Source organism: Oryctolagus cuniculus, chromosome X (assembly GCF_964237555.1).
Source record: "Oryctolagus cuniculus chromosome X, mOryCun1.1, whole genome shotgun sequence".
In the NCBI taxonomy this organism is placed as follows: domain Eukaryota; kingdom Metazoa; phylum Chordata; class Mammalia; order Lagomorpha; family Leporidae; genus Oryctolagus; species Oryctolagus cuniculus.
The window spans coordinates 41,417,897-41,562,075 of NC_091453.1; positions in this window are offsets into that span (position 1 = coordinate 41,417,897).

The following is a 144,179-nucleotide window of genomic DNA, read 5'->3' on the forward strand; positions in this document are numbered from 1 at the left end:
ATAATGACAGAAATTATATAAACAATAGGAGTAAAGAGTTGAGAACATTCTTTTATAAGATATCTGAGCTTCCAAAGAAATAGTGTTCCAAACCAATTTTATGTGCTAAATACATTACATTTTTGTGAACTGAAGATACATATGTACAGATTTCAAAAGTAAAATAGAATGAAGATATAAAAATGATTAAATAGAAAATATGCAGAACCATGGTTCATTATAACACCATTACATTGAAGCCTGGAAAAGCAATATGCACTTCAGGTTAATCAGGATTTGTGTCAGAACATTTAAAAGGGTTACACAGTGAGATGAGCAGATCATTTTCTATGAGGATAGTACAGTGTTTCATATCAGTGTTCATAGATAGAGCATCAGAATATTTAAGAAAAATGCTTACAAAACTGCAAGGATTGCCCAGTGTTTATCAGAACAAATAAACACAATGGTATAAATACCCAACCAGGGGTAATTAATAGTTATCCATATGTCATTGTGCAGATACATCAGCTAACACTAGATGGAGAAAATAAATAAATAAATAAATAAGGTCACTTCAAGTGTTGAAAAAGCACAAAAATCAGTATATATGGAAGAAAAGATAGACAATCCATTTTAACTATCAATATTTCCTACAGAAGCACAGTCTATACACAATCTATAACATGACAGCATTTTGCCATGATGTAATAAAAAAGGCCAAGAATTAGCAGATGAGCAACAAAAATCAAGAAGGATATTGTCACAAATACCCAACAAAGCTAGCAAAACTCATGGTTTAGAGAAACAGAAAGTAAGCAAACAAAAACATCAAAGAACCAGGACTTTCCTCCAGGGGCAGAAGTAGAAGAGATTGGGAAAATACCTGAACTGACCAAGGCCCCTATATTTTCCTGAATATTAGTTCTATGGATGTTAACATTCTTATTCAAATTTAGCAGAAAACAAAGATGTCAACAATTGTCTTCCTTTCAGGTTTTATTACTGTATATTAGGGATCCATGCAAGAGTATATATGTCTAACATGAAATCATGGCACATAATTTCTAAACTGGTGTACTAACTGCAATTAAAAGGAAACAACCTCTTTATCCCACAGTATCAAGGGACACCAAACTCAGGTTCCCAGACTTTGGGGATCACTCTCAGGAGATGCATACTAAGGGGATTCACTCTCAGGAACTAAGACAAACCTCGGCAGCCAGAACATTTAATTCTGAGAGTTCCACACTTTTTACTTTTCCCTCCCAACAGTTTGCATTGGCTCCCTCCTCCAAGGTCTTAATTCTCACCAGAAATCAAACACTTAAAATCAGTTTAAGTCTGTGACCTGTGCAGTCATATTCATGATCACTAACACCAAATGTGTGTTGTTTGCTTAATATCAAACAACACATCTATAACACCTATGACTCACCAACAGTTCAATTCTGCCATTATATAGAGTTAGTAGACATAATGGATTAAGATTTTAGCATCAACACATCCCAGGCATATACCAATGAAAAGCATGTATTTGATTTTCTGGCTCCAGTCAAAATTATGAAGTTATCCAGAGATTCCCCTCTAAAGCTATCTTATTTGCATGAGCTTAGCTATGGCCTGAAATTTGTGTATTAGACAGAATCATAGCCACTCATATTGCCCATGAAATATCTGAGTCTTAAAATCAAAGGTACAGGAATTGAGGAGAAAAGAATTTTTTTTCTTTTACCAGTCACAAATGAACTCTCAAATTTATAAACCATTTTATAGCCAGCAGAATCTGATATTCTGAGATATTCTCAAATGCTACAAGCTATCATTTGACTAAACCAAATTTGCATGCATAATGAAACTACTCTGTGTTCAACAGTTTATTTGATTTTCAGTTCTCACACCAGTTAGCTTGGGGTTGGGGAGTGAAGAATGATTGGCCTTTACAAAGATTGTACTCTCCACACAAGGGTGTGAAGGCAGTTAATACCTATTAGGAGAGATTAATCATTCGGAACAGGTTGGACCCTAATGAAGTGATTAGGCTAAATCAATTCATGTGATTATTGAGTGACTGCTTATTCCCAGGTGTGTGCTATAGAAACTACTTCATATTTGAACCTCCTGCAATTTCATTATTTGGTCATATGGTCTCTGTGCCACCCAAACCTCTGCCAACAAGATGACCATCAACAGATACTGCCCTCCGACCTTGGACCCAAACCATGGGACAAATACAATTTCTTTCTACATTACTGAGTCTGTACTATTCTGTTATTAGCATCAAACAAAACCTGACTCAGAACCTAGGAAGAGCTGTGCTGGCAGGACTGAATTGTAAACTAGTGACCTCGTTTCTCAACCAAAGGATATCAGATCACATGTGGAAGTTCATTTCTCCATGTGGATTCTGTAATCACCATCAATTTGGAAAGCTGTGCAGCCCCAGGGTTCACACAAACCCTTTTCCTTTAGACACAGGACAGGACACCAGGGTCCTGGCTACTGGCCCAGCTCACCTCCTGCGACCATAGAATACTGGTCTCTGACACTCACCACTTTCCAGCTTCCAATGAGTCCCAGAATCCTTCTGAGGGCTCCTGAGTGTGGTGAGGGAAGTTCACAGAGCAGCAATTGGTGAAACACCTGAGACCTCTCTCAGGAACAAACCCAGAAAGCCTAACATTGGAATGCCAGAAAAGAAGATGCTGTGTGGTTCAGCAGTGTTGCCTTTGAACACCTGATTTTAAAGTCTGCCCTCACAATGAGCATGCATAACATCAGAGAACACACAGCCAATCCAAACGCTCCTAGCATGAGGGCCATAGCGTGGGGTTGTGGCAGGTGGGGGCAGAGAGGAACTCTGCTTGGTCTCAGGTCTGAAACTGCCTCATCTTTGCAGCTTGATCCTCCCAACAGCAGGGGCTGCTCTCACCTCCCTGATGATCATGACATCAGAGCACTGTCCCTCCCTCCTTTTTCCAGGACCCTATCAAAATCTTGTGACCCTTGGACTTTCAATAATGGTCTCATGTGTAACAGAATGCTGAATCTTTCCAGTATTCTGGGTCTTTATCAGGGTCTTTATATTATTTATATTCTTGGCTCTTTTTTAAGGTCATTTGACTTTAAAAAAAATTGACTCCAGGACTATTTTAAGATACTAAAAAATACATTACATAGATTGACCTCTCTTTCTCGTGTTTCTATTACAGAAATTCACTTGTAGTTCTGTATTCTGTAATTTAATATTGTTGTCTGTTTCGTTCTTACTGGCATGCCCTAACACATTGGGTTTATATATTGATCTTATACACAGTAATCCTGCATAATTCTCTGGTCAGTTTTTATTTGTTTTGAATTTTATGGGATTATCTCCGTATATAATAGTTTAATTAACCTTTATTGATGGTTTTGCTGCTTAAAAGCATATCCTTATACATAAAGTTTTCTGTTTTTTAAATTTCCTAACTGCACATTGAGGACATTGTTGAAGACAGAAAATAAAAGGAGAGCGGCTTGTACAGCTGTGTTCCGAGGGAAATAGCTTTCAGGTTCTATGAAAATAGAAGTTGCAGCTTACAGGATATCAGCAAGCTGAAAGTAGAGAAGCTATTTACAGGAGTTCTTCAGCCTGAGTGTAGGAGACTCAGTGTACCGCAGTTCTGTAGCTGCGGAGTAGCCATACGCACTATGCGGTTTTTCTGTAGCCTGACTGTAGGAGATGCCACTTGCAGGGTTTTAGTAAGCTGAATGTAGAGAGGGGCTGTTTACAAGAGTTCTGCAGCCTGAGTGTAGTAGACACAGTTAATAGGAGACCTGCATCTTGTTAATGGGCATACGCAGTATGTGGGATTTCTGTAGCCTAATTGTAGGGATACAGTTTACTGGATTTCTGTAAGCTTGGGGTACAGAGAGGTAGTTTACAGGAGTTCTGCAGTCAGAGTGTAGAGGACTAACTGTACTGCAGTTCGATAGCTGAGGAGTACTTATATGCATTATTCACGTTTTTTGTAGCCCGAGTGTAAGAGACGCTGTTTACTGGAGTTCTTTAAGCTGGGTGTACAGGGAAGCAAATAACAGGAGTTCTGCAGCCTGAGTGTAATAGTCACAGTTTTGAGAGTTCTGTAACTTGGGAGTAGGCATACGCACTAATGCTGGTTTTCTGTTGCATGAGTGAAGGAGACGCAGCTTACAGGATTTCTGTAAGCTAGATGCAGACAGAGGCAGTTTACAAGAATCCTGCAGCCTGAGTATAGTAGGTACAGTTTATAGGAGTTCTGCATCTTGTTACTAGGCATACGCAGTATGTGGGATATCTGTAGCCTGAGTGTAGGAGACACAGTGTACCGCAGTTCTGTAGCTGGTGAGTAGGCATATGCAGTATGCGGGATTTCTGTAGCCCGAGTGTAGGAGACACTGTTTACTGGAGTTCTTTAAGCTGAGTGTACAGAGAGTCAATTTGCAGGAGTTCTGCAACCTGAGTGTAGTAGTCACAGTTTATGGGAGTTCTGCATCTTGTTAATAGGCATACGCAGTATGCTGGGTTTCTGTACCCTGACTGTGGGAGATGCAGCTTACAGGATTTCCACCAGGTGAGTGTAGAGAGAGGCTGTTTACAGAAGTTCTGCAACCTGAGTGTAGGAGACTCAGTGTACCGCAGTTCTGTATTTGGGGAGTAGCCATACGCACTATGCGGGTTTTCTGTAGCCTGACTGTAGGAGATGCAGCTTACAGGACTTTAGCAAGCTGAATGTAGAGAGGGGCTGTTTATAAGAGTTCTGCAGCCTGAGTGTAGTAGACACAGTTTATGGGAGTTCTGCATCTTGTTAATGGGCATACGCAGTATGCGGGATTTCTGTAGCCTGATTGTAGGGACACTGTTTACTGGATTTCTGTAAGCTTGGGGTACAGAGAGGTAGTTTACAGGAGTTCTGCAGCCAGAGTGTAGAGGACTAACTGTACTGCAGTTCGATAGCTGGGGAGTACTTGTATGCATTATTCGCGTTTTTTGTAGCCCGAGTGTAAGAGACACTGGTTTCCTGGAGTTCTTTAAGCTGGGTGTACAGGGAAGCAAATAACAGGAGTTCTGCAGCCTGAGTGTAGGAGACTCAGTGTACCGCAGTTCTGTTTCTGGCAAGTACGTATACGCAGTACGCGGGCTTTCTATCTTCTGAGTGTCAGAGATGCAGCTTACAGGATTTCAGCAAGCTCAATGTATAGAGAAGCTATTTATTTACAGGAGTTCTTCAGCCTGAGTGTAGGAGACAGTTTACCACAGTTGTATAGCTGGGGAGCAGCCATACACAGTATGTGGGATTTCTGTAGCCTGATTGTAGCAGACACAGTTTACTGGAGTTCTGTAAGCTGGGAATACAGAGAGGCAGTTTACAGGAGTTCTGCAACCTGAGTGTAGCAGAATCAGTGTACTGCAGTTCTGTAGTTGGGGAGTAGGCATATGGACTATGCGGGTTTTTTGTGGCCTGACTGTAGGAGATGCAGCTTACAGGATTTTAGCAAGCTGAATGTAGAGAGGGGCTGTTTACAGGAGTCCTGCAGCCTGAGTGTAGGAGACTCAGTGTAGCGCAGTTCTGTAGCTGGGGAGTAGCCATACACCGTATGATGGATTTCTGTATCCTGAGTGTAGGAGATGCTGCTTACTTGAATTCTGTAAGCTGGGTGTACAGAGAGTCAATTTACAGGAGTTCTGCAACCTGAGTTTAGTAGTCACAGTTATGGGAGTTCTGTAGCTGGGGAGTAGGCATTCGCAGTATACGGGTTTTCTGTACCCGAGTGTAGGAGATGCAGCTTACAGGATTTCTGTAAGCTAGATGCAGACAGAGGCAGTTTACAAGAATCCTGCAGCCTGAGTGTAGTAGACACAGTTTATAGGAGTTCTGCATCTTGTTACTAGGCATACGCAGTATGCGGGGTTTCTGTAGCATGACTGTAGGAGATGCAGCTTACAGGGTTTCAGCAATGTGAGTGTAGAGAGAGGCTGTTACAGTAGTTCTGCCGCCTGAGTGTAGGGGACTCAGTGTACCGCAGTTCTGTAGCTGGTGAGTAGGCATATGCAGTATGAGGGATTTCTGTAGCCCGAGTGTAGGAGACACTGTTTACTGGAGTTCTTTAAGCTGGGTGTACAGAGAGTCAGCTTACAGGAATTCTGCAACCTGAGTGTAGTAGTCACAGTTTATGGGAGTTCTGCATCTTGTTAATAGGCATACGCAGTATGCCGGGTTTCTGTACCCTGACTGTGGGAGATGCAGCTTACAGGATTTCCACCAGGTGAGTGTAGAGAGAGGCTGTTTACAGAAGTTCTGCAACCTGAGTGTAGGAGACTCAGTGTAATGCAGTTCTGTATTTGGGGAGTAGGCATACGCACTATGCGGGTTTTCTGTAGCCTGACTGTAGGAGATGAAGCTTACAGGATTTTAGCAAGCTGAATGTAGAGAGGTGCTGCATACAAGAGTTCTGTAGCCTGAGTGTAGTAAACACAGTATATAGGAGTCCTGCATCTTGTTAATAGGCATACGCAGTATGTGGGATTTCTGTAGCCTGATCGTAGGGATACAGTTTACTGGATTTCTGTAAGCTTGGGGTACAGAGAGGTAGTTTACAGGAGTTCTGCAGCCTGAGTGTAGAAGACTCACTGTACTGCAGTTCGATAGCTGGGGAGTACCTATAGGCATTAATCGCGTTTTTTGTAGACACTGTTTCCTGGAGTTCTTTAAGCTGGGTGTACAGAGAAGCAAATAACAGGAGTTCTGCAGCCTGAGTGTAATAGTCACAGTTTTTGTGAGTTCTGTGGCTTGGTAGTAGGCATATGCACTAATGCTGGTTTTCTGTTGCCTGAGTGAAGGAGACGCAGCTTACAGGATTTCTGTAAGCTAGATGCAGACAGAGGCAGTTTACAAGAGTCCTGCAGCCTCAGTGTAGTAGACACAGATTATAGCAGTTCTGTATCTTGTTACTAGGCATACGCAGTATGTGGGGTTTCTGTAGCCTACCTGTAGGAGATGCAGCTTACAGGATTTCAGCAAGGTGAGTGTAGACAGAGACTGTTTACAAGAGTTCTGCAGCCTTAGTGTAGTAAACACAGTTTATAGGAGTCCTGCATCTTGTTAATAGGCATATGCAGTATGCAGGTTTTGTAGACTGATTATAGGGACACAGTTTTCTGGATTTCTGTAAGCTTGGGGTACAGAGAGGTAGTTTACAGGAGTTCTGCAGCCTGAGTGAAGACAAACTGTACTGCAGTTCGATAGCTGCGGAGTAAGTATATGCATTATTCACGTTTTCTGTAAAACAAGTGTAGGTGATGCTGTTTCCTGGAGATCTTTAAGCTGGGTGTACAGAGACGCAAATAAAAGGAGTTCTGCAGCCTGAGTGTAATAGTCACAGTTTTTGGGAGTTCTGTAGCTTGGGAATGGCATACGCACTAATTCTGGTTTTCTTTTGCTGAGTGTAGGAGACGCTGTTTCCTGGAATTCTTTAAGCTGGGTGTACAGAGCAGCCAATTACAGGAGTTCTGCAGCCTGAGTTTAGAAGTCACAGTTTATGGGAGTTCTGTAGTTGGGGAGTAGGCATTCGCAGTATACGGTTTTCGTTACCTGAGTGTAGGAGATGGAACTTACAGGATTTTTGTAAGCTAGATGCAGAAAGAGGCAGTTTACAAGAGTCTTGCAGCCTGAGGGTAGTAGACACACTATATAGGAGTTCTGCATCTTGTTACTAGGCATATGCAGTATGTGGGATTTCTGTAGCCTGATTGTAGGGACACAGTTTAGGGAGTTCTGTAAGCTGGGAGTACAGAGAGGCAGTTTATAGGAGTTCTGCAGCTTGAGTGTAGGAGACTCACTGTACCACAGATCTGTAGCTGGCAAGGACGTATACGCAGAATGCGGGTTTTCTGTCTTCTGAGTGTAGTAGATGCAGCTTACAGGATTTCAACAAGGTGAGTGTAGAGAGAGGCTGTTTAAAGGAGTTCTGCAGCCTGAGTGTAGGAGACTCAGTATGCCGCAGTCCTGTAGCTGATGAGTAGGCATACACAGTATGCGGGTTTTCTGTAGGCTGACTCTAGGAGATTCAGCTTACAGGATTTCTGTAAGCTAGATGCAGACAGAGGCAGTTTATAAGAGTCCTGCAGCCTGAGTGTGGTAGGCACAGTTTATGGGAGTTCTGCATCTTGTTAATAGGCATACGCAGAATGTGGGATTTCTGTAGCCTGATTGTAGGAGACACAGTTTACTGGAGTTCTGTAAGCTGGGAGTACAGAGAGGCAGTTTATCACTACTCTCCTTTTTCTCCATTTCCTCTGATTATGTGTCCTGGGAGGCAGTAGTTGATGGCTAAAATATTTGAATCCCTACCTCCCAAATGGGTGTCCAAATTAAATTTCAGTATCCTGGTATAGTTTTTGATGAAGTGATTTTTGGGGAATTAATTGGAAAATGAAATATTCCCACTCTCCCTCATCTCTCTCTCCATTTGAATCAAAATGAAAACAAATCAATAAAATTTTAGAAAATATACCTCTGTCATCACCTGAATTCCATATAGATTGTGTGTGTTTATGCCCTGAATCTGCTCCTAATTCCAGATTCCTGCTAATACATATGTTAGGAGACTGCAGGTGAGTCTCTGTCATCACCCGAAGATACCCAGCCTGCCACAGCCTTCATTGTTTAGGTGTTTATGGAGTAAAGAATATTATGGGATTTCTATGCTTCTGTGTCTATTTCTCTCTCTCTCTCCTTCTCTCTTTCTCTTTCTTTATCTCTCCTTCCCTCTTTCTATGTCTCTCTCACCCTCTCTCTCTCTCTCTCTCTCTGTGCACGTGTGTGTTTGAAATAAAAATAAATGAATAAGGATACACTTTCAGATATGCCTTGTACATTTTGCATGCACACATGTGTGTATATGATTCTTTCTGATATTTGATAAAATACAATATTGTATATTTCTAACGTCTCCTGATAAAACAGCTTGTCATGTTTTCAAGTACTGTTAAATGTTATACCATCAAGTTTTTCTGATTGAATTAATGTGAAAATCACACTCACACTCAATTTGGAGGGAATTAATATCTGTCCCCTCAGCAAAAGGGTTCCATTTCATTTTCCAAAACAAAAAACTACTCTTGGTCATGTTGCCTGTAGATTTCTAAGCATGAAATGCCAATTTGTTCTGTTTTTTAGTTCATCATGGCAACTCTGTCTAAACTCTTGTTTGTATTGCATAAGATACAAAATTTGGGAAGGAAGAAGGCAAAAAAAAAAAAAAAACACAGACCCATAAAAAATTTAGGAAATTGCGGCCGCTCAATAAACCGAAAGTCGGCTGAGGCACCAAAAACAGTGACAGAAACCAGAATTGGAGCAAGCCAACAACTGTACCCTGATTGAAAAAGAACATTAGTACCGTGCCCTAACTCCTCCATATTGCAGCCCCAATAACAAAGCTCACATCGGAAAATCCATTACAAATGATGATAAATAAGAAAAATGTGAAAAACGTGAAAGAAATCCAAGAGTCCTTAGTGATATTGGGCTTGATTTAGTCACAAGTTAACCAGCTGTATCCAGATTCATCCACCCCTACAAGCTGACTGGCTGTGGAATTCTGATTGAATTAACATGAAAACCACACTCAACTTGATTTGGAGGGAAGTAATATCTGTAACCTCAGTAGAAGGGTTCCATTTCATTTTCCAAAACACAAAAACTCCTCTTGGTCGTCTTGACTGTAAATTTCTATGCATGAAATGGCAATTTATTGTGTTTTTTATTTCCTAATGTATACTCTGTCTAAAATCTTGTTTGTATTGCATCAGCATTCAAAATTTGGAAAGGAAGAAGCAAAAAAAAACTCAAACCCAGAAACAATTTAGGAAATTGCCGCTCAAGAAAGCAAAAATGGGCTGAGGCACCCAAAACCATGACAGAAAGCCAGAACTGGAGGAAGCCAACAGTTTTGTCCTGATCAAAAATGACCAATACTCTCATGCCCTGAACTCAATATTCCAGCCTCAAAACCAAAGCTCACATCAGCAAATTCATTACAAGCCATGATAAATAAGAAAAATATGAAAAAAAAAAAGAAATCCAAGAGTCCTTCGTGATACTGGGCTTGATTTAGTCAGAAGGAAACTGGCTGTTCCCGATTCATCCACCCCTCCCAGCTGACTGGCTGTGGAATTCCGAATAAATTAACCTGAAAATCACAAACACACACTAGATTTGGAGGGAATTAATATCTGTCCCCTCAGCAAAAGGGTTCCATTTTATTTTCCAAAACACAAAAACTCCTCTTGGTCGTGTTGCCTGTAGATTTCTAAGCATGAAAAGCCCATTTGTTGTGTTTTTTATATTCTACTGGCAACTCTGTCTAAACTCTTGTTTGTATTGCACTAGAAAACAAAATTTGGGAAGGAAGAATGCAAAACAAACTCAGACCCAGAAACAATTTAGGAAGTTGCCGCTCAAGAAACCAAAAATCAGATGAGGCATGCAAAACCATGACAGAAAGCCAGAATTGGAGCAAACCAACAGCTCTGCCCTGAAGAAAAAGACCATTGCTCCCGTGGCCTGAACTCATTCTTCCAACCTCAAAACCAAGGCTCACATTAGAAAATTCATTACAAGACATTATAAATAAGAAAAATGTGAAAAAAGCCAAAGAAATCCAAGAGTCCTTATGATATTGGGCTGAATAGGCACAAGGAAACCGGCTGTTCCCAGATTCATCCACCCCTCCCAGCTGACTGGCTGTGGAATTCTGATTTAATTAACCTGAAAATTGAATTCACACTCGATTTGCAGGGAATTAATATCTGTCCCCTCAGCAAAAAGGTTGCATTCCATTTTCAAAAACATAAAAACTCCTCTTTGTCTTTTTTCCTGTAGATTACTAAACATGAAACACCAGCTTGCTGTTTTTTTTATTTCATAAAGGATACTATGTCTAAAATCTTGTTTGTATTGCACTAGAAAACAAAGTTTGGGAAGGGAGAAGGCAAAACAAACTCAGACCCAGAGGCAATTTAGGAAATTGCCGCTCAAGAAACCAAAAATGGGCTGAGGCACCCAAAACCATGACAGAAACCAGAATTGGAGCAAGCCAAAAGTTCTGCATTGATTGAAAAAGACCAAACCTCACATGCCCTGAAAAAATTCTTCCAGCCTCAAAACCAAAGTTCACATTGGAAATATCATTCCAAACCATGAAAAATAAGAAAAATGTGAAAAAAGCCAAAGAAATCTAAGAGTCCTTAGTGATACTGGGCTTGATTTAGTCACAAGGAAACTGTCTGTTCCCAACTCATCCACCCCTCCCAGCTGACTGGCTGTGGAATTCTGATGTAATTAACCTGAAAACCACACACACACACTAGATTTGGAGGGAATTAATATCTGTCCCCTCAGCAAAAGGGTTCCATTTTATTTTCCAAAACACAAAAACTCCTCTTGGTCATGTTGCCTGTAGATTTCTAAGCATGAAACGCCATTTTTTGTGTTTTTTATTTTATAATGGATACTCTGTCTAAACTCTTGTTTGTATTTGGTTGGAATACAAAAATTGGGAAGGAGGAAGGCAAAACAAACTCAGACCCAGAGGCAATTTAGGAAGTTGATGCTCAAGAATTCAAAAATCAGCTGAGGCACCCAAATCCATGACAGAAATGCCCTGATTGAAAAGACCATTGCTCCCGTGCCCTGAACTGCATATTCCAGCCTCAAATTCAAAGCTCACATCAGAAAATTCATTACAAATTATGATAAATAAGAAAAATATGAAAATTCTAAAAAAATCCAAAAGTCCTCAGTGATATTGGGCTTGATTTAGTCACAAGAAAACTCGCTGTTTCCAGATTCATCCACCCCTCCCAGCTGACTGGCTGTGGAATTCTGTTTTAATTATCCGGAAAATTGCACTCACACTCAATTTGGAGGGAATTAATATCTGTCCCCTCAGCAAAAGCGTTCCATTTAATTTTCCAAAACACAAATATTCTTCTTGGTCATGTTGCCTGCAGATTTCTAAACATCAAACAACAATTTGTTGTGTTTTTTATTTCATAAAGGATACTCTTTCCAAAATCTTGTTTGTAATGCATCGGAATACATAATTTGGGAAGGAGAAGGCAAAACAAACTCATACCCAGAAGCAATTTAGGAAATTGCCGCTCAAGAAACAAAAAATCGAGTGAGGTACCCAAAAACATGACAGAAATGCCATGATTGAAAAGAGTATTCCTCCCGTGCCTGATCTCCATATTCCAGCCTCAAATCCAATGCTCACATCAGAAAATTCATTACAAACCATGATAAATAAGAAAAATATGAAAAAAAAAAAACAAAGAAATCCAATAATCCTTAGTGATATTGGGCTTGATTCAGCATAAGGAAACTGGCTGTTTCCAGATTCATGCACACCTCCCAGCTGACTGGCTGTGGAATTCTGATTTAATTAGCCTGAAATTTGCACTCACACTTGATTTGCAGGGAATTAATATCTGTCCGCTGAGCAAAAGGTTTCCATTTCATTTTCCAACACACAAAAACTCCTCTTGGTCGTGTTGCCTGTAGATTTCTAAGCATGAAACTACAATCATTGTGTTTTTATTTCATAATGGGAACTCTGTCTGAACTCTTGTTTGTATTGCATCAGAATACAAATTTTGGGAAGGAAGAAGGCAAAACAAACTCAGACCCAGAAGCAATTTAGGAAATTGTCGCTCAAGAAACCAAAAATCGGCTGAGGCACCCAAAACCCTGACAGAAAGCCAGAATTGGCGCAAGCCAAAAGTTGTGCCCTGATTGAAAAAGACCATACCTCACGTGGCCTGAACTCCATATTCCAGCCTCAAAACCAAAGCTCACATTAGAAAATTCATTACAAACCATGATAAATAAGAAAAATTTGAAAAAAGCCAGAGATATCCACTAGTCCTTAGTGATATTTGACTTGATTAGGCACAAGGATCCTGGATGTTCCTGGATTCATCCACCCCTCCCAACAGACTGGCTGTGGAATTCTGATTGAATTAACCTGAAAACCGCACTCACACTTGATTTGGTGGGAATTAATATCTCTCCGATAGGCAAAAGGGTTCCATTTCATTTTCCAAAACACAAAAACTCATCTTGGTCATGTTGTCTGTAGATTTCTAAGCATGACACGCCAATTTGTTGTGTTTTTTATATCCTAATGGATACTCTGTCTAAACTCTTGTTTGTATTGCGTCGGAATACAAATTTTGGGAAGGAAGAAGGCAAAACAAACTCAGACCCAGAAGCACTTTAGGAAATTGCCACTCAAGAAAAAAAAATCGACTGAGGCACTCAAAACCATGTCAGAAATGCCCTTATTGAAAATACCATTCCTCCTGTGCCCTGAACTCCACATTCCAGCCTCAAATCCAATGCTCACATCAGAAAATTCATTACAAACATTATTTATCAAAAATGATAAATAACAAAAGTATAAAAAAAAAAAACAAAGAAATCCAGGAGTCCTTAGATTTATTGTGCTTGTTTAGTCACAAGGAAACTACCGTTTCTGGATTCATCCACCTCTCCCAGGTGAGTGGCTGTGGAATTCTGTTTTAATTAACCTGAAAATTGCACTCACACTCAATTTGGAGGGAATTAATATCTGTCCTCTCAGTAAAAGTGCTCCATTTCATTTTCTAAAACACAAAAACTCCTCTTGCTCATGTTTCCTGTAGATTTCTAAGGATGAAACACCAATTTGTTGTATTTTTTATATCCTAATGGATACTCTGTCTAAAATATTTTTTGTATGTTTTTGTATGTTTTTTGTATGTTTCTAAACTCTTGTTTGTATTGCATCAGAATACAAAATTGGGAAGGAAGAAGGCAAAACAAACTCAGACCCAGAAGCAATTTAGGATATTGCTGCTCAAGAAATCAAAAATTGGCTGAGGCACCCAAAACCATGACAGAAATGCCCTGATTCAAAATACCCTTCCTCCCGTGCCCTGAACTCCATATTCCAGCCTCAAATCCAAAGCTCACATCAGAAAATTCATTACAAACTATGATAAATAAGAACAATATGAAAAAAAAAAACAAAGAAATCCAAGAGTCCTTAGTGATATTTGGCTTGGTTAGTCACAAGGAAACTACTGTTTCCCGATTCATCCACCCCTCCCAGCTGACTGGCTGTGGAATTCTGTTTTAATTAACTGGAAAATTGCACTCACACTCGATTTGGAGGGAATTAATATATGTCCCCTCAACAAAAGGTTTCCATTTCATTTTCCAAAACACAAAAGCTTCTCTTGGTCATGTTGCCTGTAGATTTCTAAGCATGAAACTCCAATTCATTGTGTATTTATTTCATAATGGGAACTCTGTCTAAACTCTTGTTTGTGTTGCATCAGAATACAAATTTTGCGAAGGAAGAAGGCACTTACTCCTCATGTAGGATCTCTGTACTTAATGTGCTGTGCATTGAGTTTTAATGCTATAATGAGTACTCAAACAATATATTTCACTTTGTGTTTCTGTGGGGGCGCAAACTGTTGAAATCTTTACTTAATGCATACTAAACTGATCTTCTGTAAAAAAAAAAAGAAATTATCAATTCCCAACTTGACTCTCACTGGGATTAAACATGACAGTAGGTCTGGTCTGATTTCATCATCATTTAAAAAAATCATCTATTATTTTTCACTTTATGTTTCTGTGTGGGAACAAACTGTTGAAATCCTTACTTAATGTATACTAAGCTGATCTTCTGTATATTAAGATAATCGAAAATGAATCTTGATGTGAATGGAAGGGGAGAGGGAGTGGGAAAGGGCAGGGTCGTGGGTGGGAGGGACGGTATGGGGGGGAAGCCATTGTAATCCATAAGTCGTACTTTGGAAATTTATATTCATTAAATAAAAGTAAAAAAAAAAGTCAAGTCCGTAGATTATGTCCAGAAAATACAAACAAACACAGAGGCTGTAGCAAGATCTGGGATTGAGATAGCCACAACACACCGGATATTTGTGCTCTCATTCAAGTGTATCCGGAAAAATTACTGTGGAATTTGCGTGAAATTTAACCATAAAATCAGTCTCAAAGTGGTTTTGGAGAAAAGCACAATCTTTCTCTTCGGCAAATGCATCCAATGTCATGTTTACAAACACAAATATAATTTTTTATTGGGTCTCTGAAGATTTCTGCCTGGAAAACTCAAATGTGTGGGGGATTTGATTCCATGGGGAACCAATTAGCGTTTGCCGCCAGAAAACAAAAAGTTACATGCTAAAATGCATTCAAAACCAGCAAGGCCGTAGATAATGTCCAGAGAACACTAACAAACAGAGAGGCTGTACCAAGATCTGCTTTCATCCAGGAATATCTGGAAATTGCTGTGGAATGCAAGTGAAATTAAACCAAAAAATCACTGTCAAAGTGGTTTTGGAGAAAAGCACAATCTTTCTGTTCAGCAAGTCCATCCAATGTCATGTTTACATAGACAAACATCATGTTTACTCGGGTTTCTGAAGCTTTCTGCCTGAAAAACTCGAATGTTTGCAGGATTTCACTCCATATAGGACCCATTATTGTTTGCCCCAAGAAAACACAAGGTTACATGCTAAAATGCATTCAAAACCGTGAAGTCCTAGATCTTGTCCAGAAAACACAAACACAGAGGCTGTAGCAAGATCTGGGATTGAGATAGCCACAACACACGAGCTATTTCTGCATTCATCCAAGTGGAAGAAAATAAAAAGTTATATGCTAAAATGCATGCAAAACCGTCAACACCATAGATAATGTCCAGAAAACACATACAAAAACAGAGGCGGTAGCGAAATCTGGAATTGAGATAGCCACAACACACCAGATAGTTCTGCTTTCATCCAGGCATATCCAGACAAAGTGTTGAGGAATTTGGGTGAAATTTAACCCAAAAATCACCGTCAAAGTTGTTTTGGAGAAAAGGACAATCTTTCTGTTCGGCAAATTCATCCAATGTCATGTTTACAAAGACAAATATCATGTTTTCTCGGGTTTCTGAAGTTTTTGCCTGGAAAACTCGAATGTGTGGAGGATTTGACTGTAAGTGGAACCCATTAGCCTTGGCCGGTAGAAAACAAAATTTATATGCTAAATGCATTCAAAACCGTCAAGACGGTAGATAATGTCCAGAAAGCACGTACAAACAGAGAGGTTGTAGCCAGATCAGGGATTGAGATAGCCACAACACACCAGATATTTTTGCTTTCATCCAAGTGTATCCGGAAAAATTGTTGTGTAATTCCGGTGAAATTTAACCAAAAAATCACTGAAAAGTGGTTTTGGAGAAAACCATAATCTTTCTGTTCGGCAAATCCATCCAATGTCAAGTTTACAAACACAAATATCATTTTTTTCGGGTTTCTGAAGCTTTCTGCCTGGAAAACTCGAATGTGCAGAGGATTTGACTCCATTTGGAACAAATCAGCGTTAGCCGGCAGAAAACAAAAAGTTACATGTTAAAATGAATTCAAAACCGTAAAGTCCATAGATAATGTCCAGAAAACCTAAACAAACACAGAGGCTGTGTTTCCCAGCAGAAAATAAAAAGTTATATGCTGAAATGCATGCAAAACCATCTAGTATATAGAGAATGTCCAGAAAACACATACAAACGCAGAGGCGGTAGCGAAATCTGGAATTGAGATAGCCACAACACACCAGATAGTTCTGCTTTCATCCAGGCATATCCGGACAGAGTGTTGAGGAATTCGGGTGAAATTTAACCAAAAAATCACCATCAAAGTTGTTTTGGAGAAAAGCACAATCTTTCTGTTCGGCAAATTCATCCAATGTCATGTTTACAAAGACAAATATCAAGTTTTCTCGGATTTCTGAAGCTTTTGGCCTGGAAAACTCGAATGTGTGGAGGATTTGACTCTATGTGGAACCCCTTAACCTTTACCAGCGGAAAACAAAATTTGCATGCCAAAACACATTCAAAAGCCTCAAGTCCATAGAAAATGTCCAGAGAACACAAACACAGAGGCTGTAGCAAGATACGGCATTCAGATAGCCACAACAAACCATATATTTCTGCTTTCATTGCGGCATATCTGGACAAATTTGTGTGGAATTCGGGTGAAATGTAACCCAAAAATCACCATCAAAGGGGTTTGGAGAAATGCACAATCTTTCTGTTTAGCAAATGCATCCAATGTCGTATTCACAAACACAAATATCATGTTTTTTCGAGTTTCTGTAGCTTTCGGGCTAGAAAACTCGAATGTGTGGAGGATTGGACTCCATGTGGAACCCATTAGCATTTGCCGGCAGAAAAGAAAAAGTTACATGCTACAATGCATTCAAAACCGTCAAGTCCGTGGATCATGTCCAGAAAAGACAAACAAACACAGAGGGTGTAGCAAGATCTGGGATTGAGATAGCCACAACACACCAGGTAGTTCTGCTTTCATCCAGACAAATCTGAACAAATTGCTGTGGAATTCCAATGAAATTTAACCAAAAAATCACCATTAAAGCGCTTTTGGAGAAAACCGTAATCTTTCTGTTCGGCAAATACATCCAATGTCATGTTTACAAACACAAATATCATTTTTTATCAGGTTTCTGAAGCTTTCTGACTGGAAAACTCAAACATGTGGAGGATTTGACTCCATGTGGAACCAGTTAGCCTTTTCCGGCAGAAAACAAAAAGTTACATGCCGAAATGAATTCAAAACCATAAGGCCCGCAGACAATGTCCAGAATACCAAAACAAACACAGATGCTGCTTCCCAGCAGAAAATAAAAAGTTATATGCTAAAATGCATTCAAAACCGTCAAGACTGTAGATAATGTCCAGAAAACACATACAAACACAGAGGCTGTAGCAAGATCTGGGATTGAGATAGCCACAACACACCGGATATTTCTGCTTTCCTCCAGGCATATCTGGATAAATTTCTGTGGAATTCGGGTGAAATGTAACCCAAAAATCACCGTCAAAGTGGTTTTGGAGAAAAGCACAATCCTTCTGTTCAGCAAATGCATCCAATGTCATATTCACAAACACAAATATCATGTTTGATCTGGCTTCTGAAGCTTTCAGCCTAGAAAACTCGAATGTTTGGAGCATTTGAATACATGGTGAACCCATCAACGTTTGCCAGCAGAAAACAAAAAGTTATATGCTAAAATCTATTCAAAACCATCTAGTACATAGATAATGTCCAGAAAACACAAACACACACAGAGGCTGTAGCAAGATCTGGGATTGAGATAGTCGCAACACACCGGATATTTCTGCATTCATCCAGGCATATCTGGACAAATTGCTGTGGAATTCAGGTGAAATTTAACCAAAAAATCACCGTCAAAGTTGTTTTGGAGAAAAGCACAATCTTTCTGTTCGGCCAATTCATCCAATGTCATGTTTACAAAGAAAAAAATCATGTTTTCTCGGGTTTCTGAAGCTTTTTGCCTGGAAAACTCGAATGTGTGGAGGATTTGACTGTAAGTGGAACCCATTAGCCTTTGCCGGTAGAAAACAAAATTTACATGCTAAAATGCATTCAGAACCGTCACGTCCGTAGAAAATGTCCAGAAAAAACAAAAAACACAGAGGGTGTAGCAAGATCAGGGATTGAGATAGCCAAAACACACCAGATATTTCTGCTTTCATCCAACTGTATCTGGAAAAATTGCTGTGGAATTCCAATGAAATTTAACCAAAGCATCACCGTCAAAGTGGTTTTGGAGAAAAGCACAATCTTTCTGTTCAGCAAATGCATCCAATGTCATATTCACAAACACAAATATCATGTTTTCTCGAGTTTCTGAAGCTTTCGCCCTAGAAAACTCAAATGTGTGTAGAATTTGACTCCATGGGAACCAATTAGCGTTTGCCAGCAGGAAACAAAAGGTTACAGGCTATATTGAATTCAAAACCGTAAAGTCCATAGATAATGTCCAGAAAATCTAAACAAACACAGAGGCTATGTTTCCTGGCAGAAAATAAAAAGTTATATGCTAAAATGCATTCAAAACCATTAAGACCATACATAATGTCCAGAAAACACATACAAACAAAGAGGCGGTAGCGAAATCTGGAATTGAGAGAGCCACGACACACGAGATAGTTCTGCTTTCATCCAGGCATGTACAAACAAAGTGTTGAGGAATTTGGGTGAAATTTAACCAAAAAATCACCATCAAAGTTGTTTTGGAGAAAAGCACAATCTTTCTGTTCGGCAAATTCATCCAATGTCATGTTTACAAACAAAAATAGCATGATTTTTTGGGTTTCTGAAGTTTTTGCCTGGAAAACTCGAATGTGTGGAGGATTTGACTCTATGTTGTACCCCTTAACCTTTACCGGCAGAAAAAAAAAAATTTGCATGGTAAAACGCATTCAAAGCCATCAAGTCCATAGATAATGTCCAGAAAAACAAACAAACACAGAGGCTGTAGCAAGATATGGCATTCAGATGGCCACAACAAACCATATATTTCTGCTTTCATCGAGGCATATCTTGACAAATTTGTCTGGAATTCGGATGAAATGTAACCAAAAAATCACCATCAAAGTGGTTTTGTAGAAATGCACAATCTTTCTGTTCAGCAAATGCATCCAATGTCATATTCATAAACACAAATATCATGTTTTCTTGAGTTTCTGAAGCTTTCGGGCCTAGAAAACTCGAATGTGTGTAGAATTTGACTCGATGCGGAACCAGTTAACGTTTGCCAGCAGAAAACAAAAAGTTACATGTTAAAATGCATTCAAAACCAGCAAGTTCGTAGATAATGTCCAGAAAACACAAACACACACAGAGGCTGTGTTTCCCGGCAGCAAATAAAAAGTTATATGCTAAAATGCATGCAAAACCGTCAAGACCATAGATAATGTCCAGAAAACAAATACAAACACAGATGCTGTAGCAAGATCTGGAATTGAGATAGGCACAACACACCAGATAGTTCTGCTTTCATCCAGGCATATCCGGACAAAGTGTTGAGGAATCTGGGTGAAATTTAACCAAAAAACCACCATCAAAGTTGTTTTGGAGAAAAACACAATCATTCTGTTCGACAAATTCATCCACTGTCATGTTTACAAAGACAAATATCATGTTTTCTCGGGTTTCTGAAGCTTTTTGCCTGGAAACTCGAATGTGTGGAGGATTTGACTCTATGTGTAACCAAGTAGCGTGTGCCGGCAGAAAACAAAATTTACATGCTAAAATGCATTCAAAACCGTCAAGACCGTAGATAATGTCAGAAAACACAAACAAAAACAGAGGCTGTAGCAAGATCCGGGATTGAGATAGCCACAACACAGAGGATATTTCTGCTTTCATTCAAGTGTATCCAGAAAAATTGCTGTGGATTTCCAATGAAATTTAACCAAAAAAACCACTGTCAAAGTGGTTTTGGAGAAAATCACAATCTTTCTGTTCAGCAAATGCATCCAGTGTCATGTTTAGAAACACAAATATCATGTTTTCTCGGGTTTCTGAAGCTTTTTTCCTGGAAAATTCGAATGTGTGGAGGATTTGACTCTGTGTAACCCATTATCCTTTGCTGGCAGAAAACAAAAAGTTACATGCTAAAATGCATTCAAAAACGTCAACTCCGTAGATCATGTCCAGAAAACACAAACACAGAGGCTGTAGCAAGTTCTGGGATTGAAATAGCCACAACACACCAGATATTTCTGCTTTCATCCAACTGTATCTGGAAAAATTGCTGTGGAATTTCAATGAACCAGAGTAAACATGCTATTTCTATTTGTAAACATGACATTGCATCTACTGGCCCAACAGAGGGATTGTGTTTTTCTCCAAAACCACTTTGATGGTGACTACTTGGTTAAATTTCACCCGAATTCCACAACACTTTGTCCGGATATGCAAGCATGAAAGCAGAAACATCCGGTGTGTTGTGGCTATTTCAATCCCAAACCTTGCTACACCCTTTGTGTTTGTGTTTTCTGGGCAGTAAATACGGAATTCGTGCTTTTCAATGCATTTTAGCGTGTTACTTTTTGTTTTCCACCTGCAAAAGCTAACTGGTTCCACATGGTGTCAAATCTTCCACACATTCGAGTTTCCTGGCAGAAAGCTTCAGAAACTCAAAAAAAAAACATGATAGTTATGTTCCTAAACATGACGTTGCATCCACTAGCTGAACATAAGTATTGTGCTTTTCTCCAAAACCACATTCGACGGTGAATTTTTGGTTAAATTTCACCCAAAATCCACATTTTTTCCGGATATGCCTGCATCAAAGCAGAAATAGCCGGTGTGCTGTGGCTATCTCAATCCGAGATCTTGCTACAACCTCTGTGTTTGTTTGTGTTTTCTGGGCTTTATCTATAGACTTTATCCTTTTTAATGCATTTTAGCGTGTTACTTTTTTTTCTGCCTGCAAATGCTAATTGGTTCCACATGGAGTCAAATCCTCCACACATTCGAGTTTTCTAGGCAGAAAGCCTCAGAAACCCGAAAAAACACGATATTTGTGTTCCTAAACATGACATTGCATCCACTGGCCGAACAGAAGGATTGTGTTTTTCTCCAAAACCAATTTGATGGTAATTTTTAGGTTAAATTTCTCCCGAATTCCACAACACTTTGTCCGGATATGCCTGGAGGAAAGCAGAAATATCCGGTGTGTTGTGGCTATCTCAATCCCACATCTTGCTACAGCCTCTTTGTTTGTTTGTGTTTTCTATGTTTTATCTACGGATTTGACAGTTTTGAATGCATTTTAGCAGGTAACTTTTTGGTTTTTCCCGGCAAAGCTAATGGGTTCCACATGGAGTCAATTCCACCACACATTAGCGTTTTGTCGGAAGAACAATTCAGAATCCCAAGAAAACATGCTATTTCTGTTTGTAAACATGACATTGGAAAGATTGTGCTTTTCTGCAAAACCACTTTGACAGGGAGTTTTTGGTTAAATTTCACCCGAATTCCTCAACACTTCGTTTGGATATGCCTGGAGCAGAGCAGAAATATCCAGTGTGTTGTGGCTATCTCAGTCACAAATCTTGCCACAGCCTCTGTGTTTCTTTGTGTTTTCTGGGCTTTATCTACGGACTTGACGGTTTTGAATGCATTTTAGCATGTAACTTTTTGTTTTCTGCCGGCAAACGCTGATGGATTCCACATGGAGGCAATTCCTCCAGACATTCGAGTTTTCTAGGCCGAGAGCTTCAGAATCCCAAGAAAACATGCTATTTCTGTTTGTAAACATGACAGTGGATCCACTTGCGGAACAAAACCGTTTTGAAGGTGATTTTTTGGTTAAATTTCACCCAAATTCCACAACACTTTGTCCGGATATGCCTGGAGGAAAGCAGAAATATCCGGTGTGTTGTGGCTATCTCAATCCCAGATCTTGCTTCAGCCTCTCTGTTTGTGTTTTCTGGGCTTTATCTATGGACTTGATGGTTTAGAATGCATTTTGGCATGTAACTTTTTGTTTTCTGCCGGAAAATGCTAATGGGTTCCACATGGAGTCCATTCCTCCACACGTTCGAGTTTTCTAGGTATAGAGCTTCAGAATCCTGAGAAAACACGCTATTTCTGTTGGTAAACATGACTTTGGATCCACTTGCTGATCAGAAATGTTGTGCTTCTCTCCGAAACCACTTTGATGGTGATTTTTAGGGTGCATGTCACCCGAATTCCACAACACTTCGTCCGGATATGCCTGGAGGAAAGCAGAAATATCCAGTGTGTTGTCGCTATCTCAATCCCAAATGTTGCTACAGCCTCTGTGTTTGTTTCTATTTTCTATGTTTTATCTACGGACTTGACGGTTTTGATTGCATTTTAACATGTGACTTTTTGTTTTCTGCCGGCAAAAGCCAATGGGTTCCACATGGAGTCAATTCCCCACACATTCGAGTTTTCTAGGCAGAGAGCTTCATACTCCTGAGAAAACATGCTATTTCTGTTGGTAAAAATAACATTGGATGCACTTGCCGAACAGAAAAAATGTGCTTTTCTCCAAAACCATTTTGACAGGGAGTTTTTGGTTAAATTTCACCTGAAAACCACAACACTTACTCCAGATATGCCTTAATGAAAGCAGAAATATCCGGTGTGTTGTGGCTATCTCAATCCCAGATGTTGCTACAGCCTCTGTGTTTGTTTGTGTTTTCTGGGCTTGATCTACGGACATGAATGGTTTTGAATGCATTTTAGCATGTAGCTTTTGGTTTTCTGCCGGCAAACGCTAATGGGTTCCACATGGAGTCTATTCCTCCACACATTCGAGTTCTCCCAGAAGAGCATTTCAGAATCCCGAGCAAACATGCTATTTCTGTTGGTAGACATGACATTGGATCCACTTGCTGAACAGAAAGGTTGTGCTTCTCTCCAAAACCACTTTGATGGTGATATTTAGGGTGCATTTCACCCAAATTCCACAACACTTTGTCCGGATATGCCTGCAGGAAAGCAGAAATATGCGGTGTGTTGTGGCTATCTCAATCCCAAATGTTGCTGCAGCATCTCTGTTTGTGTTTTCTGGGCTTTATCTACGGACTTGACGATTTTGAATGCATTTTAGCTTGTAACTTTTTGCTTTCTGCCGGCAAACGCTAATGACTTCCACATGGAGTCCATTCCTCCACACCTTCGAGTTTTCTAAGTATAGAGCTTCATAATGCCGAGCAAACATGCAATTTCTGTTGGAAACATGACATTGGATCCACTTGCTGAACAGAAAGGTTGTGCTTTTTCCAAAACCACTTTGAAGGGGAGTTTTTGGTTAAATTTCACCTGAAAACCACAACACTTTGTCCGGATATGCCTGGAAGAAAGCAGAAATATCCGGTGTGTTGTGGCTATCTCAATCCCAGATGCTGCTACAACCTCTGTGTTTGTTTGTGTTTTCTGGGCTTGATCTACGGACATGAACGGTTTTGAATGCATTTTAGCATGTAGCTTTTGGTTTTCTGCCGGCAAACGCTGATGGGTTCCACATGGAGTCAATTCCTCCACACATTCGAGTTTTCTAGGCCGAGAGCTTCAGAATCCCGAGAAAACATTCTATTTCTGTTTGTAAACATGACTTTGGATCCACTTGCCGAACAGAGAGATTTTGCTTTTCTCCAAAACCACTTTGACGCTGGTGGAAAGCAGAAATATCCGTTGATCTGTGGCTATCTCAATCCCACATCTTGCTACAGCCTCTCCGCTTGTGTTTTCTGGGCTTTATCTATGGACTTGATGGTTTTGAATGCATTTTAGCATGTAACGTTTTGGTTTCTGCCGGCAAACACTAATGAGTTCCACAAGTTCGAGTTTTCTAGGTAAAGAGCTTCATAATAGTGAGAAAACATGTTATTTCTGTTGGTAAACATGACATTGGATCCACTTGCCGAACAGAAAGGCTGTGCTTTTTCCAAAACCACTTTGACGGTTATTTTTTGGTTAAATTTCAGCTGAATTCCACAAGATTTTGTGCGGATATGCCTGGAGGAAAGCAGAAATATCCGGTGTGTTGTGTCTATCTCAATCCCACATCTTGCTACAGCCTCTGTGTTTCTTTGTGTTTTCTGGGCTTTATCTACGGACTTGACGGTTTTGAATGCATTTTAGCATGTAACTTTTTGTTTTCTGCCGCCAAACGCTAATGGGTTCCACATGGAGTCCATTCCTCCACATTAGATTTTTCTTGGAAGAACAATTCAGAATCCTGAGAAAACATGCTATTTCTGTTTGCAAACATGACGTTGGATAAAATTGCCAAACAGAATGATCTGCTTTTCTCCAAAACCACGTAGACGGGAGTTCTTGGTTACATTTCACCCAAAATCCACAACACTTTGTCCGGATATGCCTGGAGGAAAGCAGAAATATCCGGTGTGTTGTGGCTATCTCAATCCCAGATCTTTCTATATCCTCTCTGTTTGTGTTTTCTGGGCTTTATCTACGGACTTGACGGTTTTGAATGCATTTTAGCATGTAACTTTTTGCTTTCTGCCAGCAAACGCTAATGAGTTCCGCATGGAGTCCATTCCTCCACACCTTCGAGTTTTCTAAGTATAGAGCTTCATAATGCCGAGCAAACATGCTATTTCTGTTGGTAAACATAACATTGGATCCACTTGCCGAACAGAAAGGTTGTGCTTTTTCCAAAACCACTTTGACAGTGATTTTTTGGTTAAATTTCACCTGAATTCCACAACACTTACTCCAGATATGCCTGGAGGAAAGCAGAAATATCTGTTGTGTTGTGGCTATCTCAATCCCAGATGTTGCTACAACCTCTGTGTTTGTTTGTGTTTTCTGGGCTTGATCTACGGACATGAACGGTTTTGAATGCATTTTAGCATGTAGCTTTTGGTTTTCTGCCGGCAAACGCTAATGGGTTCCACGTGGATTCAATTCCTCCACACCTTCGAGTTTTCTCTGAAGAACAATTCAGAATCCCGAGAAAACATGCTATTTCTGTTGGTAGACATGACATTGGATCCACTTGCTGAACAGAAAGGTTGTGTTTCTCTCCGAAACCACTTTGATGGTGATTTTTAGGGTGCATTTCACCCAAATTCCACAACACTTTGTCCGGATATGCCTGCAGGAAAGCAGAAATATCCGGTGTGTTGTGGCTATCTCAATCCCAGATCTTTCTATACCGTCTAAGTTTGTGTTTTCTGGGCTTTATCTACGGACTTGACGATTTTGAATGCATTTTAGTTTGCAACTTTTTGCTTTCTGCCGGCAAACGCTAATGAGTTCCACATGGAGTCCATTCCTCCACACATTCGAGTTTTCTAAGTATAGAGCTTCATAATGCAGAGAAAACATGCTATTTCTGTTGGTAAACATGACATTGGATCCACCTGCTGAACAGAAAGGTTGTGCTTCTTTCCGAAACAACTTTCATGGTGATTTTAGGGTGCATTTTACCCGAATTCTACAACACTTTGTCCGGATATGCCTGGGGGAAAGCAGAAATATCCAGTGTGTTGTGGCTATCTCAATCCCAGATCTTTCGATACCCTCTCTGTTTGTGTTTTCTGGGCTTTATCTACGGACTTGACGGTTTTGAATGCATTTTAGCATGTAACTTTTTGCTTTCTGCCAGCAAACGCTAATGAGTTCCGCATGGAGTCCATTCCTCCACACATTCGAGTTTTCTAAGTATAGAGCTTCGTAATGCAGAAAAAACATGCTATTTCTGTTGGTAACCATGACATTGGATCCACTTGCCGAACAGAAAGGTTGTGCTTTTTCCAAAACCACTTTGACGGGGAGTTTTTGGTTAAATTTCAGCTGAATTCCACAACATTTTGTGCGCATATGCCTGGAGGAAAGCAGAAATATCCGGTGTGTTGTGGCTATCTCAATCCCAGATCTTGCTACAGCCCCTGTGTTTCTTTTTGTTTTCTGGGCTTTATCTACGGACTTGACGGTTTTGAATGCATTTTAGCATGTAACTTTTTGTTTTCTGCCGGCAAACGCTAATGGGTTCCACGTGGATTCAATTCCTCCACACCTTCGAGTTTTCTCAGAAGAACAATTCAGAATCCCGAGAAAACATGCTATTTCTGTTGGTAAACATGACATTGGATCCACTTGCTGAACAGAAAGGTTGTGCTTGTTCCAAAACCACTTTGACGGGGAGTTTTTGGTTAAATTTCAGCTGAATTCCACAACATTTTGTGCGCATATGCCTGGAGGAAAGCAGAAATATCCGGTGTGTTGTGGCTATCTCAATCCCAGATCTTGCTACAGCCTCTGTGTTTCTTTTTGTTTTCTGGGCTTTATCTACGGACTTGACGGTTTTGAATGCATTTTAGCATGTAACTTTTTGTTTTCTGCCGGCTAACGCTAATGGGTTCCACGTGGATTCAATTCCTCCACACCTTCGAGTTTTCTCAGAAGAACAATTCAGAATCCCGAGAAAACATGCTATTTCTGTTGGTAAACATGACGTTGGATCAACTTGCCAAACAGAATGATCTGCTTTTCTCCAAAACCACTTTGACGGGGAGTTTTTGGTTAAATTTCACTCGAAATCCACAACACTTTGTCCGGATATGCCTGGAGGAAAGCAGAAATATCCGGTGTGTTGTGGCTATCTCAATCCCAGATCTTTCTATACCCTCTCTGTTTGTGTTTTCTGGGCTTTATCTACGGACTTGACGGTTTTGAATGCATTTTAGCATGTAGCTTTTGGTTTTCTGCCGGCAAACGCTGAAGGGTTCCCCATGGAGTCAATTCCTCCACACCTTCGAGTTTTCTCAGAAGAACAATTCAGAATCCCGAGAAAACATGCTATTTCTGTTGGTAAACATGACATTGGATCCACTTGCCGAACAGAGAGATTTTGCGTTTCTCCAAAACCACTTTGACGGTGATTTTTTTGGTTAAATTTCAGCTGAATTCCACAACATTTTGTCCGGATATGCCTGGAGGAAAGCAGAAATATCCGGTGTGTTGTGGCTATCTCAATCCCAGATCTTGCTACAGCCTCTGTGTTTCTTTTTGTTTTCTGGGCTTTATCTACGGACTTGACGGTTTTGAATGCATTTTAGCATGTACCTTTTTGTTTTCTGCCGGCAAACGCTGATGGGTTCCACATGGAGTCAATTCCTCCACACCTTCGAGTTTTCTAGGCCGAGAGCTTCAGAATCCCAAGAAAACATTCTATTTCTGTTGGTAAACATGACTTTGGATCCACTTGCCGAACAGAGAGATTTTGCGTTTCTCCAAAACCACTTTGACGGTGATTTTTTGGTTAAATTTCACCCGAATTCCACAACACTTTGTCCGGATATGCCTGGGGAAAAGCAGAAATATCCGTTTATCTGTGGCTATCTCAATCCCACATCTTACTACAGCCTCTCTGCTTGTGTTTTCTGGGCTTTATCTATGGACTTGATGGTTTTGAATGCATTTTAGCATATAACGTTTTGGTTTCTGCCGGCAAACACTAATGAGTTCCACATGGAGTCCATTCCTCCACAAGTTCGAGTTTTCTAGGTAAAGAGCTTCATAATAGTGAGAAAACATGTTATTTCTGTTGGTAAACATGACATTGGATCCACTTGCTGAACAGAAAGGCTGTGCTTTTTCCAAAACCACTTTGACGGTTATTTTTTGGTTAAATTTCAGCTGAATTCCACAACATTTTGTGCGGATATGCCTGGAGGAAAGCAGAAATATCCGGTGTGTTGTGTCTATCTCAATCCCAGATCTTGCTACAGCCTCTCTGTTTCTTTGTGTTTTCTGGTCTTTATCTACGGACTTGACGGTTTTGAATGCATTTTAGCATGTAACTTTTTGTTTTCTGCCGCCAAACGCTAATGGGTTCCACATGGAGCCCATTCCTCCACATTAGATTTTTCTTGGAAGAACAATTCAGAATCCTGAGAAAACATGCTATTTCTGTTTGCAAACATGACGTTGGATCAACTTGCCAAACAGAATGATCTGCTTTTCTCCAAAACCACTTTGACGGGGAGTTTTTGGTTAAATTTCACCTGAAATCCACAACACTTTGTCCGGATATGCCTGGAGGAAAGCAGAAATATCCGGTGTGTTGTGGCTATCTCAATCCCAGATCTTTCTATACCCTCTCTGTTTGTGTTTTCTGGGCTTTATCTGCGGACTTGACGGTTTTGAATGCATTTTAGCATGTAACTTTTTGCTTTCTGCCAGCAAACGCTAATGAGTTCCGCATGGAGTCCATTCCTCCACACCTTCGAGTTTTCTAAGTATAGAGCTTCATAATGCCGAGCAAACATGCTATCTGTTGGAAAACATAACATTGGATCCACTTGCCGAACAGAAAGGTTGTGCTTTTTCCAAAACCACTTTGACAGTGATTTTTTGGTTAAATTTCACCTGAATTCCACAACACTTACTCCAGATATGCCTGGAGGAAAGCAGAAATATCTGTTGTGTTGTGGCTATCTCAATCCCAGATGTTGCTACAACCTCTGTGTTTGTTTGTGTTTTCTGGGCTTGATCTACGGACATGAACGGTTTTGAATGCATTTTAGCATGTAGCTTTTGGTTTTCTGCCGGCAAACGCTGATGGGTTCCACATGGATTCTATTCCTCCACACCTTCGAGTTTTCGCAGAAGAACAATTCAGAATCCCGAGAAAACATGCTATTTCTGTTGGTAAACATGACATTGGATCCACTTGCCGAACAGAGAGATTTTGCGTTTCTCCAAAACCATTTTCACGGTGATTTTTTGGTTAAATTTCACCCGAATTCCACAACACTTTGTCCGGATATGCCTGGAGGAAAGCAGAAATATCCTGTGTGTTGTGGCTATCTCAATCCCACATCTTGCTACAGCCTCTCTGCTTGTGTTTTCTGGGCTTTATCTATGGACATGATGGTTTTGAATGCATTTTAGCATGTAACTTTTTGTTTTCTGCCGGCAAACGCTAATGGGTTCTACATGGAGTCAATTCCTCCACACCTTCGAGTTCTCCCAGAAGAGGAATTCAGAATCCCGAGAAAACATGCTATTTCTGTGGGTAGACATCACATTGGATCCACTTGCTGAACAGAAAGGTTGTGTTTCTCTCCGAAACCACTTTGATGGTAATTTTTAGGGTGCATTTCACCCAAATTCCACAACACTTTGTCCGGATATGCCTGCAGGAAAGCAGAAATATCCGGTGTGTTCTGGCTATCTCAATCCCACATCTTGCTACAGCATCTCTGTTTGTGTTTTCTGGGATTTATCTACGGACTTGACGATTTTGAATGCACTTTAGCTTGTAACTTTTTGCTTTCTGCCGGCAAACGCTAATGACTTCCACATGGAGTCCATTCCTCCACACCTTCGAGTTTTCTAAGTATAGAGCTTCATAATGCCGAGAAAACATGCTATTTCTGTTGGTAAACATGACATTGGATCCACTTGCTGAACAGAAAGGTTGTGCTTGTTCCAAAACCACTTTGACGGTGATGCTTTCGTTGCATTTCACCGAATTCCACAACACTTACTCCAGATATGCCTGGAGGAAAGCAGAAATATCTGTTGTGTTGTGGCTATCTCAATCCCAGATCTTTCTATACCCTCTCTGTTTGTGTTTTCTGGGCTTTATCTACGGACTTGACGGTTTTGAATGCATTTTAGCATGTAACTTTTTGCTTTCTGCCAGCAAACGCTAATGAGTTCCTCATGGAGTCCATTCCTCCACACCTTCGAGTTTTCTAAGTATAGAGCTTCATAATGCCGAGCAAACATGCTATCTGTTGGAAAACATAACATTGGATCCACTTGCCGAACAGAAAGGTTGTGCTTTTTCCAAAACCACTTTGACAGTGATTTTTTGGTTAAATTTCACCTGAATTCCACAACACTTACTCCAGATATGCCTGGAGGAAAGCAGAAATATCTGTTGTGTTGTGGCTATCTCAATCCCAGATGTTGCTACAACCTCTGTGTTTGTTTGTGTTTTCTGGGCTTGATCTACGGACATGAACGGTTTTGATTGCTTTTTAGCATGTAGCTTTTGGTTTTCTGCCGGCAAACGCTGATGGGTTCCACATGGATTCTATTCCTCCACACCTTCGAGTTTTCGCAGAAGAACAATTCAGAATCCCGAGAAAACATGCTATTTCTGTTGGTAAACATGACATTGGATCCACTTGCCGAACAGAGAGATTTTGCGTTTCTCCAAAACCATTTTCACGGTGATTTTTTGGTTAAATTTCACCCGAATTCCACAACACTTTGTCCGGATATGCCTGGAGGCAAGCAGAAATATCCGGTGTGTTGTGGCTATCTCAATCCCACATCTTGCTACAGCCTCTCTGCTTGTGTTTTCTGGGCTTTATCTATGGACATGATGGTTTTGAATGCATTTTAGCATGTAACTTTTTGTTTTCTGCCGGCAAACGCTAATGGGTTCCACATGGAGTCAATTCCTCCACACCTTCGAGTTCTCCCAGAAGAGGAATTCAGAATCCCGAGAAAACATGCTATTTCTGTTGGTAGACATGACATTGGATCCACTTGCTGAACAGAAAGGTTGTGTTTCTCTCCGAAACCACTTTGATGGTGATTTTTAGGGTGCATTTCACCCAAATTCCACAACACTTTGTCCGGATATGCCTGCAGGAAAGCAGAAATATCCGGTGTGTTGTGGCTATCTCAATCCCAAATGTTGCTGCAGCATCTCTGTTTGTGTTTTCTGGGATTTATCTACGGACTTGACGATTTTGAATGCACTTTAGCTTGTAACTTTTTGCTTTCTGCCGGCAAACGCTAATGACTTCCACATGGAGTCCATTCCTCCACACCTTCGATTTTTCTAAGTATAGAGCTTCATAATGCCTAGAAAACATGCTATTTCTGATGGTAAACATGACATTGGATCCACTTGCTGAACAGAAAGGTTGTGCTTTTTCCAAAACCACTTAGAAGGGGAGTTTTTGATTAAATTTCACCTGAAAACCATAACACTTTGTCCGGATATGCCTGGAGGAAAGCAGAAGTATCCGGTGTGTTGTGGCTATCTCAATCCCAGATCTTAATACAGCCTTTCTGTTTGTTTGTGTTTTCTGGGCTTGATCTATCGACTTGACAGTTTTGAATGCATTTTAGCATGTAACGTTTTGTTTTCTCCCGGCAAATGCTAATGGGTTCAACATGGAGTCAATTCCTCCACAGCTTCGAGTTTTCTCAGAAGAACAATTCAGAATCCCGAGAAAACATGCTATTTCTGTTTGTAAACTTGACATTGGATCCACTTGCCGAACAGAAAGATTCTGCTTTTCTCCCAAACCACTTTGACGGTGATGCTTTCGTTGCATTTCACCGAATTCCACAAAACTTACTCAAGATATGCCTGGAGGAAAGCAGAAATATTCGTTGTGTTGTGGCTATCTCAATCCCAGATGTTGCTACAACCTCTGTGTTTGTTTGTGTTTTCTGGGCTTGGATCTGCGGACATGAACGGTTTTGAATGCATTTTAGCATGTAGCTTTTTGTTTTCTGCCGGCAAACGCTGATGGGTTCCACATGGAGTCAATTCCTCCACACCTTCGAGTTTTCTAGGCCGAGAGCTTCAGAATCCCAAGAAAACATTCTATTTCTGTTGGTAAACATGACTTTGGATCCACTTGCCGAACAGAAAGGCTGTGCTTTTTCCAAAACCACTTTGACGGTTATTTTTTGGTTAAATTTCACCCGAATTCCGCAACATTTTGTCCGGATATGCCTGCAGGAAAGCAGAAATATCCGGTGTGTTGTGGCTATCTCAATCCCACATCTTGCTACCGCCTCTGTGTTTCTTTGTGTTTTCTGGGCTTTATCTATGGAGATGAACGGTTTTGAATGCATTTTAGCATGTAGCTTTTTGTTTTCTGGCGGCAAACGCTAATGGGTTCCACATGGAATCTATTGCTCCACACATTCGAGTTCTCCCAGAAGAGGAATTCAGAATCCCGAGAAAACATGCTATTTCTGTTGGTAAACATGACATTGGATCCACCTGCTGAACAGAAAGGTTGTGCTTCTTTCCGAAACAACTTTCATGGTGATTTTTAGGGTGCATTTCACCCGAATTCCACAACACTTTGTCCGGATATGCCTGGGGGAAAGCAGAAATATCCAGTGTGTTGTGGCTATCTCAATCCCAGATCTTTCGATACCCTCTCTGTTTGTGTTTTCTGGGCTTTATCTACGGACTTGACGGTTTTGAATGCATTTTAGCATGTAACTTTTTGCTTTCTGCCAGCAAACGCTAATGAGTTCCGCATGGAGTCCATTCCTCCACACATTCGAGTTTTCTAAGTATAGAGCTTCGTAATGCAGAGAAAACATGCTATTTCTGTTGGTAACCATGACATTGGATCCACTTGCCGAACAGAAAGGTTGTGCTTTTTCCAAAACCACTTTGACGGGGAGTTTTTGGTTAAATTTCAGCTGAATTCCACAACATTTTGTGCGCATATGCCTGGAGGAAAGCAGAAATATCCGGTGTGTTGTGGCTATCTCAATCCCACATCTTGCTACAGCCCCTGTGTTTCTTTTTGTTTTCTTGGCTTTATCTACGGACTTGACGGTTTTGAATGCATTTTAGCATGTAACTTTTTGTTTTCTGCCGGCAAACGCTAATGGGTTCCACGTGGATTCAATTCCTCCACACCTTCGAGTTTTCTCAGAAGAACAATTCAGAATCCCGAGAAAACATGCTATTTCTGTTGGTAAACATGACATTGGATCCACTTGCTGAACAGAAAGGTTGTGCTTGTTCCAAAACCACTTTGACGGGGAGTTTTTGGTTAAATTTCAGCTGAATTCCACAACATTTTGTGCGCATATGCCTGGAGGAAAGCAGAAATATCCGGTGTGTTGTGGCTATCTCAATCCCAGATCTTGCTACAGCCTCTGTGTTTCTTTTTGTTTTCTGGGCTTTATCTACGGACTTGACGGTTTTGAATGCATTTTAGCATGTAGCTTTTTGTTTTCTGCCGGCTAACGCTAATGGGTTCCACGTGGATTCAATTCCTCCACACCTTCGAGTTTTCTCAGAAGAACAATTCAGAATCCCGAGAAAACATGCTATTTCTGTTGGTAAACATGACGTTGGATCAACTTGCCAAACAGAATGATCTGCTTTTCTCCAAAACCACTTTGACGGGGAGTTTTTGGTTAAATTTCACTCGAAATCCACAACACTTTGTCCGGATATGCCTGGAGGAAAGCAGAAATATCCGGTGTGTTGTGGCTATCTCAATCCCAGATCTTTCTATACCCTCTCTGTTTGTGTTTTCTGGGCTTTATCTACGGACTTGACGGTTTTGAATGCATTTTAGCATGTAGCTTTTGGTTTTCTGCCGGCAAACGCTGAAGGGTTCCCCATGGAGTCAATTCCTCCACACCTTCGAGTTTTCTCAGAAGAACAATTCAGAATCCCGAGAAAACATGCTATTTCTGTTGGTAAACATGACATTGGATCCACTTGCCGAACAGAGAGATTTTGCGTTTCTCCAAAACCACTTTGACGGTGATTTTTTTGGTTAAATTTCAGCTGAATTCCACAACATTTTGTCCGGATATGCCTGGAGGAAAGCAGAAATATCCGGTGTGTTGTGGCTATCTCAATCCCAGATCTTGCTACAGCCTCTGTGTTTCTTTTTGTTTTCTGGGCTTTATCTACGGACTTGACGGTTTTGAATGCATTTTAGCATGTACCTTTTTGTTTTCTGCCGGCAAACGCTGATGGGTTCCACATGGAGTCAATTCCTCCACACCTTCGAGTTTTCTAGGCCGAGAGCTTCAGAATCCCAAGAAAACATTCTATTTCTGTTGGTAAACATGACTTTGGATCCACTTGCCGAACAGAGAGATTTTGCGTTTCTCCAAAACCACTTTGACGGTGATTTTTTGGTTAAATTTCACCCGAATTCCACAACACTTTGTCCGGATATGCCTGGGGAAAAGCAGAAATATCCGTTTATCTGTGGCTATCTCAATCCCACATCTTACTACAGCCTCTCTGCTTGTGTTTTCTGGGCTTTATCTATGGACTTGATGGTTTTGAATGCATTTTAGCATATAACGTTTTGGTTTCTGCCGGCAAACACTAATGAGTTCCACATGGAGTCCATTCCTCCACAAGTTCGAGTTTTCTAGGTAAAGAGCTTCATAATAGTGAGAAAACATGTTATTTCTGTTGGTAAACATGACATTGGATCCACTTGCTGAACAGAAAGGCTGTGCTTTTTCCAAAACCACTTTGACGGTTATTTTTTGGTTAAATTTCAGCTGAATTCCACAAGATTTTGTGCGGATATGCCTGGAGGAAAGCAGAAATATCCGGTGTGTTGTGTCTATCTCAATCCCAGATCTTGCTACAGCCTCTCTGTTTCTTTGTGTTTTCTGGTCTTTATCTACGGACTTGACGGTTTTGAATGCATTTTAGCATGTGACTTTTTGTTTTCTGCCGCCAAACGCTAATGGGTTCCACATGGAGTCCATTCCTCCACATTAGATTTTTCTTGGAAGAACAATTCAGAATCCTGAGAAAACATGCTATTTCTGTTTGCAAACATGACGTTGGATCAACTTGCCAAACAGAATGATCTGCTTTTCTCCAAAACCACTTTGACGGGGAGTTTTTGGTTAAATTTCACCTGAAATCCACAACACTTTGTCCGGATATGCCTGGAGGAAAGCAGAAATATCCGGTGTGTTGTGGCTATCTCAATCCCAGATCTTTCTATACCCTCTCTGTTTGTGTTTTCTGGGCTTTATCTACGGACTTGACGGTTTTGAATGCATTTTAGCATGTAACTTTTTGCTTTCTGCCAGCAAACACTAATGAGTTCCGCATGGAGTCCATTCCTCCACACATTCGAGTTTTCTAAGTATAGAGCTTCATAATGCCGAGCAAACATGCTATTTCTGTTGGAAAACATAACATTGGATCCACTTGCCGAACAGAAAGGTTGTGCTTTTTCCAAAACCACTTTGACAGTGATTTTTTTGGTTAAATTTCACCTGAATTCCACTACAGTTACTCCAGATATGCCTGGAGGAAAGCAGAAATATCTGTTGTGTTGTGGCTATCTCAATCCCAGATGTTGCTACAACCTCTCTGTTTGTTTGTGTTTTCTGGGCTTGATCTACGGACATGAACGGTTTTGAATGCATTTTAGCATGTAGCTTTTTGTTTTCTGGCGGCAAACGCTAATGGGTTCCACATGGAGTCTATTGCTCCACACATTCGAGTTCTCCCAGAAGAGGAATTCAGAATCCCGAGAAAACATGCTATTTCTGTTGGTAAACATGACATTGGATCCACCTGCTGAACAGAAAGGTTGTGCTTCTTTCCGAAACAACTTTCATGGTGATTTTTAGGGTGCATTTCACCCGAATTCCACAACACTTTGTCCGGATATGCCTTGGGGAAAGCAGAAATATCCATTGATCTGTGGCTATCTCAATCCCACATCTTGCTACAGCCTCTCTGCTTGTGTTTTCTGGGCTTTATCTATGGACTTGATGGTTTTGAATGCATTTTAGCATGTAACTTTTTGTTTTCTGCCGGCAAACACTAATGAGTTCCACATGGAGTCCATTCATCCACAAGTTCGAGTTTTCAAGGTAAAGAGCTTCATAATAGTGAGAAAACATGTTATTTCTGTTGGTAAACATGACATTGGATCCACTTGCCGAACAGAAAGGCTGTGCTTTTTCCAAAACCACTTTGACGGTTATTTTTTGGTTAAATTTCACCCGAATTCCGCAACATTTTGTCCGGATATGCCTGCAGGAAAGCAGAAATATCCGGTGTGTTGTGGCTATCTCAATCCCACATCTTGCTACCGCCTCTGTGTTTCTTTGTGTTTTCTGGGCTTTATCTATGGAGATGAACGGCTTTGAATGCATTTTAGCATGTAGCTTTTTGTTTTCTGCCGGCAAACGCTAATGGGTTCCACATGGAGTCTATTGCTCCACACATTCGAGTTCTCCCAGAAGAGGAATTCAGAATCCCGAGAAAACATGCTATTTCTGTTGGTAAACATGACATTGGATCCACCTGCTGAACAGAAAGGTTGTGCTTCTTTCCGAAACAACTTTCATGGTGATTTTTAGGGTGCATTTCACCCGAATTCCACAACACTTTGTCCGGATATGCCTGGGGGAAAGCAGAAATATCCAGTGTGTTGTGGCTATCTCAATCCCAGATCTTTCGATACCCTCTCTGTTTGTGTTTTCTGGGCTTTATCTACGGACTTGACGGTTTTGAATGCATTTTAGCATGTAACTTTTTGCTTTCTGCCAGCAAACGCTAATGAGTTCCGTATGGAGTCCATTCCTCCACACATTCGAGTTTTCTAAGTATAGAGCTTCATAATGCAGAGAAAACATGCTATTTCTGTTGGTAACCATGACATTGGATCCACTTGCCGAACAGAAAGGTTGTGCTTTTTCCAAAACCACTTTGACGGGGAGTTTTTGGTTAAATTTCAGCTGAATTCCACAACATTTTGTGCGCATATGCCTGGAGGAAAGCAGAAATATCCGGTGTGTTGTGGCTATCTCAATCCCACATCTTGCTACAGCCCCTGTGTTTCTTTTTGTTTTCTGGGCTTTATCTACGGACTTGACGGTTTTGAATGCATTTTAGCATGTAACTTTTTGTTTTCTGCCAGCAAACGCTAATGGGTTCCACGTGGATTCAATTCCTCCACACCTTCGAGTTTTCTCTGAAGAACAATTCAGAATCCCGAGAAAACATGCTATTTCTGTTTGCAAACATGACGTTGGATCAACTTGCCAAACAGAATGATCTGCTTTTCTCCAAAACCACTTTGACGGGGAGTTTTTGGTTAAATTTCACCTGAAATCCACAACACTTTGTCCGGATATGCCTGGAGGAAAGCAGAAATATCCGGTGTGTTGTGGCTATCTCAATCCCAGATCTTTCTATACCCTCTCTGTTTGTGTTTTCTGGGCTTTATCTACGGACTTGACGGTTTTGAATGCATTTTAGCATGTAACTTTTTGCTTTCTGCCAGCAAACACTAATGAGTTCCGCATGGAGTCCATTCCTCCACACATTCGAGTTTTCTAAGTATAGAGCTTCATAATGCCGAGCAAACATGCTATTTCTGTTGGAAAACATAACATTGGATCCACTTGCCGAACAGAAAGGTTGTGCTTTTTCCAAAACCACTTTGACAGTGATTTTTTTGGTTAAATTTCACCTGAATTCCACTACAGTTACTCCAGATATGCCTGGAGGAAAGCAGAAATATCTGTTGTGTTGTGGCTATCTCAATCCCAGATGTTGCTACAACCTCTCTGTTTGTTTGTGTTTTCTGGGCTTGATCTACGGACATGAACGGTTTTGAATGCATTTTAGCATGTAGCTTTTTGTTTTCTGGCGGCAAACGCTAATGGGTTCCACATGGAGTCTATTGCTCCACACATTCGAGTTCTCCCAGAAGAGGAATTCAGAATCCCGAGAAAACATGCTATTTCTGTTGGTAACCATGACATTGGATCCACCTGCTGAACAGAAAGGTTGTGCTTCTTTCCGAAACAACTTTCATGGTGATTTTTAGGGTGCATTTCACCCGAATTCCACAACACTTTGTCCGGATATGCCTTGGGGAAAGCAGAAATATCCATTGATCTGTGGCTATCTCAATCCCACATCTTGCTACAGCCTCTCTGCTTGTGTTTTCTGGGCTTTATCTATGGACTTGATGGTTTTGAATGCATTTTAGCATGTAACTTTTTGTTTTCTGCCGGCAAACACTAATGAGTTCCACATGGAGTCCATTCATCCACAAGTTCGAGTTTTCAAGGTAAAGAGCTTCATAATAGTGAGAAAACATGTTATTTCTGTTGGTAAACATGACATTGGATCCACTTGCCGAACAGAAAGGCTGTGCTTTTTCCAAAACCACTTTGACGGTTATTTTTTGGTTAAATTTCACCCGAATTCCGCAACATTTTGTCCGGATATGCCTGCAGGAAAGCAGAAATATCCGGTGTGTTGTGGCTATCTCAATCCCACATCTTGCTACCGCCTCTGTGTTTCTTTGTGTTTTCTGGGCTTTATCTATGGAGATGAACGGCTTTGAATGCATTTTAGCATGTAGCTTTTTGTTTTCTGCCGGCAAACGCTAATGGGTTCCACATGGAGTCTATTGCTCCACACATTCGAGTTCTCCCAGAAGAGGAATTCAGAATCCCGAGAAAACATGCTATTTCTGTTGGTAAACATGACATTGGATCCACCTGCTGAACAGAAAGGTTGTGCTTCTTTCCGAAACAACTTTCATGGTGATTTTTAGGGTGCATTTCACCCGAATTCCACAACACTTTGTCCGGATATGCCTGGGGGAAAGCAGAAATATCCAGTGTGTTGTGGCTATCTCAATCCCAGATCTTTCGATACCCTCTCTGTTTGTGTTTTCTGGGCTTTATCTACGGACTTGACGGTTTTGAATGCATTTTAGCATGTAACTTTTTGCTTTCTGCCAGCAAACGCTAATGAGTTCCGTATGGAGTCCATTCCTCCACACATTCGAGTTTTCTAAGTATAGAGCTTCATAATGCAGAGAAAACATGCTATTTCTGTTGGTAACCATGACATTGGATCCACTTGCCGAACAGAAAGGTTGTGCTTTTTCCAAAACCACTTTGACGGGGAGTTTTTGGTTAAATTTCAGCTGAATTCCACAACATTTTGTGCGCATATGCCTGGAGGAAAGCAGAAATATCCGGTGTGTTGTGGCTATCTCAATCCCACATCTTGCTACAGCCCCTGTGTTTCTTTTTGTTTTCTGGGCTTTATCTACGGACTTGACGGTTTTGAATGCATTTTAGCATGTAACTTTTTGTTTTCTGCCAGCAAACGCTAATGGGTTCCACGTGGATTCAATTCCTCCACACCTTCGAGTTTTCTCTGAAGAACAATTCAGAATCCCGAGAAAACATGCTATTTCTGTTTGCAAACATGACGTTGGATCAACTTGCCAAACAGAATGATCTGCTTTTCTCCAAAACCACTTTGACGGGGAGTTTTTGGTTAAATTTCACCTGAAATCCACAACACTTTGTCCGGATATGCCTGGAGGAAAGCAGAAATATCCGGTGTGTTGTGGCTATCTCAATCCCAGATCTTTCTATACCCTCTCTGTTTGTGTTTTCTGGGCTTTATCTACGGACTTGACGGTTTTGAATGCATTTTAGCATGTAACTTTTTGCTTTCTGCCAGCAAACACTAATGAGTTCCGCATGGAGTCCATTCCTCCACACATTCGAGTTTTCTAAGTATAGAGCTTCATAATGCCGAGCAAACATGCTATTTCTGTTGGAAAACATAACATTGGATCCACTTGCCGAACAGAAAGGTTGTGCTTTTTCCAAAACCACTTTGACAGTGATTTTTTTGGTTAAATTTCACCTGAATTCCACAACACTTTGTCCGGATATGCCTGGAGGAAAGCAGAAATATCTGTTGTGTTGTGGCTATCTCAATCCCAGATGTTGCTACAACCTCTGTGTTTGTTTGTGTTTTCTGGGCTTGATCTACGGACATGAACGGTTTTGAATGCATTTTAGCATGTAGCTTTTTGTTTTCTGGCGGCAAACGCTAATGGGTTCCACATGGAGTCTATTGCTCCACACATTCGAGTTCTCCCAGAAGAGGAATTCAGAATCCCGAGAAAACATGCTATTTCTGTTGGTAACCATGACATTGGATCCACCTGCTGAACAGAAAGGTTGTGCTTCTTTCCGAAACAACTTTCATGGTGATTTTTAGGGTGCATTTCACCCGAATTCCACAACACTTTGTCCGGATATGCCTTGGGGAAAGCAGAAATATCCATTGATCTGTGGCTATCTCAATCCCACATCTTGCTACAGCCTCTCTGCTTGTGTTTTCTGGGCTTTATCTATGGACTTGATGGTTTTGAATGCATTTTAGCATGTAACTTTTTGTTTTCTGCCGGCAAACACTAATGAGTTCCACATGGAGTCCATTCATCCACAAGTTCGAGTTTTCAAGGTAAAGAGCTTCATAATAGTGAGAAAACATGTTATTTCTGTTGGTAAACATGACATTGGATCCACTTGCCGAACAGAAAGGCTGTGCTTTTTCCAAAACCACTTTGACGGTTATTTTTTGGTTAAATTTCACCCGAATTCCGCAACATTTTGTCCGGATATGCCTGCAGGAAAGCAGAAATATCCGGTGTGTTGTGGCTATCTCAATCCCACATCTTGCTACCGCCTCTGTGTTTCTTTGTGTTTTCTGGGCTTTATCTATGGAGATGAACGGTTTTGAATGCATTTTAGCATGTAGCTTTTTGTTTTCTGCCGGCAAACGCTAATGGGTTCCACATGGAGTCTATTGCTCCACACATTCGAGTTCTCCCAGAAGAGGAATTCAGAATCCCGAGAAAACATGCTATTTCTGTTGGTAAACATGACATTGGATCCACCTGCTGAACAGAAAGGTTGTGCTTCTTTCCGAAACAACTTTCATGGTGATTTTTAGGGTGCATTTCACCCGAATTCCACAACACTTTGTCCGGATATGCCTGGGGGAAAGCAGAAATATCCAGTGTGTTGTGGCTATCTCAATCCCAGATCTTTCGATACCCTCTCTGTTTGTGTTTTCTGGGCTTTATCTACGGACTTGACGGTTTTGAATGCATTTTAGCATGTAACTTTTTGCTTTCTGCCAGCAAACGCTAATGAGTTCCGCATGGAGTCCATTCCTCCACACATTCGAGTTTTCTAAGTATAGAGCTTCATAATGCAGAGAAAACATGCTATTTCTGTTGGTAACCATGACATTGGATCCACTTGCCGAACAGAAAGGTTGTGCTTTTTCCAAAACCACTTTGACGGGGAGTTTTTGGTTAAATTTCAGCTGAATTCCACAACATTTTGTGCGCATATGCCTGGAGGAAAGCAGAAATATCTGTTGTGTTGTGGCTATCTCAATCCCACATCTTGCTACAGCCCCTGTGTTTCTTTTTGTTTTCTGGGCTTTATCTACGGACTTGACGGTTTTGAATGCATTTTAGCATGTAACTTTTTGTTTTCTGCCAGCAAACGCTAATGGGTTCCACATGGAGTCTATTGCTCCACACATTCGAGTTCTCCCAGAAGAGGAATTCAGAATCCCGAGAAAACATGCTATTTCTGTTGGTAACCATGACATTGGATCCACCTGCTGAACAGAAAGGTTGTGCTTCTTTCCGAAACAACTTTCATGGTGATTTTTAGGGTGCATTTCACCCGAATTCCACAACACTTTGTCCGGATATGCCTGGAGGAAAGCAGAAATATCCGGTGTGTTGTGGTTATCTCAATCCCAGATCTTTCTATACCCTCTCTGTTTGTGTTTTCTGGGCTTTATCTACGGACTTGACGGTTTTGAATGCATTTTAGCATGTAACTTTTTGCTTTCTGCCAGCAAACACTAATGAGTTCCGCATGGAGTCCATTCCTCCACACATTCGAGTTTTCTAAGTATAGAGCTTCATAATGCCGAGAAAACATGCTATTTCTGTTGGAAAACATAACATTGGATCCACTTGCCGAACAGAAAGGTTGTGCTTTTTCCAAAACCACTTTGACAGTGATTTTTTTGGTTAAATTTCACCTGAATTCCACTACAGTTACTCCAGATATGCCTGGAGGAAAGCAGAAATATCTGTTGTGTTGTGGCTATCTCAATCCCAGATGTTGCTACAACCTCTCTGTTTGTTTGTGTTTTCTGGGCTTGATCTACGGACATGAACGGTTTTGAATGCATTTTAGCATGTAGCTTTTTGTTTTCTGGCGGCAAACGCTAATGGGTTCCACATGGAGTCTATTGCTCCACACATTCGAGTTCTCCCAGAAGAGGAATTCAGAATCCCGAGAAAACATGCTATTTCTGTTGGTAAACATGACATTGGATCCACCTGCTGAACAGAAAGGTTGTGCTTCTTTCCGAAACAACTTTCATGGTGATTTTTAGGGTGCATTTCACCCGAATTCCACAACACTTTGTCCGGATATGCCTTGGGGAAAGCAGAAATATCCATTCATCTGTGGCTATCTCAATCCCACATCTTGCTACAGCCTCTCTGCTTGTGTTTTCTGGGCTTTATCTATGGACTTGATGGTTTTGAATGCATTTTAGCATGTAACTTTTTGTTTTCTGCCGGCAAACACTAATGAGTTCCACATGGAGTCCATTCATCCACAAGTTCGAGTTTTCAAGGTAAAGAGCTTCATAATAGTGAGAAAACATGTTATTTCTGTTGGTAAACATGACATTGGATCCACTTGCCGAACAGAAAGGCTGTGCTTTTTCCAAAACCACTTTGACGGTTATTTTTTGGTTAAATTTCACCCGAATTCCGCAACATTTTGTCCGGATATGCCTGCAGGAAAGCAGAAATATCCGGTGTGTTGTGGCTATCTCAATCCCACATCTTGCTACCGCCTCTGTGTTTCTTTGTGTTTTCTGGGCTTTATCTATGGAGATGAACGGTTTTGAATGCATTTTAGCATGTAGCTTTTTGTTTTCTGGCGGCAAACGCTAATGGGTTCCACATGGAGTCTATTGCTCCACACATTCGAGTTCTCCCAGAAGAGGAATTCAGAATCCCGAGAAAACATGCTATTTCTGTTGGTAAACATGACATTGGATCCACCTGCTGAACAGAAAGGTTGTGCTTCTTTCCGAAACAACTTTCATGGTGATTTTTAGGGTGCATTTCACCCGAATTCCACAACACTTTGTCCGGATATGCCTGGGGGAAAGCAGAAATATCCAGTGTGTTGTGGCTATCTCAATCCCAGATCTTTCGATACCCTCTCTGTTTGTGTTTTCTGGGCTTTATCTACGGACTTGACGGTTTTGAATGCATTTTAGCATGTAACTTTTTGCTTTCTGCCAGCAAACGCTAATGAGTTCCGCATGGAGTCCATTCCTCCACACATTCGAGTTTTCTAAGTATAGAGCTTCATAATGCAGAGAAAACATGCTATTTCTGTTGGTAACCATGACATTGGATCCACTTGCCGAACAGAAAGGTTGTGCTTTTTCCAAAACCACTTTGACGGGGAGTTTTTGGTTAAATTTCAGCTGAATTCCACAACATTTTGTGCGCATATGCCTGGAGGAAAGCAGAAATATCCGGTGTGTTGTGGCTATCTCAATCCCACATCTTGCTACAGCCCCTGTGTTTCTTTTTGTTTTCTGGGCTTTATCTACGGACTTGACGGTTTTGAATGCATTTTAGCATGTAACTTTTTGTTTTCTGCCAGCAAACGCTAATGGGTTCCACGTGGATTCAATTCCTCCACACCTTCGAGTTTTCTCTGAAGAACAATTCAGAATCCCGAGAAAACATGCTATTTCTGTTTGCAAACATGACGTTGGATCAACTTGCCAAACAGAATGATCTGCTTTTCTCCAAAACCACTTTGACGGGGAGTTTTTGGTTAAATTTCACCTGAAATCCACAACACTTTGTCCGGATATGCCTGGAGGAAAGCAGAAATATCCGGTGTGTTGTGGTTATCTCAATCCCAGATCTTTCTATACCCTCTCTGTTTGTGTTTTCTGGGCTTTATCTACGGACTTGACGGTTTTGAATGCATTTTAGCATGTAACTTTTTGCTTTCTGCCAGCAAACACTAATGAGTTCCGCATGGAGTCCATTCCTCCACACATTCGAGTTTTCTAAGTATAGAGCTTCATAATGCCGAGCAAACATGCTATTTCTGTTGGAAAACATAACATTGGATCCACTTGCCGAACAGAAAGGTTGTGCTTTTTCCAAAACCACTTTGACAGTGATTTTTTTGGTTAAATTTCACCTGAATTCCACTACAGTTACTCCAGATATGCCTGGAGGAAAGCAGAAATATCTGTTGTGTTGTGGCTATCTCAATCCCAGATGTTGCTACAACCTCTGTGTTTGTTTGTGTTTTCTGGGCTTGATCTACGGACATGAACGGTTTTGAATGCATTTTAGCATGTAGCTTTTTGTTTTCTGGCGGCAAACGCTAATGGGTTCCACATGGAGTCTATTGCTCCACACATTCGAGTTCTCCCAGAAGAGGAATTCAGAATCCCGAGAAAACATGCTATTTCTGTTGGTAAACATGACATTGGATCCACCTGCTGAACAGAAAGGTTGTGCTTCTTTCCGAAACAACTTTCATGGTGATTTTTAGGGTGCATTTCACCCGAATTCCACAACACTTTGTCCGGATATGCCTTGGGGAAAGCAGAAATTTCCATTGATCTGTGGCTATCTCAATCCCACATCTTGCTACAGCCTCTCTGCTTGTGTTTTCTGGGCTTTATCTATGGACTTGATGGTTTTGAATGCATTTTAGCATGTAACTTTTTGTTTTCTGCCGGCAAACACTAATGAGTTCCACATGGAGTCCATTCATCCACAAGTTCGAGTTTTCAAGGTAAAGAGCTTCATAATAGTGAGAAAACATGTTATTTCTGTTGGTAAACATGACATTGGATCCACTTGCCGAACAGAAAGGCTGTGCTTTTTCCAAAACCACTTTGACGGTTATTTTTTGGTTAAATTTCACCCGAATTCCGCAACATTTTGTCCAGATATGCCTGCAGGAAAGCAGAAATATCCGGTGTGTTGTGGCTATCTCAATCCCACATCTTGCTACCGCCTCTGTGTTTCTTTGTGTTTTCTGGGCTTTATCTATGGAGATGAACGGTTTTGAATGCATTTTAGCATGTAGCTTTTTGTTTTCTGCCGGCAAACGCTAATGGGTTCCACATGGAGTCTATTGCTCCACACATTCGAGTTCTCCCAGAAGAGGAATTCAGAATCCCGAGAAAACATGCTATTTCTGTTGGTAAACATGACATTGGATCCACCTGCTGAACAGAAAGGTTGTGCTTCTTTCCGAAACAACTTTCATGGTGATTTTTAGGGTGCATTTCACCCGAATTCCACAACACTTTGTCCGGATATGCCTGGGGGAAAGCAGAAATATCCAGTGTGTTGTGGCTATCTCAATCCCAGATCTTTCGATACCCTCTCTGTTTGTGTTTTCTGGGCTTTATCTACGGACTTGACGGTTTTGAATGCATTTTAGCATGTAACTTTTTGCTTTCTGCCAGCAAACGCTAATGAGTTCCGCATGGAGTCCATTCCTCCACACATTCGAGTTTTCTAAGTATAGAGCTTCATAATGCAGAGAAAACATGCTATTTCTGTTGGTAACCATGACATTGGATCCACTTGCCGAACAGAAAGGTTGTGCTTTTTCCAAAACCACTTTGACGGGGAGTTTTTGGTTAAATTTCAGCTGAATTCCACAACATTTTGTGCGCATATGCCTGGAGGAAAGCAGAAATATCCGGTGTGTTGTGGCTATCTCAATCCCACATCTTGCTACAGCCCCTGTGTTTCTTTTTGTTTTCTGGGCTTTATCTACGGACTTGACGGTTTTGAATGCATTTTAGCATGTAACTTTTTGTTTTCTGCCAGCAAACGCTAATGGGTTCCACATGGAGTCTATTGCTCCACACATTCGAGTTCTCCCAGAAGAGGAATTCAGAATCCCGAGAAAACATGCTATTTCTGTTGGTAACCATGACATTGGATCCACCTGCTGAACAGAAAGGTTGTGCTTCTTTCCGAAACAACTTTCATGGTGATTTTTAGGGTGCATTTCACCCGAATTCCACAACACTTTGTCCGGATATGCCTGGAGGAAAGCAGAAATATCCGGTGTGTTGTGGTTATCTCAATCCCAGATCTTTCTATACCCTCTCTGTTTGTGTTTTCTGGGCTTTATCTACGGACTTGACGGTTTTGAATGCATTTTAGCATGTAACTTTTTGCTTTCTGCCAGCAAACACTAATGAGTTCCGCATGGAGTCCATTCCTCCACACATTCGAGTTTTCTAAGTATAGAGCTTCATAATGCCGAGCAAACATGCTATTTCTGTTGGAAAACATAACATTGGATCCACTTGCCGAACAGAAAGGTTGTGCTTTTTCCAAAACCACTTTGACAGTGATTTTTTTGGTTAAATTTCACCTGAATTCCACTACAGTTACTCCAGATATGCCTGGAGGAAAGCAGAAATATCTGTTGTGTTGTGGCTATCTCAATCCCAGATGTTGCTACAACCTCTGTGTTTGTTTGTGTTTTCTGGGCTTGATCTACGGACATGAACGGTTTTGAATGCATTTTAGCATGTAGCTTTTTGTTTTCTGGCGGCAAACGCTAATGGGTTCCACATGGAGTCTATTGCTCCACACATTCGAGTTCTCCCAGAAGAGGAATTCAGAATCCCGAGAAAACATGCTATTTCTGTTGGTAAACATGACATTGGATCCACCTGCTGAACAGAAAGTTTGTGCTTCTTTCCGAAACAACTTTCATGGTGATTTTTAGGGTGCATTTCACCCGAATTCCACAACACTTTGTCCGGATATGCCTTGGGGAAAGCAGAGATATCCATTGATCTGTGGCTATCTCAATCCCACATCTTGCTACAGCCTCTCTGCTTGTGTTTTCTGGGCTTTATCTATGGACTTGATGGTTTTGAATGCATTTTAGCATGTAACTTTTTGTTTTCTGCCGGCAAACACTAATGAGTTCCACATGGAGTCCATTCATCCACAAGTTCGAGTTTTCAAGGTAAAGAGCTTCATAATAGTGAGAAAACATGTTATTTCTGTTGGTAAACATGACATTGGATCCACTTGCCGAACAGAAAGGCTGTGCTTTTTCCAAAACCACTTTGACGGTTATTTTTTGGTTAAATTTCACCCGAATTCCGCAACATTTTGTCCGGATATGCCTGCAGGAAAGCAGAAATATCCGGTGTGTTGTGGCTATCTCAATCCCACATCTTGCTACCGCCTCTGTGTTTCTTTGTGTTTTCTGGGCTTTATCTATGGAGATGAACGGTTTTGAATGCATTTTAGCATGTAGCTTTTTGTTTTCTGCCGGCAAACGCTAATGGGTTCCACATGGAGTCTATTGCTCCACACATTCGAGTTCTCCCAGAAGAGGAATTCAGAATCCCGAGAAAACATGCTATTTCTGTTGGTAAACATGACATTGGATCCACCTGCTGAACAGAAAGGTTGTGCTTCTTTCCGAAACAACTTTCATGGTGATTTTTAGGGTGCATTTCACCCGAATTCCACAACACTTTGTCCGGATATGCCTGGGGGAAAGCAGAAATATCCAGTGTGTTGTGGCTATCTCAATCCCAGATCTTTCGATACCCTCTCTGTTTGTGTTTTCTGGGCTTTATCTACGGACTTGACGGTTTTGAATGCATTTTAGCATGTAACTTTTTGCTTTCTGCCAGCAAACGCTAATGAGTTCCGCATGGAGTCCATTCCTCCACACATTCGAGTTTTCTAAGTATAGAGCTTCATAATGCAGAGAAAACATGCTATTTCTGTTGGTAACCATGACATTGGATCCACTTGCCGAACAGAAAGGTTGTGCTTTTTCCAAAACCACTTTGACGGGGAGTTTTTGGTTAAATTTCAGCTGAATTCCACAACATTTTGTGCGCATATGCCTGGAGGAAAGCAGAAATATCCGGTGTGTTGTGGCTATCTCAATCCCACATCTTGCTACAGCCCCTGTGTTTCTTTTTGTTTTCTGGGCTTTATCTACGGACTTGACGGTTTTGAATGCATTTTAGCATGTAACTTTTTGTTTTCTGCCGGCAAACGCTAATGGGTTCCACGTGGATTCAATTCCTCCACACCTTTTTTGTTTTCTCTGAAGAACAATTCAGAATCCCGAGAAAACATGCTATTTCTGTTTGCAAACATGACGTTGGATCAACTTGCCAAACAGAATGATCTGCTTTTCTCCAAAACCACTTTGACGGGGAGTTTTTGGTTAAATTTCACCTGAAATCCACAACACTTTGTCCGGATATGCCTGGAGGAAAGCAGAAATATCCGGTGTGTTGTGGTTATCTCAATCCCAGATCTTTCTATACCCTCTCTGTTTGTGTTTTCTGGGCTTTATCTACGGACTTGACGGTTTTGAATGCATTTTAGCATGTAACTTTTTGCTTTCTGCCAGCAAACACTAATGAGTTCCGCATGGAGTCCATTCCTCCACACATTCGAGTTTTCTAAGTATAGAGCTTCATAATGCCGAGCAAACATGCTATTTCTGTTAGAAAACATAACATTGGATCCACTTGCCGAACAGAAAGGTTGTGCTTTTTCCAAAACCACTTTGACAGTGATTTTTTTGGTTAAATTTCACCTGAATTCCACAACAGTTACTCCAGATATGCCTGGAGGAAAGCAGAAATATCTGTTGTGTTGTGGCTATCTCAATCCCAGATGTTGCTACAACCTCTGTGTTTGTTTGTGTTTTCTGGGCTTGATCTACGGACATGAACGGTTTTGAATGCATTTTAGCATGTAGCTTTTTGTTTTCTGGCGGCAAACGCTAATGGGTTCCACATGGAGTCTATTGCTCCACACATTCGAGTTCTCCCAGAAGAGGAATTCAGAATCCCGAGAAAACATGCTATTTCTGTTGGTAACCATGACATTGGATCCACCTGCTGAACAGAAAGGTTGTGCTTCTTTCCGAAACAACTTTCATGGTGATTTTTAGGGTGCATTTCACCCGAATTCCACAACACTTTGTCCGGATATGCCTTGGGGAAAGCAGAAATATCCATTGATCTGTGGCTATCTCAATCCCACATCTTGCTACAGCCTCTCTGCTTGTGTTTTCTGGGCTTTATCTATGGACTTGATGGTTTTGAATGCATTTTAGCATGTAACTTTTTGTTTTCTGCCGGCAAACACTAATGAGTTCCACATGGAGTCCATTCATCCACAAGTTCGAGTTTTCAAGGTAAAGAGCTTCATAATAGTGAGAAAACATGTTATTTCTGTTGGTAAACATGACATTGGATCCACTTGCCGAACAGAAAGGCTGTGCTTTTTCCAAAACCACTTTGACGGTTATTTTTTGGTTAAATTTCACCCGAATTCCGCAACATTTTGTCCGGATATGCCTGCAGGAAAGCAGAAATATCCGGTGTGTTGTGGCTATCTCAATCCCACATCTTGCTACCGCCTCTGTGTTTCTTTGTGTTTTCTGGGCTTTATCTATGGAGATGAACGGTTTTGAATGCATTTTAGCATGTAGCTTTTTGTTTTCTGCCGGCAAACGCTAATGGGTTCCACATGGAGTCTATTGCTCCACACATTCGAGTTCTCCCAGAAGAGGAATTCAGAATCCCGAGAAAACATGCTATTTCTGTTGGTAAACATGACATTGGATCCACCTGCTGAACAGAAAGGTTGTGCTTCTTTCCGAAACAACTTTCATGGTGATTTTTAGGGTGCATTTCACCCGAATTCCACAACACTTTGTCCGGATATGCCTGGGGGAAAGCAGAAATATCCAGTGTGTTGTGGCTATCTCAATCCCAGATCTTTCGATACCCTCTCTGTTTGTGTTTTCTGGGCTTTATCTACGGACTTGACGGTTTTGAATGCATTTTAGCATGTAACTTTTTGCTTTCTGCCAGCAAACGCTAATGAGTTCCGCATGGAGTCCATTCCTCCACACATTCGAGTTTTCTAAGTATAGAGCTTCATAATGCAGAGAAAACATGTTATTTCTGTTGGTAACCATGACATTGGATCCACTTGCCGAACAGAAAGGTTGTGCTTTTTCCAAAACCACTTTGACGGGGAGTTTTTGGTTAAATTTCAGCTGAATTCCACAACATTTTGTGCGCATATGCCTGGAGGAAAGCAGAAATATCCGGTGTGTTGTGGCTATCTCAATCCCACATCTTGCTTCAGCCCCTGTGTTTCTTTTTGTTTTCTGGGCTTTATCTACGGACTTGACGGTTTTGAATGCATTTTAGCATGTAACTTTTTGTTTTCTGCCAGCAAACGCTAATGGGTTCCACGTGGATTCAATTCCTCCACACCTTCGAGTTTTCTCTGAAGAACAATTCAGAATCCTGAGAAAACATGCTATTTCTGTTTGCAAACATGACGTTGGATCAACTTGCCAAACAGAATGATCTGCTTTTCTCCAAAACCACTTTGACGGGGAGTTTTTGGTTAAATTTCACCTGAAATCCACAACACTTTGTCCGGATATGCCTGGAGGAAAGCAGAAATATCCGGTGTGTTGTGGTTATCTCAATCCCAGATCTTTCTATACCCTCTCTGTTTGTGTTTTCTGGGCTTTATCTACGGACTTGACGGTTTTGAATGCATTTTAGCATGTAACTTTTTGCTTTCTGCCAGCAAACACTAATGAGTTCCGCATGGAGTCCATTCCTCCACACATTCGAGTTTTCTAAGTATAGAGCTTCATAATGCCGAGCAAACATGCTATTTCTGTTGGAAAACATAACATTGGATCCACTTGCCGAACAGAAAGGTTGTGCTTTTTCCAAAACCACTTTGACAGTGATTTTTTTGGTTAAATTTCACCTGAATTCCACTACAGTTACTCCAGATATGCCTGGAGGAAAGCAGAAATATCTGTTGTGTTGTGGCTATCTCAATCCCAGATGTTGCTACAACCTCTGTGTTTGTTTGTGTTTTCTGGGCTTGATCTACGGACATGAACGGTTTTGAATGCATTTTAGCATGTAGCTTTTTGTTTTCTGGCGGCAAACGCTAATGGGTTCCACATGGAGTCTATTGCTCCACACATTCGAGTTCTCCCAGAAGAGGAATTCAGAATCCCGAGAAAACATGCTATTTCTGTTGGTAAACATGACATTGGATCCACCTGCTGAACAGAAAGGTTGTGCTTCTTTCCGAAACAACTTTCATGGTGATTTTTAGGGTGCATTTCACCCGAATTCCACAACACTTTGTCCGGATATGCCTTGGGGAAAGCAGAAATATCCATTCATCTGTGGCTATCTCAATCCCACATCTTGCTACAGCCTCTCTGCTTGTGTTTTCTGGGCTTTATCTATGGACTTGATGGTTTTGAATGCATTTTAGCATGTAACTTTTTGTTTTCTGCCGGCAAACACTAATGAGTTCCACATGGAGTCCATTCATCCACAAGTTCGAGTTTTCAAGGTAAAGAGCTTCATAATAGTGAGAAAACATGTTATTTCTGTTGGTAAACATGACATTGGATCCACTTGCCGAACAGAAAGGCTGTGCTTTTTCCAAAACCACTTTGATGGTTATTTTTTGGTTAAATTTCACCCGAATTCCGCAACATTTTGTCCGGATATGCCTTACAGGAAAGCAGAAATATCCGGTGTGTTGTGGCTATCTCAATCCCACATCTTGCTACCGCCTCTGTGTTTCTTTGTGTTTTCTGGGCTTTATCTATGGAGATGAACGGTTTTGAATGCATTTTAGCATGTAGCTTTTTGTTTTCTGCCGGCAAACGCTAATGGGTTCCACATGGAGTCTATTGCTCCACACATTCGAGTTCTCCCAGAAGAGGAATTCAGAATCCCGAGAAAACATGCTATTTCTGTTGGTAAACATGACATTGGATCCACCTGCTGAACAGAAAGGTTGTGCTTCTTTCCGAAACAACTTTCATGGTGATTTTTAGGGTGCATTTCACCCGAATTCCACAACACTTTGTCCGGATATGCCTGGGGGAAAGCAGAAATATCCATTTTGTTGTGGCTATCTCAATCCCAGATCTTTCGATACCCTCTCTGTTTGTGTTTTCTGGGCTTTATCTACGGACTTGACGGTTTTGAATGCATTTTAGCATGTAACTTTTTGCTTTCTGCCAGCAAACGCTAATGGGTTCCACGTGGATTCAATTCCTCCACACCTTCGAGTTTTCTCTGAAGAACAATTCAGAATCCCGAGAAAACATGCTATTTCTGTTGGTAAACATGACATTGGATCCACTTGCTGAACAGAAAGGTTGTGCTTGTTCCAAAACCACTTTGACGGGGAGTTTTTGGTTAAATTTCAGCTGAATTCCACAACATTTTGTGCGCATATGCCTGGAGGAAAGCAGAAATATCCGGTGTGTTGTGGCTATCTCAATCCCAGATCTTGCTACAGCCTCTGTGTTTCTTTTTGTTTTCTGGGCTTTATCTACGGACTTGACGGTTTTGAATGCATTTTAGCATGTAACTTTTTGTTTTCTGCCGGCTAACGCTAATGGGTTCCACGTGGATTCAATTCCTCCACACCTTCGAGTTTTCTCAGAAGAACAATTCAGAATCCCGAGAAAACATGCTATTTCTGTTGGTAAACATGACGTTGGATCAACTTGCCAAACAGAATGATCTGCTTTTCTCCAAAACCACTTTGACGGGGAGTTTTTGGTTAAATTTCACCTGAAATCCACAACACTTTGTCCGGATATGCCTGGAGGAAAGCAGAAATATCCGGTGTGTTGTGGTTATCTCAATCCCAGATCTTTCTATAACCTCTCTGTTTGTGTTTTCTGGGCTTTATCTACGGACTTGACGGTTTTGAATGCATTTTAGCATGTAGCTTTTGGTTTTCTGCCGGCAAACGCTGAAGGGTTCCCCATGGAGTCAATTCCTCCACACCTTCGAGTTTTCTCAGAAGAACAATTCAGAATCCCGAGAAAACATGCTATTTCTGTTGGTAAACATGACATTGGATCCACTTGCCGAACAGAGAGATTTTGCGTTTCTCCAAAACCACTTTGACGGTGATTTTTTGGTTAAATTTCACCCGAATTCCACAACATTTTGTCCGGATATGCCTGGAGGAAAGCAGAAATATCCGGTGTGTTGTGGCTATCTCAATCCCAGATCTTGCTACAGCCTCTGTGTTTCTTTTTGTTTTCTGGGCTTTATCTACGGACTTGACGGTTTTGAATGCATTTTAGCATGTACCTTTTTGTTTTCTGCCGGCAAAAGCTGATGGGTTCCACATGGAGTCAATTCCTCCACACCTTCGAGTTTTCTAGGCCGAGAGCTTCAGAATCCCAAGAAAACATTCTATTTCTGTTGGTAAATATGACTTTGGATCCACTTGCCGAACAGAGAGATTTTGCGTTTCTCCAAAACCACTTTGACGGTGATTTTTTGGTTAAATTTCACCCGAATTCCACAACACTTTGTCCGGATATGCCTGGGGTAAAGCAGAAATATCCGTTTATCTGTGGCTATCTCAATCCCACATCTTACTACAGCCTCTCTGCTTGTGTTTTCTGGGCTTTATCTATGGACTTGATGGTTTTGAATGCATTTTAGCATGTAACGTTTTGGTTTCTGCCGGCAAACACTAATGAGTTCCACATGGAGTCCATTCCTCCACAAGTTCGAGTTTTCTAGGTAAAGAGCTTCATAATAGTGAGAAAACATGTTATTTCTGTTGGTAAACATGACATTGGATCCACTTGCTGAACAGAAAGGCTGTGCTTTTTCCAAAACCACTTTGACGGTTATTTTTTGGTTAAATTTCAGCTGAATTCCACAACATTTTGTGCGGATATGCCTGGAGGAAAGCAGAAATATCCGGTGTGTTGTGTCTATCTCAATCCCAGATCTTGCTACAGCCTCTCTGTTTCTTTGTGTTTTCTGGTCTTTATCTACGGACTTGACAGTTTTGAATGCATTTTAGCATGTAACTTTTTGTTTTCTGCCGCCAAACGCTAATGGGTTCCACATGGAGTCCATTCCTCCACATTAGATTTTTCTTGGAAGAACAATTCAGAATCCTGAGAAAACATGCTATTTCTGTTTGCAAACATGACGTTGGATCAACTTGCCAAACAGAATGATCTGCTTTTCTCCAAAACCACTTTGACGGGGAGTTTTTGGTTAAATTTCACCTGAAATCCACAACACTTTGTCCGGATATGCCTGGAGGAAAGCAGAAATATCCGGTGTGTTGTGGTTATCTCAATCCCAGATCTTTCTATACCCTCTCTGTTTGTGTTTTCTGGGCTTTATCTACGGACTTGACGGTTTTGAATGCATTTTAGCATGTAACTTTTTGCTTTCTGCCAGCAAACACTAATGAGTTCCGCATGGAGTCCATTCCTCCACACATTCGAATTTTCTAAGTATAGAGCTTCATAATGCCGAGCAAACATGCTATTTCTGTTGGAAAACATAACATTGGATCCACTTGCCGAACAGAAAGGTTGTGCTTTTTCCAAAACCACTTTGACAGTGATTTTTTTGGTTAAATTTCACCTGAATTCCACAACAGTTACTCCAGATATGCCTGGAGGAAAGCAGAAATATCTGTTGTGTTGTGGCTATCTCAATCCCAGATGTTGCTACAACCTCTGTGTTTGTTTGTGTTTTCTGGGCTTGATCTACGGACATGAACGGTTTTGAATGCATTTTAGCATGTAGCTTTTTGTTTTCTGGCGGCAAACGCTAATGGGTTCCACATGGAGTCTATTGCTCCACACATTCGAGTTCTCCCAGAAGAGGAATTCAGAATCCCGAGAAAACATGCTATTTCTGTTGGTAAACATGACATTGGATCCACCTGCTGAACAGAAAGGTTGTGCTTCTTTCCGAAACAACTTTCATGGTGATTTTTAGGGTGCATTTCACCCGAATTCCACAACACTTTGTCCGGATATGCCTTGGGGAAAGCAGAAATATCCATTGATCTGTGGCTATCTCAATCCCACATCTTGCTACAGCCTCTCTGCTTGTGTTTTCTGGGCTTTATCTATGGACTTGATGGTTTTGAATGCATTTTAGCATGTAACTTTTTGTTTTCTGCCGCCAAACACTAATGAGTTCCACATGGAGTCCATTCATCCACAAGTTCGAGTTTTCAAGGTAAAGAGCTTCATAATAGTGAGAAAACATGTTATTTCTGTTGGTAAACATGACATTGGATCCACTTGCCGAACAGAAAGGCTGTGCTTTTTCCAAAACCACTTTGTCGGTTATTTTTTGGTTAAATTTCACCCGAATTCCGCAACATTTTGTCCGGATATGCCTGCAGGAAAGCAGAAATATCCGGTGTGTTGTGGCTATCTCAATCCCACATCTTGCTACCGCCTCTGTGTTTGTTTGTGTTTTCTGGGCTTGATCTACGGACATGAACGGTTTTGAATGCATTTTAGCATGTAGCTTTTTGTTTTCTGGCGGCAAACGCTAATGGGTTCCACATGGAGTCTATTGCTCCACACATTCGAGTTCTCCCAGAAGAGGAATTCAGAATCCCGAGAAAACATGCTATTTCTGTTGGTAAACATGACATTGGATCCACCTGCTGAACAGAAAGGTTGTGCTTCTTTCCGAAACAACTTTCATGGTGATTTTTAGGGTGCATTTCACCCGAATTCCACAACACTTTGTCCGGATATGCCTGGGGGAAAGCAGAAATATCCAGTGTGTTGTGGCTATCTCAATCCCAGATCTTTCGATACCCTCTCTGTTTGTGTTTTCTGGGCTTTATCTACGGACTTGACGGTTTTGAATGCATTTTAGCATGTAACTTTTTGCTTTCTGCCAGCAAACGCTAATGAGTTCCGCATGGAGTCCATTCCTCCACACATTCGAGTTTTCTAAGTATAGAGCTTCATAATGCAGAGAAAACATGCTATTTCTGTTGGTAAACATGACATTGGATCCACTTGCTGAACAGAAAGGTTGTGCTTGTTCCAAAACCACTTTGACGGGGAGTTTTTGGTTAAATTTCAGCTGAATTCCACAACATTTTGTGCGCATATGCCTGGAGGAAAGCAGAAATATCCGGTGTGTTGTGGCTATCTCAATCCCACATCTTGCTACAGCCCCTGTGTTTCTTTTTGTTTTCTGGGCTTTATCTACGGACTTGACGGTTTTGAATGCATTTTAGCATGTAACTTTTTGTTTTCTGCCGGCAAACGCTAATGGGTTCCACGTGGATTCAATTCCTCCACACCTTCGAGTTTTCTCAGAAGAACAATTCAGAATCCCGAGAAAACATGCTATTTCTGTTGGTAAACATGACATTGGATCCACTTGCTGAACAGAAAGGTTGTGCTTGTTCCAAAACCACTTTGACGGGGAGTTTTTGGTTAAATTTCAGCTGAATTCCACAACATTTTGTGCGCATATGCCTGGAGGAAAGCAGAAATATCCGGTGTGTTGTGGCTATCTCAATCCCAGATCTTGCTACAGCCTCTGTGTTTCTTTTTGTTTTCTGGGCTTTATCTACGGACTTGACGGTTTTGAATGCATTTTAGCATGTAACTTTTTGTTTTCTGCCGGCTAACGCTAATGGGTTCCACGTGGATTCAATTCCTCCACACCTTCGAGTTTTCTCAGAAGAACAATTCAGAATCCCGAGAAAACATGCTATTTCTGTTGGTAAACATGACGTTGGATCAACTTGCCAAACAGAATGATCTGCTTTTCTCCAAAACCACTTTGACGGGGAGTTTTTGGTTAAATTTCACTCGAAATCCACAACACTTTGTCCGGATATGCCTGGAGGAAAGCAGAAATATCCGGTGTGTTGTGGCTATCTCAATCCCAGATCTTTCTATACCCTCTCTGTTTGTGTTTTCTGGGCTTTATCTACGGACTTGACGGTTTTGAATGCATTTTAGCATGTAGCTTTTGGTTTTCTGCCGGCAAACGCTGAAGGGTTCCCCATGGAGTCAATTCCTCCACACCTTCGAGTTTTCTCAGAAGAACAATTCAGAATCCCGAGAAAACATGCTATTTCTGTTGGTAAACATGACATTGGATCCACTTGCCGAACAGAGAGATTTTGCGTTTCTCCAAAACCACTTTGACGGTGATTTTTTTGGTTAAATTTCAGCTGAATTCCACAACATTTTGTCCGGATATGCCTGGAGGAAAGCAGAAATATCCGGTGTGTTGTGGCTATCTCAATCCCAGATCTTGCTACAGCCTCTGTGTTTCTTTTTGTTTTCTGGGCTTTATCTACGGACTTGACGGTTTTGAATGCATTTTAGCATGTACCTTTTTGTTTTCTGCCGGCAAACGCTGATGGGTTCCACATGGAGTCAATTCCTCCACACCTTCGAGTTTTCTAGGCCGAGAGCTTCAGAATCCCAAGAAAACATTCTATTTCTGTTGGTAAACATGACTTTGAATCCACTTGCCGAAGAGAGAGATTTTGCGTTTCTCCAAAACCACTTTGACGGTGATTTTTTGGTTAAATTTCACCCGAATTCCACAACACTTTGTCCGGATATGCCTGGGGAAAAGCAGAAATATCCGTTTATCTGTGGCTATCTCAATCCCACATCTTACTACAGCCTCTCTGCTTGTGTTTTCTGGGCTTTATCTATGGACTTGATGGTTTTGAATGCATTTTAGCATATAACGTTTTGGTTTCTGCCGGCAAACACTAATGAGTTCCACATGGAGTCCATTCCTCCACAAGTTCGAGTTTTCTAGGTAAAGAGCTTCATAATAGTGAGAAAACATGTTATTTCTGTTGGTAAACATGACATTGGATCCACTTGCTGAACAGAAAGGCTGTGCTTTTTCCAAAACCACTTTGACGGTTATTTTTTGGTTAAATTTCAGCTGAATTCCACAACATTTTGTGCGGATATGCCTGGAGGAAAGCAGAAATATCCGGTGTGTTGTGTCTATCTCAATCCCAGATCTTGCTACAGCCTCTCTGTTTCTTTGTGTTTTCTGGGCTTTATCTACGGACTTGACGGTTTTGAATGCATTTTAGCATGTAACTTTTTGCTTTCTGCCAGCAAACACTAATGAGTTCCGCATGGAGTCCATTCCTCCACACATTCGAGTTTTCTAAGTATAGAGCTTCATAATGCCGAGCAAACATGCTATTTCTGTTGGAAAACATAACATTGGATCCACTTGCCGAACAGAAAGGTTGTGCTTTTTCCAAAACTACTTTGACAGTGATTTTTTTGGTTAAATTTCACCTGAATTCCACTACAGTTACTCCAGATATGCCTGGAGGAAAGCAGAAATATCTGTTGTGTTGTGGCTATCTCAATCCCAGATGTTGCTACAACCTCTGTGTTTGTTTGTGTTTTCTGGGCTTGATCTACGGACATGAACGGTTTTGAATGCATTTTAGCATGTAGCTTTTTGTTTTCTGGCGGCAAACGCTAAAGGGTTCCACATGGAGTCTATTGCTCCACACATTCGAGTTCTCCCAGAAGAGGAATTCAGAATCCCGAGAAAACATGCTATTTCTGTTGGTAACCATGACATTGGATCCACCTGCTGAACAGAAAGGTTGTGCTTCTTTCCGAAACAACTTTCATGGTGATTTTTAGGGTGCATTTCACCCGAATTCCACAACACTTTGTCCGGATATGCCTGGGGGAAAGCAGAAATATCCAGTGTGTTGTGGCTATCTCAATCCCAGATCTTTCGATACCCTCTCTGTTTGTGTTTTCTGGGCTTTATCTACGGACTTGACGGTTTTGAATGCATTTTAGTATGTAACTTTTTGCTTTCTGCCAGCAAACGCTAATGAGTTCCGCATGGAGTCCATTCCTCCACACATTCGAGTTTTCTAAGTATAGAGCTTCATAATGCAGAGAAAACATGCTATTTCTGTTGGTAAACATGACATTGGATCCACTTGCCGAACAGAAAGGTTGTGCTTGTTCCAAAACCACTTTGACGGGGAGTTTTTGGTTAAATTTCAGCTGAATTCCACAACATTTTGTGCACATATGCCTGGAGGAAAGCAGAAATATCCGGTGTGTTGTGGCTATCTCAATCCCACATCTTGCTACAGCCCCTGTGTTTCTTTTTGTTTTCTTGGCTTTATCTACGGACTTGACGGTTTTGAATGCATTTTAGCATGTAACTTTTTGTTTTCTGCCGGCTAACGCTAATGGGTTCCACGTGGATTCAATTCCTCCACACCTTCGAGTTTTCTCAGAAGAACAATTCAGAATCCCGAGAAAACATGCTATTTCTGTTGGTAAACATGACGTTGGATCAACTTGCCAAACAGAATGATCTGCTTTTCTCCAAAACCACTTTGACGGGGAGTTTTTGGTTAAATTTCACTCGAAATCCACAACACTTTGTGCGGATATGCCTGGAGGAAAGCAGAAATATCCGGTGTGTTGTGGCTATCTCAATCCCAGATCTTTCTATACCCTCTCTGTTTGTGTTTTCTGGGCTTTATCTACGGACTTGACGGTTTTGAATGCATTTTAGCATGTAGCTTTTTGTTTTCTGCCGGCAAACGCTGAAGGGTTCCCCATGGAGTCAATTCCTCCACACCTTCGAGTTTTCTCAGAAGAACAATTCAGAATCCCGAGAAAACATGCTATTTCTGTTGGTAAACATGACATTGGATCCACTTGCCGAACAGAGAGATTTTGCGTTTCTCCAAAACCACTTTGACGGTGATTTTTTGGTTAAATTTCACCCGAATTCCACAACATTTTGTCCGGATATACCTGGAGGAAAGCAGAAATATCCGGTGTGTTGTGGCTATCTCAATCCCAGATCTTGCTACAGCCTCTGTGTTTCTTTTTGTTTTCTGGGCTTTATCTACGGACTTGACGGTTTTGAATGCATTTTAGCATGTACCTTTTTGTTTTCTGCCGGCAAACGCTGATGGGTTCCACATGGAGTCAATTCCTCCACACCTTCGAGTTTTCTAGGCCGAGAGCTTCAGAATCCCAAGAAAACATTCTATTTCTGTTGGTAAACATGACTTTGGATCCACTTGCCGAACAGAGAGATTTTGCGTTTCTCCAAAACCACTTTGACGGTGATTTTTTGGTTAAATTTCACCCGAATTCCACAACACTTTGTCCGGATATACCTGGGGAAAAGCAGAAATATCCGTTTATCTGTGGCTATCTCAATCCCACATCTTACTACAGCCTCTCTGCTTGTGTTTTCTGGGCTTTATCTATGGACTTGATGGTTTTGAATGCATTTTAGCATATAACGTTTTGGTTTCTGCCGGCAAACACTAATGAGTTCCACATGGAGTCCATTCCTCCACAAGTTCGAGTTTTCTAGGTAAAGAGCTTCATAATAGTGAGAAAACATGTTATTTCTGTTGGTAAACATGACATTGGATCCACTTGCTGAACAGAAAGGCTGTGCTTTTTCCAAAACCACTTTGACGGTTATTTTTTGGTTAAATTTCAGCTGAATTCCACAACATTTTGTGCGGATATGCCTGGAGGAAAGCAGAAATATCCGGTGTGTTGTGTCTATCTCAATCCCAGATCTTGCTACAGCCTCTCTGTTTCTTTGTGTTTTCTGGTCTTTATCTACGGACTTGACGGTTTTGAATGCATTTTAGCATGTAACTTTTTGTTTTCTGCCGCCAAACGCTAATGGGTTCCACATGGAGTCCATTCCTCCACATTAGATTTTTCTTGGAAGAACAATTCAGAATCCTGAGAAAACATGCTATTTCTGTTTGCAAACATGACGTTGGATCAACTTGCCAAACAGAATGATCTGCTTTTCTCCAAAACCACTTTGACGGGGAGTTTTTGGTTAAATTTCACCTGAAATCCACAACACTTTGTCCGGATATGCCTGGAGGAAAGCAGAAATATCCGGTGTGTTGTGGTTATCTCAATCCCAGATCTTTCTATACCCTCTCTGTTTGTGTTTTCTGGGCTTTATCTACGGACTTGACGGTTTTGAATGCATTTTAGCATGTAACTTTTTGCTTTCTGCCAGCAAACACTAATGAGTTCCGCATGGAGTCCATTCCTCCACACATTCGAGTTTTCTAAGTATAGAGCTTCATAATGCCGAGCAAACATGCTATTTCTGTTGGAAAACATAACATTGGATCCACTTGCCGAACAGAAAGGTTGTGCTTTTTCCAAAACCACTTTGACAGTGATTTTTTTGGTTAAATTTCACCTGAATTCCACTACAGTTACTCCAGATATGCCTGGAGGAAAGCAGAAATATCTGTTGTGTTGTGGCTATCTCAATCCCAGATGTTGCTACAACCTCTCTGTTTGTTTGTGTTTTCTGGGCTTGATCTACGGACATGAACGGTTTTGAATGCATTTTAGCATGTAGCTTTTTGTTTTCTGGCGGCAAACGCTAATGGGTTCCACATGGATTCTATTGCTCCACACATTCGAGTTCTCCCAGAAGAGGAATTCAGAATCCCGAGAAAACATGCTATTTCTGTTGGTAAACATGACATTGGATCCACCTGCTGAACAGAAAGGTTGTGCTTCTTTCCGAAACAACTTTCATGGTGATTTTTAGGGTGCATTTCACCCGAATTCCACAACACTTTGTCCGGATATGCCTTGGGGAAAGCAGAAATATCCATTGATCTGTGGCTATCTCAATCCCACATCTTGCTACAGCCTCTCTGCTTGTGTTTTCTGGGCTTTATCTATGGACTTGATGGTTTTGAATGCATTTTAGCATGTAACTTTTTGTTTTCTGCCGGCAAACACTAATGAGTTCCACATGGAGTCCATTCATCCACAAGTTCGAGTTTTCAAGGTAAAGAGCTTCATAATAGTGAGAAAACATGTTATTTCTGTTGGTAAACATGACATTGGATCCACTTGCCGAACAGAAAGGCTGTGCTTTTTCCAAAACCACTTTGACGGTTATTTTTTGGTTAAATTTCACCCGAATTCCGCAACATTTTGTCCAGATATGCCTGCAGGAAAGCAGAAATATCCGGTGTGTTGTGGCTATCTCAATCCCACATCTTGCTACCGCCTCTGTGTTTCTTTGTGTTTTCTGGGCTTTATCTATGGAGATGAACGGTTTTGAATGCATTTTAGCATGTAGCTTTTTGTTTTCTGCCGGCAAACGCTAATGGGTTCCACATGGAGTCTATTGCTCCACACATTCGAGTTCTCCCAGAAGAGGAATTCAGAATCCCGAGAAAACATGCTATTTCTGTTGGTAAACATGACATTGGATCCACCTGCTGAACAGAAAGGTTGTGCTTCTTTCCGAAACAACTTTCATGGTGATTTTTAGGGTGCATTTCACCCGAATTCCACAACACTTTGTCCGGATATGCCTGGGGGAAAGCAGAAATATCCAGTGTGTTGTGGCTATCTCAATCCCAGATCTTTCGATACCCTCTCTGTTTGTGTTTTCTGGGCTTTATCTACGGACTTGACGGTTTTGAATGCATTTTAGCATGTAACTTTTTGCTTTCTGCCAGCAAACGCTAATGAGTTCCGCATGGAGTCCATTCCTCCACACATTCGAGTTTTCTAAGTATAGAGCTTCATAATGCAGAGAAAACATGCTATTTCTGTTGGTAACCATGACATTGGATCCACTTGCCGAACAGAAAGGTTGTGCTTTTTCCAAAACCACTTTGACGGGGAGTTTTTGGTTAAATTTCAGCTGAATTCCACAACATTTTGTGCGCATATGCCTGGAGGAAAGCAGAAATATCCGGTGTGTTGTGGCTATCTCAATCCCACATCTTGCTACAGCCCCTGTGTTTCTTTTTGTTTTCTGGGCTTTATCTACGGACTTGACGGTTTTGAATGCATTTTAGCATGTAACTTTTTGTTTTCTGCCAGCAAACGCTAATGGGTTCCACGTGGATTCAATTCCTCCACACCTTCGAGTTTTCTCAGAAGAACAATTCAGAATCCCGAGAAAACATGCTATTTCTGTTGGTAAACATGACATTGGATCCACTTGCTGAACAGAAAGGTTGTGCTTGTTCCAAAACCACTTTGACGGGGAGTTTTTGGTTAAATTTCAGCTGAATTCCACAACATTTTGTGCGCATATGCCTGGAGGAAAGCAGAAATATCCGGTGTGTTGTGGCTATCTCAATCCCAGATCTTGCTACAGCCTCTGTGTTTCTTTTTGTTTTCTGGGCTTTATCTACGGACTTGACGGTTTTGAATGCATTTTAGCATGTAACTTTTTGTTTTCTGCTGGCTAACGCTAATGGGTTCCACGTGGATTCAATTCCTCCACACCTTCGAGTTTTCTCAGAAGAACAATTCAGAATCCCGAGAAAACATGCTATTTCTGTTGGTAAACATGACGTTGGATCAACTTGCCAAACAGAATGATCTGCTTTTCTCCAAAACCACTTTGACGGGGAGTTTTTGGTTAAATTTCACTCGAAATCCACAACACTTTGTGCGGATATGCCTGGAGGAAAGCAGAAATATCCGGTGTGTTGAGGCTATCTCAATCCCAGATCTTTCGATACCCTCTCTGTTTGTGTTTTCTGGGCTTTATCTACGGACTTGACGGTTTTGAATGCATTTTAGCATGTAACTTTTTGTTTTCTGCCAGCAAACGCTAATGGGTTCCACGTGGATTCAATTCCTCCACACCTTCGAGTTTTCTCAGAAGAACAATTCAGAATCCCGAGAAAACATGCTATTTCTGTTGGTAAACATGACATTGGATCCACTTGCTGAACAGAAAGGTTGTGCTTGTTCCAAAACCACTTTGACGGGGAGTTTTTGGTTAAATTTCAGCTGAATTCCACAACATTTTGTGCGCATATGCCTGGAGGAAAGCAGAAATATCCGGTGTGTTGTGGCTATCTCAATCCCACATCTTGCTACAGCCCCTGTGTTTCTTTTTGTTTTCTGGGCTTTATCTACGGACTTGACGGTTTTGAATGCATTTTAGCATGTAACTTTTTGTTTTCTGCCGGCTAACGCTAATGGGTTCCACGTGGATTCAATTCCTCCACACCTTCGAGTTTTCTCAGAAGAACAATTCAGAATCCCGAGAAAACATGCTATTTCTGTTGGTAAACATGACGTTGGATCAACTTGCCAAACAGAATGATCTGCTTTTCTCCAAAACCACTTTGACGGGGAGTTTTTGGTTAAATTTCACTCGAAATCCACAACACTTTGTGCGGATATGCCTGGAGGAAAGCAGAAATATCCGGTGTGTTGTGGCTATCTCAATCCCAGATCTTTCTATACCCTCTCTGTTTGTGTTTTCTGGGCTTTATCTATGGAGATGAACGGCTTTGAATGCATTTTAGCATGTAGCTTTTTGTATTCTGGCGGCAAACGCTAATGGGTTCCCCATGGAGTCAATTCCTCCACACCTTCGAGTTTTCTCAGAAGAACAATTCAGAATCCCGAGAAAACATGCTATTTCTGTTGGTAAACATGACATTGGATCCACTTGCCGAACAGAGAGATTTTGCGTTTCTCCAAAACCACTTTGACGGTGATTTTTTGGTTAAATTTCACCCGAATTCCACAACATTTTGTCCGGATATGCCTGGAGGAAAGCAGAAATATCCGGTGTGTTGTGGCTATCTCAATCCCACATCTTGCTACCGCCTCTGTGTTTCTTTGTGTTTTCTGGGCTTTATCTATGGAGATGAACGGTTTTGAATGGATTTTAGCATGTAGCTTTTTGTTTTCTGGCGGCAAACGCTAATGGGTTCCACATGGAGTCTATTGCTCCACACATTCGAGTTCTCCCAGAAGAGGAATTCAGAATCCCGAGAAAACATGCTATTTCTGTTGGTAAACATGACATTGGATCCACCTGCTGAACAGAAAGGTTGTGCTTCTTTCCGAAACAACTTTCATGGTGATTTTTAGGGTGCATTTCACCCGAATTCCACAACACTTTGTCCGGATATGCCTTGGGGAAAGCAGAAATATCCATTGATCTGTGGCTATCTCAATCCCACATCTTGCTACAGCCTCTCTGCTTGTGTTTTCTGGGCTTTATCTATGGACTTGATGGTTTTGAATGCATTTTAGCATGTAACTTTTTGTTTTCTGCCGGCAAACACTAATGAGTTCCACATGGAGTCCATTCATCCACAAGTTCGAGTTTTCAAGGTAAAGAGCTTCATAATAGTGAGAAAACATGTTATTTCTGTTGGTAAACATGACATTGGATCCACTTGCCGAACAGAAAGGCTGTGCTTTTTCCAAAACCACTTTGACGGTTATTTTTTGGTTAAATTTCACCCGAATTCCACAACATTTTGTCCGGATATGCCTGCAGGAAAGCAGAAATATCCGGTGTGTTGTGGCTATCTCAATCCCACATCTTGCTACCGCCTCTGTGTTTCTTTGTGTTTTCTGGGCTTTATCTATGGAGATGAACGGTTTTGAATGCATTTTAGCATGTAGCTTTTTGTTTTCTGCCGGCAAACGCTAATGGGTTCCACATGGAGTCTATTGCTCCACACATTCGAGTTCTCCCAGAAGAGGAATTCAGAATCCCGAGAAAACATGCTATTTCTGTTGGTAAACATGACATTGGATCCACCTGCTGAACAGAAAGGTTGTGCTTCTTTCCGAAACAACTTTCATGGTGATTTTTAGGGTGCATTTCACCCGAATTCCACAACACTTTGTCCGGATATGCCTGGGGGAAAGCAGAAATATCCAGTGTGTTGTGGCTATCTCAATCCCAGATCTTTCTATACCCTCTCTGTTTGTGTTTTCTGGGCTTTATCTACGGACTTGACGGTTTTGAATGCATTTTAGCATGTAACTTTTTGCTTTCTGCCAGCAAACGCTAATGAGTTCCGCATGGAGTCCATTCCTCCACACATTCGAGTTTTCTAAGTATAGAGCTTCATAATGCAGAGAAAACATGCTATTTCTGTTGGTAACCATGACATTGGATCCACTTGCCGAACAGAAAGGTTGTGCTTTTTCCAAAACCACTTTGACGGGGAGTTTTTGGTTAAATTTCAGCTGAATTCCACAACATTTTGTGCGCATATGCCTGGAGGAAAGCAGAAATATCCGGTGTGTTGTGGCTATCTCAATCCCACATCTTGCTACAGCCCCTGTGTTTCTTTTTGTTTTCTGGGCTTTATCTACGGACTTGACGGTTTTGAATGCATTTTAGCATGTAACTTTTTGTTTTCTGCCAGCAAACGCTAATGGGTTCCACGTGGATTCAATTCCTCCACACCTTCGAGTTTTCTCAGAAGAACAATTCAGAATCCCGAGAAAACATGCTATTTCTGTTGGTAAACATGACATTGGATCCACTTGCTGAACAGAAAGGTTGTGCTTGTTCCAAAACCACTTTGACGGGGAGTTTTTGGTTAAATTTCAGCTGAATTCCACAACATTTTGTGCGCATATGCCTGGAGGAAAGCAGAAATATCCGGTGTGTTGTGGCTATCTCAATCCCAGATCTTGCTACAGCCTCTGTGTTTCTTTTTGTTTTCTGGGCTTTATCTACGGACTTGACGGTTTTGAATGCATTTTAGCATGTAACTTTTTGTTTTCTGCTGGCTAACGCTAATGGGTTCCACGTGGATTCAATTCCTCCACACCTTCGAGTTTTCTCAGAAGAACAATTCAGAATCCCGAGAAAACATGCTATTTCTGTTGGTAAACATGACGTTGGATCAACTTGCCAAACAGAATGATCTGCTTTTCTCCAAAACCACTTTGACGGGGAGTTTTTGGTTAAATTTCACTCGAAATCCACAACACTTTGTGCGGATATGCCTGGAGGAAAGCAGAAATATCCGGTGTGTTGAGGCTATCTCAATCCCAGATCTTTCGATACCCTCTCTGTTTGTGTTTTCTGGGCTTTATCTACGGACTTGACGGTTTTGAATGCATTTTAGCATGTAACTTTTTGTTTTCTGCCAGCAAACGCTAATGGGTTCCACGTGGATTCAATTCCTCCACACCTTCGAGTTTTCTCAGAAGAACAATTCAGAATCCCGAGAAAACATGCTATTTCTGTTGGTAAACATGACATTGGATCCACTTGCTGAACAGAAAGGTTGTGCTTGTTCCAAAACCACTTTGACGGGGAGTTTTTGGTTAAATTTCAGCTGAATTCCACAACATTTTGTGCGCATATGCCTGGAGGAAAGCAGAAATATCCGGTGTGTTGTGGCTATCTCAATCCCAGATCTTGCTACAGCCTCTGTGTTTCTTTTTGTTTTCTGGGCTTTATCTACGGACTTGACGGTTTTGAATGCATTTTAGCATGTAACTTTTTGTTTTCTGCCGGCTAACGCTAATGGGTTCCACGTGGATTCAATTCCTCCACACCTTCGAGTTTTCTCAGAAGAACAATTCAGAATCCCGAGAAAACATGCTATTTCTGTTGGTAAACATGACGTTGGATCAACTTGCCAAACAGAATGATCTGCTTTTCTCCAAAACCACTTTGACGGGGAGTTTTTGGTTAAATTTCACTCGAAATCCACAACACTTTGTGCGGATATGCCTGGAGGAAAGCAGAAATATCCGGTGTGTTGTGGCTATCTCAATCCCAGATCTTTCTATACCCTCTCTGTTTGTGTTTTCTGGGCTTTATCTATGGAGATGAACGGCTTTGAATGCATTTTAGCATGTAGCTTTTTGTATTCTGGCGGCAAACGCTAATGGGTTCCCCATGGAGTCAATTCCTCCACACCTTCGAGTTTTCTCAGAAGAACAATTCAGAATCCCGAGAAAACATGCTATTTCTGTTGGTAAACATGACATTGGATCCACTTGCCGAACAGAGAGATTTTGCGTTTCTCCAAAACCACTTTGACGGTGATTTTTTGGTTAAATTTCACCCGAATTCCACAACATTTTGTCCGGATATGCCTGGAGGAAAGCAGAAATATCCGGTGTGTTGTGGCTATCTCAATCCCACATCTTGCTACCGCTTCTGTGTTTGTTTGTGTTTTCTGGGCTTTATCTATGGAGATGAACGGTTTTGAATGCATTTTAGCATGTAGCTTTTTGTTTTCTGGCGGCAAACGCTAATGGGTTCCACATGGAGTCTATTGCTCCACACATTCGAGTTCTCCCAGAAGAGGAATTCAGAATCCCGAGAAATCATGCTATTTCTGTTGGTAAACATGACATTGGATCCACCTGCTGAACAGAAAGGTTGTGCTTCTTTCCGAAACAACTTTCATGGTGATTTTTAGGGTGCATTTCACCCGAATTCCACAACACTTTGTCCGGATATGCCTGGGGGAAAGCAGAAATATCCGGTGTGTTGTGGCTATCTCAATCCCAGATCTTTCGATACCCTCTCTGTTTGTGTTTTCTGGGCTTTATCTACGGACTTGACGGTTTTGAATGCATTTTAGCATGTAACTTTTTGCTTTCTGCCAGCAAACGCTAATGAGTTCCGCATGGAGTCCATTCCTCCACACATTCGAGTTTTCTAAGTATAGAGCTTCATAGTGCAGAGAAAAACATGCTATTTCTGTTGGTAAACATGACATTGGATCCACTTGCCGAACAGAAAGGTTGTGCTTTTTCCAAAACCACTTTGACGGTTATTTTTTGGTTAAATTTCACCCGAATTCCGCAACATTTTGTCCGGATATGCCTGGGGGAAAGCAGAAATATCCGGTGTGTTGAGGCTATCTCAATCCCAGATCTTTCGATACCCTCTCTGTTTGTGTTTTCTGGGCTTTATCTACGGACTTGACGGTTTTGAATGCATTTTAGCATGTAACTTTTTGCTTTCTGCCAGCAAACGCTAATGAGTTCCGCATGGAGTCCATTCCTCCACACATTCGAGTTTTCTAAGTATAGAGCTTCATAATGCAGAGAAAACATGCTATTTCTGTTGGTAAACATGACATTGGATCCACTTGCCGAACAGAAAGGTTGTGCTTGTTCCAAAACCACTTTGACGGGGAGTTTTTGGTTAAATTTCAGCTGAATTCCACAACATTTTGTGCGCATATGCCTGGAGGAAAGCAGAAATATCCGGTGTGTTGTGGCTATCTCAATCCCACATCTTGCTACAGCCTCTGTGTTTCTTTGTGTTTTCTGGGCTTTATCTACGGACTTGACGGTTTTGAATACATTTTAGCATGTAGCTTTTTGTATTCTGGCGGCAAACGCTAATGGGTTCCACATGGAGTCAATTCCTCCACACCTTCGAGTTTTCTCAGAAGAGGAATTCAGAATCCCGAGAAAACATGCTATTTCTGTTGGTAAACATGACATTGGAACCACTTGCCGAACAGAGAGATTTTGCGTTTCTCCAAAACCACTTTGACGGTGATTTTTTGGTTAAATTTCACTCAAATTCCACAAAATTTTGTCCGGATATGCCTGGAGGAAAGCAGAAATATCCGGTGTGTTGTGGCTATCTCAATCCCACATCTTGCTACCGCCTCTGTGTTTCTTTGTGTTTTCTGGGCTTTATCTATGGAGATGAACGGTTTTGAATGCATTTTAGCATGTAGCTTTTTGTTTTCTGGCGGCAAACGCTAATGGGTTCCACACGGAGTCTATTGCTCCACACATTCGAGTTCTCCCAGAAGAGGAATTCAGAATCCCGAGAAAACATGCTATTTCTGTTGGTAACCATGACATTGGATCCACCTGCTGAACAGAAAGGTTGTGCTTCTTTCCGAAACAACTTTCATGGTGATTTTTAGGGTGCATTTCACCCGAATTCCACAACACTTTGTCCGGATATGCCTGGGGGAAAGCAGAAATATCCATTGATCTGTGGCTATCTCAATCCCACATCTTGCTACAGCCTCTGTGTTTCTTTGTGTTTTCTGGGCTTTATCTATGGAGATGAACGGTTTTGAATGCATTTTAGCATGTAGCTTTTTGTTTTCTGCCGGCAAACGCTAATGGGTTCCACATGGAGTCTATTGCTCCACACATTCGAGTTCTCCCAGAAGAGGAATTCAGAATCCCGAGAAAACATGCTATTTCTGTTGGTAAACATGACATTGGATCCACCTGCTGAACAGAAAGGTTGTGCTTCTTTCCGAAACAACTTTCATGGTGATTTTTAGGGTGCATTTCACCCGAATTCCACAACACTTTGTCCGGATATGCCTGGGGGAAAGCAGAAATATCCAGTGTGTTGTGGCTATCTCAATCCCAGATCTTTCGATACCCTCTCTGTTTGTGTTTTCTGGGCTTTATCTACGGACTTGACGGTTTTGAATGCATTTTAGCATGTAACTTTTTGCTTTCTGCCAGCAAACGCTAATGAGTTTCGCATGGAGTCCATTCCTCCACACATTCGAGTTTTCTAAGTATAGAGCTTCATAATGCAGAGAAAACATGCTATTTCTGTTGGTAAACATGACATTGGATCCACTTGCCGAACAGAAAGGTTGTGCTTGTTCCAAAACCACTTTGACGGGGAGTTTTTGGTTAAATTTCAGCTGAATTCCACAACATTTTGTGCGCATATGCCTGGAGGAAAGCAGAAATATCCGGTGTGTTGTGGCTATCTCAATCCCAGATCTTGCTACAGCCTCTGTGTTTCTTTTTGTTTTCTGGGCTTTATCTACGGACTTGACGGTTTTGAATGCATTTTAGCATGTAACTTTTTGTTTTCTGCCGGCAAACGCTAATGGGTTCCACATGGATTCAATTCCTCCACACCTTCGAGTTTTCTCAGAAGAACAATTCAGAATCCCGAGAAAACATGCTATTTCTGTTGGTAAACATGACGTTGGATCAACTTGCCAAACAGAATGATCTGCTTTTCTCCAAAACCACTTTGACGGGGAGTTTTTGGTTAAATTTCACTCGAAATCCACAACAATTTGTCCGGATATGCCTGGAGGAAAGCAGAAATATCCGGTGTGTTGTGGCTATCTCAATCCCACATCTTTCTATACCCTCTCTGTTTGTGTTTTCTGGGCTTTATCTATGGAGATGAACGGCTTTGAATGCATTTTAGCATGTAGCTTTTTGTTTTCTGGCGGCAAACGCTAATGGGTTCCACATGGAATCTATTCCTCCACACATTCGAGTTCTCCCAGAAGAGGAATTCAGAATCCCGAGAAAACATGCTATTTCTGTTGGTAACCATGACATTGGATCCACCAGCTGAACAGAAAGGTTGTGCTTCTTTCCGAAACAACTTTCATGGTGATTTTTAGGGTGCATTTCACCCGAATTCCACAACACTTTGTCCGGATATGCCTGGGGGAAAGCAGAAATATCCATTGATCCGTGGCTATCTCAATCCCACATCTTGCTACGGCCTCTCTGCTTGTGTTTTCTGGGCTTTATCTACGGACTTGACGGTTTTGAATGCATTTTAGCATGTAACTTTTTGTTTTCTGCTGCCAAACGCTAATGGGTTCCACATGGAGTCCATTCCTCCACACGTTCGAGTTTTCTAGGTAGAGAGCTTCATAATACTGAGAAAACATGTTATTTCTGTTGGTAAACATGACAATGGATCCACTTGCCGAACAGAAAGGCTGTGCTTTTTCCAAAACCACTTTGACGGTTATTTTTTGGTTAAATTTCAGCTGAATTCCACAACATTTTGTGCGGATATGCCTGGAGGAAAGCAGAAATATCCGGTGTGTTGTGGCTATCTCAATCCCACATCTTGCTACAGCCTCTGTGTTTCTTTGTGTTTTCTGGGCTTTATCTACGGACTTGACGGTTTTGAATGCATTTTAGCATGTAACTTTTTGTTTTCTGCCGCCAAACGCTAATGGGTTCCACATGGAGTCCATTCCTCCACACGTTCGAGTTTTCTAGGTAGAGAGCTTCATAATACTGAGAAAACATGTTATTTCTCTTGGTAAACATGACAATGGATCCACTTGCCGAACAGAAAGGTTGTGCTTTTTCCAAAACCACTTTGACGGTTATTTTTTTGTTTAATTTCACCCGAATTCCACAACACTTTGTCCGGATATGCCTGGAGGAAAGCAGAAATATCCGGTGTGTTGTGGCTATCTCAATCCCAGATCTTTCTATACCCTCTCTGTTTGTGTTTTCTGGGCTTTATCTATGGAGATGAACGGTTTTGAATGCATTTTAGCATGTAGCTTTTTGTTTTCTGCCGCCGAACGCTAATGGGTTCCACATGGATTCAATTCCTCCACACCTTCGAGTTTTCTCAGAAGAACAATTCAGAATCCCGAGAAAACATGCTATTTCTGTTGGTAAACATGACGTTGGATCAACTTGCCAAACAGAATGATCTGCTTTTCTCCAAAACCACTTTGACGGGGAGTTTTTGGTTAAATTTCACTCGAAATCCACAACAATTTGTCCGGATATGCCTGGAGGAAAGCAGAAATATCCGGTGTGTTGTGGCTATCTCAATCCCACATCTTTCTATACCCTCTCTGTTTGTGTTTTCCGGGCTTTATCTATGGAGATGAACGGCTTTGAATGCATTTTAGCATGTAGCTTTTTGTTTTCTGGCGGCAAACGCTAATGGGTTCCACATGGAATCTATTCCTCCACACATTCGAGTTCTCCCAGAAGAGGAATTCAGAATCCCGAGAAAACATGCTATTTCTGTTGGTAACCATGACATTGGATCCACCAGCTGAACAGAAAGGTTGTGCTTCTTTCCGAAACAACTTTCATGGTGATTTTTAGGGTGCATTTCACCCGAATTCCACAACACTTTGTCCGGATATGCCTGGGGGAAAGCAGAAATATCCATTGATCCGTGGCTATCTCAATCCCACATCTTGCTACAGCCTCTCTGCTTGTGTTTTCTGGGCTTTATCTACGGACTTGACGGTTTTGAATGCATTTTAGCATGTAACTTTTTGTTTTCTGCTGCCAAACGCTAATGGGTTCCACATGGAGTCCATTCCTCCACACGTTCGAGTTTTCTAGGTAGAGAGCTTCATAATACTGAGAAAACATGTTATTTCTGTTGGTAAACATGACAATGGATCCACTTGCGGAACAGAAAGGCTGTGCTTTTTCCAAAACCACTTTGACGGTTATTTTTTGGTTAAATTTCACCCGAATTCCACAACATTTTGTGCGGATATGCCTGGAGGAAAGCAGAAATATCCGGTGTGTTGTGGCTATCTCAATCCCAGATGTTGCTACCGCCTCTGTGTTTCTTTGTGTTTTCTGGGCTTTATCTATGGAGATGAACGGTTTTGAATGCATTTTAGCATGTAGCTTTTTGTTTTCTGGCGGCAAACGCTAATGGGTTCCACATGGAGTCTATTGCTCCACACATTCGAGTTCTCCCAGAAGAGGAATTCAGAATCCCGAGAAAACATGCTATTTCTGTTGGTAACCATGACATTGGATCCACCTGCTGAACAGAAAGGTTGTGCTTCTTTCCGAAACAACTTTCATGGTGATTTTTAGGGTGCATTTCACCCGAATTCCACAACACTTTGTCCGGATATGCCTGGGGGAAAGCAGAAATATCCAGTGTGTTGTGGCTATCTCAATCCCAGATCTTTCGATACCCTCTCTGTTTGTGTTTTCTGGGCTTTATCTACGGACTTGACGGTTTTGAATGCAGTTTAGCATGTAACTTTTTGCTTTCTGCCAGCAAACGCTAATGAGTTTCGCATGGAGTCCATTCCTCCACACATTCGAGTTTTCTAAGTATAGAGCTTCATAATGCAGAGAAAACATGCTATTTCTGTTGGTAAACATGACATTGGATCCACTTGCTGAACAGAAAGGTTGTGCTTGTTCCAAAACCACTTTGACGGGGAGTTTTTGGTTAAATTTCAGCTGAATTCCACAACATTTTGTGCGCATATGCCTGGAGGAAAGCAGAAATATCCGGTGTGTTGTGGCTATCTCAATCCCACATCTTGCTACAGCCTCTGTGTTTCTTTTTGTTTTCTGGGCTTTATCTACGGACTTGACGGTTTTGAATGCATTTTAGCATGTAACTTTTTGTTTTCTGCCGGCAAACGCTAATGGGTTCCACATGGATTCAATTCCTCCACACCTTCGAGTTTTCTCAGAAGAACAATTCAGAATCCCGAGAAAACATGCTATTTCTGTTGGTAAACAGGACGTTGGATCAACTTGCCAAACAGAATGATCTGCTTTTCTCCAAAACCACTTTGACGGGGAGTTTTTGGTTAAATTTCACTCGAAATCCACAACAATTTGTCCGGATATGCCTGGAGGAAAGCAGAAATATCCGGTGTGTTGTGGTTATCTCAATCCCACATCTTTCTATACCCTCTCTGTTTGTGTTTTCCGGGCTTTATCTATGGAGATGAACGGCTTTGAATGCATTTTAGCATGTAGCTTTTTGTTTTCTGGCGGCAAACGCTAATGGGTTCCACATGGAATCTATTCCTCCACACATTCGAGTTCTCCCAGAAGAGGAATTCAGAATCCCGAGAAAACATGCTATTTCTGTTGGTAACCATGACATTGGATCCACCAGCTGAACAGAAAGGTTGTGCTTCTTTCCGAAACAACTTTCATGGTGATTTTTAGGGTGCATTTCACCCGAATTCCACAACACTTTGTCCGGATATGCCTGGGGGAAAGCAGAAATATCCATTGATCCGTGGCTATCTCAATCCCACATCTTGCTACGGCCTCTCTGCTTGTGTTTTCTGGGCTTTATCTACGGACTTGACGGTTTTGAATGCATTTTAGCATGTAACTTTTTGTTTTCTGCTGCCAAACGCTAATGGGTTCCACATGGAGTCCATTCCTCCACACGTTCGAGTTTTCTAGGTAGAGAGCTTCATAATACTGAGAAAACATGTTATTTCTGTTGGTAAACATGACAATGGATCCACTTGCGGAACAGAAAGGCTGTGCTTTTTCCAAAACCACTTTGACGGTTATTTTTTGGTTAAATTTCAGCTGAATTCCACAACATTTTGTGCGGATATGCCTGGAGGAAAGCAGAAATATCCGGTGTGTTGTGGCTATCTCAATCCCACATCTTGCTACAGCCTCTGTGTTTCTTTGTGTTTTCTGGGCTTTATCTACGGACTTGACGGTTTTGAATGCATTTTAGCATGTAACTTTTTGTTTTCTGCCGCCAAACGCTAATGGGTTCCACATGGAGTCCATTCCTCCACACGTTCGAGTTTTCTAGGTAGAGAGCTTCATAATACTGAGAAAACATGTTATTTCTCTTGGTAAACATGACAATGGATCACTTGCCGAACAGAAAGGTTGTGCTTTTTCCAAAACCACTTCGACGGTTATTTTTTGGTTAAATTTCACCCGAATTCCACAACACTTTGTCCGGATATGCCTGGAGGAAAGCAGAAATATCCGGTGTGTTGTGGCTATCTCAATCCCAGATCTTTCTATACCCTCTCTGTTTGTGTTTTCTGGGCTTTATCTATGGAGATGAACGGTTTTGAATGCATTTTAGCATGTAGCTTTTTGTTTTCTGCCGCCGAACGCTAATGGGTTCCACATGGATTCAATTCCTCCACACCTTCGAGTTTTCTCAGAAGAACAATTCAGAATCCCGAGAAAACATGCTATTTCTGTTGGTAAACATGACGTTGGATCAACTTGCCAAACAGAATGATCTGCTTTTCTCCAAAACCACTTTGACGGGGAGTTTTTGGTTAAATTTCACTCGAAATCCACAACACTTTGTCCGGATATGCCGGGAGGAAAGCAGAAATATCCGGTGTGTTGAGGCTATCTCAATCCCACATCTTTCTATACCCTCTCTGTTTGTGTTTTCTGGGCTTTATCTATGGAGATGAACGGCTTTGAATGCATTTTAGCATGTAGCTTTTTGTTTTCTGGCGGCAAACGCTAATGGGTTCCACATGGAATCTATTCCTCCACACATTCGAGTTCTCCCAGAAGAGGAATTCAGAATCCTGAGAAAACATGCTATTGCTGTTGGTAACCATGACATTGGATCCACCTGCTGAACAGAAAGGTTGTGCTTCTTTCCGAAACAACTTTCATGGTGATTTTTAGGGTGCATTTCACCCGAATTCCACAACACTTTGTCCGGATATGCCTGGGGGAAAGCAGAAATATCCAGTGTGTTGTGGCTATCTCAATCCCAGATCTTTCGATACCCTCTCTGTGTTTTCTGGGCTTTATCTACGGACTTGACGGGTTTGAATGCATTTTAGCATGTAACTTTTTGCTTTCTGCCAGCAAACGCTAATGAGTTCCGCATGGAGTCCATTCCTCCACACATTCGAGTTTTCTAAGTATAGAGCTTCATAATAGTGAGAAAACATGTTATTTCTGTTGGTAAACATGTCATTGGATCCACTTGCCGAACAGAAAGGTTGTGCTTTTTCCAAAACCACTTTGACGGTTATTTTTTGGTTAAATTCCACCCGAATTCCACAACATTTTGTCCGGATATGCCTGCAGGAAAGCAGAAATATCCGGTGTGTTGTGGCTATCTCAATCCCACATCTTGCTACAGCCTCTGTGTTTCTTTGTGTTTTCTGGGCTTTATCTATGGAGATGAACGGTTTTGAATGCATTTTAGCATGTAACTTTTTGCTTTCTGCCAGCAAACGCTAATGAGTTTCGCATGGAGTCCATTCCTCCACACATTCGAGTTTTCTAAGTATAGAGCTTCATAATGCAGAGAAAACATGCTATTTCTGTTGGTAAACATGACATTGGATCCACTTGCTGAACAGAAAGGTTGTGCTTGTTCCAAAACCACTTTGACGGGGAGTTTTTGGTTAAATTTCAGCCGAATTCCACAACATTTTGTGCCCATATGCCTGGAGGAAAGCAGAAATATCCGGTGTGTTGTGGCTATCTCAATCCCAGATCTTGCTACAGCCTCTGTGTTTCTTTTTGTTTTCTGGGCTTTATCTACGGACTTGACGGTTTTGAATGCATTTTAGCATGTAACTTTTTGTTTTCTGCCGGCAAACGCTAATGGGTTCCACATGGATTCAATTCCTCCACACCTTCGAGTTTTCTCAGAAGAACAATTCAGAATCCCGAGAAAACATGCTATTTCTGTTGGTAAACAGGACGTTGGATCAACTTGCCAAACAGAATGATCTGCTTTTCTCCAAAACCACTTTGACGGGTAGTTTTTGGTTAAATTTCACCCGAATTCCACAACACTTTGTCCGGATATGCCTGGAGGAAAGCAGAAATATCCGGTGTGTTGTGGTTATCTCAATCCCACATCTTTCTATACCCTCTCTGTTTGTGTTTTCTGGGCTTTATCTATGGAGATGAACGGTTTTGAATGCATTTTAGCATGTAGCTTTTTGTTTTCTGGCGGCAAACGCTAATGGGTTCCACATGGAATCTATTCCTCCACACATTCGAGTTCTCCCAGAAGAGGAATTCAGAATCCCGAGAAAACATGCTATTTCTGTTGGTAACCATGACATTGGATCCACCTGCTGAACAGAAAGGTTGTGCTTCTTTCCGAAACAACTTTCATGGTGATTTTTAGGGTGCATTTCACCCGAATTCCACAACACTTTGTCCGGATATGCCTGGGGGAAAGCAGAAATATCCATTGATCCGTGGCTATCTCAATCCCACATCTTGCTACAGCCTCTCTGCTTGTGTTTTCTGGGCTTTATCTACGGACTTGACGGTTTTGAATGCATTTTAGCATGTAACTTTTTGTTTTCTGCTGCCAAACGCTAATGGGTTCCACATGGAGTCCATTCCTCCACACGTTCGAGTTTTCTAGGTAAAGAGCTTCATAATACTGAGAAAACATGTTATTTCTGTTGGTAAACATGACAATGGATCCACTTGCCGAACAGAAAGGCTGTGCTTTTTCCAAAACCACTTTGACGGTTATTTTTTGGTTAAATTTCAGCTGAATTCCACAACATTTTGTGCGGATATGCCTGGAGGAAAGCAGAAATATCCGGTGTGTTGTGGCTATCTCAATCCCACATCTTGCTACAGCCTCTGTGTTTCTTTGTGTTTTCTGGGCTTTATCTACGGACTTGACGGTTTTGAATGCATTTTAGCATGTAACTTTTTGTTTTCTGCCGCCAAACGCTAATGGGTTCCACATGGAGTCCATTCCTCCACACGTTCGAGTTTTCTAGGTAGAGAGCTTCATAATACTGAGAAAACATGTTATTTCTCTTGGTAAACATGACAATGGATCCACTTGCCGAACAGAAAGGTTGTGCTTTTTCCAAAACCACTTCGACGGTTATTTTTTGGTTAAATTTCACCCGAATTCCACAACACTTTGTCCGGATATGCCTGGAGGAAAGCAGAAATATCCGGTGTGTTGTGGCTATCTCAATCCCACATCTTTCGATACCCTCTCTGTTTGTGTTTTCTGGGCTTTATCTATGGAGATGAACGGTTTTGAATGCATTTTAGCATGTAGCTTTTTGTTTTCTGCCGCCGAACGCTAATGGGTTCCACATGGATTCAATTCCTCCACACCTTCGAGTTTTCTCAGAAGAGGAATTCAGAATCCCGAGAAAACATGCTATTTCTGTTGGTAAACATGGCGTTGGATCAACTTGCCAAACAGAATGATCTGCTTTTTCCAAAACCACTTTGTCGGTTATTTTTTGGTTAAATTTCACCCGAATTCCGCAACATTTTGTCCGGATATGCCTGCAGGAAAGCAGAAATATCCGGTGTGTTGTGGCTATCTCAATCCCACATCTTGCTACCGCCTCTGTGTTTGTTTGTGTTTTCTGGGCTTTATCTATGGAGATGAACGGTTTTGAATGCATTTTAGCATGTAGCTTTTTGTTTTCTGCCGCCAAACGCTAATGGGTTCCACATGGATTCAATTCCTCCACACCTTCGAGCTTTCTAGGTAGAGAGCTTCATAATACTGAGAAAACATGTTATTTCTGTTGGTAAACATGATAATGGATCCACTTGCCGAACAGAAAGGTTGTGCTTTTTCCAAAACCACTTTGACGGTTATTTTTTGGTTAAATTTCACCCGAATTCCACAACATTTTGTGCGGATATGCCTGGAGGAAAGCAGAAATATCCGGTGTGTTGTGGCTATCTCAATCCCACATCTTGCTACAGCCTCTGTGTTTCTTTGTGTTTTCTGGGCTTTATCTACGGACTTGACGGTTTTGAATGCATTTTAGCATGTAACTTTTTGTTTTCTGCCGGCAAACGCTAATGGGTTCCACATGGAGTCCATTCCTCCACACCTTCGAGTTTTCTAGGTAGAGAGCTTCCTAATACTGAGAAAACATGTTATTTCTGTTGGTAAACATGACAATGGATCCACTTGCCGAACAGAAAGGTTGTGCTTTTTTCAAAACCACTTTGACGGTTATTTTTTGGTTAAATTTCACCCGAATTCCACAACATTTTGTCCGGATATGCCTGCAGGAAAGCAGAAATATCCGGTGTGTTGTGGCTATCTCAATCCCACATCTTGCTACCGCCTCTGTGTTTCTTTGTGTTTTCTGGGCTTTATCTATGGAGATGAACGGTTTTGAATGCATTTTAGGATGTAGCTTTGTGTATTCTGGCGGCAAACGCTAATGGGTTCCACATGGAATCTATTGCTCCAAACATTCGAGTTCTCCCAGAAGAGGAATTCAGAATCCCGAGAAAACATGCTATTTCTGTTGGTAAACATGACATTGGATCCACCTGCTGAACAGAAAGGTTGTGCTTCTTTCCGAAACAACTTTCATGGTGATTTTTAGGGTGCATTTCACCCGAATTCCACAACACTTTGTCCGGATATGCCTGGGGGAAAGCAGAAATATCCAGTGTGTTGTGGCTATCTCAATCCCAGATCTTTCGATACCCTCTCTGTTTGTGTTTTCTGGGCTTTATCTATGGAATTGACGGTTTTGAATGCATTTTAGCATGTAACTTTTTGCTTTCTGCCAGCAAACGCTAATGAGTTCCGCATGGAGTCCATTCCTCCACACATTCGAGTTTTCTAAGTATAGAGCTTCATAATGCAGAGAAAACATGCTATTTCTGTTGGTAAACATGACGTTGGATCAACTTGCCAAACAGAATGATCTGCTTTTCTCCAAAACCACTTTGACGGGGAGTTTTTGGTTAAATTTCACTCGAAATCCACAACACTTTGTCCGGATATGCCTGGAGGAAAGCAGAAATATCCGGTGTGTTGTGGCTATCTCAATCCCACATCTTTCTATACCCTCTCTGTTTGTGTTTTCTGGGCTTTATCTATGGAGATGAACGGCTTTGAATGCATTTTAGCATGTAGCTTTTTGTTTTCTGGCGGCAAACGCTAATGGGTTCCACATGGAATCTATTCCTCCACACATTCGAGTTCTCCCAGAAGAGGAATTCAGAATCCTGAGAAAACATGCTATTGCTGTTGGTAACCATGACATTGGATCCACCTGCTGAACAGAAAGGTTGTGCTTCTTTCCGAAACAACTTTCATGGTGATTTTTAGGGTGCATTTCACCCGAATTCCACAACACTTTGTCCGGATATGCCTGGGGGAAAGCAGAAATATCCATTGATCTGTGGCTATCTCAATCCCACATCTTGCTACAGCCTCTCTGCTTGTGTTTTCTGGGCTTTATCTACGGATTTGACGGTTTTGAATGCATTTTAGCATGTAACTTTTTGTTTTCTGCCGCCAAACGCTAATGGGTTCCACATGGAGTCCATTCCTCCACACGTTCGAGTTTTCTAGGTAGAGAGCTTCATAATACTGAGAAAACATGTTATTTCTGTTGGTAAACATGACAATGGATCCACTTGCGGAACAGAAAGGCTGTGCTTTTTCCAAAACCACTTTGACGGTTATTTTTTGGTTAAATTTCACCCGAATTCCACAACATTTTGTGCGGATATGCCTGGAGGAAAGCAGAAATATCCGGTGTGTTGTGGCTATCTCAATCCCACATCTTGCTACCGCCTCTGTGTTTCTTTGTGTTTTCTGGGCTTTATCTATGGAGATGAACGGTTTTGAATGCATTTTAGCATGTAGCTTTTTGTTTTCTTGCGGCAAACGCTAATGGGTTCCACATGGAGTCTATTGCTCCACACATTCGAGTTCTCCCAGAAGAGGAATTCAGAATCCCGAGAAAACATGCTATTTCTGTTGGTAAACATGACATTGGATCCACCTGCTGAACAGAAAGGTTGTGCTTCTTTCCGAAACAACTTTCATGGTGATTTTTAGGGTGCATTTCACCCGAATTCCACAACACTTTGTCCGGATATGCCTGGGGGAAAGCAGAAATATCCAGTGTGTTGTGGCTATCTCAATCCCAGATCTTTCGATACCCTCTCTGTTTGTGTTTTCTGGGCTTTATCTACGGACTTGACGGGTTTGAATGCATTTTAGCATGTAACTTTTTGCTTTCTGCCAGCAAACGCTAATGAGTTCCGCATGGAGTCCATTCCTCCACACATTCGAGTTTTCTAAGTATAGAGCTTCATAATGCAGAGAAAACATGCTATTTCTGTTGGTAAACATAACATTGGATCCACTTGCCGAACAGAAAGGTTGTGCTTTTTCCAAAACCACTTTGACGGTTATTTTTTGGTTAAATTCCACCCGAATTCCACAACATTTTGTCCGGATATGCCTGCAGGAAAGCAGAAATATCCGGTGTGTTGTGGCTATCTCAATCCCACATCTTGCTACCGCCTCTGTGTTTCTTTGTGTTTTCTGGGCTTTATCTATTGAGATGAACGGTTTTGAATGCATTTTAGCATGTAGCTTTGTGTATTCTGGCGGCAAACGCTAATGGGTTCCACATGGAGTGTATTGCTCCAAACATTCGAGTTCTCCCAGAAGAGGAATTCAGAATCCCGAGAAAACATGCTATTTCTGTTGGTAAACATGACATTGGATCCACCTGCTGAACAGAAAGGTTGTGCTTCTTTCCGAAACAACTTTCATGGTGATTTTTAGGGTGCATTTCACCCGAATTCCACAACACTTTGTCCGGATATGCCTGGGGGAAAGCAGAAATATCCAGTGTGTTGTGGCTATCTCAATCCCAGATCTTTCGATACCCTCTCTGTTTGTGTTTTCTGGGCTTTATCTACGGACTTGACGGTTTTGAATGCATTTTAGCATGTAACTTTTTGCTTTCTGCCAGCAAACGCTAATGAGTTTCGCATGGAGTCCATTCCTCCACACATTCGAGTTTTCTAAGTATAGAGCTTCATAATGCAGAGAAAACATGCTATTTCTGTTGGTAAACATGACATTGGATCCACTTGCTGAACAGAAAGGTTGTGCTTGTTCAAAAACCACTTTGACGGGGAGTTTTTGGTTAAATTTCAGCTGAATTCGACAACATTTTGTGCGCATATGCCTGGAGGAAAGCAGAAATATCCGGTGTGTTGTGGCTATCTCAATCCCAGATCTTGCTACAGCCTCTGTGTTTCTTTTTGTTTTCTGGGCTTTATCTACGGACTTGACGGTTTTGAATGCATTTTAGCATGTAGCTTTTTGTTTTCTGCCGCCGAACGCTAATGGGTTCCACATGGATTCAATTCCTCCACACCTTCGAGTTTTCTCAGAACAATTCAGAGTCCCGAGAAAACATGCTATTTCTGTTGGTAAACATGACGTTGGATCAACTTGCCAAACAGAATGATCTGCTTTTCTCCAAAACCACTTTGACGGGGAGTTTTTGGTTAAATTTCACTCGAAATCCACAACAATTTGTCCGGATATGCCTGGAGGAAAGCAGAAATATCCGGTGTGTTGTGGCTATCTCAATCCCACATCTTTCTATACCCTCTCTGTTTGTGTTTTCCGGGCTTTATCTATGGAGATGAACGGCTTTGAATGCATTTTAGCATGTAGCTTTTTGTTTTCTGGCGGCAAACGCTAATGGGTTCCACATGGAATCTATTCCTCCACACATTCGAGTTCTCCCAGAAGAGGAATTCAGAATCCCGAGAAAACATGCTATTTCTGTTGGTAACCATGACATTGGATCCACCAGCTGAACAGAAAGGTTGTGCTTCTTTCCGAAACAACTTTCATGGTGATTTTTAGGGTGCATTTCACCCGAATTCCACAACACTTTGTCCGGATATGCCTGGGGGAAAGCAGAAATATCCATTGATCCGTGGCTATCTCAATCCCACATCTTGCTACAGCCTCTCTGCTTGTGTTTTCTGGGCTTTATCTACGGACTTGACGGTTTTGAATGCATTTTAGCATGTAACTTTTTGTTTTCTGCTGCCAAACGCTAATGGGTTCCACATGGAGTCCATTCCTCCACACGTTCGAGTTTTCTAGGTAGAGAGCTTCATAATACTGAGAAAACATGTTATTTCTGTTGGTAAACATGACAATGGATCCACTTGCGGAACAGAAAGGCTGTGCTTTTTCCAAAACCACTTTGACGGTTATTTTTTGGTTAAATTTCACCCGAATTCCACAACATTTTGTGCGGATATGCCTGGAGGAAAGCAGAAATATCCGGTGTGTTGTGGTTATCTCAATCCCAGATGTTGCTACCGCCTCTGTGTTTCTTTGTGTTTTCTGGGCTTTATCTATGGAGATGAACGGTTTTGAATGCATTTTAGCATGTAGCTTTTTGTTTTCTGGCGGCAAACGCTAATGGGTTCCACATGGAGTCTATTGCTCCACACATTCGAGTTCTCCCAGAAGAGGAATTCAGAATCCCGAGAAAACATGCTATTTCTGTTGGTAACCATGACATTGGATCCACCTGCTGAACAGAAAGGTTGTGCTTCTTTCCGAAACAACTTTCATGGTGATTTTTAGGGTGCATTTCACCCGAATTCCACAACACTTTGTCCGGATATGCCTGGGGGAAAGCAGAAATATCCAGTGTGTTGTGGCTATCTCAATCCCAGATCTTTCGATACCCTCTCTGTTTGTGTTTTCTGGGCTTTATCTACGGACTTGACGGTTTTGAATGCAGTTTAGCATGTAACTTTTTGCTTTCTGCCAGCAAACGCTAATGAGTTTCGCATGGAGTCCATTCCTCCACATATTCGAGTTTTCTAAGTATAGAGCTTCATAATGCAGAGAAAACATGCTATTTCTGTTGGTAAACATGACATTGGATCCACTTGCTGAACAGAAAGGTTGTGCTTGTTCCAAAACCACTTTGACGGGGAGTTTTTGGTTAAATTTCAGCTGAATTCCACAACATTTTGTGCGCATATGCCTGGAGGAAAGCAGAAATATCCGGTGTGTTGTGGCTATCTCAATCCCACATCTTGCTACAGCCTCTGTGTTTCTTTGTGTTTTCTGGGCTTTATCTACGGACTTGACGGTTTTGAATGCATTTTAGCATGTAACTTTTTGTTTTCTGCCGGCAAACGCTAATGGGTTCCACATGGATTCAATTCCTCCACACCTTCGAGTTTTCTCAGAAGAACAATTCAGAATCCCGAGAAAACATGCTATTTCTGTTGGTAAACAGGACGTTGGATCAACTTGCCAAACAGAATGATCTGCTTTTCTCCAAAACCACTTTGACGGGGAGTTTTTGGTTAAATTTCACTCGAAATCCACAACAATTTGTCCGGATATGCCTGGAGGAAAGCAGAAATATCCGGTGTGTTGTGGCTATCTCAATCCCACATCTTTCTATACCCTCTCTGTTTGTGTTTTCCGGGCTTTATCTATGGAGATGAACGGCTTTGAATGCATTTTAGCATGTAGCTTTTTGTTTTCTGGCGGCAAACGCTAATGGGTTCCACATGGAATCTATTCCTCCACACATTCGAGTTCTCCCAGAAGAGGAATTCAGAATCCCGAGAAAACATGCTATTTCTGTTGGTAACCATGACATTGGATCCACCAGCTGAACAGAAAGGTTGTGCTTCTTTCCGAAACAACTTTCATGGTGATTTTTAGGGTGCATTTCACCCGAATTCCACAACACTTTGTCCGGATATGCCTGGGGGAAAGCAGAAATATCCATTGATCCGTGGCTATCTCAATCCCACATCTTGCTACGGCCTCTCTGCTTGTGTTTTCTGGGCTTTATCTACGGACTTGACGGTTTTGAATGCATTTTAGCATGTAACTTTTTGTTTTCTGCTGCCAAACGCTAATGGGTTCCACATGGAGTCCATTCCTCCACACGTTCGAGTTTTCTAGGTAGAGAGCTTCATAATACTGAGAAAACATGTTATTTCTGTTGGTAAACATGACAATGGATCCACTTGCGGAACAGAAAGGCTGTGCTTTTTCCAAAACCACTTTGACGGTTATTTTTTGGTTAAATTTCAGCTGAATTCCACAACATTTTGTGTGGATATGCCTGGAGGAAAGCAGAAATATCCGGTGTGTTGTGGCTATCTCAATCCCACATCTTGCTACAGCCTCTGTGTTTCTTTGTGTTTTCTGGGCTTTATCTACGGACTTGACGGTTTTGAATGCATTTTAGCATGTAACTTTTTGTTTTCTGCCGCCAAACGCTAATGGGTTCCACATGGAGTCCATTCCTCCACACGTTCGAGTTTTCTAGGTAGAGAGCTTCATAATACTGAGAAAACATGTTATTTCTCTTGGTAAACATGACAATGGATCCACTTGCCGAACAGAAAGGTTGTGCTTTTTCCAAAACCACTTCGACGGTTATTTTTTGGTTAAATTTCACCCGAATTCCACAACACTTTGTCCGGATATGCCTGGAGGAAAGCAGAAATATCCGGTGTGTTGTGGCTATCTCAATCCCAGATCTTTCTATACCCTCTCTGTTTGTGTTTTCTGGGCTTTATCTATGGAGATGAACGGTTTTGAATGCATTTTAGCATGTAGCTTTTTGTTTTCTGCCGCCGAACGCTAATGGGTTCCACATGGATTCAATTCCTCCACACCTTCGAGTTTTCTCAGAAGAACAATTCAGAATCCCGAGAAAACATGCTATTTCTGTTGGTAAACATGACGTTGGATCAACTTGCCAAACAGAATGATCTGCTTTTCTCCAAAACCACTTTGACGGGGAGTTTTTGGTTAAATTTCACTCGAAATCCACAACACTTTGTCCGGATATGCCGGGAGGAAAGCAGAAATATCCGGTGTGTTGAGGCTATCTCAATCCCACATCTTTCTATACCCTCTCTGTTTGTGTTTTCTGGGCTTTATCTATGGAGATGAACGGCTTTGAATGCATTTTAGCATGTAGCTTTTTGTTTTCTGGCGGCAAACGCTAATGGGTTCCACATGGAATCTATTCCTCCACACATTCGAGTTCTCCCAGAAGAGGAATTCAGAATCCTGAGAAAACATGCTATTGCTGTTGGTAACCATGACATTGGATCCACCTGCTGAACAGAAAGGTTGTGCTTCTTTCCGAAACAACTTTCATGGTGATTTTTAGGGTGCATTTCACCCGAATTCCACAACACTTTGTCCGGATATGCCTGGGGGAAAGCAGAAATATCCAGTGTGTTGTGGCTATCTCAATCCCAGATCTTTCGATACCCTCTCTGTGTTTTCTGGGCTTTATCTACGGACTTGACGGGTTTGAATGCATTTTAGCATGTAACTTTTTGTTTTCTGCTGCCAAACGCTAATGGGTTCCACATGGAGTCCATTCCTCCACACGTTCGAGTTTTCTAGGTAGAGAGCTTCATAATACTGAGAAAACATGTTATTTCTGTTGGTAAACATGACAATGGATCCACTTGCCGAACAGAAAGGCTGTGCTTTTTCCAAAACCACTTTGACGGTTATTTTTTGGTTAAATTTCAGCTGAATTCCACAACATTTTGTGTGGATATGCCTGGAGGAAAGCAGAAATATCCGGTGTGTTGTGGCTATCTCAATCCCACATCTTGCTACAGCCTCTGTGTTTCTTTGTGTTTTCTGGGCTTTATCTACGGACTTGACGGTTTTGAATGCATTTTAGCATGTAACTTTTTGTTTTCTGCCGCCAAACGCTAATGGGTTCCACATGGAGTCCATTCCTCCACACGTTCGAGTTTTCTAGGTAGAGAGCTTCATAATACTGAGAAAACATGTTATTTCTCTTGGTAAACATGACAATGGATCCACTTGCCGAACAGAAAGGTTGTGCTTTTTCCAAAACCACTTCGACGGTTATTTTTTGGTTAAATTTCACCCGAATTCCACAACACTTTGTCCGGATATGCCTGGAGGAAAGCAGAAATATCCGGTGTGTTGTGGCTATCTCAATCCCACATCTTTCTATACCCTCTCTGTTTGTGTTTTCTGGGCTTTATCTATGGAGATGAACGGTTTTGAATGCATTTTAGCATGTAGCTTTTTGTTTTCTGCCGCCGAACGCTAATGGGTTCCACATGGATTCAATTCCTCCACACCTTCGAGTTTTCTCAGAAGAGGAATTCAGAATCCCGAGAAAACATGCTATTTCTGTTGGTAAACATGGCGTTGGATCAACTTGCCAAACAGAATGATCTGCTTTTTCCAAAACCACTTTGTCGGTTATTTTTTGGTTAAATTTCACCCGAATTCCCTAACATTTTGTCCGGATATGCCTGCAGGAAAGCAGAAATATCCGGTGTGTTGTGGCTATCTCAATCCCACATCTTGCTACAGCCTCTGTGTTTCTTTGTGTTTTCTGGGCTTTATCTATGGAGATGAACAGTTTTGAATGCATTTTAGCATGTAGCTTTGTGTATTCTGGCAGCAAACGCTAATGGGTTCCACATGGAGTCTATTGCTGCAAACATTCGAGTTCTCCCAGAAGAGGATTTCAGAATCCCGAGAAAACATGCTATTTCTGTTGGTAAACATGACATTGGATCCACCTGCTGAACAGAAAGGTTGTGCTTCTTTCCGAAACAACTTTCATGGTGATTTTTAGGGTGCATTTCACCCGAATTCCACAACACTTTGTCCGGATATGCCTGGGGGAAAGCAGAAATATCCAGTGTGTTGTGGCTATCTCAATCCCAGATCTTTCGATACCCTCTCTGTTTGTGTTTTCTGGGCTTTATCTACGGACTTGACGGTTTTGAATGCATTTTAGCATGTAACTTTTTGCTTTCTGCCAGCAAACGCTAATGAGTTTCGCATGGAGTCCATTCCTCCACACATTCGAGTTTTCTAAGTATAGAGCTTCATAATGCAGAGAAAACATGCTATTTCTGTTGGTAAACATGACATTGGATCCACTTGCTGAACAGAAAGGTTGTGCTTGTTCCAAAACCACTTTGACGGGGAGTTTTTGGTTAAATTTCAGCTGAATTCCACAACATTTTGTGCCCATATGCCTGGAGGAAAGCAGAAATATCCGGTGTGTTGTGGCTATCTCAATCCCACATCTTGCTACAGCCTCTGTGTTTCTTTTTGTTTTCTGGGCTTTATCTACGGACTTGACGGTTTTGAATGCATTTTAGCATGTAACTTTTTGTTTTCTGCCGGCAAACGCTAATGGGTTCCACATGGATTCAATTCCTCCACACCTTCGAGTTTTCTCAGAAGAACAATTCAGAATCCCGAGAAAACATGCTATTTCTGTTGGTAAACAGGACGTTGGATCAACTTGCCAAACAGAATGATCTGCTTTTCTCCAAAACCACTTTGACGGGGAGTTTTTGGTTAAATTTCACTCGAAATCCACAACAATTTGTCCGGATATGCCTGGAGGAAAGCAGAAATATCCGGTGTGTTGTGGCTATCTCAATCCCACATCTTTCTATACCCTCTCTGTTTGTGTTTTCCGGGCTTTATCTATGGAGATGAACGGCTTTGAATGCATTTTAGCATGTAGCTTTTTGTTTTCTGGCGGCAAACGCTAATGGGTTCCACATGGAATCTATTCCTCCACACATTCGAGTTCTCCCAGAAGAGGAATTCAGAATCCCGAGAAAACATGCTATTTCTGTTGGTAACCATGACATTGGATCCACCTGCTGAACAGAAAGGTTGTGCTTCTTTCCGAAACAACTTTCATGGTGATTTTTAGGGTGCATTTCACCCGAATTCCACAACACTTTGTCCGGATATGCCTGGGGGAAAGCAGAAATATCCATTGATCCGTGGCTATCTCAATCCCACATCTTGCTACAGCCTCTCTGCTTGTGTTTTCTGGGCTTTATCTACGGACTTGACGGTTTTGAATGCATTTTAGCATGTAACTTTTTGTTTTCTGCCGCCAAACGCTAATGGGTTCCACATGGAGTCCATTCCTCCACACGTTCGAGTTTTCTAGGTAGAGAGCTTCATAATACTGAGAAAACATGTTATTTCTGTTGGTAAACATGACAATGGATCCACTTGACGAACAGAAAGGCTGTGCTTTTTCCAAAACCACTTTGACGGTTATTTTTTGGTTAAATTTCAGCTGAATTCCACAACATTTTGTGCGGATATGCCTGGAGGAAAGCAGAAATATCCGGTGTGTTGTGGCTATCTCAATCCCACATCTTGCTACAGCCTCTGTGTTTCTTTGTGTTTTCTGGGCTTTATCTATGGACTTGACGGTTTTGAATGCATTTTAGCATGTAACATTTTTTTTTCTGCCGCCAAACGCTAATGGGTTCCACATGGAGTCCATTCCTCCACACGTTCGAGTTTTCTAGGTAGAGAGCTTCATAATACTGAGAAAACATGTTATTTCTCTTGGTAAACATGACAATGGATCCACTTGCCGAACAGAAAGGCTGTGCTTTTTCCAAAACCACTTTGACGGTTATTTTTTGGTTAAATTTCAGCTGAATTCCACAACATTTTGTGCGGATATGCCTGGAGGAAAGCAGAAATATCCGGTGTGTTGTGGCTATCTCAATCCCACATCTTGCTACAGCCTCTGTGTTTCTTTGTGTTTTCTGGGCTTTATCTATGGACTTGACGGTTTTGAATGCATTTTAGCATGTAACTTTTTGTTTTCTGCCGGCAAACGCTAATGGGTTCCACATGGATTCAATTCCTCCACACCTTCGAGTTTTCTCAGAAGAACAATTCAGAATCCCGAGAAAACATGTTATTTCTGTTGGTAAACAGGACGTTGGATCAACTTGCCAAACAGAATGATCTGCTTTTCTCCAAAACCACTTTGACGGGGAGTTTTTGGTTAAATTTCACTCAAAATCCACAACAATTTGTCCGGATATGCCTGGAGGAAAGCAGAAATATCCGGTGTGTTGTGGCTATCTCAATCCCACATCTTTCTATACCCTCTCTGTTTGTGTTTTCCGGGCTTTATCTATGGAGATGAACGGCTTTGAATGCATTTTAGCATGTAGCTTTTTGTTTTCTGGCGGCAAACGCTAATGGGTTCCACATGGAATCTATTCCTCCACACATTCGAGTTCTCCCAGAAGAGGAATTCAGAATCCCGAGAAAACATGCTATTTCTGTTGGTAACCATGACATTGGATCCACCTGCTGAACAGAAAGGTTGTGCTTCTTTCCGAAACAACTTTCATGGTGATTTTTAGGGTGCATTTCACCCGAATTCCACAACACTTTGTCCGGATATGCCTGGGGGAAAGCAGAAATATCCATTGATCTGTGGCTATCTCAATCCCACATCTTGCTACAGCCTCTCTGCTTGTGTTTTCTGGGCTTTATCTACGGACTTGACGGTTTTGAATGCATTTTAGCATGTAACTTTTTGTTTTCTGCCGCCAAACGCTAATGGGTTCCACATGGAGTCCATTCCTCCACACCTTCGAGTTTTCTAGGTAGAGAGCTTCATAATACTGAGAAAACATGTTATTTCTGTTGGTAAACATGACAATGGATCCACTTGCCGAACAGAAAGGCTGTGCTTTTTCCAAAACCACTTTGACGGTTATTTTTTGGTTAAATTTCAGCTGAATTCCACAACATTTCGTGCGGATATGCCTGGAGGAAAGCAGAAATATCCGGTGTGTTGTGGCTATCTCAATCCCACATCTTGCTACAGCCTCTGTGTTTCTTTGTGTTTTCTGGGCTTTATCTACGGACTTGACAGTTTTGAATGCATTTTAGCATGTAACTTTTTGTTTTCTGCCGGCAAACACTAATGGGTTCCACATGGAGTCCATTCCTCCACACGTTCGAGTTTTCTAGGTAGAGAGCTTCATAATACTGAGAAAACATGTTATTTCTGTTGGTAAACATGACAATGGATCCACTTGCCGAACAGAAAGGTTGTGCTTTTTCCAAAACCACTTTGACGGTTATTTTTTTGTTTAATTTCACCCGAATTCCACAACATTTTGTCCGGATATGCCTGCAGGAAAGCAGAAGTATCCGGTGTGTTGTGGCTATCTCAATCCCACATCTTGCTACCGCCTCTGTGTTTCTTTGTGTTTTCTGGGCTTTATCTATGGAGATGAACGGTTTTGAATGCATTTTAGCATGTAGCTTTTTGTTTTCTGCTGGCAAACGATAATGGGTTCCACATGGATTCAATTCCTCCACACTTTCGAGTTTTCTCAGAAGAGGAATTCAGAATCCCGAGAAAACATGCTATTTCTGCTGGTAAACATGACGTTGGATCAACTTGCCAAACAGAATGATCTGCTTTTCTCCAAAACCACTTTGACGGGGAGTTTTTGGTTAAATTTCACCCGAATTCCACAACACTTTGTCCGGATATGCCTGGAGGAAAGCAGAAATATCCAGTGTGTTGTGGCTATCTCAATCCCAGATCTTTCGATACCCTCTCTGTTTGTGTTTTCTGGGCTTTATCTACGGACTTCACGGGTTTGAATGCATTTTAGCATGTAACTTTTTGCTTTCTGCCAGCAAACGCTAATGAGTTCCGCATGGAGTCCATTCCTCCACACATTCGAGTTTTCTAAGTATAGAGCTTCATAATGCAGAGAAAACATGCTATTTCTGTTGGTAAACATAACATTGGATCCACTTGCCGAACAGAAAGGTTGTGCTTTTTCCAAAACCACTTCCACGGGGAGTTTTTGGTTAAATTTCAGCTGAATTCCACAACATTTTGTGCGCATATGCCTGGAGGAAAGCAGAAATATCCGGTGTGTTGTGGCTATCTCAATCCCAGATCTTGCTACAGCCTCTGTGTTTCTTTGTGTTTTCTGGGCTTTATCTACGGACTTGACGGTTTTGAATGCATTTTAGCATGTAACTTTTTGTTTTCTGCCGCCGAACGCTAATGGGTTCCCCATGGATTCAATTCCTCCACACCTTCGAGTTTTCTCAGAAGAACAATTCAGAATCCCGAGAAAACATGCTATTTCTGTTGGTAAACATGACGTTGGATCAACTTGCCAAACAGAATGATCTGCTTTTCTACAAAACCACTTTGACGGGGAGTTTTCGGTTAAATTTCACTCGAAATCCACAACACTTTGTCCGGATATGCCTGGAGGAAAGCAGAAATATCCGGTGTGTTGTGGCTATCTCAATCCCAGATCTTTCTATACCCTCTCTGTTTGTGTTTTCTGGGCTTTATCTACGGACTTGACGGTTTTGAATGCATTTTAGCATGTAGCTTTTTGTATTCTGGCGGCAAACGCTAATGGGTTCCACATGGATTCAATTCCTCCACACCTTCGAGTTTTCTAGGTAGAGAGCTTCATAATACTGAGAAAACATGTTATTTCTGTTGGTAAACATGACAATGGATCCACTTGCCGAACAGAAAGGTTGTGCTTTTTCCAAAACCACTTTGACGGTTATTTTTTGGTTAAATTTCACCCGAATTCCACAACATTTTGTGCGGATATGCCTGGAGGAAAGCAGAAATATCCGGTGTGTTGTGGCTATCTCAATCCCACATCTTGCTACAGCCTCTGTGTTTCTTTGTGTTTTCTGGGCTTTATCTACGGACTTGACGGTTTTGAATGCATTTTAGCATGTAACTTTTTGTTTTCTGCCGGCAAACGCTAATGGGTTCCACATGGAGTCCATTCCTCCACACGTTCGAGTTTTCTAGGTAGAGAGCTTCATAATACTGAGAAAACATGTTATTTCTGTTGGTAAACATGACAATGGATCCACTTGCCGAACAGAAAGGTTGTGCTTTTTCCAAAACCACTTTGACGGGGAGTTTTTGGTTAAATTTCAGCTGAATTCCACAACATTTTGTGCGCATATGCCTGGAGGAAAGCAGAAATATCCGGTGTGTTGTGGCTTTCTCAATCCCAGATCTTGCTACAGCCTCTGTGTTTCTTTTTGTTTTCTGGGCTTTATCTACGGACTTGACGGTTTTGAATGCATTTTAGCATGTAACTTTTTGTTTTCTGCCGGCAAACGCTAATGGGTTCCACATGGATTCAATTCCTCCACACCTTCGAGTTTTCTCAGAAGAACAATTCAGAATCCCGAGAAAACATGCTATTTCTGTTGGTAAACATGACGTTGTATCAACTTGCCAAACAGAATGATCTGCTTTTCTCCAAAACCACTTTGACGGGGAGTTTTTGGTTAAATTTCACCCGAATTCCACAACACTTTGTCCGGATATGCCTGGAGGAAAGCAGAAATATCCGGTGTGTTGTGGCTATCTCAATCCCAGATCTTTCTATACCCTCTCTGTTTGTGTTTTCTGGGCTTTATCTATGGAGATGAACGGTTTTGAATGCATTTTAGCATGTAGCTTTTTGTTTTCTGGCGGCAAACGCTAATGGGTTCCACATGGAATCTATTCCTCCACACATTCGAGTTCTCCCAGAAGAGGAATTCAGAATCCCGAGAAAACATGCTATTTCTGTTGGTAACCATGACATTGGATCCACCTGCTGAACAGAAAGGTTGTGCTTCTTTCCGAAACAACTTTCATGGTGATTTTTAGGGTGCATTTCACCCGAATTCCACAACACTTTGTCCGGATATGCCTGGGGGAAAGCAGAAATATCCATTGATCTGTGGCTATCTCAATCCCACATCTTGCTACAGCCTCTCTGCTTGTGTTTTCTGGGCTTTATCTATGGACTTGATGGTTTTGAATGCATTTTAGCATGTAACTTTTTGTTTTCTGCCGCCAAACACTAATGAGTTCCACATGGAATCCATTCCTCCACACGTTCGAGTTTTCTAGGTAAAGAACTTCATAATAGTGAGAAAACATGTTATTTCTGTTGGTAAACATGATATTGGATCCACTTGCCGAACAGAAAGGCTGTGCTTTTTCCAAAACCACTTTGACGGTTATTTTTTGGTTAAATTTCAGCTGAATTCCACAACATTTCGTGCGGATATGCCTGGAGGAAAGCAGAAATATCCGGTGTGTTGTGGCTATCTCAATCCCAGATCTTTCGATACCCTCTCTGTTTGTGTTTTCTGGGCTTTATCTATGGAGATGAACGGTTTTGAATGCATTTTAGCATGTAGCTTTTTGTTTTCTGCCAGCAAACGCTAATGAGTTCCGCATGGAGTCCATTCCTCCACACCTTCGAGTTTTCTAGGTAGAGAGCTTCATAATACTGAGAAAACATGTTATTTCTGTTGGTAAACATGACAATGGATCCACTTGCCGAACAGAAAGGTTGTGCTTTTTCCAAAACCACTTTGACGGTTATTTTTTTGTTTAATTTCACCCGAATTCCACAACATTTTGTCCGGATATGCCTGCAGGAAAGCAGAAGTATCCGGTGTGTTGTGGCTATCTCAATCCCACATCTTGCTACCGCCTCTGTGTTTCTTTGTGTTTTCTGGGCTTTATCTATGGAGATGAACGGTTTTGAATGCATTTTAGCATGTAGCTTTTTGTTTTCTGGCGGCAAACGCTAATGGGTTCCCCATGGATTCAATTCCTCCACACTTTCGAGTTTTCTCAGAAGAACAATTCAGAATCCCGAGAAAACATGCTATTTCTGTTGGTAAACAGGACGTTGGATCAACTTGCCAAACAGAATGATCTGCTTTTCTCCAAAACCACTTTGACGGGGAGTTTTTGGTTAAATTTCACCCGAATTCCACAACACTTTGTCCGGATATGCCTGGAGGAAAGCAGAAATATCCGGTGTGTTGTGGCTATCTCAATCCCACATCTTTCTATACCCTCTCTGTTTGTGTTTTCTGGGCTTTATCTATGGAGATGAACGGTTTTGAATGCATTTTAGCATGTAGCTTTTTGTTTTCTGGCGGCAAACGCTAATGGGTTCCACATGGAATCTATTCCTCCACACATTCGAGTTCTCCCAGAAGAGGAATTCAGAATCCCGAGAAAACATGCTATTTCTGTTGGTAACCATGACATTGGATCCACCTGCTGAACAGAAAGGTTGTGCTTCTTTCCGAAACAACTTTCATGGTGATTTTTAGGGTGCATTTCACCCGAATTCCACAACACTTTGTCCGGATATGCCTGGGGGAAAGCAGAAATATCCATTGATCTGTGGCTATCTCAATCCCACATCTTGCTACAGCCTCTCTGCTTGTGTTTTCTGGGCTTTATCTACGGACTTGACGGTTTTGAATGCATTTTAGCATGTAACTTTTTGTTTTCTGCCGCCAAACGCTAATGGGTTCCACATGGAGTCCATTCCTCCACACGTTCGAGTTTTCTAGGTAGAGAGCTTCATAATACTGAGAAAACATGTTATTTCTGTTGGTAAACATGACAATGGATCCACTTGCCGAACAGAAAGGCTGTGCTTTTTCCAAAACCACTTTGACGGTTATTTTTTGGTTAAATTTCAGCTGAATTCCACAACATTTCGTGCGGATATGCCTGGAGGAAAGCAGAAATATCCGGTGTGTTGTGGCTATCTCAATCCCACATCTTGCTACAGCCTCTGTGTTTCTTTGTGTTTTCTGGTCTTTATCTATGGACTTGACGGTTTTGAATGCATTTTAGCATGTAACTTTTTGTTTTCTGCCGGCAAACGCTAATGGGTTCCACATGGAGTCCATTCCTCCACACGTTCGAGTTTTCTAGGTAGAGAGCTTCATAATACTGAGAAAACATGTTATTTCTGTTGGTAAACATGACAATGGATCCACTTGCCGAACAGAAAGGCTGTGCTTTTTCCAAAACCACTTTGACGGTTATTTTTTGGTTAAATTTCAGCTGAATTCCACAACATTTTGTGCGGATATGCCTGGAGGAAAGCAGAAATATCCGGTGTGTTGTGGCTATCTCAATCGCACATCTTGCTACAGCCTCTGTGTTTCTTTGTGTTTTCTGGGCTTTATCTATGGACTTGACGGTTTTGAATGCATTTTAGCATGTAACTTTTTGTTTTCTGCCGGCAAACGCTAATGGGTTCCACATGGATTCAATTCCTGCACACCTTCGAGTTTTCTCAGAAGAACAATTCAGAATCCCGAGAAAACATGCTATTTCTGTTGGTAAACAGGACGTTGGATCAACTTGCCAAACAGAATGATCTGCTTTTCTCCAAAACCACTTTGACGGGGAGTTTTTGGTTAAATTTCACCCGAATTCCACAACACTTTGTCCGGATATGCCTGGAGGAAAGCAGAAATATCCGGTGTGTTGTGGCTATCTCAATCCCACATCTTTCTATACCCTCTCTGTTTGTGTTTTCTGGGCTTTATCTATGGAGATGAACGGTTTTGAATGCATTTTAGCATGTAGCTTTTTGTTTTCTGGCGGCAAACGCTAATGGGTTCCACATGGAATCTATTCCTCCACACATTCGAGTTCTCCCAGAAGAGGAATTCAGAATCCCGAGAAAACATGCTATTTCTGTTGGTAACCATGACATTGGATCCACCTGCTGAACAGAAAGGTTGTGCTTCTTTCCGAAACAACTTTCATGGTGATTTTTAGGGTGCATTTCACCCGAATTCCACAACACTTTGTCCGGATATGCCTGGGGGAAAGCAGAAATATCCATTGATCTGTGGCTATCTCAATCCCACATCTTGCTACAGCCTCTCTGCTTGTGTTTTCTGGGCTTTATCTACGGACTTGACGGTTTTGAATGCATTTTAGCATGTAACTTTTTGTTTTCTGCCGCCAAACGCTAATGGGTTCCACATGGAGTCCATTCCTCCACACGTTCGAGTTTTCTAGGTAGAGAGCTTCATAATACTGAGAAAACATGTTATTTCTGTTGGTAAACATGACAATGGATCCACTTGCCGAACAGAAAGGCTGTGCTTTTTCCAAAACCACTTTGACGGTTATTTTTTGGTTAAATTTCAGCTGAATTCCACAACATTTCGTGCGGATATGCCTGGAGGAAAGCAGAAATATCCGGTGTGTTGTGGCTATCTCAATCCCACATCTTGCTACAGCCTCTGTGTTTCTTTGTGTTTTCTGGGCTTTATCTATGGACTTGACGGTTTTGAATGCATTTTAGCATGTAACTTTTTGTTTTCTGCCGCCAAACGCTAATGGGTTCCACATGGAGTCCATTCCTCCACACGTTCGAGTTTTCTAGGTAGAGAGCTTCATAATACTGAGAAAACATGTTATTTCTGTTGGTAAACATGACAATGGATCCACTTGCCGAACAGAAAGGCTGTGCTTTTTCCAAAACCACTTTGACGGTTATTTTTTGGTTAAATTTCAGCTGAATTCCACAACATTTTGTGCGGATATGCCTGGAGGAAAGCAGAAATATCCGGTGTGTTGTGGCTATCTCAATCCCACATCTTGCTACAGCCTCTGTGTTTCTTTGTGTTTTCTGGGCTTTATCTATGGACTTGACGGTTTTGAATGCATTTTAGCATGTAACTTTTTGTTTTCTGCCGGCAAACGCTAATGGGTTCCACATGGATTCAATTCCTGCACACCTTCGAGTTTTCTCAGAAGAACAATTCAGAATCCCGAGAAAACATGTTATTTCTGTTGGTAAACAGGACGTTGGATCAACTTGCCAAACAGAATGATCTGCTTTTCTCCCAAACCACTTTGACGGGGAGTTTTTGGTTAAATTTCACTCAAAATCCACAACAATTTGTCCGGATATGCCTGGAGGAAAGCAGAAATATCCGGTGTGTTGTGGCTATCTCAATCCCACATTTTTCTATACCCTCTCTGTTTGTGTTTTCCGGGCTTTATCTATGGAGATGAACGGCTTTGAATGCATTTTAGCATGTAGCTTTTTGTTTTCTGGCGGCAAACGCTAATGGGTTCCACATGGAATCTATTCCTCCACACATTCGAGTTCTCCCAGAAGAGGAATTCAGAATCCCGAGAAAACATGCTATTTCTGTTGGTAACCATGACATTGGATCCACCTGCTGAACAGAAAGGTTGTGCTTCTTTCCGAAACAACTTTCATGGTGATTTTTAGGGTGCATTTCACCCGAATTCCACAACACTTTGTCCGGATATGCCTGGGGGAAAGCAGAAATATCCATTGATCTGTGGCTATCTCAATCCCACATCTTGCTACAGCCTCTGTGTTTCTTTGTGTTTTCTGGGCTTTATCTACGGACTTGACGGTTTTGAATGCATTTTAGCATGTAACTTTTTGTTTTCTGCCGCCAAACGCTAATGGGTTCCACATGGAGTCCATTCCTCCACACGTTCGAGTTTTCTAGGTAGAGAGCTTCATAATACTGAGAAAACATGTTATTTCTGTTGGTAAACATGACAATGGATCCACTTGCCGAACAGAAAGGTTGTGCTTTTTCCAAAACCACTTTGACGGTTATTTTTTTGTTTAATTTCACCCAAATTCCACAACATTTTGTCCGGATATGCCTGCAGGAAAGCAGAAGTATCCGGTGTGTTGTGGCTATCTCAATCCCACATCTTGCTACCGCCTCTGTGTTTCTTTGTGTTTTCTGGGCTTTATCTATGGAGATGAACGGTTTTGAATGCATTTTAGCATGTAGCTTTTTGTTTTCTGGCGGCAAACGATAATGGGTTCCACATGGATTCAATTCCTCCACACCTTCGAGTTTTCTCAGAAGAACAATTCAGAATCCCGAGAAAACATGCTATTTCTGTTGGTAAACAGGACGTTGGATCAACTTGCCAAACAGAATGATCTGCTTTTCTCCAAAACCACTTTGACGGGGAGTTTTTGGTTAAATTTCACCCGAATTCCACAACACTTTGTCCGGATATGCCTGGAGGAAAGCAGAAATATCCAGTGTGTTGTGGCTATCTCAATCCCAGATCTTTCGATACCCTCTCTGTTTGTGTTTTCTGGGCTTTATCTACGGACTTCACGGGTTTGAATGCATTTTAGCATGTAACTTTTTGCTTTCTGCCAGCAAACGCTAATGAGTTCCGCATGGAGTCCATTCCTCCACACATTCGAGTTTTCTAAGTATAGAGCTTCATAATGCAGAGAAAACATGCTATTTCTGTTGGTAAACATAACATTGGATCCACTTGCCGAACAGAAAGGTTGTGCTTTTTCCAAAACCACTTCCACGGGGAGTTTTTGGTTAAATTTCAGCTGAATTCCACAACATTTTGTGCGCATATGCCTGGAGGAAAGCAGAAATATCCGGTGTGTTGTGGCTATTTCAATCCCAGATCTTGCTACAGCCTCTGTGTTTCTTTGTGTTTTCTGGGCTTTATCTATGGAGATGAACGGTTTTGAATGCATTTTAGCATGTAACTTTTTGTTTTCTGCCGGCAAACGCTAATGGGTTCCCCATGGATTCAATTCCTCCACACCTTCGAGTTTTCTCAGAAGAACAATTCAGAATCCCGAGAAAACATGCTATTTCTGTTGGTAAACATGACGTTGGATCAACTTGCCAAACAGAATGATCTGCTTTTCTCCAAAACCACTTTGACGGGGAGTTTTCGGTTAAATTTCACCCGAATTCCACAACACTTTGTCCGGATATGCCTGGAGGAAAGCAGAAATATCCGGTGTGTTGTGGCTATCTCAATCCCAGATCTTTCTATACCCTCTCTGTTTGTGTTTTCTGGGCTTTATCTACGGACTTGACGGTTTTGAATGCATTTTAGCATGTAGCTTTTTGTATTCTGGCGGCAAACGCTAATGGGTTCCACATGGATTCAATTCCTCCACACCTTCGAGTTTTCTAGGTAGAGAGCTTCATAATACTGAGAAAACATGTTATTTCTGTTGGTAAACATGACAATGGATCCACTTGCCGAACAGAAAGGTTGTGCTTTTTCCAAAACCACTTTGACGGTTATTTTTTGGTTAAATTTCACCCGAATTCCACAACATTTTGTGCGGATATGCCTGGAGGAAAGCAGAAATATCCGGTGTGTTGTGGCTATCTCAATCCCACATCTTGCTACAGCCTCTGTGTTTCTTTGTGTTTTCTGGGCTTTATCTACGGACTTGACGGTTTTGAATGCATTTTAGCATGTAACTTTTTGTTTTCTGCCGGCAAACGCTAATGGGTTCCACATGGAGTCCATTCCTCCACACGTTCGAGTTTTCTAGGTAGAGAGCTTCATAATACTGAGAAAACATGTTATTTCTGTTGGTAAACATGACAATGGATCCACTTGCCGAACAGAAAGGTTGTGCTTTTTCCAAAACCACTTTGACGGGGAGTTTTTGGTTAAATTTCAGCTGAATTCCACAACATTTTGTGCGCATATGCCTGGAGGAAAGCAGAAATATCCGGTGTGTTGTGGCTTTCTCAATCCCAGATCTTGCTACAGCCTCTGTGTTTCTTTTTGTTTTCTGGGCTTTATCTACGGACTTGACGGTTTTGAATGCATTTTAGCATGTAACTTTTTGTTTTCTGCCGGCAAACGCTAATGGGTTCCACATGGATTCAATTCCTCCACACCTTCGAGTTTTCTCAGAAGAACAATTCAGAATCCCGAGAAAACATGCTATTTCTGTTGGTAAACATGACGTTGGATCAACTTGCCAAACAGAATGATCTGCTTTTCTCCAAAACCACTTCGACGGTTATTTTTTGGTTAAATTTCACCCGAATTCCACAACACTTTGTCCGGATATGCCTGGAGGAAAGCAGAAATATCCGGTGTGTTGTGGCTATCTCAATCCCACATCTTTCTATACCCTCTCTGTTTGTGTTTTCTGGGCTTTATCTATGGAGATGAACGGTTTTGAATGCATTTTAGCATGTAGCTTTTTGTTTTCTGCCGCCGAACGCTAATGGGTTCCACATGGATTCAATTCCTCCACACCTTCGAGTTTTCTCAGAAGAGGAATTCAGAATCCCGAGAAAACATGCTATTTCTGTTGGTAAACATGGCGTTGGATCAACTTGCCAAACAGAATGATCTGCTTTTTCCAAAACCACTTTGTCGGTTATTTTTTGGTTAAATTTCACCCGAATTCCGCAACATTTTGTCCGGATATGCCTGCAGGAAAGCAGAAATATCCGGTGTGTTGTGGCTATCTCAATCCCACATCTTGCTACCGCCTCTGTGTTTGTTTGTGTTTTCTGGGCTTTATCTATGGAGATGAACGGTTTTGAATGCATTTTAGCATGTAGCTTTTTGTTTTCTGCCGCCAAACGCTAATGGGTTCCACATGGATTCAATTCCTCCACACCTTCGAGCTTTCTAGGTAGAGAGCTTCATAATACTGAGAAAACATGTTATTTCTGTTGGTAAACATGATAATGGATCCACTTGCCGAACAGAAAGGTTGTGCTTTTTCCAAAACTACTTTGACGGTTATTTTTTGGTTAAATTTCACCCGAATTCCACAACATTTTGTGCGGATATGCCTGGAGGAAAGCAGAAATATCCGGTGTGTTGTGGCTATCTCAATCCCACATCTTGCTACCGCCTCTGTGTTTCTTTGTGTTTTCTGGGCTTTATCTATGGAGATGAACGGTTTTGAATGCATTTTAGCATGTAACTTTTTGTTTTCTGCCGGCCAACGCTAATGGGTTCCACATGGAGTCCATTCCTCCACACCTTCGAGTTTTCTAGGTAGAGAGCTTCCTAATACTGAGAAAACATGTTATTTCTGTTGGTAAACATGACAATGGATCCACTTGCCGAACAGAAAGGTTGTGCTTTTTTCAAAACCACTTTGACGGTTATTTTTTGGTTAAATTTCACCCGAATTCCACAACATTTTGTCCGGATATGCCTGCAGGAAAGCAGAAATATCCGGTGTGTTGTGGCTATCTCAATCCCACATCTTGCTACCGCCTCTGTGTTTCTTTGTGTTTTCTGGGCTTTATCTATGGAGATGAACGGTTTTGAATGCATTTTAGGATGTAGCTTTGTGTATTCTGGCGGCAAACGCTAATGGGTTCCACATGGAATCTATTGCTCCAAACATTCGAGTTCTCCCAGAAGAGGAATTCAGAATCCCGAGAAAACATGCTATTTCTGTTGGTAAACATGACATTGGATCCACCTGCTGAACAGAAAGGTTGTGCTTCTTTCCGAAACAACTTTCATGGTGATTTTTAGGGTGCATTTCACCCGAATTCCACAACACTTTGTCCGGATATGCCTGGGGGAAAGCAGAAATATCCAGTGTGTTGTGGCTATCTCAATCCCAGATCTTTCGATACCCTCTCTGTTTGTGTTTTCTGGGCTTTATCTATGGACTTGACGGTTTTGAATGCATTTTAGCATGTAACTTTTTGCTTTCTGCCAGCAAACGCTAATGAGTTCCGCATGGAGTCCATTTCTCCACACATTCGAGTTTTCTAAGTATAGAGCTTCATAATGCAGAGAAAACATGCTATTTCTGTTGGTAAACATGACGTTGGATCAACTTGCCAAACAGAATGATCTGCTTTTCTCCAAAACCACTTTGACGGGGAGTTTTTGGTTAAATTTCACCCGAATTCCACAACACTTTGTCCGGATATGCCTGGAGGAAAGCAGAAATATCCGGTGTGTTGTGGCTATCTCAATCCCAGATCTTTCTATACCCTCTCTGTTTGTGTTTTCTGGGCTTTATCTATGGAGATGAACGGTTTTGAATGCATTTTAGCATGTAGCTTTTTGTTTTCTGGCGGCAAACGCTAATGGGTTCCACATGGAATCTATTCCTCCACACATTCGAGTTCTCCCAGAAGAGGAATTCAGAATCCCGAGAAAACATGCTATTTCTGTTGGTAAACATGACATTGGATCCACCTGCTGAACAGAAAGGTTGTGCTTCTTTCCGAAACAACTTTCATGGTGATTTTTAGGGTGCATTTCACCCGAATTCCACAACACTTTGTCCGGATATGCCTGGGGGAAAGCAGAAATATCCATTGATCTGTGGCTATCTCAATCCCACATCTTGCTACAGCCTCTCTGCTTGTGTTTTCTGGGCTTTATCTACGGACTTGACGGTTTTGAATGCATTTTAGCATGTAACTTTTTGTTTTCTGCCGCCAAACGCTAATGGGTTCCACATGGAGTCCATTCCTCCACACGTTCGAGTTTTCTAGGTAGAGAGCTTCATAATAGTGAGAAAACATGTTATTTCTGTTGGTAAACATGACAATGGATCCACTTGCGGAACAGAAAGGCTGTGCTTTTTCCAAAACCACTTTGACGGTTATTTTTTGGTTAAATTTCACCCGAATTCCACAACATTTTGTGCGGATATGCCTGGAGGAAAGCAGAAATATCCGGTGTGTTGTGGCTATCTCAATCCCACATCTTTCGATACCCTCTCTGTTTGTGTTTTCTGGGCTTTATCTACGGACTTGACGGGTTTGAATGCATTTTAGCATGTAACTTTTTGCTTTCTGCCAGCAAACGCTAATGAGTTCCGCATGGAGTCCATTCATCCACAAGTTCGAGTTTTCTAAGTATAGAGCTTCATAATGCAGAGAAAACATGCTATTTCTGTTGGTAAACATAACATTGGATCCACTTGCCGAACAGAAAGGTTGTGCTTTTTCCAAAACCACTTTGACGGTTATTTTTTGGTTAAATTCCACCCGAATTCCACAACATTTTGTCCGGATATACCTGCAGGAAAGCAGAAATATCCGGTGTGTTGTGGCTATCTCAATCCCACATCTTGCTACCGCCTCTGTGTTTCTTTGTGTTTTCTGGGCTTTATCTATTGAGATGAACGGTTTTGAATGCATTTTAGCATGTAGCTTTGTGTATTCTGGCGGCAAACGCTAATGGGTTCCACATGGAGTCTATTGCTCCAAACATTCGAGTTCTCCCAGAAGAGGAATTCAGAATCCCGAGAAAACATGCTATTTCTGTTGGTAAACATGACATTGGATCCACCTGCTGAACAGAAAGGTTGTGCTTCTTTCCGAAACAACTTTCATGGTGATTTTTAGGGTGCATTTCACCCGAATTCCACAACACTTTGTCCGGATATGCCTGGGGGAAAGCAGAAATATCCAGTGTGTTGTGGCTATCTCAATCCCAGATCTTTCGATACCCTCTCTGTTTGTGTTTTCTGGGCTTTATCTACGGACTTGACGGTTTTGAATGCATTTTAGCTTGTAACTTTTTGCTTTCTGCCAGCAAACGCTAATGAGTTTCGCATGGAGTCCATTCCTCCACACATTCGAGTTTTCTAAGTATAGAGCTTCATAATGCAGAGAAAACATGCTATTTCTGTTGGTAAACATGACATTGGATCCACTTGCTGAACAGAAAGGTTGTGCTTGTTCAAAAACCACTTTGACGGTTATTTTTTGGTTAAATTTCAGCTGAATTCCACAACATTTTGTGCGCATATGCCTGGAGGAAAGCAGAAATATCCGGTGTGTTGTGGCTATCTCAATCCCAGATCTTGCTACAGCCTCTGTGTTTCTTTTTGTTTTCTGGGCTTTATCTACGGACTTGACGGTTTTGAATGCATTTTAGCATGTAGCTTTTTGTTTTCTGCCGCCGAACGCTAATGGGTTCCACATGGATTCAATTCCTCCACACCTTCGAGTTTTCTCAGAAGAACAATTCAGAGTCCCGAGAAAACATGCTATTTCTGTTGGTAAACAGGACGTTGGATCAACTTGCCAAACAGAATGATCTGCTTTTCTCCAAAACCACTTTGACGGGGAGTTTTTGGTTAAATTTCACTCGAAATCCACAACAATTTGTCCGGATATGCCTGGAGGAAAGCAGAAATATCCGGTGTGTTGTGGCTATCTCAATCCCACATCTTTCTATACCCTCTCTGTTTGTGTTTTCCGGGCTTTATCTATGGAGATGAACGGCTTTGAATGCATTTTAGCATGTAGCTTTTTGTTTTCTGGCGGCAAACGCTAATGGGTTCCACATGGAATCTATTCCTCCACACATTCGAGTTCTCCCAGAAGAGGAATTCAGAATCCCGAGAAAACATGCTATTTCTGTTGGTAAACATGACATTGGATCCACCTGCTGAACAGAAAGGTTGTGCTTCTTTCCGAAACAACATTCATGGTGATTTTTAGGGTGCATTTCACCCGAATTCCACAACACTTTGTCCGGATATGCCTGGGGGAAAGCAGAAATATCCATTGATCTGTGGCTATCTCAATCCCACATCTTGCTACAGCCTCTCTGCTTGTGTTTTCTGGGCTTTATCTACGGACTTGACGGTTTTGAATGCATTTTAGCATGTAACTTTTTGTTTTCTGCCGGCAAACGCTAATGGGTTCCACATGGAGTCCATTCCTCCACACGTTCGAGTTTTCTAGGTAGAGAGCTTCATAATACTGAGAAAACATGTTATTTCTGTTGGTAAACATGACAATGGATCCACTTGACGAACAGAAAGGCTGTGCTTTTTCCAAAACCACTTTGACGGTTATTTTTTGGTTAAATTTCAGCTGAATTCCACAACATTTTGTGCGGATATGCCTGGAGGAAAGCAGAAATATCCGGTGTGTTGTGGCTATCTCAATCCCACATCTTGCTACAGCCTCTGTGTTTCTTTGTGTTTTCTGGGCTTTATCTATGGACTTGACGGTTTTGAATGCATTTTAGCATGTAACATTTTTTTTTCTGCCGCCAAACGCTAATGGGTTCCACATGGAGTCCATTCCTCCACACGTTCGAGTTTTCTAGGTAGAGAGCTTCATAATACTGAGAAAACATGTTATTTCTCTTGGTAAACATGACAATGGATCCACTTGCCGAACAGAAAGGCTGTGCTTTTTCCAAAACCACTTTGACGGTTATTTTTTGGTTAAATTTCAGCTGAATTCCACAACATTTTGTGCGGATATGCCTGGAGGAAAGCAGAAATATCCGGTGTGTTGTGGCTATCTCAATCCCACATCTTGCTACAGCCTCTGTGTTTCTTTGTGTTTTCTGGGCTTTATCTATGGACTTGACGGTTTTGAATGCATTTTAGCATGTAACTTTTTGTTTTCTGCCGGCAAACGCTAATGGGTTCCACATGGATTCAATTCCTCCACACCTTCGAGTTTTCTCAGAAGAACAATTCAGAATCCCGAGAAAACATGTTATTTCTGTTGGTAAACAGGACGTTGGATCAACTTGCCAAACAGAATGATCTGCTTTTCTCCAAAACCACTTTGACGGGGAGTTTTTGGTTAAATTTCACTCAAAATCCACAACAATTTGTCCGGATATGCCTGGAGGAAAGCAGAAATATCCGGTGTGTTGTGGCTATCTCAATCCCACATCTTTCTATACCCTCTCTGTTTGTGTTTTCCGGGCTTTATCTATGGAGATGAACGGCTTTGAATGCATTTTAGCATGTAGCTTTTTGTTTTCTGGCGGCAAACGCTAATGGGTTCCACATGGAATCTATTCCTCCACACATTCGAGTTCTCCCAGAAGAGGAATTCAGAATCCCGAGAAAACATGCTATTTCTGTTGGTAACCATGACGTTGGATCCACCTGCTGAACAGAAAGGTTGTGCTTCTTTCCGAAACAACTTTCATGGTGATTTTTAGGGTGCATTTCACCCGAATTCCACAACACTTTGTCCGGATATGCCTGGGGGAAAGCAGAAATATCCATTGATCTGTGGCTATCTCAATCCCACATCTTGCTACAGCCTCTCTGCTTGTGTTTTCTGGGCTTTATCTACGGACTTGACGGTTTTGAATGCATTTTAGCATGTAACTTTTTGTTTTCTGCCGCCAAACGCTAATGGGTTCCACATGGAGTCCATTCCTCCACACCTTCGAGTTTTCTAGGTAGAGAGCTTCATAATAGTGAGAAAACATGTTATTTCTGTTGGTAAACATGACAATGGTTCCACTTGCCGAAACGAAAGGCTGTGCTTTTTCCAAAACCACTTTGACGGTTATTTTTTGGTTAAATTTCAGCTGAATTCCACAACATTTTGTGTGGATATGCCTGGAGGAAAGCAGAAATATCCGGTGTGTTGTGGCTATCTCAATCCCACATCTTGCTACAGCCTCTGTGTTTCTTTGTGTTTTCTGGGCTTTATCTACGGACTTGACGGTTTTGAATGCATTTTAGCATGTAACTTTTTGTTTTCTGCCGCCAAACGCTAATGGGTTCCACATGGAGTCCATTCCTCCACACGTTCGAGTTTTCTAGGTAGAGAGCTTCATAATACTGAGAAAACATGTTATTTCTCTTGGTAAACATGACAATGGATCCACTTGCCGAACAGAAAGGTTGTGCTTTTTCCAAAACCACTTCGACGGTTATTTTTTGGTTAAATTTCACCCGAATTCCACAACACTTTGTCCGGATATGCCTGGAGGAAAGCAGAAATATCCGGTGTGTTGTGGCTATCTCAATCCCACATCTTTCTATACCCTCTCTGTTTGTGTTTTCTGGGCTTTATCTATGGAGATGAACGGTTTTGAATGCATTTTAGCATGTAGCTTTTTGTTTTCTGCCGCCGAACGCTAATGGGTTCCCCATGGATTCAATTCCTCCACACCTTCGAGTTTTCTCAGAAGAACAATTCAGAATCCCGAGAAAACATGCTATTTCTGTTGGTAAACATGACGTTGGATCAACTTGCCAAACAGAATGATCTGCTTTTCTCCAAAACCACTTTGACGGGGAGTTTTCGGTTAAATTTCACCCGAATTCCACAACACTTTGTCCGGATATGCCTGGAGGAAAGCAGAAATATCCGGTGTGTTGTGGCTATCTCAATCCCAGATCTTTCTATACCCTCTCTGTTTGTGTTTTCTGGGCTTTATCTACGGACTTGACGGTTTTGAATGCATTTTAGCATGTAGCTTTTTGTATTCTGGCGGCAAACGCTAATGGGTTCCACATGGATTCAATTCCTCCACACCTTCGAGTTTTCTAGGTAGAGAGCTTCATAATACTGAGAAAACATGTTATTTCTGTTGGTAAACATGACAATGGATCCACTTGCCGAACAGAAAGGTTGTGCTTTTTCCAAAACCACTTTGACGGTTATTTTTTGGTTAAATTTCACCCGAATTCCACAACATTTTGTGCGGATATGCCTGGAGGAAAGCAGAAATATCCGGTGTGTTGTGGCTATCTCAATCCCACATCTTGCTACAGCCTCTGTGTTTCTTTGTGTTTTCTGGGCTTTATCTACGGACTTGACGGTTTTGAATGCATTTTAGCATGTAACTTTTTGTTTTCTGCCGGCAAACGCTAATGGGTTCCACATGGAGTCCATTCCTCCACACGTTCGAGTTTTCTAGGTAGAGAGCTTCATAATACTGAGAAAACATGTTATTTCTGTTGGTAAACATGACAATGGATCCACTTGCCGAACAGAAAGGTTGTGCTTTTTCCAAAACCACTTTGACGGGGAGTTTTTGGTTAAATTTCAGCTGAATTCCACAACATTTTGTGCGCATATGCCTGGAGGAAAGCAGAAATATCCGGTGTGTTGTGGCTTTCTCAATCCCAGATCTTGCTACAGCCTCTGTGTTTCTTTTTGTTTTCTGGGCTTTATCTACGGACTTGACGGTTTTGAATGCATTTTAGCATGTAACTTTTTGTTTTCTGCCGGCAAACGCTAATGGGTTCCACATGGATTCAATTCCTCCACACCTTCGAGTTTTCTCAGAAGAACAATTCAGAATCCCGAGAAAACATGCTATTTCTGTTGGTAAACATGACGTTGGATCAACTTGCCAAACAGAATGATCTGCTTTTCTCCAAAACCACTTCGACGGTTATTTTTTGGTTAAATTTCACCCGAATTCCACAACACTTTGTCCGGATATGCCTGGAGGAAAGCAGAAATATCCGGTGTGTTGTGGCTATCTCAATCCCACATCTTTCTATACCCTCTCTGTTTGTGTTTTCTGGGCTTTATCTATGGAGATGAACGGTTTTGAATGCATTTTAGCATGTAGCTTTTTGTTTTCTGCCGCCGAACGCTAATGGGTTCCACATGGATTCAATTCCTCCACACCTTCGAGTTTTCTCAGAAGAGGAATTCAGAATCCCGAGAAAACATGCTATTTCTGTTGGTAAACATGGCGTTGGATCAACTTGCCAAACAGAATGATCTGCTTTTTCCAAAACCACTTTGTCGGTTATTTTTTGGTTAAATTTCACCCGAATTCCGCAACATTTTGTCCGGATATGCCTGCAGGAAAGCAGAAATATCCGGTGTGTTGTGGCTATCTCAATCCCACATCTTGCTACCGCCTCTGTGTTTGTTTGTGTTTTCTGGGCTTTATCTATGGAGATGAACGGTTTTGAATGCATTTTAGCATGTAGCTTTTTGTTTTCTGCCGCCAAACGCTAATGGGTTCCACATGGATTCAATTCCTCCACACCTTCGAGCTTTCTAGGTAGAGAGCTTCATAATACTGAGAAAACATGTTATTTCTGTTGGTAAACATGATAATGGATCCACTTGCCGAACAGAAAGGTTGTGCTTTTTCCAAAACTACTTTGACGGTTATTTTTTGGTTAAATTTCACCCGAATTCCACAACATTTTGTGCGGATATGCCTGGAGGAAAGCAGAAATATCCGGTGTGTTGTGGCTATCTCAATCCCACATCTTGCTACCGCCTCTGTGTTTCTTTGTGTTTTCTGGGCTTTATCTATGGAGATGAACGGTTTTGAATGCATTTTAGCATGTAACTTTTTGTTTTCTGCCGGCCAACGCTAATGGGTTCCACATGGAGTCCATTCCTCCACACCTTCGAGTTTTCTAGGTAGAGAGCTTCCTAATACTGAGAAAACATGTTATTTCTGTTGGTAAACATGACAATGGATCCACTTGCCGAACAGAAAGGTTGTGCTTTTTTCAAAACCACTTTGACGGTTATTTTTTGGTTAAATTTCACCCGAATTCCACAACATTTTGTCCGGATATGCCTGCAGGAAAGCAGAAATATCCGGTGTGTTGTGGCTATCTCAATCCCACATCTTGCTACCGCCTCTGTGTTTCTTTGTGTTTTCTGGGCTTTATCTATGGAGATGAACGGTTTTGAATGCATTTTAGGATGTAGCTTTGTGTATTCTGGCGGCAAACGCTAATGGGTTCCACATGGAATCTATTGCTCCAAACATTCGAGTTCTCCCAGAAGAGGAATTCAGAATCCCGAGAAAACATGCTATTTCTGTTGGTAAACATGACATTGGATCCACCTGCTGAACAGAAAGGTTGTGCTTCTTTCCGAAACAACTTTCATGGTGATTTTTAGGGTGCATTTCACCCGAATTCCACAACACTTTGTCCGGATATGCCTGGGGGAAAGCAGAAATATCCAGTGTGTTGTGGCTATCTCAATCCCAGATCTTTCGATACCCTCTCTGTTTGTGTTTTCTGGGCTTTATCTATGGACTTGACGGTTTTGAATGCATTTTAGCATGTAACTTTTTGCTTTCTGCCAGCAAACGCTAATGAGTTCCGCATGGAGTCCATTTCTCCACACATTCGAGTTTTCTAAGTATAGAGCTTCATAATGCAGAGAAAACATGCTATTTCTGTTGGTAAACATGACGTTGGATCAACTTGCCAAACAGAATGATCTGCTTTTCTCCAAAACCACTTTGACGGGGAGTTTTTGGTTAAATTTCACCCGAATTCCACAACACTTTGTCCGGATATGCCTGGAGGAAAGCAGAAATATCCGGTGTGTTGTGGCTATCTCAATCCCAGATCTTTCTATACCCTCTCTGTTTGTGTTTTCTGGGCTTTATCTATGGAGATGAACGGTTTTGAATGCATTTTAGCATGTAGCTTTTTGTTTTCTGGCGGCAAACGCTAATGGGTTCCACATGGAATCTATTCCTCCACACATTCGAGTTCTCCCAGAAGAGGAATTCAGAATCCCGAGAAAACATGCTATTTCTGTTGGTAAACATGACATTGGATCCACCTGCTGAACAGAAAGGTTGTGCTTCTTTCCGAAACAACTTTCATGGTGATTTTTAGGGTGCATTTCACCCGAATTCCACAACACTTTGTCCGGATATGCCTGGGGGAAAGCAGAAATATCCATTGATCTGTGGCTATCTCAATCCCACATCTTGCTACAGCCTCTCTGCTTGTGTTTTCTGGGCTTTATCTACGGACTTGACGGTTTTGAATGCATTTTAGCATGTAACTTTTTGTTTTCTGCCGCCAAACGCTAATGGGTTCCACATGGAGTCCATTCCTCCACACGTTCGAGTTTTCTAGGTAGAGAGCTTCATAATAGTGAGAAAACATGTTATTTCTGTTGGTAAACATGACAATGGATCCACTTGCGGAACAGAAAGGCTGTGCTTTTTCCAAAACCACTTTGACGGTTATTTTTTGGTTAAATTTCACCCGAATTCCACAACATTTTGTGCGGATATGCCTGGAGGAAAGCAGAAATATCCGGTGTGTTGTGGCTATCTCAATCCCACATCTTTCGATACCCTCTCTGTTTGTGTTTTCTGGGCTTTATCTACGGACTTGACGGGTTTGAATGCATTTTAGCATGTAACTTTTTGCTTTCTGCCAGCAAACGCTAATGAGTTCCGCATGGAGTCCATTCATCCACAAGTTCGAGTTTTCTAAGTATAGAGCTTCATAATGCAGAGAAAACATGCTATTTCTGTTGGTAAACATAACATTGGATCCACTTGCCGAACAGAAAGGTTGTGCTTTTTCCAAAACCACTTTGACGGTTATTTTTTGGTTAAATTCCACCCGAATTCCACAACATTTTGTCCGGATATACCTGCAGGAAAGCAGAAATATCCGGTGTGTTGTGGCTATCTCAATCCCACATCTTGCTACCGCCTCTGTGTTTCTTTGTGTTTTCTGGGCTTTATCTATTGAGATGAACGGTTTTGAATGCATTTTAGCATGTAGCTTTGTGTATTCTGGCGGCAAACGCTAATGGGTTCCACATGGAGTCTATTGCTCCAAACATTCGAGTTCTCCCAGAAGAGGAATTCAGAATCCCGAGAAAACATGCTATTTCTGTTGGTAAACATGACATTGGATCCACCTGCTGAACAGAAAGGTTGTGCTTCTTTCCGAAACAACTTTCATGGTGATTTTTAGGGTGCATTTCACCCGAATTCCACAACACTTTGTCCGGATATGCCTGGGGGAAAGCAGAAATATCCAGTGTGTTGTGGCTATCTCAATCCCAGATCTTTCGATACCCTCTCTGTTTGTGTTTTCTGGGCTTTATCTACGGACTTGACGGTTTTGAATGCATTTTAGCTTGTAACTTTTTGCTTTCTGCCAGCAAACGCTAATGAGTTTCGCATGGAGTCCATTCCTCCACACATTCGAGTTTTCTAAGTATAGAGCTTCATAATGCAGAGAAAACATGCTATTTCTGTTGGTAAACATGACATTGGATCCACTTGCTGAACAGAAAGGTTGTGCTTGTTCAAAAACCACTTTGACGGTTATTTTTTGGTTAAATTTCAGCTGAATTCCACAACATTTTGTGCGCATATGCCTGGAGGAAAGCAGAAATATCCGGTGTGTTGTGGCTATCTCAATCCCAGATCTTGCTACAGCCTCTGTGTTTCTTTTTGTTTTCTGGGCTTTATCTACGGACTTGACGGTTTTGAATGCATTTTAGCATGTAGCTTTTTGTTTTCTGCCGCCGAACGCTAATGGGTTCCACATGGATTCAATTCCTCCACACCTTCGAGTTTTCTCAGAAGAACAATTCAGAGTCCCGAGAAAACATGCTATTTCTGTTGGTAAACAGGACGTTGGATCAACTTGCCAAACAGAATGATCTGCTTTTCTCCAAAACCACTTTGACGGGGAGTTTTTGGTTAAATTTCACTCGAAATCCACAACAATTTGTCCGGATATGCCTGGAGGAAAGCAGAAATATCCGGTGTGTTGTGGCTATCTCAATCCCACATCTTTCTATACCCTCTCTGTTTGTGTTTTCCGGGCTTTATCTATGGAGATGAACGGCTTTGAATGCATTTTAGCATGTAGCTTTTTGTTTTCTGGCGGCAAACGCTAATGGGTTCCACATGGAATCTATTCCTCCACACATTCGAGTTCTCCCAGAAGAGGAATTCAGAATCCCGAGAAAACATGCTATTTCTGTTGGTAAACATGACATTGGATCCACCTGCTGAACAGAAAGGTTGTGCTTCTTTCCGAAACAACATTCATGGTGATTTTTAGGGTGCATTTCACCCGAATTCCACAACACTTTGTCCGGATATGCCTGGGGGAAAGCAGAAATATCCATTGATCTGTGGCTATCTCAATCCCACATCTTGCTACAGCCTCTCTGCTTGTGTTTTCTGGGCTTTATCTACGGACTTGACGGTTTTGAATGCATTTTAGCATGTAACTTTTTGTTTTCTGCCGGCAAACGCTAATGGGTTCCACATGGAGTCCATTCCTCCACACGTTCGAGTTTTCTAGGTAGAGAGCTTCATAATACTGAGAAAACATGTTATTTCTCTTGGTAAACATGACAATGGATCCACTTGCCGAACAGAAAGGCTGTGCTTTTTCCAAAACCACTTTGACGGTTATTTTTTGGTTAAATTTCAGCTGAATTCCACAACATTTTGTGCGGATATGCCTGGAGGAAAGCAGAAATATCCGGTGTGTTGTGGCTATCTCAATCCCACATCTTGCTACAGCCTCTGTGTTTCTTTGTGTTTTCTGGGCTTTATCTATGGACTTGACGGTTTTGAATGCATTTTAGCATGTAACTTTTTGTTTTCTGCCGGCAAACGCTAATGGGTTCCACATGGATTCAATTCCTCCACACCTTCGAGTTTTCTCAGAAGAACAATTCAGAATCCCGAGAAAACATGTTATTTCTGTTGGTAAACAGGACGTTGGATCAACTTGCCAAACAGAATGATCTGCTTTTCTCCAAAACCACTTTGACGGGGAGTTTTTGGTTAAATTTCACTCAAAATCCACAACAATTTGTCCGGATATGCCTGGAGGAAAGCAGAAATATCCGGTGTGTTGTGGCTATCTCAATCCCACATCTTTCTATACCCTCTCTGTTTGTGTTTTCCGGGCTTTATCTATGGAGATGAACGGCTTTGAATGCATTTTAGCATGTAGCTTTTTGTTTTCTGGCGGCAAACGCTAATGGGTTCCACATGGAATCTATTCCTCCACACATTCGAGTTCTCCCAGAAGAGGAATTCAGAATCCCGAGAAAACATGCTATTTCTGTTGGTAACCATGACGTTGGATCCACCTGCTGAACAGAAAGGTTGTGCTTCTTTCCGAAACAACTTTCATGGTGATTTTTAGGGTGCATTTCACCCGAATTCCACAACACTTTGTCCGGATATGCCTGGGGGAAAGCAGAAATATCCATTGATCTGTGGCTATCTCAATCCCACATCTTGCTACAGCCTCTCTGCTTGTGTTTTCTGGGCTTTATCTACGGACTTGACGGTTTTGAATGCATTTTAGCATGTAACTTTTTGTTTTCTGCCGCCAAACGCTAATGGGTTCCACATGGAGTCCATTCCTCCACACCTTCGAGTTTTCTAGGTAGAGAGCTTCATAATAGTGAGAAAACATGTTATTTCTGTTGGTAAACATGACAATGGTTCCACTTGCCGAAACGAAAGGCTGTGCTTTTTCCAAAACCACTTTGACGGTTATTTTTTGGTTAAATTTCAGCTGAATTCCACAACATTTTGTGTGGATATGCCTGGAGGAAAGCAGAAATATCCGGTGTGTTGTGGCTATCTCAATCCCACATCTTGCTACAGCCTCTGTGTTTCTTTGTGTTTTCTGGGCTTTATCTACGGACTTGACGGTTTTGAATGCATTTTAGCATGTAACTTTTTGTTTTCTGCCGCCAAACGCTAATGGGTTCCACATGGAGTCCATTCCTCCACACGTTCGAGTTTTCTAGGTAGAGAGCTTCATAATACTGAGAAAACATGTTATTTCTCTTGGTAAACATGACAATGGATCCACTTGCCGAACAGAAAGGTTGTGCTTTTTCCAAAACCACTTCGACGGTTATTTTTTGGTTAAATTTCACCCGAATTCCACAACACTTTGTCCGGATATGCCTGGAGGAAAGCAGAAATATCCGGTGTGTTGTGGCTATCTCAATCCCACATCTTTCTATACCCTCTCTGTTTGTGTTTTCTGGGCTTTATCTATGGAGATGAACGGTTTTGAATGCATTTTAGCATGTAGCTTTTTGTTTTCTGCCGCCGAACGCTAATGGGTTCCACATGGATTCAATTCCTCCACACCTTCGAGTTTTCTCAGAAGAGGAATTCAGAATCCCGAGAAAACATGCTATTTCTGTTGGTAAACATGGCGTTGGATCAACTTGCCAAACAGAATGATCTGCTTTTTCCAAAACCACTTTGTCGGTTATTTTTTGGTTAAATTTCACCCGAATTCCCTAACATTTTGTCCGGATATGCCTGCAGGAAAGCAGAAATATCCGGTGTGTTGTGGCTATCTCAATCCCACATCTTGCTACAGCCTCTGTGTTTCTTTGTGTTTTCTGGGCTTTATCTATGGAGATGAACAGTTTTGAATGCATTTTAGCATGTAGCTTTGTGTATTCTGGCAGCAAACGCTAATGGGTTCCACATGGAGTCTATTGCTGCAAACATTCGAGTTCTCCCAGAAGAGGATTTCAGAATCCCGAGAAAACATGCTATTTCTGTTGGTAAACATGACATTGGATCCACCTGCTGAACAGAAAGGTTGTGCTTCTTTCCGAAACAACTTTCATGGTGATTTTTAGGGTGCATTTCACCCGAATTCCACAACACTTTGTCCGGATATGCCTGGGGGAAAGCAGAAATATCCAGTGTGTTGTGGCTATCTCAATCCCAGATCTTTCGATACCCTCTCTGTTTGTGTTTTCTGGGCTTTATCTACGGACTTGACGGTTTTGAATGCATTTTAGCATGTAACTTTTTGCTTTCTGCCAGCAAACGCTAATGAGTTTCGCATGGAGTCCATTCCTCCACACATTCGAGTTTTCTAAGTATAGAGCTTCATAATGCAGAGAAAACATGCTATTTCTGTTGGTAAACATGACATTGGATCCACTTGCTGAACAGAAAGGTTGTGCTTGTTCCAAAACCACTTTGACGGGGAGTTTTTGGTTAAATTTCAGCTGAATTCCACAACATTTTGTGCCCATATGCCTGGAGGAAAGCAGAAATATCCGGTGTGTTGTGGCTATCTCAATCCCACATCTTGCTACAGCCTCTGTGTTTCTTTTTGTTTTCTGGGCTTTATCTACGGACTTGACGGTTTTGAATGCATTTTAGCATGTAACTTTTTGTTTTCTGCCGGCAAACGCTAATGGGTTCCACATGGATTCAATTCCTCCACACCTTCGAGTTTTCTCAGAAGAACAATTCAGAATCCCGAGAAAACATGCTATTTCTGTTGGTAAACAGGACGTTGGATCAACTTGCCAAACAGAATGATCTGCTTTTCTCCAAAACCACTTTGACGGGGAGTTTTTGGTTAAATTTCACTCGAAATCCACAACAATTTGTCCGGATATGCCTGGAGGAAAGCAGAAATATCCGGTGTGTTGTGGCTATCTCAATCCCACATCTTTCTATACCCTCTCTGTTTGTGTTTTCCGGGCTTTATCTATGGAGATGAACGGCTTTGAATGCATTTTAGCATGTAGCTTTTTGTTTTCTGGCGGCAAACGCTAATGGGTTCCACATGGAATCTATTCCTCCACACATTCGAGTTCTCCCAGAAGAGGAATTCAGAATCCCGAGAAAACATGCTATTTCTGTTGGTAACCATGACATTGGATCCACCTGCTGAACAGAAAGGTTGTGCTTCTTTCCGAAACAACTTTCATGGTGATTTTTAGGGTGCATTTCACCCGAATTCCACAACACTTTGTCCGGATATGCCTGGGGGAAAGCAGAAATATCCATTGATCCGTGGCTATCTCAATCCCACATCTTGCTACAGCCTCTCTGCTTGTGTTTTCTGGGCTTTATCTACGGACTTGACGGTTTTGAATGCATTTTAGCATGTAACTTTTTGTTTTCTGCCGCCAAACGCTAATGGGTTCCACATGGAGTCCATTCCTCCACACGTTCGAGTTTTCTAGGTAGAGAGCTTCATAATACTGAGAAAACATGTTATTTCTGTTGGTAAACATGACAATGGATCCACTTGACGAACAGAAAGGCTGTGCTTTTTCCAAAACCACTTTGACGGTTATTTTTTGGTTAAATTTCAGCTGAATTCCACAACATTTTGTGCGGATATGCCTGGAGGAAAGCAGAAATATCCGGTGTGTTGTGGCTATCTCAATCCCACATCTTGCTACAGCCTCTGTGTTTCTTTGTGTTTTCTGGGCTTTATCTATGGACTTGACGGTTTTGAATGCATTTTAGCATGTAACATTTTTTTTTCTGCCGCCAAACGCTAATGGGTTCCACATGGAGTCCATTCCTCCACACGTTCGAGTTTTCTAGGTAGAGAGCTTCATAATACTGAGAAAACATGTTATTTCTCTTGGTAAACATGACAATGGATCCACTTGCCGAACAGAAAGGCTGTGCTTTTTCCAAAACCACTTTGACGGTTATTTTTTGGTTAAATTTCAGCTGAATTCCACAACATTTTGTGCGGATATGCCTGGAGGAAAGCAGAAATATCCGGTGTGTTGTGGCTATCTCAATCCCACATCTTGCTACAGCCTCTGTGTTTCTTTGTGTTTTCTGGGCTTTATCTATGGACTTGACGGTTTTGAATGCATTTTAGCATGTAACTTTTTGTTTTCTGCCGGCAAACGCTAATGGGTTCCACATGGATTCAATTCCTCCACACCTTCGAGTTTTCTCAGAAGAACAATTCAGAATCCCGAGAAAACATGTTATTTCTGTTGGTAAACAGGACGTTGGATCAACTTGCCAAACAGAATGATCTGCTTTTCTCCAAAACCACTTTGACGGGGAGTTTTTGGTTAAATTTCACTCAAAATCCACAACAATTTGTCCGGATATGCCTGGAGGAAAGCAGAAATATCCGGTGTGTTGTGGCTATCTCAATCCCACATCTTTCTATACCCTCTCTGTTTGTGTTTTCCGGGCTTTATCTATGGAGATGAACGGCTTTGAATGCATTTTAGCATGTAGCTTTTTGTTTTCTGGCGGCAAACGCTAATGGGTTCCACATGGAATCTATTCCTCCACACATTCGAGTTCTCCCAGAAGAGGAATTCAGAATCCCGAGAAAACATGCTATTTCTGTTGGTAACCATGACATTGGATCCACCTGCTGAACAGAAAGGTTGTGCTTCTTTCCGAAACAACTTTCATGGTGATTTTTAGGGTGCATTTCACCCGAATTCCACAACACTTTGTCCGGATATGCCTGGGGGAAAGCAGAAATATCCATTGATCTGTGGCTATCTCAATCCCACATCTTGCTACAGCCTCTCTGCTTGTGTTTTCTGGGCTTTATCTACGGACTTGACGGTTTTGAATGCATTTTAGCATGTAACTTTTTGTTTTCTGCCGCCAAACGCTAATGGGTTCCACATGGAGTCCATTCCTCCACACCTTCGAGTTTTCTAGGTAGAGAGCTTCATAATACTGAGAAAACATGTTATTTCTGTTGGTAAACATGACAATGGATCCACTTGCCGAACAGAAAGGCTGTGCTTTTTCCAAAACCACTTTGACGGTTATTTTTTGGTTAAATTTCAGCTGAATTCCACAACATTTCGTGCGGATATGCCTGGAGGAAAGCAGAAATATCCGGTGTGTTGTGGCTATCTCAATCCCACATCTTGCTACAGCCTCTGTGTTTCTTTGTGTTTTCTGGGCTTTATCTACGGACTTGACAGTTTTGAATGCATTTTAGCATGTAACTTTTTGTTTTCTGCCGGCAAACACTAATGGGTTCCACATGGAGTCCATTCCTCCACACGTTCGAGTTTTCTAGGTAGAGAGCTTCATAATACTGAGAAAACATGTTATTTCTGTTGGTAAACATGACAATGGATCCACTTGCCGAACAGAAAGGTTGTGCTTTTTCCAAAACCACTTTGACGGTTATTTTTTTGTTTAATTTCACCCGAATTCCACAACATTTTGTCCGGATATGCCTGCAGGAAAGCAGAAGTATCCGGTGTGTTGTGGCTATCTCAATCCCACATCTTGCTACCGCCTCTGTGTTTCTTTGTGTTTTCTGGGCTTTATCTATGGAGATGAACGGTTTTGAATGCATTTTAGCATGTAGCTTTTTGTTTTCTGCTGGCAAACGATAATGGGTTCCACATGGATTCAATTCCTCCACACTTTCGAGTTTTCTCAGAAGAGGAATTCAGAATCCCGAGAAAACATGCTATTTCTGCTGGTAAACATGACGTTGGATCAACTTGCCAAACAGAATGATCTGCTTTTCTCCAAAACCACTTTGACGGGGAGTTTTTGGTTAAATTTCACGCGAATTCCACAACACTTTGTCCGGATATGCCTGGAGGAAAGCAGAAATATCCAGTGTGTTGTGGCTATCTCAATCCCAGATCTTTCGATACCCTCTCTGTTTGTGTTTTCTGGGCTTTATCTACGGACTTCACGGGTTTGAATGCATTTTAGCATGTAACTTTTTGCTTTCTGCCAGCAAACGCTAATGAGTTCCGCATGGAGTCCATTCCTCCACACATTCGAGTTTTCTCAGAAGAACAATTCAGAATCCCGAGAAAACATGCTATTTCTGTTGGTAAACATAACATTGGATCCACTTGCCGAACAGAAAGGTTGTGCTTTTTCCAAAACCACTTCCACGGGGAGTTTTTGGTTAAATTTCAGCTGAATTCCACAACATTTTGTGCGCATATGCCTGGAGGAAAGCAGAAATATCCGGTGTGTTGTGGCTATCTCAATCCCAGATCTTGCTACAGCCTCTGTGTTTCTTTGTGTTTTCTGGGCTTTATCTACGGACTTGACGGTTTTGAATGCATTTTAGCATGTAACTTTTTGTTTTCTGCCGGCAAACGCTAATGGGTTCCCCATGGATTCAATTCCTCCACACCTTCGAGTTTTCTCAGAAGAACAATTCAGAATCCCGAGAAAACATGCTATTTCTGTTGGTAAACATGACGTTGGATCAACTTGCCAAACAGAATGATCTGCTTTTCTACAAAACCACTTTGACGGGGAGTTTTCGGTTAAATTTCACTCGAAATCCACAACACTTTGTCCGGATATGCCTGGAGGAAAGCAGAAATATCCGGTGTGTTGTGGCTATCTCAATCCCAGATCTTTCTATACCCTCTCTGTTTGTGTTTTCTGGGCTTTATCTACGGACTTGACGGTTTTGAATGCATTTTAGCATGTAGCTTTTTGTATTCTGGCGGCAAACGCTAATGGGTTCCACATGGATTCAATTCCTCCACACCTTCGAGTTTTCTAGGTAGAGAGCTTCATAATACTGAGAAAACATGTTATTTCTGTTGGTAAACATGACAATGGATCCACTTGCCGAACAGAAAGGTTGTGCTTTTTCCAAAACCACTTTGACGGTTATTTTTTGGTTAAATTTCACCCGAATTCCACAACATTTTGTGCGGATATGCCTGGAGGAAAGCAGAAATATCCGGTGTGTTGTGGCTATCTCAATCCCACATCTTGCTACAGCCTCTGTGTTTCTTTGTGTTTTCTGGGCTTTATCTACGGACTTGACGGTTTTGAATGCATTTTAGCATGTAACTTTTTGTTTTCTGCCGGCAAACGCTAATGGGTTCCACATGGAGTCCATTCCTCCACACGTTCGATTTTTCTAGGTAGAGAGCTTCATAATACTGAGAAAACATGTTATTTCTGTTGGTAAACATGACAATGGATCCACTTGCCGAACAGAAAGGTTGTGCTTTTTCCAAAACCACTTTGACGGGGAGTTTTTGGTTAAATTTCAGCTGAATTCCACAACATTTTGTGCGCATATGCCTGGAGGAAAGCAGAAATATCCGGTGTGTTGTGGCTTTCTCAATCCCAGATCTTGCTACAGCCTCTGTGTTTCTTTTTGTTTTCTGGGCTTTATCTACGGACTTGACGGTTTTGAATGCATTTTAGCATGTAACTTTTTGTTTTCTGCCGGCAAACGCTAATGGGTTCCACATGGATTCAATTCCTCCACACCTTCGAGTTTTCTCAGAAGAACAATTCAGAATCCCGAGAAAACATGCTATTTCTGTTGGTAAACATGACGTTGTATCAACTTGCCAAACAGAATGATCTGCTTTTCTCCAAAACCACTTTGACGGGGAGTTTTTGGTTAAATTTCACCCGAATTCCACAACACTTTGTCCGGATATGCCTGGAGGAAAGCAGAAATATCCGGTGTGTTGTGGCTATCTCAATCCCAGATCTTTCTATACCCTCTCTGTTTGTATTTTCTGGGCTTTATCTATGGAGATGAACGGTTTTGAATGCATTTTAGCATGTAGCTTTTTGTTTTCTGGCGGCAAACGCTAATGGGTTCCACATGGAATCTATTCCTCCACACATTCGAGTTCTCCCAGAAGAGGAATTCAGAATCCCGAGAAAACATGCTATTTCTGTTGGTAACCATGACATTGGATCCACCTGCTGAACAGAAAGGTTGTGCTTCTTTCCGAAACAACTTTCATGGTGATTTTTAGGGTGCATTTCACCCGAATTCCACAACACTTTGTCCGGATATGCCTGGGGGAAAGCAGAAATATCCATTGATCTGTGGCTATCTCAATCCCACATCTTGCTACAGCCTCTCTGCTTGTGTTTTCTGGGCTTTATCTATGGACTTGATGGTTTTGAATGCATTTTAGCATGTAACTTTTTGTTTTCTGCCGCCAAACACTAATGAGTTCCACATGGAATCCATTCCTCCACACGTTCGAGTTTTCTAGGTAAAGAACTTCATAATAGTGAGAAAACATGTTATTTCTGTTGGTAAACATGATATTGGATCCACTTGCCGAACAGAAAGGCTGTGCTTTTTCCAAAACCACTTTGACGGTTATTTTTTGGTTAAATTTCAGCTGAATTCCACAACATTTCGTGCGGATATGCCTGGAGGAAAGCAGAAATATCCGGTGTGTTGTGGCTATCTCAATCCCAGATCTTTCGATACCCTCTCTGTTTGTGTTTTCTGGGCTTTATCTATGGAGATGAACGGTTTTGAATGCATTTTAGCATGTAGCTTTTTGTTTTCTGCCAGCAAACGCTAATGAGTTCCGCATGGAGTCCATTCCTCCACACCTTCGAGTTTTCTAGGTAGAGAGCTTCATAATACTGAGAAAACATGTTATTTCTGTTGGTAAACATGACAATGGATCCACTTGCCGAACAGAAAGGTTGTGCTTTTTCCAAAACCACTTTGACGGTTATTTTTTTGTTTAATTTCACCCGAATTCCACAACATTTTGTCCGGATATGCCTGCAGGAAAGCAGAAGTATCCGGTGTGTTGTGGCTATCTCAATCCCACATCTTGCTACCGCCTCTGTGTTTCTTTGTGTTTTCTGGGCTTTATCTATGGAGATGAACGGTTTTGAATGCATTTTAGCATGTAGCTTTTTGTTTTCTGGCGGCAAACGCTAATGGGTTCCCCATGGATTCAATTCCTCCACACTTTCGAGTTTTCTCAGAAGAACAATTCAGAATCCCGAGAAAACATGCTATTTCTGTTGGTAAACAGGACGTTGGATCAACTTGCCAAACAGAATGATCTGCTTTTCTCCAAAACCACTTTGACGGGGAGTTTTTGGTTAAATTTCACCCGAATTCCACAACACTTTGTCCGGATATGCCTGGAGGAAAGCAGAAATATCCGGTGTGTTGTGGCTATCTCAATCCCACATCTTTCTATACCCTCTCTGTTTGTGTTTTCTGGGCTTTATCTATGGAGATGAACGGTTTTGAATGCATTTTAGCATGTAGCTTTTTGTTTTCTGGCGGCAAACGCTAATGGGTTCCACATGGAATCTATTCCTCCACACATTCGAGTTCTCCCAGAAGAGGAATTCAGAATCCCGAGAAAACATGCTATTTCTGTTGGTAACCATGACATTGGATCCACCTGCTGAACAGAAAGGTTGTGCTTCTTTCCGAAACAACTTTCATGGTGATTTTTAGGGTGCATTTCACCCGAATTCCACAACACTTTGTCCGGATATGCCTGGGGGAAAGCAGAAATATCCATTGATCTGTGGCTATCTCAATCCCACATCTTGCTACAGCCTCTCTGCTTGTGTTTTCTGGGCTTTATCTACGGACTTGACGGTTTTGAATGCATTTTAGCATGTAACTTTTTGTTTTCTGCCGCCAAACGCTAATGGGTTCCACATGGAGTCCATTCCTCCACACGTTCGAGTTTTCTAGGTAGAGAGCTTCATAATACTGAGAAAACATGTTATTTCTGTTGGTAAACATGACAATGGATCCACTTGCCGAACAGAAAGGCTGTGCTTTTTCCAAAACCACTTTGACGGTTATTTTTTGGTTAAATTTCAGCTGAATTCCACAACATTTCGTGCGGATATGCCTGGAGGAAAGCAGAAATATCCGGTGTGTTGTGGCTATCTCAATCCCACATCTTGCTACAGCCTCTGTGTTTCTTTGTGTTTTCTGGTCTTATCTATGGACTTGACGGTTTTGAATGCATTTTAGCATGTAACTTTTTGTTTTCTGCCGGCAAACGCTAATGGGTTCCACATGGAGTCCATTCCTCCACACGTTCGAGTTTTCTAGGTAGAGAGCTTCATAATACTGAGAAAACATGTTATTTCTGTTGGTAAACATGACAATGGATCCACTTGCCGAACAGAAAGGCTGTGCTTTTTCCAAAACCACTTTGACGGTTATTTTTTGGTTAAATTTCAGCTGAATTCCACAACATTTTGTGCGGATATGCCTGGAGGAAAGCAGAAATATCCGGTGTGTTGTGGCTATCTCAATCGCACATCTTGCTACAGCCTCTGTGTTTCTTTGTGTTTTCTGGGCTTTATCTATGGACTTGACGGTTTTGAATGCATTTTAGCATGTAACTTTTTGTTTTCTGCCGGCAAACGCTAATGGGTTCCACATGGATTCAATTCCTGCACACCTTCGAGTTTTCTCAGAAGAACAATTCAGAATCCCGAGAAAACATGCTATTTCTGTTGGTAAACAGGACGTTGGATCAACTTGCCAAACAGAATGATCTGCTTTTCTCCAAAACCACTTTGACGGGGAGTTTTTGGTTAAATTTCACCCGAATTCCACAACACTTTGTCCGGATATGCCTGGAGGAAAGCAGAAATATCCGGTGTGTTGTGGCTATCTCAATCCCACATCTTTCTATACCCTCTCTGTTTGTGTTTTCTGGGCTTTATCTATGGAGATGAACGGTTTTGAATGCATTTTAGCATGTAGCTTTTTGTTTTCTGGCGGCAAACGCTAATGGGTTCCACATGGAATCTATTCCTCCACACATTCGAGTTCTCCCAGAAGAGGAATTCAGAATCCCGAGAAAACATGCTATTTCTGTTGGTAACCATGACATTGGATCCACCTGCTGAACAGAAAGGTTGTGCTTCTTTCCGAAACAACTTTCATGGTGATTTTTAGGGTGCATTTCACCCGAATTCCACAACACTTTGTCCGGATATGCCTGGGGGAAAGCAGAAATATCCATTGATCTGTGGCTATCTCAATCCCACATCTTGCTACAGCCTCTCTGCTTGTGTTTTCTGGGCTTTATCTACGGACTTGACGGTTTTGAATGCATTTTAGCATGTAACTTTTTGTTTTCTGCCGCCAAACGCTAATGGGTTCCACATGGAGTCCATTCCTCCACACGTTCGAGTTTTCTAGGTAGAGAGCTTCATAATACTGAGAAAACATGTTATTTCTGTTGGTAAACATGACAATGGATCCACTTGCCGAACAGAAAGGCTGTGCTTTTTCCAAAACCACTTTGACGGTTATTTTTTGGTTAAATTTCAGCTGAATTCCACAACATTTCGTGCGGATATGCCTGGAGGAAAGCAGAAATATCCGGTGTGTTGTGGCTATCTCAATCCCACATCTTGCTACAGCCTCTGTGTTTCTTTGTGTTTTCTGGGCTTTATCTATGGACTTGACGGTTTTGAATGCATTTTAGCATGTAACTTTTTGTTTTCTGCCGACAAACGCTAATGGGTTCCACATGGAGACCATTCCTCCACACGTTCGAGTTTTCTAGGTAGAGAGCTTCATAATACTGAGAAAACATGTTATTTCTGTTGGTAAACATGACAATGGATCCACTTGCCGAACAGAAAGGCTGTGCTTTTTCCAAAACCACTTTGACGGTTATTTTTTGGTTAAATTTCAGCTGAATTCCACAACATTTTGTGCGGATATGCCTGGAGGAAAGCAGAAATATCCGGTGTGTTGTGGCTATCTCAATCCCACATCTTGCTACAGCCTCTGTGTTTCTTTGTGTTTTCTGGGCTTTATCTATGGACTTGACGGTTTTGAATGCATTTTAGCATGTAACTTTTTGTTTTCTGCCGGCAAACGCTAATGGGTTCCACATGGATTCAATTCCTGCACACCTTCGAGTTTTCTCAGAAGAACAATTCAGAATCCCGAGAAAACATGTTATTTCTGTTGGTAAACAGGACGTTGGATCAACTTGCCAAACAGAATGATCTGCTTTTCTCCCAAACCACTTTGACGGGGAGTTTTTGGTTAAATTTCACTCAAAATCCACAACAATTTGTCCGGATATGCCTGGAGGAAAGCAGAAATATCCGGTGTGTTGTGGCTATCTCAATCCCACATTTTTCTATACCCTCTCTGTTTGTGTTTTCCGGGCTTTATCTATGGAGATGAACGGCTTTGAATGCATTTTAGCATGTAGCTTTTTGTTTTCTGGCGGCAAACGCTAATGGGTTCCACATGGAATCTATTCCTCCACACATTCGAGTTCTCCCAGAAGAGGAATTCAGAATCCCGAGAAAACATGCTATTTCTGTTGGTAACCATGACATTGGATCCACCTGCTGAACAGAAAGGTTGTGCTTCTTTCCGAAACAACTTTCATGGTGATTTTTAGGGTGCATTTCACCCGAATTCCACAACACTTTGTCCGGATATGCCTGGGGGAAAGCAGAAATATCCATTGATCTGTGGCTATCTCAATCCCACATCTTGCTACAGCCTCTGTGTTTCTTTGTGTTTTCTGGGCTTTATCTACGGACTTGACGGTTTTGAATGCATTTTAGCATGTAACTTTTTGTTTTCTGCCGCCAAACGCTAATGGGTTCCACATGGAGTCCATTCCTCCACACGTTCGAGTTTTCTAGGTAGAGAGCTTCATAATACTGAGAAAACATGTTATTTCTGTTGGTAAACATGACAATGGATCCACTTGCCGAACAGAAAGGTTGTGCTTTTTCCAAAACCACTTTGACGGTTATTTTTTTGTTTAATTTCACCCAAATTCCACAACATTTTGTCCGGATATGCCTGCAGGAAAGCAGAAGTATCCGGTGTGTTGTGGCTATCTCAATCCCACATCTTGCTACCGCCTCTGTGTTTCTTTGTGTTTTCTGGGCTTTATCTATGGAGATGAACGGTTTTGAATGCATTTTAGCATGTAGCTTTTTGTTTTCTGGCGGCAAACGATAATGGGTTCCACATGGATTCAATTCCTCCACACCTTCGAGTTTTCTCAGAAGAACAATTCAGAATCCCGAGAAAACATGCTATTTCTGTTGGTAAACAGGACGTTGGATCAACTTGCCAAACAGAATGATCTGCTTTTCTCCAAAACCACTTTGACGGGGAGTTTTTGGTTAAATTTCACCCGAATTCCACAACACTTTGTCCGGATATGCCTGGAGGAAAGCAGAAATATCCAGTGTGTTGTGGCTATCTCAATCCCAGATCTTTCGATACCCTCTCTGTTTGTGTTTTCTGGGCTTTATCTACGGACTTCACGGGTTTGAATGCATTTTAGCATGTAACTTTTTGCTTTCTGCCAGCAAACGCTAATGAGTTCCGCATGGAGTCCATTCCTCCACACATTCGAGTTTTCTAAGTATAGAGCTTCATAATGCAGAGAAAACATGCTATTTCTGTTGGTAAACATAACATTGGATCCACTTGCCGAACAGAAAGGTTGTGCTTTTTCCAAAACCACTTCCACGGGGAGTTTTTGGTTAAATTTCAGCTGAATTCCACAACATTTTGTGCGCATATGCCTGGAGGAAAGCAGAAATATCCGGTGTGTTGTGGCTATTTCAATCCCAGATCTTGCTACAGCCTCTGTGTTTCTTTGTGTTTTCTGGGCTTTATCTATGGAGATGAACGGTTTTGAATGCATTTTAGCATGTAACTTTTTGTTTTCTGCCGGCAAACGCTAATGGGTTCCCCATGGATTCAATTCCTCCACACCTTCGAGTTTTCTCAGAAGAACAATTCAGAATCCCGAGAAAACATGCTATTTCTGTTGGTAAACATGACGTTGGATCAACTTGCCAAACAGAATGATCTGCTTTTCTCCAAAACCACTTTGACGGGGAGTTTTCGGTTAAATTTCACCCGAATTCCACAACACTTTGTCCGGATATGCCTGGAGGAAAGCAGAAATATCCGGTGTGTTGTGGCTATCTCAATCCCAGATCTTTCTATACCCTCTCTGTTTGTGTTTTCTGGGCTTTATCTACGGACTTGACGGTTTTGAATGCATTTTAGCATGTAGCTTTTTGTATTCTGGCGGCAAACGCTAATGGGTTCCACATGGATTCAATTCCTCCACACCTTCGAGTTTTCTAGGTAGAGAGCTTCATAATACTGAGAAAACATGTTATTTCTGTTGGTAAACATGACAATGGATCCACTTGCCGAACAGAAAGGTTGTGCTTTTTCCAAAACCACTTTGACGGTTATTTTTTGGTTAAATTTCACCCGAATTCCACAACATTTTGTGCGGATATGCCTGGAGGAAAGCAGAAATATCCGGTGTGTTGTGGCTATCTCAATCCCACATCTTGCTACAGCCTCTGTGTTTCTTTGTGTTTTCTGGGCTTTATCTACGGACTTGACGGTTTTGAATGCATTTTAGCATGTAACTTTTTGTTTTCTGCCGGCAAACGCTAATGGGTTCCACATGGAGTCCATTCCTCCACACGTTCGAGTTTTCTAGGTAGAGAGCTTCATAATACTGAGAAAACATGTTATTTCTGTTGGTAAACATGACAATGGATCCACTTGCCGAACAGAAAGGTTGTGCTTTTTCCAAAACCACTTTGACGGGGAGTTTTTGGTTAAATTTCAGCTGAATTCCACAACATTTTGTGCGCATATGCCTGGAGGAAAGCAGAAATATCCGGTGTGTTGTGGCTTTCTCAATCCCAGATCTTGCTACAGCCTCTGTGTTTCTTTTTGTTTTCTGGGCTTTATCTACGGACTTGACGGTTTTGAATGCATTTTAGCATGTAACTTTTTGTTTTCTGCCGGCAAACGCTAATGGGTTCCACATGGATTCAATTCCTCCACACCTTCGAGTTTTCTCAGAAGAACAATTCAGAATCCCGAGAAAACATGCTATTTCTGTTGGTAAACATGACGTTGGATCAACTTGCCAAACAGAATGATCTGCTTTTCTCCAAAACCACTTCGACGGTTATTTTTTGGTTAAATTTCACCCGAATTCCACAACACTTTGTCCGGATATGCCTGGAGGAAAGCAGAAATATCCGGTGTGTTGTGGCTATCTCAATCCCACATCTTTCTATACCCTCTCTGTTTGTGTTTTCTGGGCTTTATCTATGGAGATGAACGGTTTTGAATGCATTTTAGCATGTAGCTTTTTGTTTTCTGCCGCCGAACGCTAATGGGTTCCACATGGATTCAATTCCTCCACACCTTCGAGTTTTCTCAGAAGAGGAATTCAGAATCCCGAGAAAACATGCTATTTCTGTTGGTAAACATGGCGTTGGATCAACTTGCCAAACAGAATGATCTGCTTTTTCCAAAACCACTTTGTCGGTTATTTTTTGGTTAAATTTCACCCGAATTCCGCAACATTTTGTCCGGATATGCCTGCAGGAAAGCAGAAATATCCGGTGTGTTGTGGCTATCTCAATCCCACATCTTGCTACCGCCTCTGTGTTTGTTTGTGTTTTCTGGGCTTTATCTATGGAGATGAACGGTTTTGAATGCATTTTAGCATGTAGCTTTTTGTTTTCTGCCGCCAAACGCTAATGGGTTCCACATGGATTCAATTCCTCCACACCTTCGAGCTTTCTAGGTAGAGAGCTTCATAATACTGAGAAAACATGTTATTTCTGTTGGTAAACATGATAATGGATCCACTTGCCGAACAGAAAGGTTGTGCTTTTTCCAAAACTACTTTGACGGTTATTTTTTGGTTAAATTTCACCCGAATTCCACAACATTTTGTGCGGATATGCCTGGAGGAAAGCAGAAATATCCGGTGTGTTGTGGCTATCTCAATCCCACATCTTGCTACCGCCTCTGTGTTTCTTTGTGTTTTCTGGGCTTTATCTATGGAGATGAACGGTTTTGAATGCATTTTAGCATGTAACTTTTTGTTTTCTGCCGGCCAACGCTAATGGGTTCCACATGGAGTCCATTCCTCCACACCTTCGAGTTTTCTAGGTAGAGAGCTTCCTAATACTGAGAAAACATGTTATTTCTGTTGGTAAACATGACAATGGATCCACTTGCCGAACAGAAAGGTTGTGCTTTTTTCAAAACCACTTTGACGGTTATTTTTTGGTTAAATTTCACCCGAATTCCACAACATTTTGTCCGGATATGCCTGCAGGAAAGCAGAAATATCCGGTGTGTTGTGGCTATCTCAATCCCACATCTTGCTACCGCCTCTGTGTTTCTTTGTGTTTTCTGGGCTTTATCTATGGAGATGAACGGTTTTGAATGCATTTTAGGATGTAGCTTTGTGTATTCTGGCGGCAAACGCTAATGGGTTCCACATGGAATCTATTGCTCCAAACATTCGAGTTCTCCCAGAAGAGGAATTCAGAATCCCGAGAAAACATGCTATTTCTGTTGGTAAACATGACATTGGATCCACCTGCTGAACAGAAAGGTTGTGCTTCTTTCCGAAACAACTTTCATGGTGATTTTTAGGGTGCATTTCACCCGAATTCCACAACACTTTGTCCGGATATGCCTGGGGGAAAGCAGAAATATCCAGTGTGTTGTGGCTATCTCAATCCCAGATCTTTCGATACCCTCTCTGTTTGTGTTTTCTGGGCTTTATCTATGGACTTGACGGTTTTGAATGCATTTTAGCATGTAACTTTTTGCTTTCTGCCAGCAAACGCTAATGAGTTCCGCATGGAGTCCATTTCTCCACACATTCGAGTTTTCTAAGTATAGAGCTTCATAATGCAGAGAAAACATGCTATTTCTGTTGGTAAACATGACGTTGGATCAACTTGCCAAACAGAATGATCTGCTTTTCTCCAAAACCACTTTGACGGGGAGTTTTTGGTTAAATTTCACCCGAATTCCACAACACTTTGTCCGGATATGCCTGGAGGAAAGCAGAAATATCCGGTGTGTTGTGGCTATCTCAATCCCAGATCTTTCTATACCCTCTCTGTTTGTGTTTTCTGGGCTTTATCTATGGAGATGAACGGTTTTGAATGCATTTTAGCATGTAGCTTTTTGTTTTCTGGCGGCAAACGCTAATGGGTTCCACATGGAATCTATTCCTCCACACATTCGAGTTCTCCCAGAAGAGGAATTCAGAATCCCGAGAAAACATGCTATTTCTGTTGGTAAACATGACATTGGATCCACCTGCTGAACAGAAAGGTTGTGCTTCTTTCCGAAACAACTTTCATGGTGATTTTTAGGGTGCATTTCACCCGAATTCCACAACACTTTGTCCGGATATGCCTGGGGGAAAGCAGAAATATCCATTGATCTGTGGCTATCTCAATCCCACATCTTGCTACAGCCTCTCTGCTTGTGTTTTCTGGGCTTTATCTACGGACTTGACGGTTTTGAATGCATTTTAGCATGTAACTTTTTGTTTTCTGCCGCCAAACGCTAATGGGTTCCACATGGAGTCCATTCCTCCACACGTTCGAGTTTTCTAGGTAGAGAGCTTCATAATAGTGAGAAAACATGTTATTTCTGTTGGTAAACATGACAATGGATCCACTTGCGGAACAGAAAGGCTGTGCTTTTTCCAAAACCACTTTGACGGTTATTTTTTGGTTAAATTTCACCCGAATTCCACAACATTTTGTGCGGATATGCCTGGAGGAAAGCAGAAATATCCGGTGTGTTGTGGCTATCTCAATCCCACATCTTTCGATACCCTCTCTGTTTGTGTTTTCTGGGCTTTATCTACGGACTTGACGGGTTTGAATGCATTTTAGCATGTAACTTTTTGCTTTCTGCCAGCAAACGCTAATGAGTTCCGCATGGAGTCCATTCATCCACAAGTTCGAGTTTTCTAAGTATAGAGCTTCATAATGCAGAGAAAACATGCTATTTCTGTTGGTAAACATAACATTGGATCCACTTGCCGAACAGAAAGGTTGTGCTTGTTCCAAAACCACTTTGACGGGGAGTTTTTGGTTAAATTTCAGCTGAATTCCACAACATTTTGTGCGGATATGCCTGCAGGAAAGCAGAAATATCCGGTGTGTTGTGGCTATCTCAATCCCACATCTTGCTACCGCCTCTGTGTTTCTTTGTGTTTTCTGGGCTTTATCTATTGAGATGAACGGTTTTGAATGCATTTTAGCATGTAGCTTTGTGTATTCTGGCGGCAAACGCTAATGGGTTCCACATGGAGTCTATTGCTCCAAACATTCGAGTTCTCCCAGAAGAGGAATTCAGAATCCCGAGAAAACATGCTATTTCTGTTGGTAAACATGACATTGGATCCACCTGCTGAACAGAAAGGTTGTGCTTCTTTCCGAAACAACTTTCATGGTGATTTTTAGGGTGCATTTCACCCGAATTCCACAACACTTTGTCCGGATATGCCTGGGGGAAAGCAGAAATATCCAGTGTGTTGTGGCTATCTCAATCCCAGATCTTTCGATACCCTCTCTGTTTGTGTTTTCTGGGCTTTATCTACGGACTTGACGGTTTTGAATGCATTTTAGCTTGTAACTTTTTGCTTTCTGCCAGCAAACGCTAATGAGTTTCGCATGGAGTCCATTCCTCCACACATTCGAGTTTTCTAAGTATAGAGCTTCATAATGCAGAGAAAACATGCTATTTCTGTTGGTAAACATGACATTGGATCCACTTGCTGAACAGAAAGGTTGTGCTTGTTCAAAAACCACTTTGACGGGGAGTTTTTGGTTAAATTTCAGCTGAATTCCACAACATTTTGTGCGCATATGCCTGGAGGAAAGCAGAAATATCCGGTGTGTTGTGGCTATCTCAATCCCAGATCTTGCTACAGCCTCTGTGTTTCTTTTTGTTTTCTGGGCTTTATCTACGGACTTGACGGTTTTGAATGCATTTTAGCATGTAGCTTTTTGTTTTCTGCCGCCGAACGCTAATGGGTTCCACATGGATTCAATTCCTCCACACCTTCGAGTTTTCTCAGAAGAACAATTCAGAGTCCCGAGAAAACATGCTATTTCTGTTGGTAAACAGGACGTTGGATCAACTTGCCAAACAGAATGATCTGCTTTTCTCCAAAACCACTTTGACGGGGAGTTTTTGGTTAAATTTCACTCGAAATCCACAACAATTTGTCCGGATATGCCTGGAGGAAAGCAGAAATATCCGGTGTGTTGTGGCTATCTCAATCCCACATCTTTCTATACCCTCTCTGTTTGTGTTTTCCGGGCTTTATCTATGGAGATGAACGGCTTTGAATGCATTTTAGCATGTAGCTTTTTGTTTTCTGGCGGCAAACGCTAATGGGTTCCACATGGAATCTATTCCTCCACACATTCGAGTTCTCCCAGAAGAGGAATTCAGAATCCCGAGAAAACATGCTATTTCTGTTGGTAAACATGACATTGGATCCACCTGCTGAACAGAAAGGTTGTGCTTCTTTCCGAAACAACATTCATGGTGATTTTTAGGGTGCATTTCACCCGAATTCCACAACACTTTGTCCGGATATGCCTGGGGGAAAGCAGAAATATCCATTGATCTGTGGCTATCTCAATCCCACATCTTGCTACAGCCTCTCTGCTTGTGTTTTCTGGGCTTTATCTACGGACTTGACGGTTTTGAATGCATTTTAGCATGTAACTTTTTGTTTTCTGCCGGCAAACGCTAATGGGTTCCACATGGAGTCCATTCCTCCACACGTTCGAGTTTTCTAGGTAGAGAGCTTCATAATACTGAGAAAACATGTTATTTCTGTTGGTAAACATGACAATGGATCCACTTGACGAACAGAAAGGCTGTGCTTTTTCCAAAACCACTTTGACGGTTATTTTTTGGTTAAATTTCAGCTGAATTCCACAACATTTTGTGCGGATATGCCTGGAGGAAAGCAGAAATATCCGGTGTGTTGTGGCTATCTCAATCCCACATCTTGCTACAGCCTCTGTGTTTCTTTGTGTTTTCTGGGCTTTATCTATGGACTTGACGGTTTTGAATGCATTTTAGCATGTAACATTTTTTTTTCTGCCGCCAAACGCTAATGGGTTCCACATGGAGTCCATTCCTCCACACGTTCGAGTTTTCTAGGTAGAGAGCTTCATAATACTGAGAAAACATGTTATTTCTCTTGGTAAACATGACAATGGATCCACTTGCCGAACAGAAAGGCTGTGCTTTTTCCAAAACCACTTTGACGGTTATTTTTTGGTTAAATTTCAGCTGAATTCCACAACATTTTGTGCGGATATGCCTGGAGGAAAGCAGAAATATCCGGTGTGTTGTGGCTATCTCAATCCCACATCTTGCTACAGCCTCTGTGTTTCTTTGTGTTTTCTGGGCTTTATCTATGGACTTGACGGTTTTGAATGCATTTTAGCATGTAACTTTTTGTTTTCTGCCGGCAAACGCTAATGGGTTCCACATGGATTCAATTCCTCCACACCTTCGAGTTTTCTCAGAAGAACAATTCAGAATCCCGAGAAAACATGTTATTTCTGTTGGTAAACAGGACGTTGGATCAACTTGCCAAACAGAATGATCTGCTTTTCTCCAAAACCACTTTGACGGGGAGTTTTTGGTTAAATTTCACTCAAAATCCACAACAATTTGTCCGGATATGCCTGGAGGAAAGCAGAAATATCCGGTGTGTTGTGGCTATCTCAATCCCACATCTTTCTATACCCTCTCTGTTTGTGTTTTCCGGGCTTTATCTATGGAGATGAACGGCTTTGAATGCATTTTAGCATGTAGCTTTTTGTTTTCTGGCGGCAAACGCTAATGGGTTCCACATGGAATCTATTCCTCCACACATTCGAGTTCTCCCAGAAGAGGAATTCAGAATCCCGAGAAAACATGCTATTTCTGTTGGTAACCATGACGTTGGATCCACCTGCTGAACAGAAAGGTTGTGCTTCTTTCCGAAACAACTTTCATGGTGATTTTTAGGGTGCATTTCACCCGAATTCCACAACACTTTGTCCGGATATGCCTGGGGGAAAGCAGAAATATCCATTGATCTGTGGCTATCTCAATCCCACATCTTGCTACAGCCTCTCTGCTTGTGTTTTCTGGGCTTTATCTACGGACTTGACGGTTTTGAATGCATTTTAGCATGTAACTTTTTGTTTTCTGCCGCCAAACGCTAATGGGTTCCACATGGAGTCCATTCCTCCACACCTTCGAGTTTTCTAGGTAGAGAGCTTCATAATAGTGAGAAAACATGTTATTTCTGTTGGTAAACATGACAATGGTTCCACTTGCCGAAACGAAAGGCTGTGCTTTTTCCAAAACCACTTTGACGGTTATTTTTTGGTTAAATTTCAGCTGAATTCCACAACATTTTGTGCGGATATGCATGGAGTAAAGCAGAAATATCCGGTGTGTTGTGGCTATCTCAATCCCACATCTTGCTACAGCCTCTGTGTTTCTTTGTGTTTTCTGGGCTTTATCTACGGACTTGACGGTTTTGAATGCATTTTAGCATGTAACTTTTTGTTTTCTGCCGGCAAACGCTAATGGGTTCCACATGGAGTCCATTCCTCCACACCTTCGAATTTTCTAGGTAGAGAGCTTCATAATACTGAGAAAACATGTTATTTCTCTTGGTAAACATGACAATGGATCCACTTGCCGAACAGAAAGGTTGTGCTTTTTCCAAAACCACTTGGACGGTTATTTTTTGGTTAAATTTCACCCGAATTCCACAACACTTTGTCCGGATATGCCTGGAGGAAAGCAGAAATATCCGGTGTGTTGTGGCTATCTCAATCCCAGATCTTTCTATACCCTCTCTGTTTGTGTTTTCTCGGCTTTATCTATGGAGATGAACGGTTTTGAATGCATTTTAGCATGTAGCTTTTTGTTTTCTGGCGGCAAACGCTAATGGGTTCCCCATGGATTCAATTCCTCCACACTTTCGAGTTTTCTCAGAAGAACAATTCAGAATCCCGAGAAAACATGCTATTTCTGTTGGTAAACAGGACGTTGGATCAACTTGCCAAACAGAATGATCTGCTTTTCTCCAAAACCACTTTGACGGGGAGTTTTTGGTTAAATTTCACCCGAATTCCACAACACTTTGTCCGGATATGCCTGGAGGAAAGCAGAAATATCCGGTGTGTTGTGGCTATCTCAATCCCAGATCTTTCTATACCCTCTCTGTTTGTGTTTTCTGGGCTTTATCTATGGAGATGAACGGTTTTGAATGCATTTTAGCATGTAGCTTTTTGTTTTCTGGCGGCAAACGTTAATGGGTTCCACATGGAATCTATTCCTCCACACATTCGAGTTCTCCCAGAAGAGGAATTCAGAATCCCGAGAAAACATGCTATTTCTGTTGGTAACCATGACGTTGGATCCACCTGCTGAACAGAAAGGTTGTGCTTCTTTCCGAAACAACTTTCATGGTGATTTTTAGGGTGCATTTCACCCGAATTCCACAACACTTTGTCCGGATATGCCTGGGGGAAAGCAGAAATATCCATTGATCTGTGGCTATCTCAATCCCACATCTTGCTACAGCCTCTCTGCTTGTGTTTTCTGGGCTTTATCTACGGACTTGACGGTTTTGAATGCATTTTAGCATGTAACTTTTTGTTTTCTGCCGCCAAACGCTAATGGGTTCCACATGGAGTCCATTCCTCCACACCTTCGAGTTTTCTAGGTAGAGAGCTTCATAATACTGAGAAAACATGTTATTTCTGTTGGTAAACATGACAATGGATCCACTTGCCGAACAGAAAGGCTGTGCTTTTTCCAAAACCACTTTGACGGTTATTTTTTGGTTAAATTTCAGCTGAATTCCACAACATTTTGTGCGGATATGCATGGAGGAAAGCAGAAATATCCGGTGTGTTGTGGCTATCTCAATCCCACATCTTGCTACAGCCTCTGTGTTTCTTTGTGTTTTCTGGGCTTTATCTACGGACTTGACGGTTTTGAATGCATTTTAGCATGTAACTTTTTATTTTCTGCCGGCAAACGCTAATGGGTTCCACATGGAGTCCATTCCTCCACACGTTCGAGTTTTCTAGGTAGAGAGCTTCATAATACTGAGAAAACATGTTATTTCTCTTGGTAAACATGACAATGGATCCACTTGCCGAACAGAAAGGCTGTGCTTTTTCCAAAACCACTTTGACGGTTATTTTTTGGTTAAATTTCACCCGAATTCCACAACACTTTGTCCGGATATGCCTGGAGGAAAGCAGAAGTATCCGGTGTGTTGTGGCTATCTCAATTCCACATCTTGCTACAGCCTCTGTGTTTCTTTGTGTTTTCTGGGCTTTATCTATGGAGATGAACGGTTTTGAATGCATTTTAGCATGTAGCTTTTTGTTTTCTGGCGGCAAACGCTAATGGGTTCCCCATGGATTCAATTCCTCCACACTTTCGAGTTTTCTCAGAAGAACAATTCAGAATCCCGAGAAAACATGCTATTTCTGTTGGTAAACATGACGTTGGATCAACTTGCCAAACAGAATGATCTGCTTCTCTCCAAAACCACTTTGACGGGGAGTTTTTGGTTAAATTTCACCCGAATTCCACAACACTTTGTCCGGATATGCCTGGAGGAAAGCAGAAATATCCGGTGTGTTGTGGCTATCTCAATCCCACATCTTTCTATACCCTCTCTGTTTGTGTTTTCCGGGCTTTATCTATGGAGATGAACGGTTTTGAATGCATTTTAGCATGTAGCTTTTTGTTTTCTGGCGGCAAACGCTAATGGGTTCCACATGGAATCTATTCCTCCACACATTCGAGTTCTCCCAGAAGAGGAATTCAGAATCCCGAGAAAACATGCTATTTCTGTTGGTAACCATGACATTGGATCCACCTGCTGAACAGAAAGGTTGTGCTTCTTTCCGAAACAACTTTCATGGTGATTTTTAGGGTGCATTTCACCCGAATTCCACAACACTTTGTCCGGATATGCCTGGGGGAAAGCAGAAATATCCATTGATCTGTGGCTATCTCAATCCCACATCTTGCTACAACCTCTCTGCTTGTGTTTTCTGGGCTTTATCTATGGACTTGATGGTTTTGAATGCATTTTAGCATGTAACTTTTTGTTTTCTGCCGCCAAACACTAATGAGTTCCACATGGAGTCCATTCCTCCACAAGTTCGAGTTTTCTAGGTAAAGAGCTTCATAATAGTGAGAAAACATGTTATTTCTGTTGGTAAACATGACATTGGATCCACTTGCCGAACAGAAAGGTTGTGCTATTTCCAAAACCACTTTGACGGTTATTTTTTGGTTAAATTTCACCCGAATTCCACAACACTTTGTCCGGATATGCCTGGAGGAAAGCAGAAATATCCGGTGTGTTGTGGCTATCTCAATCCCACATCTTTCTATACCCTCTCTGTTTGTGTTTTCTGGGCTTTATCTATGGAGATGAACGGCTTTGAATGCATTTTAGCATGTAGCTTTTTGTTTTCTGGCGGCAAACACTAATGGGTTCCACATGGAATCTATTCCTCCACACATTCGAGTTCTCCCAGAAGAGGAATTCAGAATCCCGAGAAAACATGCTATTTCTGTTGGTAACCATGACATTGGATCCACCTGCTGAACAGAAAGGTTGTGCTTCTTTCCGAAACAACTTTCATGGTGATTTTTAGGGTGCATTTCACCCGAATTCCACAACACTTTGTCCGGATATGCCTGGGGGAAAGCAGAAATATCCGGTGTGTTGTGGCTATCTCAATCCCACATCTTGCTACAGCCTCTGTGTTTCTTTGTGTTTTCTGGGCTTTATCTACGGACTTGACGGTTTTGAATGCATTTTAGCATGTAACTTTTTGTTTTCTGCCGGCAAACGCTAATGGGTTCCACATGGAGTCCATTCCTCCACACGTTCGATTTTTCTAGGTAGAGAGCTTCATAATACTGAGAAAACATGTTATTTCTGTTGGTAAACATGACAATGGATCCACTTGCCGAACAGAAAGGTTGTGCTTTTTCCAAAACCACTTTGACGGTTATTTTTTTGTTTAATTTCACCCGAATTCCACAACATTTTGTCCGGATATGCCTGCAGGAAAGCAGAAGTATCCGGTGTGTTGTGGCTATCTCAATCCCACATCTTGCTACCGCCTCTGTGTTTCTTTGTGTTTTCTGGGCTTTATCTATGGAGATGAACGGTTTTGAATGCATTTTAGCATGTAGCTTTTTGTTTTCTGGCGGCAAACGCTAATGGGTTCCCCATGGATTCAATTCCTCCACACTTTCGAGTTTTCTCAGAAGAACAATTCAGAATCCCGAGAAAACATGCTATTTCTGTTGGTAAACAGGACGTTGGATCAACTTGCCAAACAGAATGATCTGCTTTTCTCCAAAACCACTTTGACGGGGAGTTTTTGGTTAAATTTCACCCGAATTCCACAACACTTTGTCCGGATATGCCTGGAGGAAAGCAGAAATATCCGGTGTGTTGTGGCTATCTCAATCCCAGATCTTTCTATACCCTCTCTGTTTGTGTTTTCTGGGCTTTATCTATGGAGATGAACGGTTTTGAATGCATTTTAGCATGTAGCTTTTTGTTTTCTGGCGGCAAACGCTAATGGGTTCCACATGGAATCTATTCCTCCACACATTCGAGTTCTCCCAGAAGAGGAATTCAGAATCCCGAGAAAACATGCTATTTCTGTTGGTAAACATGACATTGGATCCACCTGCTGAACAGAAAGGTTGTGCTTCTTTCCGAAACAACTTTCATGGTGATTTTTAGGGTGCATTTCACCCGAATTCCACAACACTTTGTCCGGATATGCCTGGGGGAAAGCAGAAATATCCATTGATCTGTGGCTATCTCAATCCCACATCTTGCTACAGCCTCTCTGCTTGTGTTTTCTGGGCTTTATCTACGGACTTGACGGTTTTGAATGCATTTTAGCATGTAACTTTTTGTTTTCTGCCGCCAAACGCTAATGGGTTCCACATGGAGTCCATTCCTCCACACCTTCGAGTTTTCTAGGTAGAGAGCTTCATAATAGTGAGAAAACATGTTATTTCTGTTGGTAAACATGACAATGGATCCACTTGCCGAACAGAAAGGCTGTGCTTTTTCCAAAACCACTTTGACGGTTATTTTTTGGTTAAATTTCAGCTGAATTCCACAACATTTTGTGCGGATATGCATGGAGGAAAGCAGAAATATCCGGTGTGTTGTGGCTATCTCAATCCCACATCTTGCTACAGCCTCTGTGTTTCTTTGTGTTTTCTGGGCTTTATCTACGGACTTGACGGTTTTGAATGCATTTTAGCATGTAACTTTTTGTTTTCTGCCGGCAAACGCTAATGGGTTCCACATGGAGTCCATTCCTCCACACCTTCGAATTTTCCAGGTAGAGAGCTTCATAATACTGAGAAAACATGTTATTTCTCTTGGTAAACATGACAATGGATCCACTTGCCGAACAGAAAGGTTGTGCTTTTTCCAAAACCACTTTGACGGTTATTTTTTGGTTAAATTTCACCCGAATTCCACAACACTTTGTCCGGATATGCCTGGAGGAAAGCAGAAATATCCGGTGTGTTGTGGCTATCTCAATCCCAGATCTTTCTATACCCTCTCTGTTTGTGTTTTCTGGGCTTTATCTATGGAGATGAACGGTTTTGAATGCATTTTAGCATGTAGCTTTTTGTTTTCTGGCGGCAAACGCTAATGGGTTCCCCATGGATTCAATTCCTCCACACTTTCGAGTTTTCTCAGAAGAACAATTCAGAATCCCGAGAAAACATGCTATTTCTGTTGGTAAACATGACGTTGGATCAACTTGCCAAACAGAATGATCTGCTTTTCTCCAAAACCACTTTGACGGGGAGTTTTTGGTTAAATTTCACCCGAATTCCACAACACTTTGTCCGGATATGCCTGGAGGAAAGCAGAAATATCCGGTGTGTTGTGGCTATCTCAATCCCCGATCTTTCTATACCCTCTCTGTTTGTGTTTTCTGGGCTTTATCTATGGAGATGAACGGTTTTGAATGCATTTTAGCATGTAGCTTTTTGTTTTCTGGCGGCAAACGTTAATGGGTTCCACATGGAATCTATTCCTCCACACATTCGAGTTCTCCCAGAAGAGGAATTCAGAATCCCGAGAAAACATGCTATTTCTGTTGGTAACCATGACGTTGGATCCACCTGCTGAACAGAAAGGTTGTGCTTCTTTCCGAAACAACTTTCATGGTGATTTTTAGGGTGCATTTCACCCGAATTCCACAACACTTTGTCCGGATATGCCTGGGGGAAAGCAGAAATATCCATTGATCTGTGGCTATCTCAATCCCACATCTTGCTACAGCCTCTCTGCTTGTGTTTTCTGGGCTTTATCTACGGACTTGATGGTTTTGAATGCATTTTAGCATGTAACTTTTTGTTTTCTGCCGCCAAACGCTAATGGGTTCCACATGGAGTCCATTCCTCCACACCTTCGAGTTTTCTAGGTAGAGAGCTTCATAATACTGAGAAAACATGTTATTTCTGTTGGTAAACATGACAATGGATCCACTTGCCGAACAGAAAGGCTGTGCTTTTTCCAAAACCACTTTGACGGTTATTTTTTGGTTAAATTTCAGCTGAATTCCACAACATTTTGTGCGGATATGCATGGAGGAAAGCAGAAATATCCGGTGTGTTGTGGCTATCTCAATCCCACATCTTGCTACAGCCTCTGTGTTTCTTTGTGTTTTCTGGGCTTTATCTACGGACTTGACGGTTTTGAATGCATTTTAGCATGTAACTTTTTGTTTTCTGCCGGCAAACGCTAATGGGTTCCACATGGAGTCCATTCCTCCACACGTTCGAGTTTTCTAGGTAGAGAGCTTCATAATACTGAGAAAACATGTTATTTCTCTTGGTAAACATGACAATGGATCCACTTGCCGAACAGAAAGGCTGTGCTTTTTCCAAAACCACTTTGACGGTTATTTTTTGGTTAAATTTCACCCGAATTCCACAACACTTTGTCCGGATATGCCTGGAGGAAAGCAGAAGTATCCGGTGTGTTGTGGCTATCTCAATCCCACATCTTGCTACAGCCTCTGTGTTTCTTTGTGTTTTCTGGGCTTTATCTATGGAGATGAACGGTTTTGAATGCATTTTAGCATGTAGCTTTTTGTTTTCTGGCGGCAAACGCTAATGGGTTCCCCATGGATTCAATTCCTCCACACTTTCGAGTTTTCTCAGAAGAACAATTCAGAATCCCGAGAAAACATGCTATTTCTGTTGGTAAACATGACGTTGGATCAACTTGCCAAACAGAATGATCTGCTTCTCTCCAAAACCACTTTGACGGGGAGTTTTTGGTTAAATTTCACCCGAATTCCACAACACTTTGTCCGGATATGCCTGGAGGAAAGCAGAAATATCCGGTGTGTTGTGGCTATCTCAATCCCACATCTTTCTATACCCTCTCTGTTTGTGTTTTCCGGGCTTTATCTATGGAGATGAACGGTTTTGAATGCATTTTAGCATGTAGCTTTTTGTTTTCTGGCGGCAAACGCTAATGGGTTCCACATGGAATCTATTCCTCCACACATTCGAGTTCTCCCAGAAGAGGAATTCAGAATCCCGAGAAAACATGCTATTTCTGTTGGTAACCATGACATTGGATCCACCTGCTGAACAGAAAGGTTGTGCTTCTTTCCGAAACAACTTTCATGGTGATTTTTAGGGTGCATTTCACCCGAATTCCACAACACTTTGTCCGGATATGCCTGGGGGAAAGCAGAAATATCCATTGATCTGTGGCTATCTCAATCCCACATCTTGCTACAACCTCTCTGCTTGTGTTTTCTGGGCTTTATCTATGGACTTGATGGTTTTGAATGCATTTTAGCATGTAACTTTTTGTTTTCTGCCGCCAAACACTAATGAGTTCCACATGGAGTCCATTCCTCCACAAGTTCGAGTTTTCTAGGTAAAGAGCTTCATAATAGTGAGAAAACATGTTATTTCTGTTGGTAAACATGACATTGGATCCACTTGCCGAACAGAAAGGTTGTGCTATTTCCAAAACCACTTTGACGGTTATTTTTTGGTTAAATTTCACCCGAATTCCACAACACTTTGTCCGGATATGCCTGGAGGAAAGCAGAAATATCCGGTGTGTTGTGGCTATCTCAATCCCACATCTTTCTATACCCTCTCTGTTTGTGTTTTCTGGGCTTTATCTATGGAGATGAACGGCTTTGAATGCATTTTAGCATGTAGCTTTTTGTTTTCTGGCGGCAAACACTAATGGGTTCCACATGGAATCTATTCCTCCACACATTCGAGTTCTCCCAGAAGAGGAATTCAGAATCCCGAGAAAACATGCTATTTCTGTTGGTAACCATGACATTGGATCCACCTGCTGAACAGAAAGGTTGTGCTTCTTTCCGAAACAACTTTCATGGTGATTTTTAGGGTGCATTTCACCCGAATTCCACAACACTTTGTCCGGATATGCCTGGGGGAAAGCAGAAATATCCGGTGTGTTGTGGCTATCTCAATCCCACATCTTGCTACAGCCTCTGTGTTTCTTTGTGTTTTCTGGGCTTTATCTACGGACTTGACGGTTTTGAATGCATTTTAGCATGTAACTTTTTGTTTTCTGCCGGCAAACGCTAATGGGTTCCACATGGAGTCCATTCCTCCACACGTTCGATTTTTCTAGGTAGAGAGCTTCATAATACTGAGAAAACATGTTATTTCTGTTGGTAAACATGACAATGGATCCACTTGCCGAACAGAAAGGTTGTGCTTTTTCCAAAACCACTTTGACGGTTATTTTTTTGTTTAATTTCACCCGAATTCCACAACATTTTGTCCGGATATGCCTGCAGGAAAGCAGAAGTATCCGGTGTGTTGTGGCTATCTCAATCCCACATCTTGCTACCGCCTCTGTGTTTCTTTGTGTTTTCTGGGCTTTATCTATGGAGATGAACGGTTTTGAATGCATTTTAGCATGTAGCTTTTTGTTTTCTGGCGGCAAACGCTAATGGGTTCCCCATGGATTCAATTCCTCCACACTTTCGAGTTTTCTCAGAAGAACAATTCAGAATCCCGAGAAAACATGCTATTTCTGTTGGTAAACAGGACGTTGGATCAACTTGCCAAACAGAATGATCTGCTTTTCTCCAAAACCACTTTGACGGGGAGTTTTTGGTTAAATTTCACCCGAATTCCACAACACTTTGTCCGGATATGCCTGGAGGAAAGCAGAAATATCCGGTGTGTTGTGGCTATCTCAATCCCAGATCTTGCTACCGCCTCTGTGTTTCTTTGTGTTTTCTGGGCTTTATCTATGGAGATGAACGGTTTTGAATGCATTTTAGCCTGTAGCTTTTTGTTTTCTGGCGGCAAACGCTAATGGGTTCCCCATGGATTCAATTCCTCCACACTTTCGAGTTTTCTCAGAAGAACAATTCAGAATCCCGAGAAAACATGCTATTTCTGTTGGTAAACAGGACGTTGGATCAACTTGCCAAACAGAATGATCTGCTTTTCTCCAAAACCACTTTGACGGGGAGTTTTT